This window comes from Piliocolobus tephrosceles, chromosome 1 (assembly GCF_002776525.5).
Source record: "Piliocolobus tephrosceles isolate RC106 chromosome 1, ASM277652v3, whole genome shotgun sequence".
NCBI lineage: Eukaryota > Metazoa > Chordata > Mammalia > Primates > Cercopithecidae > Piliocolobus > Piliocolobus tephrosceles.
Window position 1 is genome coordinate 113,480,613 of NC_045434.1, and position 144,179 is coordinate 113,624,791.

Below are 144,179 nucleotides of genomic sequence, written 5' to 3' on the forward strand. Positions count from 1 at the left end.
TGAACATTGATGTAAAACTCCTCAATAAAATACTGGCAGACTGAATCCAGCAGCACATCAAAAAACTTATTCACCATGATCAAGTTGGCTTCATCCCTGGGATGCAAGGCTGGTTCCACATACAGAAATCAGTAAACGTAATTCATCACATAAACAGAACCAGTGACAAAAAAACCACATGATTATTTCAATAGATGCAGAAAAGGCCTTTGATAAAATTCAATGCCCCATTCATGCTAAAAAACTCTCAATAAACTAGGTATTGATGAAACGTATCTCAAAATAATAAGACCTATTTATGACAAACCCACAATCAATATCATACTGAATGGGCAAAAGCTGGAAGCATTCCCTTTGACAACTGGCACAAGACAAGGATGCCCTCTCTCACCACTCCTATTCAACGTAGTATTGGAAGTTCTGGCCAGGGCAATCAGGCAAGAGAAATAAATGAAGGGTATTCAAATAGGAAGAGAGGAAGTCAAATTGTCTCTGTTTGCAGATGACATGGTTGCATATTTAGAAAACCCCATTGTCTCAGCCCAGAAACTTCTTAAGCTGATAAGCAACTTCAAGCAAAGCCTCAGGACACAAAGTCAATGCGCAAAAATCACTAGCATTTCTATACACCAATAAGAAACAGAGAGTCAAACCATGAGTGAACTCCCATTCACAATTGCTACCAAGAGAATAACAAACCTAGGAATGCAACTTACAAGGGATGTGAAAGATCTCTTCAAAGAGAACTACATGAATGCTCAAGGAAATAAGAGGACACAAATAAACGGAAAAACATTCCATGCTCATGGATAGCAAGAATCAATATCATGAAAATGGCCATATTGCCCAAAGTAATTTATAGATTCAATGCTAATCCCATCAAGTTACCACTGACTTTCTTCACAGAATTAGAAAAAAACTATTTTAAAGTTGATATGGAACCAAAAAAGAGCCCGTATAGCCAAGAAAATCTTAAGCAAAAAGAGAAAAGTTGGAGGCATCACTCTAACTGACTTTTAACTATACTATGAGGCTACAGTAACCAAAACAGCATGGTACTGGTACCAAAACAGATATATAGACCAATGGAACAGAACAGAGGCCACAGAAATAATGCCACACATCTACAACCATCTGATCTTTGACAAACCTGACAAAAGCAATGGGGAAAGGATTCCCTATTTAATAGATGGTGTTGGGAAAATTGGCTAGCCATAGGAAGAAAACTGAAACAGTACCCCTTCCTTACACCTTATATAAAAATTAACTCAAGATGGATTAAAGACTTAAACATAAGACCTAAAACCATAAAAACTCTAGAAGAAAACCTAGGCAATACCATTCAGGACACAGGCATGGACAAAGGCTTCATGACTAAAAAACTGAAAGCACCAAAAACAACAAAAGCCAAAATTGACAAATGGGATCTAATTAAACTAAAGAGTTTCTGCACAGCAAAAGAAACTATCATCAGAGTGAACAAGCAAACTACAGAATGCGAGAAATTTTTTACAATCTATCCATCTGACAAAGGGCCAATATACAGAATCTACAAGGAACTTAAATAAATTTACAAGAAAAAAAACCCCATCAAAAAGTGGGCAAAAGATATGAACAGACACTTCTCAAAAGAAGACATTTATGTGGCCAACAAACATATGAAGAAAATCTCATCATCACTGGTCATTAGAGAAATGCAAATCAAAGCCACAATGAGATACCATCTCACACCAGTCAGAATGGTGAACTTTAAAAGGTCAGGAAACAACAGATGCTGAAGAGGATGTGGGGAAATAGGAACACTTATACGCCGTTGGTGGGAATGTAAATTAGTTCCACCATTGTGGAAGGCAGTGTGGCGATTCCTCAAGGATCCAGAACCAGAAATATCATTTGACCCACCAATCCCATTACTGAGTATATATCCAAAGGATTATAAATCATTCACATGCACATGTACGTTTATTGCACCACTATTCACAATAGCAAAGACTTGGACCCAACCCAAATGCCCATCAATGATAGACTGCATAAAGAAAATGTGGCACATATATACCATGGAATACTATGGAGCCATAAAAAAAGAATGAGTTCATGTCCTTTGCAGGCACATGGATGAAGTTGGAAACCATCATTCTCAGCAAACTAGTCCAAGAACAGAAAACCAAACACCGCATGTTCTCACTCATAGGAGGGCATTGACCAATGAGAACACATGGACAGGGAGGAGAACATCACAAACTGAGGCCTGTTGGGGTTGGGGAGGGAAGGGATAGCACTAGGAGAAATACCTAATGTAGGTGACGGGTTGATGGGTGCAGCAAACCACCATGGCACATTTATAATTATGTAACAAACCTGCACGTTCTGCACATGTATCCCAGAACTTAAAGTACAATGAAAAAAAAAAAAAAGTCCTTCCAGTAATGGTTATGGCTTTACACTGAACCAATCAAATTCTGTTACACAGCCTATGCTGTGATTACTCAAGTTTGAGGGAGCAATGACCAGGATCTTTTTTCCTTTCTGAATATTCTTGAAGGATTTTGAAATAGAATTGCTCCTTGTGGAGAGGCAAATTCGTTGGTCTTATTAGCACTACACAATAAGTAAGTGATTCAGTGCATGGAAAGGAGAAATGTGTTTACCAACTAAAACTAGCCGAATCTAGAATGATTATTAAAAGATTCCAAAGTAGGTGCTGAAAAAGGTCTTCAAGGACTGAAACTGGTCAAGTCTGAAGGTTATTCCAGTGGAAAACGGTAGTACGTGAGAAGGCTAGAAGTTGGGGACAATAGAAGTAGCTAAATTGGGCTGAACCCTAGACTTTTGTTCTGACCAAGGAAATGAATTAAGGAAGTGTGAATTCTGGGTTTCTACTACTGGCGTCTAGGAACCACTGGTCTTTGGGAATTGCCAGTAGAAGTAAGCAGGGATGCCTTCTTTCGTCCAGATGTTTAAATATCCGTGTAAAGATTTCTTCTCTTATGCAGGAAGTTGCTAGTGTTAATTACACCTTTTATCTTCATGGTATTATCTCAATTCATTGCAGACATAGTTGTGTAAAATACAGTAAAAATGCAATACTAAAAAATTGAAATTAAAAAGACAAGTTTTATATTAGATATAACAAAATTACTTTATCAAATTGCTTTAAAGTTTCTATATCCTTCCTCTCAATGTCTGACTCGTTGCAGACAGGTAACAGGTTGCACTTCGAGTGGTTTGTTTCATACTAGCAGTGCTTCTCAAACTTTATGAAATGCTCATCCAGGGTTCTTGTATAAGTGCAATTCTTATTTAGTGGGCTTGGGCAGGCCTGAGATTATTTCTGACAAGCTCCCAAGTGACACTGATTCTGCCGATCTGTGGCCCACACTTCATAAACTCTTTGATTTTCACGGTAACACTGATGTGACAGCAATGCTGCTGGCGTGTGGCCCATACTTCATAACTATTCATAAACTATTTTGATTTTCACACTGATCTTTTGAGAATTCTTATTCCATTTTACTCATGTTTAAGTCAGATTTATTGAGATATCCCAGAATAAATTAACCCATGGTAGTGTGCAGTTCTGCTGGCACACACATGCGGTTGTGTAACCACTATCACCATAACAAGCAAGATGTAAAATAGTTCCATCACCCTCACAAGTCTTCTGATGCTCTTTTGTCATCAATTCCCCTCCCCCAAGTCCCAGGCCCTGGTAACTACTGATTTGTTTTTTGTCCCTATAGTTTTGCCTTTTCCAGAATGTCATTGTTGACAGGTATCAGTAATTCATTCCTTTTTATTGCTAATTACTATCTCACTGTATAAATGCAACACAGGTTGTTTACCAGTTCACCCATTAAAGAACATTTTTTTTTCTGAGCTTGACAGTTATGAATAGAACTGCTATAAACACTCAAGTGAAAGTTTCGGTGTGAAGATAATTTTCTCAGCAAATATGTTGACAGGCAATGTTTCTAAGTATTACTTTTTTAAAAAAGTAAAATAGCCTGGAGCCCCAGGTACTCAGGAGGCTAAGGCAGGAGAATCACTTGAACCCAGGAGGCGGAGGTTGCAGTGAGCCGAGATTGCGCCACTGCACTCCAGCCTGGGAGACAGAGCGAGACTGTCTCAAAAAAAAAAAAAAAGAAAGTAAAATGAAAGCATGTAAGTGTGAGATGACTAATTCAAGCAACCGCTCTTCATGTACAGAGTATTCACAGCGGGGATTAAAAGAGGTTTTCAAGGACAGATAGAAAATTTGTTGAAGTTTGAAGGCAGTTCCAAAGAAAAGCGATGATTCTTAGTAAGACTGGAAGTTGGAAGTAATATAAAAAGATAAATCAGTTTCAAGATGACTTTACTAAGCAGGCAGCCCTTAACTTACAAATTCTAGATTCATATATGTCTTAAACATACAAAATGATATAAGGGGAGGTAAGCTCAGGGTCTGAGTTCCTGGCTGTTGGAACAACTGATTTCTGTGTGGTGATTCAGAAGATGTGAGACAGCCTAATTTACAAGTACAGAGGTGTCTTCTTTCCTGCAAAGAGCAGTACAACAATAGTTTCTCTTAAGCAACTGTGAATGAACAGAATTATTACAAATTAATGAGGTCTCATTTGATGGGCGCCTTAGATAATTAAGACCTTTCACACATAATATACAACCTTGTTGTGAAGGCAGATATTTATATTCTCATTTTACTGATGAGAGACTACCTGGAGAGGCTATGTCACATCTGAGGGATTGGGTACTTTCTCTGTTGAGTCCAATGTTTCTTCCGTTATTCCATGCTAGGCAGTAACAAGTTCTGTCTTGCCTGAGTAATAAGCTCCAAACCTCGGAACCGCACCCATCTTGAGAAGGAGGAGGGCGCTGAGGTTTTTTCTGATAAGTGCAGCTGGCAGACACTCTATACGCTTAATCACGGGCAAATCCTAGCTAAGCTGTCTACCAAACTAGTCCCTCTTTTTCCCATTGCCCACGTGGATGGCTGTTGGTCTTTCCTGCAACAAATCCAGGAGTTTCTCCTTTTTGTTTTTATAATTGCTCCAATAGAAGCTTTCGGATTTAACTCTCCGCTTTTTAAAGCAGAATCGCCATCCCAGGTGCGCAACCACGAAAAAGTTAGACATCCATGAGAGACAATGCCCTCCATGGCCCACTTTCCAGGCAGAGAGAAGCAGCTCTGGGCGGACCGCCAAGGCTCTGGCCCGAGGGGGTCTTTAAGTGGAGTACCCTGTCTTCAAGACCCGGCTCCGAAACCACTGACGCGCTGACGCTGCAGCCCTGGACCTTCTGGGGTCCTCCTCCTCGGCCCCGCACTGCTGACGGCGGGACTGGCAACTGGGCGGAGATCGGCCCCGGGCCCGCACAGCCCCTCCCGAGATCCACCTCGCAGCTCCCTCACTTCCTGCCCTCCGGAGGCGGGCCCGGCCAGTGCCGCGGAGGCCAGCGCGGCGAGCTCCTCCCCAGCAGCAGCGGGACGGCCACACCCTGCGCGTCGCGCGGGCTCGGGTGCGGTCTCCGCTGCTGCGCCCAGCGCGCCGCAGCCGCACACCAGACGGCGCCGCAAACGCTGCTGCGCCGCGCGTCCCGCCCAGCCTGGCCTCGCGCTGGTCCCAGTCGCGTCTCTCAGCCTTCGATCTCCCGTGACTTCCTCGGCCAGGCCGCCCGCGCCTCTGGGACCATGTTACGCTGGCTGAGGGGCTTCGTGCTGCCCACGGCGGCCTGCCAGGAAGCGGAGCCACCGACGCGCTACGAGACTCTCTTCCAGGCGCTGGACCGCAATGGGGACGGAGTGGTGGACATCGGCGAGCTGCAGGAGGGTCTCAGGAACCTGGGCATTCCCCTGGGCCAGGAAGCCGAGGAGGTGGGTGGCTGCCGGGGCGCTGCCTGAGCGCAGGGAGGGCTGCGGGCGCTGGGGACGCTGCGGGGACCGAGGAGGGCGACGGCCCGAGGCGTTGCCAGGAAGAAGGAGGAACTGTGGCGACCAGAGTTCCGGTGGCTTCAGAAGCTCGGGCATGGGGCCGCGACCGGCGACCCCGGTAATAGAAGTGGGTCATAATACGAAAGGCTACTGGTATTTGTCCAGATAAAATGAGTGTTGTGGACACTCTGGCCCATGGGCACTGTTACATTTTTAAGACCCTTTGGTCCTGAATCCATCCCAGGTTCTTTGTTTTTTTGTTTTGTTTTGTTTTAATACCTTGCAAACATGTAATCATTTTTAGCCGTCAGAATTAAGTGTGTCCCAAGTTCTGTAAAAAGGCGCACACATTCGATCTCTTCGAAGCTGCTTTGTTACACCAGTTATGTGTGTTGTCTACTGTTTAAAAACTGTTTGAAAAAGAATCGCATGTTTCCCCCACTTCCTGTTGAGAAGGAATGGCGACATTCCATTGTTTAAGACATTCCTAGGTTAGTGCCCTAGGTACATAAATTGATCTGAAGGGTTAACCTGCGTCTGAGCAATTTCGTTTTCTCTGAGTCATCTTAACTGTGCCCCTGAACTTCTGCCCCTTTAGTAGGGTGGAGATATGTGGAACTTCTCCAATCCTGTTGAAGCGTTCCCTGACACTGGCATTCTCTATCCAAAGAGGGAAAGTGATTAGGTTACTATGAGGGCCTACAACTGTTATATTGTTATATTTAACTTCTCTTTTAATGTCTTTGGTAGTTACAGGCCTCTTCAGTTTACTGTTTCTTCTAGAGTCAGATTTAGTAAGTTAACAATTTTATTTTTGAAACTGCCCGTTCTGTCCGAGGTTCATAATACTCGCTGATGATTTTATAAAACTTCTGACTGTATCTGTAGGTAGGTTCTCTATTTCATTCCTGATATCTATCCTTTTCTCCCCTTCAATCTTGCCAAAGTTTTGTGTATTTTATTCATATTTTGAAAGAACCAACTTTTGGTACTTTTTGCTGATTGTCCCAGAAATGGCCCTGTTGGAGTTCCCCACCATGTCCAGTCATTGGCTGAAAGCAGCCCAGGAAAGGGACGGCCTTGCTGCAGTGCATCAGCAGATGCCAGGGCTAGAGGCTAGAGGCTAGAGGGTGGAAGTCGACTGTGTTCCTCACAGTAGGCGCCTTTGAAGGGAGATCTCAGTGGTACAACTCCATAGTCCCTACAATATACAAAAGCTCTTTGGAGTCCTCAGTGATTTTTAAGATTGCAAAGGGATCCTGAGATCAAAAAGCTTGAGAATCGCTGCTGTACCATCTTTTTTATATAACTGCATCATATTCTGTTATACGTTTGTATCATAGTATATGTTACCAATTCTTTTAAAACCACCATTTAGCTTATTGATAGTTTAAAAACGATGTAAGTGAAATTGCAATGAATGTCCTTTGTATTCATTTTCTCATTCTGGTCCAGTTACTTTCATAGGATAAATTTTGAGGAGTGGACATGGGTGAGTCTGAAGGTAACACACATTTTAAATTGGGATACATATTGCCTTTGGGAAACCTTGGACCCATTTTCACTCTCTTTTGACTGACAGTGCTTGCTTCTCTACATCCTCACTCATTCAGGGTATCAGTCTTTATAAAGTCTCCTATTCTGCAGGTGGAATTCCTTGTCACTTCCTGTCTTAGTCCATTTAGTGTTGCTATAATGGAATACCTGAGACTGGGTAATTTATAAAGAAAAGACATTTATTTACCTCACAGTTCTGCAGGCTGGGAAGTTTAAGAAGTGTGGTGCTGGCATCTGCTGGGCTCCTGGTGAGGGCTTTTCTGCTGTGTCACAACATGGTGGAAAGTCAACTGGAAGTGGCCATGTGTGAAGAAGCAAAATCTGAGGGTTGTTCTGGCTTTGTAACGACCCAGCCTCGAGGGAACTGATCCATTCCTGAGGCAACTAATTCAGTCTCATGAGAGAGAGAACTCACTCACTACTGCAAGAATGGCACCAAGCCATTCATGAGGGATCTGCCTCCGTGACCCTGACACCTCCCGCTAGTTCCCTCCTCCCAACACGGCCACATCAGGGATCAGACTTCAACGTGAGTTTTTGTGGGGACAAACAAAACATAGTACTTGCTTTGCCTTTTTGTTCTATTCACACCCTCCACAGGATTGCATTATGCCTACCCATTTGGTGAGGGCAGTCTTTAATTGGTTTACTGATTCAAATGCTACCCTCCTCCAGAGACATCCTCACAGACACACCCAGAAATCATGTTTTACCAGCTATCTGGGCATCGCTTAGTCCAGACAAGTTGATACATAAAATTAACCATCACACATGGGATAGAATTAGGATTACATTTATGGGGGAAATTTTCAGAGGCATGTCAGGGGTTTGTGTAATGTCAAGGAGTGAGGAGATTGGCCACTTGGGCATAGAAATGAGAACTGTGGGATGACTCTTCAGTGGAAAGTTTCAAGGTAGTAGTTTGTATCGAAACCAAAACTCAGCTTGAAGCGAAATCTCTATAAACTTTCATCTGATTTGATCTCATCTCTGTGTTTCCAAGCATTTGTAATGAATTGAACATTTAGAAGAGAACAAATTTCTGTTTAAGTTTCTTTAGATTTTAGATGGAAAGAATGTAGAAATAAGAGTAGAATGTAGAAATAGGCATAAGGACTATAATAGCTAACCATTACTAAATGTTCCAGAATTATCCAGGGAAGAGAAAAGAATTCAAGGCAAGTCCTGAGACAAAATTAAGAACCAATTGGAAGTGAAAGTGCTACTTTTTTTTTTTTTTTTTTTTCTGATACAACCTTTCTTCTTCTTTTTTTTTTTTTTTTTTGAGACGGAGTCTCGCTCTTCGCCCAGGCTGGAGTGCAGTGGCCGGATCTCAGCTCACTGCAAGCTCCGCCTCCCGGGTTCACGCCATTCTCCTGCCTCAGCCTCCCGAGTAGCTGGGACTACAGGCGCCCGCCACCTCGCCCGGCTAGCTTTTCGTACTTTTTAGTAGAGACAGGGTTTCACCGTGTTAGCCAGGATGGTCTCGATCTCCTGACCTCATGATCCACCCGTCTGGGCCTCCCAAAGTGCTGGGATTACAGGCTTGAGCCACTGCGCCCAGCCCATGCCCACAACCTTTCTTTTCTATATGTTCCAAATCTCTTCATTATGAAATTAGTGAAAAATTAAAGTTAAAAATTAGAGAAAATTCACATTAAGTTCTCCTAGGACTCAGTAGTATAAGGGTATAGACTGAGAGTAGAATGTAGTATGAGAACAAGAAGATACAGTATTTAACATTACTAATTTTCTCATACTTGTCTAGTAATCCTATTTCCTTTTAAAAATCTTCAGTTATTTTCTTCTCTTTATGCACCTCCTCCCTCTCCTCTTCCTCCTTCTACCGCCATCTTCTTTCTTTCTGTGGAGCCCTCTAGAATGGAATTAGTGCTTGTATAAAAGTGACCCAGAAGAGCTTCCTTGCCCCTTCCACCGTGTGAGGACACAGTGAGAAAACAGTGGTCCATGGAACCAGAAAGTGGGTCCTCACTAGACACTGAATCTCCTAGCACCTTGATCGAGGACTTCCAGTGTCTGGAACTGCAAGAAATCAATGCTTATTATTTAAGTAAGCCAATAGTATTTTTGTCATAGCAGCCCAGATAGACTAGGACAATTGCCAAGAGCAAGAAGGGAAGCAGCAAGCTATAAAAGGTTCCATCCTTGGTGTGAATTGACTGTGTAACCCTTGTTAAGTTTGAGCCTTACTGGAGCTTTACTTTCTTATTCTTAAAATGCAGATATCTTGCCTGCGTCCTGAACAGAGCTTTTAACAAGGTCATATGTAGCTGAATATGAAATTTCATGTTAAAAAAACCCTTTAAAATGCGGTGTCCCGTTTACTAGCTGGTGAACTTCTTGAGGATCCTCTGTGCCCATGGGTATGAAGTGTATGCCAAATGATCACCCAGTGTTAGAGGAGTGGGTGGGCTGGTAACCTGATTTCAGGGCCCTTCTAACTCTTACATTCTATGATTTTTTTTTTATTCTGTCTTTAAATTTTTACATTTACAATCACAGAAAAAATAGAATCACATAGAAGAATAGTAGCTTAGCAAATGTTTATTGCATTGAATGGAATCAGGATTCACTCCATTAAGTAATTCCTCTGTTAACAAGGAGAGTTCATTTCATTTTTATTTCATTAATATTGGCTTTTTTTTTTTTTTTCCTGGAGACAGAATCTCGCTCTATCAGCCAGGCTGGAGTACAGTGGTGCGATCGCGGCTCACTGCAGCCTCTGCTTCCTGGATTCAAGCGATTCTTGTGCCTCAGCCTCCCAAGCAGCTAAGATTACAGGCACATGCCACCACACCTGGTTAATTTTTGTGTTTTGTAGTAGAGATGGGGTTTTGCCATATTGGCCAGGCTGGTCTTGAATTCGTGGCCTCTAGTGATCTGCCTGCCTCTGCCTCTGAAAGTGCTGAGATTACAGGCATGAGCCATCATGGCTGGCCCATTTACTTAATATTTTAATTGTCAGACACTTTATGGTTTCTGGCACAATATTAAGGAGACATGATATAGAAATGATAGGGTGAATTTTAGGGCATCACAACAGAAAGATTATGGTATAAGAAAAACAATGAAATTCCAGCTACATTTCTGTCAAATGTTCTAAAATATATAAAATCTGTATCTTTTGTGTTTTCTCCTGATTTATATTCCAAATTTGATGTTACCCTTCTCTGCATAAATAAAGTGTCTGAAAGAATGAAAAAAATGGAAGAATTCTTTAGTAAGGCATAAAATACCCTTTCAATCTTTGTAGCATTCTAAGCCTTTTCAGTCACCTTTCCAAACTCTCAACATGCCATATTTCCTGACTAGACCACAACCATGTACATTGATCCCTTTATTTTCTTCTCTCTGCCTGAGATTTCTCTCATTCCCCCTTCTCTGCCTGGTATATGATTCCCATTGTTTAAGGGCCCAGCTAACCTTTATAATTTTCCTAGCCCACTTTCTTTATCGGTATTCCAGAAAAAACATTTAGAAAGAAGCTTCCACAAGGCAACATTCTGTAATACACTGCTTAACTTATTTTGACCATGCCGAGTTCAAAAATCTTATCTTTTTAAGGATCAAATGGAGCCCACCAAGTTATCTGTATTTGATAGGATTTATGAAAACAAAAGGATTTGTTGAGAAAGTTTGAAGCTTAACCCTGAAATGCGGATTGTAGTGTTTACTACACGTGAACTGGTTTAGTGGATATAATGGTTATTATTACAGGCTATGGAATCAGAACAGGGTTCAAATGTTTTCACCACTTGCTAGACTGTGGCCTTGGGCGTGTTATTTAATGCCTGGAGGCCTCAAATGTTAACTACAAATGGTAAGAACTACCCAGTAACTTAGCATAAATAGTAAATTCATTCATTTAATATTTTTGAACAGTGCCAGACATGTTTAATGAACTGGGGATATAGTGGTAAACAAGACCGATGGCGTTTTTCATTGTATTCCTGACACCCTCCCCATAGTAAATACCGACAGCCTTCTTCATTGTATTCCTGACACCCTCCCCATAGTAAATACGGACAGCCTTCTTCATTGTATTCTCAACACCCTCCCTATAGTAAATAGGTCTGCGTGTGTTGTGTAGGTGCTTGGGGAATAAAAAATAATAAGCAAATAATGAACAGGGTAATTTCAAAAAGCAGAAAGAGCTATTCAGCAAAAACACCTGCCTTTTATTAGATGAAACTCTCAACTCTATGGTTTGCTCTCTCCTGTCAGTTCTGTTAAATGCCGTCAGTCTGTTTTCCTTATCACCCTGGCCATGATTTCTGTCTTTTCTGCTTGGTCTTGTAAACTCTAACCCAAGGTTTATTCTCTGCGTGGCTATCTGCCTTCCGTAGCTCTTTGCCACTACCTGCATTCTCTATGATGCACAGGGAAGGACCATTCCTTGTGGACCATAAAATTCTCTTTTTGAAAGAATTCATTCTTGATTGGGCCACAGCACATCTTGTGAAATAGCATTAGACATTTGCCACTGCTCAACAGCTCTGGGGGAAAATGTTGATTGAGAAGCATACAGTGGTTTTTTTGATTAACCATGGTGAAACCTCCTCCCAGAGGGAAACTTACGAGTATTTCAAGGACATATGATGGTCCATTTATGTCCCCAGTATCTGACATGATGGGTGGCGTAGAGCAAGAGCTAACAGATAATGGCTAAATTAATTTTCTTTTTGAATTTTAATATTCAACTTTTTAGGGTAACCAATCTCCATATTTAGGAAAATAAATTACATAAGAAGTGGAGAGTTTTTATTGTGAAACTGCACCTCCACATTCCCTGTGGTGCAGGATGAGGAACCACAGGTGTTTGTCTGGGGCAGCCAGGGCCCTCTGTGGTTGCAGAGGGTGAGGATTAAGAGGAAGCCCTGCATAGTGTTTATGAGTATCTCCTAACTTCTCTCTGGGACTCAAGATCACTGAACTTTTGCCTATTTTGAGATCATCTTTACAATCCAGCCACTAACAGCTGAAGGATAGGCTTGCCCTGGAGCCATTGTAGTGGTTGGATGAAGATAAAAGATAAAAAACTGTGAGGGGAGGTGTCACAGAAGAAAATGGCCCATGTGGGTAGATTTTCATTCAATTCCTAGTCTTTATTACAGCAATTCTCCAGTGCTGCAACCTTAGAAAAGGATTCCTACAACACAGTGTAGGTACCCATCAGCAGCAGATTGGATAAAGAAAATGTGGTACATACACACCATGGAATACTATGCAGCCATAAAAAAGAACAAAATCATGTCCTTTACAGCAACATGAATGCAGCTGGAAGCCAATAACTTAAATGAATTAATGTAGAAACAGAAAAACAAATACTGTGTTCTTACTTATAGGGGAGGAGCTAAACCTTTGGTAAATGGGGCATAAAGATGGGAACAATAGACACCAGGGACTCCAAAAGGAGGGAGGGAGGGAGGAGGGCAAGGGCTGGAAAAACTTCCTACCGGGTACTTTGTTCACAACCTGGGTGATGGAACCATTAGGACCTCAAACCCCAGTATCACATAGTATACCCTTGTAGCAAGCTGATGGTGTGACCCCTGAATCTACAATAAAATTATTTTATTTAAAAAAATAAATTTTTAAAAAGAAGGATTCCTAGACAGGTGCAGCCAAACAATTTTTTTTAAATGTTGGCAGGCCCCCACTGCCAATCACTTATGCTACAATAGCCCATGTCCCAACATTCCCGACCTACTTCTCTCCAAAAAGAAGTTTTTAGATGGCCCTAAAGTTTTTAGATCTAGTTTTAGATGGCCTTGTGCTGGGTTCTCCCTGGAAGGTTCTGGGGAAAGGGGCGTGAGTTGCCCCAACTGGACTCTTCCTGGAGTGGGAGCCCGCGCTTCTGATCAGACGTGAGTGCGGCAGGAACTCCGCGGTCTCTCAGCGCAGCCCCAAGTGCCGTCCCACGCAGGTCCCGGGCCCTGCGCGCTCGCGCCTTTGCACTGGAGCCGTTAGGATGAGCCCTCTCCTTTCAGCGCTTTAACTGATGAAGGTGCTTTGTGTTTGGCACCCCTGAGGAGGATGCCGTCTTAGACCTCTTCCCACTGGCCGTGTGGTGGGCAGAGATCCCCTTGGTCCGTCGCACTTCCACCCCACGGGGCTCACTCCGGCCTCGGAGCTCCGAGGGAGACATTCTCGATGGACTCCCTCTACGGAGATCTCTTTTGGTACCTGGACTATAATGAGGATGGGGCCTTGGACATTTCTGAGCTTCAGGAAGGCGTGGAGGATATAGGGGCCATTCAGTCTCTAGAGGAAGCGAAGGTGGGTCTCACTGGCGCTGTTAATCAGAGAGACGTTGGGGCTGGGAGCCCTGGAGAGGCACTGGGCAGAGAGGGCAAAATTTACATGTTCTCATGCTTGACCTGGGCCCACTGCAGTGTTCAGGTGGTTGACCAACGTTACTGTTTACTAAGAATAACACAACACAGCTAACACATTTCTCAAGTATTTTTCTCCATTTTCTCCCTGACTGTAGTAAAATCTCCAACTTCAGATTGCTGTCAAGATGTTGGCTACATACAGCCTTGTCTTAAGAATCACCTTGTTCAATGTGCTCACTTGTCAGTCATCCAGACGGGCGTCTAGGCCAAAGATGCGCCCTCCCCAGTTCAGAGAACGGGGATAATCACTCTACATGTATTTGGGAGTGGGGTGGTGATTGGAAATTTTCTGCTGTTACGTTTTGATTTCTGTTCCTGGAAGGGTGGCAGTATAAGTGGCTTGTACTCTTGGGTTTTACTAGTGTTGAGGTTTCCTCATAATATATCTTAATAATAGACCCTAGTTATCAGTACTGAGCTTAGGCTAACCCTTCTCTTTCCCAGCAGGCTAACCTACAGGCTCCTTCTCAGCATGTAATGCCTGGTAGATACTCCTATTGCAGTATTTCCAAGTCATTTTCCATTTGGAATGTATTATTGTATATAATAATTACTTTTTTTTCTTTCTTTCTTTCTTTTTTTTTGAGACGGAGTCTCGCTCTGTCATCCAGGCTGGAGTGCAGTGGCCGGATCTCAGCTCACTGCAAGCTCGGCCTCCCGGGTTTACGCCATTCTCCTGCCTCAGCCTCCCAAGTAGCTGGGACTACAGGCGCCCGCCACCTCGCCCGGCTAGTTTTTTGTATTTTTTAGTAGAGACGGGGTTTCACCGTGTTAGCCAGGATGGTCTTGATATCCTGACCTCGTGATCCGCCCGTCTGGGCCTCCCAAAGTGCTGGGATTACAGGCTTGAGGCACCGCACCCAGCCAATAATTACTTTATAAGTATATTTGCTCTTTGGATATTTGACCCAGTAGACTGGGAGATCCATGGGCAAGCGGCCTATTGAATTTATTTTGAATAATTGGTACTTTGTGCCCAAAAAGCTGTCAGTTGACATGTTAAAATTTAGTAAAACTCTTTCTATTAGCCACATGAACTTTGGGAATATTGAAGCTCCATTCAGTCATGGGTCAGTTCTAGTTTGAGCACATTCTATATTCCAAGCCCCTTACCCTGGTATCCTCATCTGTTGTATCAGAGGCCTGGACTGTGTACTTTCTGAGGACTAATTCAGTCCAAAATGTTATTTCTGCAAAGCTTATCTGGATTTTTAATTTCTAGAAAAAAAAGTCTTTCTCCTTTTAAAGTTAAGTGTTCTTGTTTGGGTGCAGTGGCTCATGCCTGTAATCCCAGCACTTTGGGAGGCCAAGGCAGGTGGATCACTTGGGGACAGGAGTTGAAGACCTGCTTGGCCAATATGGTAAAACCCGATCTCTACTAAAAATATAAAAATTTATAAAAATTAGCCGGGTGTGGTGGTGAGTGTGTGTAGTCCCAGGAGGCTGAGGCAGGAGAATCACTTGAGCCTGGGAGGCAGAGGTTGCAGCAAGCTGAGATTGCGTCACTGCATTCCAGCCTGGGCGACAGAGTGACTCCATCTCAAAAAAAAAAAAAATAGAAAAAAAAAAAGTTAAGTGTTCTTCATATTTGTTTCAAGACACTCTTATATTTAGATTTGCAAGTGTGACTTGTATTCGTTTATTTGATACAAACTAGCCTTTCATAAAAAATTATGGGTTAGGCCATCAAGTTGAATCTTTTGAAACACATTTCTTCCTTATTGAAACAAAAGGTTTGCAGATCTGTCTTGCATTTTTGGCAAAGAGGCTTCGTGTACCTAGTAGTGACTGACGAGGGTTCACATGTCAAAACCCAAGGGAGGGGTATCCCCAGAGAATTCTGCACCAACCACACAGAACATTCTGTTTCAGAGGAGCACCGTTGTGACTTCTCCTCAGGTGGCAGTCACATCACTAGGAAGTTTTGATATGAGGTCTCTTCCCACACGTCTCTACCTCCCCTAGTAGGAAAATTTGTTTATATAGACAAAACTCAACTGATAAAAAAAGAAAGAAATGGTACTTACATTGTCGTATTAAGATACAAAAGCAATAACTTTTTGTTGTGAAAATGGTCTGTTTTTTGAACAATATATTGTTTTGTTTTTTCCTGTGAAAGTTGAGAAACTAAGTATATGAAGAAATAATGGTCAGACCATAAATAAAAATAGAACTTTGACTCAAAATTTACAGCAGTCTGCCCAGAAAACCAGCCCTTTATCTAAAATAAACAGACCAGGAAACCAGCCTGTTATGTCAGACTTATAGGAAGGCAGGTTACTATCTCTAGAGACAATACACAAAGCTATGCAATAACTGCTGTAACAGCCCCAAATGGTCAGAATTTGATTAATAACCGACAGCCCCCCTAATTTTTTTCTTTATTTCCAACTTAGGACGAACCAGAGAAAGCTAAATATGCACCACCTACTAATCAAATAGGATGCCCTGTTTCTACTGAGCCCACGTACAGCTTCCCTGGGCCAGCAGCCCCCAATCAGGAAATGCCTGAAGCCTTCCCTTTTTCTCACTGTAAAGCTTTCCCACTCCTCTTCCTGCCTTTGAGTCTCTGTCAACAGGCAAGTGAGGGTGTGTGACTGCCTTGCTATAGCAAGCTTGGGCCAGGTAGATTTTGCTTTTCTCATTTGATTGGTCTTTTATTTCTATAAGAAACATACAGGAAAATTTACAGGGGAATCCATTCCTAGTCTTTCATGTTATAGTAATCCCCTTTTATCTGCAGGGCAGCATATTTTCCAAGATCCCCACTGAATACCTGAAACTGGGGGGTAATATTGAACCCTGTATATACCATATATATATATACACATATGTAATTTTAGTATTTTTTTTTTACTTTATCTTTAATTAGCTTTAGCTCTTTTTTTTTTTTTTTTTTGAGATGGAGGCTCACTCTGTTGCCCAGGCTGGAGTACAGGGGTGCAATCTTGGCTCACTGCAACAACCTCTGTCTACTGGGTTGAAGCAGTTCTTGTGCCTCAGCCTCCCGAGTAGCTGGGACTGCAGGCATATGCCACCATGCCTGGCTAATTTTTTAAAATTTTAGTAGAAATGGGATTTCACCAAGTTGGCCAGATTAGTCTCGAACTTCTGACCTCAAGTGATCCGCCCACCTTAGCCTCCGAAAGTGCTGGTGCACCACCGTGCCTGGCCATAGACTATATATTTTTGATCTGATAACTGGTATGGCTACTAAGTGACTAACAGGCAAGTAGCATCTATAGTGTGGATATGCTGGACGAAAGGACATTCACCTTCTGGGCTGGATGGCACAGAATGTTGAGAGATTTCATCATGCTACTCAGAATGGTGTGCAATTTAAAACTTATGAGTTGTTTGTTTCTGGAGTTTTCCATGTAATAGTTCAGACCATGATTGACCGCAGGTAACTGAAACTGTAGAAAGTGAAACTGTGGATAAGGGAGGACTATTGATAAGTCAGACTCATTAGGCAATCATAACTCTTGATTTACCACAAGAAATGCTGCAGAAATATGGGTTAAAAAAAAAAAAAAAAAAACTGTTCGAAGTTTTTATGAAAAAAACAAAACAAAACTGACCTTTAGCTTGTTGCTTCCAAAATGGTAGTGAAAACTGTGGTCCCAAAGAGTGAAAGGAACCAATGACTAAGAGAAAATCTTGTTTTCAGGATGACAGATTAAAAAATAAGCAACTTGCTGAAACAGTGAAAATCTCTCCACTTATAACACAAAACTAGTTAAAACTGGTTGGAATGAATATGGTCAAATCAAGTCTGCACAGAACGGACTTGCTGATGTTACAGCCCAAATTTCCACCACGTATTTTGTGCTAACTCCCCCCAGATTTTCACACACAATCCGTGAGGTAGCATGAAGAGATAACTATGCATGCCTAAGATCTTGGGAGACCTCCCCCTTTCCTTCTACCAATCACCCACTAATCCAGAATCTGCCCCCAAACCTTTTCTAATAAAATGACTACCTTAAAGCCAGTACAGGGAGACAGATTTGAGCTGGACTCCTGTCTTCTTGTGGGTCATCTTGCAATAAGAAGCTTTTCTTTTTTCAAAACCTGGTGTTATAATATTGACTTCTAGTTCATTGGGCAGCAAGCCCCTTTTGCTCACTGACTATTCTTGTTCACTGATGTTTCCGTTGGCCAAAATATAAACCTCTTACAGGAAACTTCAGTACATAAGTGGTGCCACAGAATGCTGTGACATTTTCTCTTGGATTGTAGCAGGTTACTGTACTGAATACTGTAGGCAGTTATAACACACTAAGTATTTGTGTATCCAAACATAGAAAAGGTACAGTAAAAATATGGTAATTTTGTTCAACTTTTAGTTGAGATTCAGGGGGTATGTGTACATTTGTTACAAGGGTATATTGAGTGATACTGAGGTTTGGGGTACAATTGAACCCTGTCACCCAGGTAGTGAGCATAGTACCCAATCGATAATTTTTCAACCCTTACCCATTCCCTCCCCATTCTTGTAGTCCCCAGTTTCTGCTATTCCCATCTTTATATCCATGTGCACCCCATGTTTTGCTTGTATGTATATGTAAGAACATGTGGTTTTTCGTTTTCTATTTCTGCGTTAATTCGCTTAGGATAATGGCCTTCAGCTGCAGCCATGTTGCTGTAGAGGACATGGTTTTATTATTTTTTATGGATGTGTAGTATTCCATGGTGAAAATATGGTACTATAATCTTACTAAACCACTGTCATATATGAGGTCTGTCATTGACTGAAATGTATAGAGTGCATGAATATATACACACACATACATATAATGTCATCCATTTTGTGTATTATTAGATTTGATTTGCTAATATTTTTTGTAGGAGTTTTGCATCTTTTTCACTAGTTGACATTGCTTGTAATTTTCCTTTTTTTGTGTGTGATGTCCCTGTTAGGTTTTAGAATCAAGTGTATACCCACCTCATAAAATGGGTTGGAAAATGTTCCCACCCTTTTGATTCTCTGGAAAATTGGTGTTTTTTTTTCCTTAAAGTTTGGTAGACATTATTGTTAAAACCATGTGGGCCTTGATTTTTCTTCATGGGAGTGTTTTCAAATTACGCTTTACATTTCTTTAAAATCTGAGTATAGGGCTACTCAGAATTTCTGCTGTCTTCTGTCAGTTTTTAATAAGTTTTTATAGGCGTTTGTTATCTTACTTTCACATTTTTGATATAAAGCTGTTCATAATATCATTAATGTCTATAGTGTCTAGTAGTTTCCATTTTTACTTTCTGACATTAGTTATTTGCCAGTTTTAGGAGTTTATCTATTTTAAGAGTCTTTTCAAAGAACCGTCTTTTGCCTTTGTTAATCTTCCCAAGAAAGAAAACGTGTTTTCTTTCTCATTACTTTTTGCTCCTTATTTCCTTCAACTTCTTTTTTGCTTCATTTTTAAATAATTTCCTGAGATTGAGATAAGCCTCAATGATTGATCACTGATTTCCAGTCTTTCTTCTTTTCTAATTACGTGTTTTAAACCAGAAATCTTTCTCTAAGTGTAGCTTTAGTTGCAGCTCACAAGTTTCAGATCTGTCTCTCTAAGTCTGGAGGTTAGAGATCTGACCATGACCATTAAACTATCCAGTCACAATGTAGCATTATTTTTTTTTATTTTTATTTTTTTTTGAGATGGAGTTTCACTCTTGTTGCCCAAGCTGGAGTGTAATGGTGTGATCTCAGCTCACTGCAACCTCCACCTCCCAGGTTCAAGCGATTCTTCTGCCTCAGCCTCCCAAGTAGCTGGGATTACAGGTATGCACCACCACGCCCAGCTAATTTTGTATTTTAGTAGAGATGAGGGGTTCTCCATGTTGGTCAGGCTGGTCCTGAACTCCCGACCTCAGGTGATCCGCCCACCTCAGCCCCCAAAGTGCTGGGATCACAGGCGTCAGCCACCGAGCCCGGCCCAACTTGGCATTATTTACTCGGAAGAGCGTGACTATCAGAACAGTAGAATTTGTAATCTTTGAGTGGGTGATTGTGATTGTCACAATAGGTAGATAGGTTATATTTTGGGTGGTGGTAGGAGAGGGCTTACAGTTTGCTATGACAGCTTTTTATACGGATCATCCTTAGTAAAAGATTATTTAATTTTTGAAATCAAAGGGAAAAACACCATTTTAGGCTTTCTTCTTTCTTTCTTTTTTAGAGACAGGGTCTTTCTCTATCACCAGGTTAGAATGCAGTGGTGCAATATAGCTCATTGTAACCTCAAATTCCTGAGCTTAAGTGATCCTCCTATCTCAGCTTCCATGTGGCTAGTATTTATAGGCATGTGCCAACACATCTGGCTAATTTTAAAAATTTTTTATGGAGATGAGGTCTCACTATGTTGTCCAGTCTGGTCTTGAATCCTGACCTCAAGTGATCCTCCCCCATTAGCCTCGCAAAGTGCTGCAATATTTTAAATCCTGTAGTAGGTCAAGTGTTTGTCTTCTATCTTGGGGTTTATAAACTACATGTCGAGAAATTTAGGGTGTGGTTATATTAGCTTTAAAAATGTCATGTTTTATAAAAATCAGTGCATCATTTTTCTGATTGAAAATTTAACACAAGACCCGGAATCTTTTTGCAGCAGTAGAACTACTTTTGTTGTAGATCTTTACCATAATGAATGATGATACATCTGGCCAAAAATAGGCACTATAGTCTTTTAGGAAAATAGCCAATCTGCTTGAAATATGTGTAGAAATAATTTGGTGCATCAGCCCATATTGGCAGCAACTTCTTTCTAATGTTTTTTGTTTTTTTAATAGAAAATTTTTACTACTGGAGATGTCAACAAAGATGGGAAGCTGGATTTTGAAGAATTTATGAAGTACCTTAAAGACCATGAGAAGAAAATGAAGTTGGCATTTAAGAGTTTAGACAAAAATAATGATGGTGTGTCTTTCTTTTATATTTATCACTAGCTATGAAGAAGCATTTCTCGTGCTTCCAAGAGTCTAAAAGCATGCTTATTTAATCTCTGTGGTTTTAGATGATAATTATTATTTGTGTTAATACTTATTTTTGTTAGTAATATGATTTTTATGTAGAGTTTATATTATTTAGTGAAGAAAACTTATAGATAGCTTTTCTTTTTCATTACTTTGAAATGTAATGAACTACATTGCTGAATTATAAACTGTGGGCAGTGCCTGTTGTAAATATTAACTATGGAACATTATGCTGATTTGACTTAAACCTGTAGGTTAAAAATAATAATTGTATTTTCTTGTCCTCTAGGTAAGTGAGATTTGTTTTTATTTGTATACAAGAATGACAATTGTGTAGTCTAAAATTTAAAAAACTTTCAGATTATCTTGCATTTGTTAGCATTTTTGGAAGAATTAATTTAGAGAAGATACTCTCTGATTCTGGAAATTAGGGGAAAATAGCATATAAACATTTAAGTATGTACCTTCTAGTTAAGAGTGTGACTTCTCTATTTCAATTAATAGGTTGGAGTTTCTCTTAATCTGTTTTCTGTTGCTATAACAGAATACCATAGACTGGGTAATTTATGAAGAAATGAAATTTATTTCTTATAGTTCTGGAGGCTGGGAAATTCAAAGTTGAGGAGCTGAATCTGGTGAGGGCCTCTTACTGTGTCATAACATGCTAGCAGGCATCACAGAGCAAATGCGCTACCTCAGATCTCTCTTCCTCTTATAAAGCCACTAGTCCCATCATGGGGACCCTACTCTGAAGACCTTATCTAATTCTAATTAGAAATAGAGTCTTGAAGCCCTCATCACCAGAGGCAAACTTTAACAGGAAGAGAGAATTTATAAAAATTGTAGTGCAGTACCAAACCCCTCCCTACTTGTGAATAGTCAGGTTCATTTCATTTACAGACTTGTTATTAAAGAAACAAGTTAAACAAATAGATTGACAGGAGATGTAGTTCATGTCTGAGATAAGCAAACTTTTTTGTCCAGAAGTCCAGATAATAAATATTTTAGCTTTGTGGGTCATGTGGTCTCAGTTGTAGCTGCTTATCTCTGCTGTTTTACCTCAAAAGCAGCCATGGACAATATGTAAATGAATGGGGATGGCTGATTTCCAATAAAACTTTATTTCCAAAGATAGTTAATACACCTTATTTGGCTTGAGGGTTATAGTTTGCCATCCCTGATTTACACTGAATATTAAAGTTTAATTCAAAGCAAGTTCCTTCAAACAAACAAACTAAAGTCTTTAAATGGTTTTGAAGATTATTCACATCTGTGACTCTCATCCAGGAAGAGCTGAGTTTGGGTTGGAAGTAGTACTGTTGAAACATTTGTTGCCCATCAGCCTTACAACATATGCCCCCAAGTCTAGCCTTAGTCCAGTCTTCTAGCAAAATTCAGCTTTCTTTCTTCTCTGCAAACTTTCATTCCAACATGGACCCTCTGCAGTTCGGATTGTCTTGCGGGTCAGATTGTCTGTGTGCTGTTATAGCAGGCAGTAGCTGAGAGATGGAGCTACCTTAAGATCAATTGCCAGGTAATCAGAGGTCAATCATCCCAGTACATAAGTTGTGTACATATCAATTGTTCATTTTATAAAATTCTGAATGAACCAGAGAAACTAAAGATGAAATTTTGATGGTATATTTGTAGGAAATCCACACAATGTTTCCTTAATTTACCATGTTTGTATATTTTAAAGCAATGTGGCATTATAGGTTCATATTTTTATTTTTCAGACTTCTTTAATGCAAAACATATACAATTGATCCTCATTATTTGGGGATTCTGTATTTGTGAATTTGCCTACTCAATAAAATTTATCCCAAAAGTAACCCCAAAATATATACTCACAGTACTTTCCCAGGCATTCCTGGACACACACAGAGCAGTGAAAAACTTGAGTTGCTCAGCATGTACATTCCTAGCTAGTAGAATAAGGCAACACTCTACCTTCTTGTTTCAGCTCTCATACTATTAATTAGCAAGTATCCCTTTCAAAGTCTATTTTGTGCCAATTTTTGCATTTTTGTATTTTTATTGGTAATTTCCTTTTTAAAGTGTTCCCCAAATGTAGTGCTGGAATGCTGTCTAGTGTTCCTAAATGCAAGAAAGCCATGGCATACCTTATGGAGAAAATATATGCGTTAGATAAGCTTTGCCCCAAATTCAATGTTAGTGAATCAACAACACACATTAAATGAGGTGCCTTCAAACAGAAACAGACATAAAACAAGGTTATGTATTAATCAGTTATGAAAGTATTGTGATCAGAGGCTCACAGGAACCTAACCCTGTTTTTCCTGTAGGAACAATGGTTTGGTATTTGCTAATTCAGTGTTTGCAATGAATATAGAACTTTATGTAACATGATTACTGTGAATAATGAGAATTGAGCATATCTCTTTAAGAGTGCAGTTCTAAAGGAGAATAGTCAGAAGGGTATTTGCATAATTTCTTTGCTAACAGATGCTGCCTCTCACTGTCCTTACGTGGTCCAGATTCTCATGCTGCTCCTTCCCTCTCCCCAGGAGGATTCTCTCAGAATCCTGTCATCTCTCCAGGGTCCTTTCTCCAAGAAAGTCTATCCTTTCACCACTAACAGTAATTTTTGTCTTCCTCTTTTTCTGGAGAAGTCAGCTGCTTATGCTGCTTCAGTACCAGACCCTCTCTTTGTTTTGTTTCATTCTTTTTCGTGTACAGTAGTCTTAGGATTCTCATGAGCCTGTGAATTGCTGGAAGGAAATATAGCAGTGCTTACATTTATTGCTTCTATTTTATTTTCTATATTCTCTTCCTGTCTTCTGATTGTTCTCCTTCTGTATACAAACATGCTCTAATTTCCCTAGTATTAAAAATGTTCTGTCTATTATTGTTCTTTTTTCCTTGCTCCCCTTATTTTTACTGCCAGATTTTTATTTTTGTTTATTTATTTTTGAGATGGAGTCTCACTCTGTCACCAAGGCTGGAGTGCAGTGGTACAATCTCAGCTCACTGCAACCTCTGCCTCCCGGCTTCAAGCAATTTTCCTCTCTTAGCCTCCCAAGTAGGTGGGATTATAGGTGCCTGCCACCATGCCTGGCTAATTTTTGTATTTTTAGTAGAGACGGGGTTTCACCATGTTGGCCACACTGGTCTCAAACTGCTGATCTTAGGTGATCCACCCACCTCAGCCTCCCAAAGTGCTGGGATTACAGGTGTGAGCCACCATGCCTGGCCTTTTACTGCCAGATTTTTAAAAGAATAGTCTGTGCTTTAGCTCTATTTCCTCATGTACTACTTCTCTTTAACTCAGTCATATATGATGTTTTGCATAGTAAATGTCTAGTAATTTATTAAAAATGTAGAAATAGATACTTTTTAAATGACTAGATCCTACTTTAATTGAATTTATCTTAGAGTTAGAATATCTTGATTTGGATCTTAGTTCTGCTACTTCTTAATTACATTACTTGGTAAGGCCACCTGAGAAGTTGGTCTCTTTGGAGGAATATTATTTATCTATAAGGCTATTATAATTACTGAATTTAAAAAAAATGTGTGTTTATTTGTTTAATGTATTTGTTACATTTTTAGTATTGATGTTGGGATAGGCATTTAAGCAAATCTATAACTCACCTACTTGCATGATTTTGCCTTAATCAGTTTAAAGCTTTCTCTTAAATGAGAGATTTGAAATTCATGATTTCTGTGGCTCTTGTCAGTTCCGAGTTTTATTTTTTGCCCTTTTTATTTTTTTAAAGGAAAAATTGAGGCTTCAGAAATTGTCCAGTCTCTCCAGACACTGGGTCTGACTATTTCTGAACAACAAGCAGAGTTGATTCTTCAAAGGTAAGCTCTTCATGTTGGTCAACAATTGACTTTCACTTTAATATCCTGCATTAGAACTCTGTGTTTGTAAGTGTGGCTTTAAAACACCTCCCTAGTCTTCATTACATATATCCAAGATCTTTTTGTCTTTTTTCCTCCCATTTATGGTAACTTTTTTTTTTTTTGAGATGGAGTCTCACTCTGTTGCCCAGCTGGACAATGATGTGATCTCAGCTCACTGCAACCTCCGCCTCCCAGGTTCAAGTAATTTTCCTGCCTCAGCCTCCCAAGTAGTTGGGACTACAGGCACGTGCCACCACACCTGGCTATTTTTTTTTATTTTTAGTAGAGACGGTTTCACCATATTGCCAGGCTCATCTCGAACTCCTAACATCAGGTGATCCACCCGCCGTGGACTCCCAAAGTGCTGGGATTACAGGAGTGAGCCACTGTGCCCAGCCAGCAGCTTTACTGAGTTGTAATTCACATACCATAAATTCACTTTTCTAAAGTATACAATTCAGTGATTTAAAACATTTTTTTATTTTTAAATTGACAATTATATGTGTTTATCATGTACAAAATGATGTTTTGAAGTATATATACGTTGTGGAGTGACTAAGTCTAGCTAATTAACATGATACATCTCATACTTAATGATTTCTGTGGTGAGAATACTTTACATCCATTCTCTTAGTATTTTTCAAGAATATATTATTATTATTAATTATAGTTGTACAGTGGAGCTCTTGAGCTTATTCCTCGTGTCAAGCTGAAATTGTGTGTCCTCTAACACAAACCATACCCCACTCCCAAAGTATTCTGCTCTCTGCTTCTATGAGATTAACTTTTTCTGATTCCACATGAGTGAGATCATGCAGTATTTGTCTTTACCTGGCTTATTTCATTCATGTTGTTACAAATAACAGGATTTCCTTCTTTTTTATGGCTGAACAGTTTTCTCTTGTGTATGTGTAGCACATTTTCTCTGTTCATGCATTGGTGGACACTTAGGTTGATTCCGGATCTTGGCTATTATGAGTAGTGCTGTAATGAACATGGGAATGCACATGGCTCTTTGATATATTGATTTCATTTTATATATGTATATATATGTATACACACACACATACATACAGTGGTGGTATTGTAGGATCATATGGTAGTTCTGTATTTAATTTTTAAAGGAACTCCATACTGCTTTTCATAATGGCTGTATTAATTTACCTCCTCACCAACAGGGTGCACAAGTGCCCTTTGCTCTACATACTTGCCAACACTTGTTATCTTTTGTCTCTTTGGTAATCGTCATTCTAAGTGTAATATGAGGTGATATCTCATTGTGGTTTTTATTTGCATTTTTTTTTTCTTTTTTGAGACGGAGTCTCACTCTGTCACCCAGGCTAGAGTGCAGTGGCGTGATCTCCACTCACTGCAAGCTCCGCCTCCCAGGTTCACGCCATTCTCCTGCCTCAACCTCCCGTGTAGCTGGGACTTACAGGTGCCCGCCACCACACCCGGCTAATTTTTTTTGTATTTTTAGTAGAGACGGCGTTTCACCATGTTAGTCAGGATGGTCTCGATCTCCTGACCTCGTGATCTGCCCGTCTCAGCCTCCCAGAGTGCTGGGATTACAGGTGTGAGCCACCGCACCCGGCTTTATTTGCATTTCTATGGTAATTAGTGATATTCAGCTTTTTTTTTTTCTTGTATTTTTTGGCCATTTGTATGTCTTTGAAAGATGTCTATTGGGGTTTTTTGGTTGTTTATTTGAGGTTTTTTGTTTTTATGTAGGCATTTACTGCCATAAACTTTGCTCTTAAAACTGCTTTTGCTGTATTCCATGGGTTTTGGTAGGCTGTGTTTGCAGTATTTTTCATCTCAGGAAATTTTTGAATTTTGCTTTCAGTTTCTTCATTGATCCACTGATCATTCAGGAGCATGTTGTTCAATTTCCATGTATTTGTGAATTTGCTGAAGCACCTCTGTTACTGATTTCTAATTTTTTATTATTGTAGTCAGAAAAGAAACTTGATATGATTTCCTTCTGCTTAAATTTGTTAAGACTTGTTTAGTGGCCTAACATATGATATCCCCTGGTGCACCTTGGTGCATGTTCCATGTACAGTTGAGAAAAATGTGTATTCTCTTGCCATTAGGTGAAATGTTTTATGTCTGATCTGTCCATTTGTTCTAGAGTATAGTTTAAATCTGATGTTTCTTACTGATTTTCTGTGGAAGTGATTTGTCCATTGCTGAAGGTAGTGTGTTGAAGTCCCCTACTATTGCTGTATTGCAGTCTGTCTTTGTTGTTGTTGTTGTTGTTTTTGAGATGGAGTCTCCTCTGTTGCCAGGCTGGAGTGCAGTGGCAGGGTCTCGGCTCACTGTAGCCTCTGCCTCCCGATTCAAGTGATTCTCCTGCTGCAGCCTCCTGAGTAGCTGGGGCTACAGGCACCTGCCATCACTCCCAGCTAATTTTTGTATTTTTAGTAAAAACAAGGTTTCACCATGTTGGCCAGGATGGTCTTGATCTCTTGACTTCATGATCACCTGCCTTGCCCTCCCAAAGTGCTGGGATTACAGACATGAGTCACCGTGCCTGGCCAATGTTTGGTATTTATCTTTAGGTGCACTGATGTTGGGTTCATATATATTTATAAAAAACAATAGCCACGTAATTTATTAAGGGATATGCAATGTAAAATATATAAATTGTGACATTGAAAATTCAAAATGGGAGAACTGGAGTATAAGTGCCTTCATATAACTTCTTGTTATATCCTCTTATTGAATTGACCCTTGTATCATTATGTAGGAACTTTGTTTCTTCTCCTTTACACTTTCTGACTTAAAGTTTGTTTAATATGATATAAGTATACTCCTGCTCTCTTTTGGTTTCTGTTTCAATGGAATATCTTTTTCCATTCCTTCACCATCAGTCTGTGTGTATATTTACAGATGAAATGAGTCTGTCATGGGCAGCATATAGTTGGATCTAGTTTTTTTTATCCACTCAGACACTATGTTTTTTGATTGGATAATTAATCCATTCATGTTCAAGGTAATTATTGATAAGTAAGGACTTTGTACTGCCATTTTGCTTATTGTTTCATGGTTCTTTTGTAGATCCTTTATTCTTTTCTTCCTCTCTTGCTGTCTTTTTTTTGTGGTGAAGTGATTTTCTCTAGTGGTATGTTTTGATTTCTTGCTTTTTGTTTTTTGTGTATCTCCTATTGGTTTTTGATTTGTGGTTACCAAGAAACATCTTAAGAGTTATAATAGTTTATTTTAACTTGATAACTTCATTTTTATTGCAAAAACCCTCCAAAACAAACAAAAAAAAATTATACTTTTACTTAATCCCTTGGCATTTTGAATTTTTGATTTCACAGTTCACATTTTTTCATATTGTGTATCCCTTAACAAATTATTATAGCTATTATTACTTTTAGTAGTTTTCTCTTTTATCTTTCCTACTACAGATATAAGTGATTTGCATACCATCATTACAGTATTAGAGTATTTTTAATTTACCTGTGTACTTTCTTTTATCAGTCAGTTTTATACTTTCAGATGTTTTCGTGTTACTCATTAGTATATTTTTCTTTCAGCTTGAGGAGCACCTTTTACATTTCTTGTAAAATAGGTGTGGTCATGATTAACTCCCTCAGCTATTGTTTGTCTGGGAAAGTATCTCTCCTTCATTTCTGAAGGACACTTTGCTGGGTACATTAGTCTTGGTTGGTATTTTTCTCCTTGAACACTTTGAATATATCATCCCTTTCTCTCCTGACTTGGTAGGTCTCTGCTGACAAGTCTGTTGCCAACCATATTGGGACTTTCTTATATGTTATTTGCTTCTTATCTCTTGCTGTTTTCAGGATCCTCTCATTGTTTTTAATTTTTGATAGTTTGATTGTAATATGTTTTGAGGTAGTCTTGTTTGGACTGAATCTGATTAGAGACCTTTGACTTTTTCTGTATGTAGAGATTTACATCTTTCTTCAGGTTTGGAAAATTTTCTGTTACTGTTTCTTTAATTAAGCTTTTTACCCCCTTTATCTTCCTTTTCTCCTTTTTTAACTCCTGTGACTCAAAACTTTGCTGTTTTGATGCTGTTCCGTAAATCTTGTAAGCTTTCTTCATTCTTTTCATTCTTTTTTCTCCTCTGTGTATTTTCAAATAACCTTTGAGTTCGTAATTTCTTTCTTTTTCTTGACTACTTCTGCAGTTGATGCTCCCATATTGCATTTTAATTTTGTTCATTGTATTTTTCAGCTCCATAATTTCTGTTTGGTTTTTTTCTTTTATTATTTCAATCTCTTTATTACCTTTCTAATTGTCACTGGTTATTTTCCTAATTTCATTGAATTGTTTCTTTGTGTTTTCTTGAAGTTTGCTGAACTTTCTTAAAACAGTTATTTTGAATTCTTTGTCAGTTCATACATCTCTGTTTCTTTAGGGATGGTCATTGGTACTTTATCTTGTTTCTTTAGTGATGTCATTTGTTCCTGATTGTTGTTGATGATTGTGGTCATGTGTTTATGTTTGTGCATTAGAAGAAGTAGGCGCTTATTTCAGTCTTTGCAGACTGGCTTTGTCTGAGAATGCCCTTCAACAGTTAGCCTGTCTAGAGATTCTTTAATATTTAATTAAATATCTTTAATATTTGGAAGAACTTTCAAACTGTTTCTAAAGTGTCTGCACCATTTTATAATCTCAGCAGCAATAAATGAAGGTTTCAGTTTCTCCACAGCCTTATCAATACTCATTACTGTCTGTCATTTGATTTTTTGATTTTTATTTTTTGTGAAGCAAGGTCTTGCTCTGTCATCCCGTCATCCCATCTGGAATGCAGTGGTACAGTCATGCCTCACTGCAACCTCAACTTCCCTGGCTCAACTGATCCTCTCACTTCCTGAGTACCTGGGACCACAGGCATGTACCACAATGCCTGGCTAATTTTTATATTTTTGGTAGAGATGTGGTTTTGCCATGTTGCCTATTGTATTAGTCCATTCTCATGCTGCTATAAAGAACTGCCTGAGACTGGGTAATTTATAAAGGAAAGAGGTTTAATTGACTCACACTTTTGCTTGACTGGGGAGCGCTCAGGAAACTTACAAGCATTGGTGGAAGGGGAACCAAACACGTCCTTCTTCACATGATGGCGGGAAGAGCAGTGCCTAGCAAAGAGGGAAGAAAACCCTTATCAAATAATCAAATCTCATGAGAACTTACTCACTATCATGAGAACATCAGAATGAGGGTAACCTCCCCCATGATTCAATTACCTCTCACTGGGTCCCTCCCATGACATATGGGGATTATTGGAACTATAATTCAAGATGAGACTTGGGTGAGGGCACAGCCAAACCATATCATTTTGTCCCTGGTCCCTCCCAAATCTCATGATCTCACATTATAAAACACAATCATGCCTCCCTACAGTCCCCCAGTATCTTAACTCATTCCAGCATTAACCTAAAAGTCCACGGGTCTCATTGGAGACAAGGCAGGTCACTTCTGCCTATGAGCCTGTAAAATCAAAAGCAAGGTAGTTATTATACTTCCTAGATATAATGGGGGTACAGGCATTGATTAAATACACTTGTTCCAAATGGGAGGAATTGGCCAAAATGAAGGGGCTACAGGTCCCAAGTAAGTCCGAAATCTAGCGGGGTAGTCAAATCTTAAATCTCCAAAATGATCTCCTTTGACTCCATGTCACACATCCAGCTCACGCTAATGCAAGAAGTGGGCTCCCATGGCCTTGGGCATCTCCACTCCTGTGGCTTTGCAGGGTACAGACCCCCTTCTGGCTCTCTTCACAGGCTGGTGTTGAGTGTCTGTGGCTTTTCCAGGTGAATGGTGCAAGCTGTCAGTGGATCTACTATTCTGGGTTCTGGAGGATGGTGGCCCTCTTTTCACAGCTCCACTAGGCTGTGCTCCAGTGGGGACTCTGTGTGTAGGCTCCAACCCCACATTTCCCTTCTGCACTGCCCTAGCAGAGGTTCTCCTTGAGGGCTCCACCCCTGCAGCAAACATCTGTCTGGATATCCAGGCATTTCCATACATCCTCTGAAATCTAGGCAGAGGATCTCAAACCTTAGTTCTTGGCTTCTGTGTACCTGCAGACTCAACACCTTGTGGAAGCTGCCAAGGCTTGGGGCTTGCAGCTTCTGAAGCCATTGCCTGAGCTGTATGTTGGCTTCTTTTAGCCATGGCTGGGATGCAGGGCACCAAGTCCTGAGATTGCACAAATCAGCAAGGCCCTGGACCTGGCCCATGAAACCATTTTTTCCTCCTGGGCCTCTGGGCCTATGATGGGAGGGCCTTCCCTAAAGACCTCTGAAGTGCCCTGGAGGCATTTTCCCCATTGTCTTAGTGATTAACATTTCACTCTTTGTTACTTATGCAGATTTCTGCAGCTGGCTTGAATTTTTTCCTCAGAAAATAGATTTTTATTTTCTGTCACATCATCAGGGTGCAGATTTGCCAAATTTTTATCCTCTGCTTCCTGTTGAATGCTTTGCCACTTAGAAATTTCTTCTGCCTGATACCCCAAATCATCTCTGTTAGGTTCAAAGTTCCACAGATCTCCAGGGCAGGGACAAAAAGCCACCAGTCTCTTTGCTAAAGCATAACAAGAGTCACTTTTGCTCCAGTTCCCAACAAGTTCCTCATCTCCCTTTGAGATCACCTCAGCTTTGACTTCATTGTGCATATTACTATCAGCATTTTGGTTAAAGCAATTCAACAAGTCTCTGGGAAGTTACAAACTTTCCAACATCTTTCTGCCTTCTGAGCCCTCCAAATCTCTAAGACGTTCCAAACTTTCCCAGTCTTCTTCTGAACCCTCCTAACTGTTCCAACCTCTGCCTGTTACCCAGTTCCAAAGTCACTTCCACATTTTTGGGTACCCTTTTAGCAGCACCCCACTCCTGGTACCAATTTACTGTATTTGTCCTTTCTCATGCTGCTATAAAGAACTGCCTAAGAATGGGTAATTTATAAAGGAAAGACGTTTAATTGACTCACAGTTTCGCATGGCTGGGGAGGCCTCAGGTAACTTACAGTCATAGCAGACAGGGAAGCAAACATGTCCTTCTCATAGTGGCAGGAAGAAGAAGTGCTGAGCAAGGAGGGAAAAGCCCCTATAAAACCATCATATCTCGTGAGAACTCACTCACTATCATGAGAACAGCAGCATGGGGTTAACCACTCCCCATAATTCAGTTACCTCCCACCAGCTCTCTCCCATGACACATAGAAATTATGGGAACTACAATTCAAGATGAGATTTGGGTGGGGACACAGCCAAACCATATCATCTAGGCTGGTATTGAAATCCTGGGCTCAAGCAATCCACCCAACTTGCCCTACCAAAGTGCTGGGATTACAGGCATGAGCCACCATATCTGAACTGTCTTTTGATTTCTTTTGATTTTAACAATCCATTGGTTCTACTTCTCTAGATAACCCTGACTAATATATAATTGGTATGAAGTGATATCTCATTGTGGCTTTGATTTATATTTCTTTCATGGCTAGTGACTTTTTTTGTACTTTTGGGATATTATTATTATTACTAGTGTTTATACTTCTTCAGTAAAAATGTTAGAAACACTTTTTAAAGGCAGTATGTGACCAGAGTTTCCTATAGTTATATAACCTTCATGGACCTTCCCTCAAGTGCTTAGCCATTAGTGTTACTCATGTCACTCCAAATGTCAGCTTGTTTTCTTCCATTTCACTGTCTTTTTGTGTCCCAAACCTGAATTCATGGGAAAAACATCTGAATAGTGCTTAATATGGTTTGGGTATTTGTCCCCTCCAAATCTCATGTTGAAATGTGACCTCCAGTGTTGGAAGTAGGGACTAATTTGGTCACGAGAGTGGATCCTTCATTAATGGCTTGGTGATAAGTGAACTCTATTAGTTCATGAGAGCTGCTTGTTTATAAGAGCCTGGCACCTCATTTATCTTGTCCTTCTCTCACCATCTGACACACTTGCTCACCTTTTGCCTTCAGTCATGAGTAAAAGCTTCCTGAGGTTTCACTAGAAACTGAGCAGATGTTGGTGCCATGCTTGTACAGTCTGTAGAACTGTGAGCCACATAAGCTTCTTTTCTTTATAAATTACTGAGTCTCAGGTGTTCATTTAAAACAACGCAAAACAGATTAACACAGTGCTGATTGAAACAGCTGTGACTGGGTCATCACAGTGTGAGAGGAGTCACTGGGTTGAAATATAGTTTCCTACTTACACCTGTTCAGTAGAAGCTGTAGATATGAAGTAGCTGAAGCAGGCATTCCCTCTGAAACGGGTTTCACATACATCATAATTATCTTCTGCTCTCATTTTTCTTTTAGGCTTTCATCTCCATCTCATTTCCCATTTCCTCTCATTTTCATATCTTTAGGTTTCTTTCTCCACAATTATTCAGAACCTGGGAACCCTTCACTCCAGTTATTCTTTGTCTATGCAACTTGTTTCTCTGCTTCATGGCTCTTATGGTTTGTAATCATTGACTTATTTGTGTATCTCAGTGGTTAGGAGTACAGTTTGGAATTAAAACGCCTGGGTTGAAACTCTTAATTGTACTCTACTTACTAGCCTTGTGACTATAACAAAATCCTTAACCTCTCTTTGTCTGTAAAATGGAGAGTATCGTAAATACATGGGCTTGTTTTGAGGATTAAATGAGTTAACATGGGAAGTACTTAGAACAATGCATGGCAAATGCTCAATGAATATTGGGTATAGCTTGCTTTTGTTTAGTGCTTGTTGTTCCCACTGAGGGCACAGACCATGTGTATCTGGTTAACAGTTCCATGTCTACCACATTACGATAACGGACTCTCAGAAAATACTAAAGAATATGTTAAAGAATGAGTAGAGGCCGGGCGCGGTGGCTCAAGCCTGTAATCCCAGCACTTTGGGAGGCCCAGACGGGCGGATCACGAGGTCAGGAGATCGAGACCATCCTGGCTAACACGGTGAAACCCCGTCTCTACTAAAAAATACAAAAAACTAGCCAGGCGAGGTGGTGGGCGCCTGTAGTCCCAGCTACTTGGGAGGCTGAGGCAGGAGAATGGCGTAAACCCAGGAGGCGGGGCTTGCAGTGAGCTGAGATCCGGCCATTGCACTCCAGCCTGGGTGGCAGAGCGAGACTCTGTCTCAAAAAAAAAAAAAAAGATTTAAAGAATGAGTAGAATTATGCTACTGAAAAGGGTGAGTTGAAGGTAGGTATGGGAAAGGGCACATACATCCTGGAAGCAGCATATATGGAGAATGGGTCACACAATGTTTCTTGGTACTCTCTAGACCATAGTGGGCCACCTCTTAGCTAGTGGTCTATGGATTATTTCAGTAGTCTGTTGGAAATAGCCATGGATGTGATAATAATGACCCATTTGTGGGTTTTAAGAAAAAGGACAACTACAATACTAGACAATAATAGTGTGTAAGTTAAGAGGGGAGGGGATGATTTGTTTTAAACTGTTCTAAAATTGTTACCTTATTTAGGATGGTGGGGTCAAACATTCACTTTAGACTTTGTTGTATGTATATGGTAAAATTTCAAGGTAAACGATTGAAACTATAGTAATTGAGTATATTAACTTCAAAACCAGGGAGGAAAGAAATGGAATAAGAAAATAAATACAAAAACATAAGATTCAAACAATCCAACGAAGAGAGGAGAGGGAAAAACATAGAAAGAAAGAGATAATTAGAAAGCAATAGGTAAGATGTGAGAAATAAATTCAAGCGCAGTAAAACTCCTAAAATGTGCCCTGCAATAATGCTGGGGCATGATTTCCCTTCATTTCCATTCTCAAATGGGACAGGCTAAATAAAGTTCTTACCCTGTTTCCGTGGGGGTTTGAGGTGAGGGATGAGTAAGTTAGGAGATAATCACCTTTTGATCAGTTAGAACTTTCTCAGTTTAGTCTTCAATTAATAAAAATTAGTGTAAATTTTGTCAGAAGGTAGAGATTGTCAGATGAACGAACAAGCAAAATAAAGTCCTACTAACCAAAAAAAGGCTGGGGTAGCTATGTTAATATCAGCTATGGGATAGCTATGTTAATATCAACTATTTTAATATTAATTATTAATAATCTATTCATAATAGATTATATAGTAAAAACATTAGTAAAAGTAGAGTGTCACCACGTTTTTTTTTTGTTTGTTTGTTTGTTTGTTTGTTTTTCCTTTAAATTACATTTATTTTAATGCTGAATTTACAATTTACTCCCGTGCCATAAGTTTTTGTTTCTTCAGTTTCTTCTGGGATATCTTTTTCTTCTGGGCAACCTCCTCTTCTGGTTTAGGAACAATCTGTTCCTTTTCGGTAAGGATCATCTCAATGTGGCAGGGAGAGCTCCATGTATGGGTTAATCCGACCATGAGCTCTGTAGGTCCGTCAGCGCATCTTAGGTGCTTTGTTCACTTGGATATGCTCGATGACCAGAGAATCTACATCTAAACCCTTAAGTTCAGCATTACTCTCTGCGTTTTTAAGCATGTGCAGCAAAAATTCAGCACTCTTTTTGGGCCATCGACCTTGTGTCCAGCCCCACTGCTTGGCCTGGGCACACCTGCCAACTCCACCATTGTAACGTCGGAATGGTACGCACTGTTTCTGTAAAGTGACATCTTTCAGATACTTCGTGGCTTTTCGAATATGCATACCCTTGATGGCCTGGGCAGTTTCACGAGTGTTCTTAAAGTGAACACGAAGATTGGAACCTCTTGATTTGCATGATTTCGTGGGGTTCTCCGGGTCAAGTGAATAGCGAACCATTTTCACAGATTACCTCAGGCCGCTTAGGGGAAGAGGCGTCACCACGTTTTAAAATTCAGTATGAGGATATAAAATTTTTAAGCTGGTTGATAAAATTCTGGGGATAAATTGGCAAATCCATCACAGTGGTGAGAGAGTTTAACACAGTTCTTCCTGTATTTGATAGGTCAAGCAGAGAAAAACTTTAGTGAAGACAAAAAATTTTAAATACATAAGCTTGATTTAATGGGCATGTAATAGGACCTTGCATCAAAAAATTAGAAAAAATGATTTTTCTTAGGTGCATATGGCACATGTATAAAAATTGATTTCATAGTAGGTGGTAAAGCCAGGTTCAACACATTTCAAAGAACTGGTATCACAAGAACTACTTTCTCTGATCACTGTGTGTTAAAGTAGAAGTCAATTACAGACATAAATTATAAAAATGCCAATATTTTAAAATGTGATATACACTTCTCAACTTCTGGGTCAAAGGAAATCATAAGTGGAAATTCAAGGACACGTTGACTTGAAAACATTAAAACTTATGGAATATTTCTAAGATGGCACTTGTAGGAATTTTATAGTCTGAAAACTTTTATTAGAAAATAATTAAGTCTGAAAACTAATGTGCTAAGTTAGGGGAGAGAAACTGGAATAATCTCAAAGAAGGTAGGAGGAAGGAGGTAATAAAGAATATATAGCAAAGATGCAGTAACAGGATCAACAAAGCCGGAAGCGGTTTGTTGGAAAAGGCAAGCCTCTGGAAAGATTGATGAAGAAAAAAGAGAAATGAGATGTAAGTAAATCATGTTCAGTTACAAAGAGACACCTAAGAGCTTTTAAAAAACTAATAAAATATTATGAATTATTAATGCCAATAAATTTGAAAACAGACAAAGTAGATGAATTTCTAGAAAAATGGAACTTACTGGGACTGAATCAAGAAGAAATAGCTGATAGTACCTAAGCAATTGAAGAGATTGGATCAGTAATTTAAAATATTCTCATAAACAAAAAGTTAGCCCTAGATGGTTCTTGCAAATGATTAAAGAGCAGATGTACAAACATTTCCAGGGTGTAGAAGTATACTATCGTATCCTTTCTAGATCATTATAACTATAATACCACACGCAGACAGTATATGAAACAGCAAAAGTATAGACCAAGATACCTATGACTTATATGTAAAATTTAAAGAAAATATTAGCAAACTGAATCAGCTGTATTAAAAAAATACCACAATCAATGCATTTATAAGAGCAACTTAACGAAATTTATTAGAAGACATTAAAGAAGACTCAGTATAGAAAAGATGTATCTTCTCTCCAAATTGGTAATAGAGATTCAATGCCATTGAAAAAAACCCACCTGGTTTTTTTTTGAGGAACTTGTCAAGCTGAGTCTCAAATTTATATCAAAGAGCAAAGACCTAAGAATATCCAGGATATTCCTGAAGAACTGTAAGGAGCCATGGGCCTGCCCTGTCAGATACCAAGGGTTGTTACTAAGCCATAACCAAGTCAGTGCTATTTCTACAGAAACAGACAAGTTAACAAGTGGAACATAATAGAGAGCCCAGAAACAGACCCATCCATATTTTGGATTTGTCACATGAAAGAAGTAGCTTCGCAAAACTTTGGGAAAAGGAGAGTGTATGCAATAGATGATGCTCATGCTCATGCTCATGCAGACAAACAGGAAATTGGGATACCTGCCTCTTACCATAGACAAACATAAACCTAAACATGAAAGTTAAACTATAACAGCTTGAGGTGGTGGGGAAGAAATATCTTTATCTCAGTGTAGGGAAGAATTTATTTTAAAAACAAGATACAAAAAGCCATACACAGAAATGAAAAGACTGAATTCAACTGCATTAAAAAGATTAAATTCAGTGGCATTAAAATCAAGAGCATCTGTACTTGGACAGCATAGAGTGGAAAGACAAAGAGAAGATATTTGCCAACTTATAACTTGAAGGATTAGAATGAACAATATAAAGAATTACATAAATAAGAAAAAGATATACAACCTGTTAGAAAAATGGGCAAAGACATGAACAGCATATTTCACATGGAAGAAACAGCAATAGCAAATGAACATGGTAAGAGATGCTCAACATCTTTAGTAGATTTGAAGGGAAATGCAAGTTAAACCCACGGCAAGACTATCTTATCTAAGAAGTTTGTCAATACACTAAATGTTCTGTGGTTTTAAGCTACAGAGTTTGTAATTCATTTATTTATTCAGTAAATACTCGGTGGCAGGCACTGTTTTAGAAACCTTGGTTATAACTTTGAATGAAATTAAAAAAAAAAATCCTTGCCTTGTGCAGGCTGCTTATGTGTGGGAGGTTGGGTGGGGTTTTCAGGCAACAAACAATTACATTAAAGCAGAAAATAGTGATATAAATTAAGCTATAAATATTGCAACCCAGAGTAATACTATAAACATAAGTGTGACTAGGACTCTCATGCAGATATACCTCTGTGCTGGGACAAGTGAAAGTTTAAGTGTAATTTCCCATGTGCAGGTCAAAATTAAAAAATGATACTAGAAAACACAATAATGAATATCTGAAAATTGCATTTTATTTGACTGCTATCCTTTTGCGTCATTTTCATACTAATTATAGAATAAAATTTGTAGGATGCACCAAAGCTTTCTTTTAAGAGACATCCATTAATTCAGTAAATAAATGAGCACCGTCTTTGTGCCAGCCGCTGTTAAGAGGTGGCCGAAGGAAGGGAATAAAACAGTCAAAATCCTGGCACATTTGGAATTTCTCTTAGGAGAAAACAGATACAAATGGCATTAATTACCAAGAAACTTGTAAAACAAGCCAAATATTAATGATAAATATTTAAGACTACAATATGTTAATTTTAAGATTGAAAATGAGGTGCCAGGATTTCTTAAGACTCAAAGGCACAGACACTGAGAGTTTGATTTTTTACAATCACCGTTAATTTTTTCATTTTCCTAACTTGGAGGAAATTGATAACATGTTTTGAGTATATTTCAAAACTACATTCAAATGTTGCAATAGAACATTAAGAATTATCTTCATGATCCACTAAGTGCATGAAAAAATGGATAGTGAATCTATTCATTACCACCTTTCAATATTTTATCTTTCAGTATTTGTGTTTTGTAGCTCATTGGCAGAGTCTGACAGAGTGCTGAAATTAGTCTTTGGTGAGCTGGCTGTAATTTTGGGACCCATTTTTATCTAGATAATTAAAACTAACTAACAGGACCATAAAATGCTTGCTGCCATTTCCAACAACCTATATTTGTGGGTGGGGTTTTTTAATTTAATAAGAATATTATGTTAGAAAAGAAACTGTCGTTCTGTAAAGTGGCCAGTATTGTTAGTTTTATTTATCAATTTAGTTTTGTTCTTTGATCTTTTTTAAAAAATTTCAGCATTGATGCTGATGGGACAATGACAGTGGACTGGAATGAATGGAGAGACTACTTCTTATTTAATCCTGTTACAGACATTGAGGAAATTATCCGTTTCTGGAAGCATTCTACAGTAAGTATACTTTATGTATTTATACTTACTTGGAGCTATAAACCATAGGTACAGTTATCAACCAAGAACACTCTGTAACACTTATGGGCCAGGATACCTGAGTCCCAGTAGCTTCTTAACCTGTAGAGTTCTATTTATTCTATTAGGCATAGATTTATAGAGTTATTTAAAAAGAAACAAAAAGCAAAAAACAAAAAAAACCCTAAGACTGCATAAATGTCCATTCTGAAAACTTGGAAGAAGTACTACCTTGATGAATAAGCTGTCTAGCTTTTATCGGCATTTAAGTATTCTGCCATAGGGAAGTGTAAAACTAGCCTTTTACATTTTTTTTTTTTTTTTTTTGAGACGGAGTCTCGCTCTGTGGCCCAGGTTGGTGCAGAGGAGCCATCTCAGTTCACTGCAAGCTCCGCCTCCCGGGTTCACGCCATTCTCCTGCCTCAGCTGGGATTACAGGCGCCCGCCACCTCGCCCGGCTGAGTTTTTGTATTTTTTAGTAGAGACGGGGTTTCACCATGTTAGCCAGGATGGTCTCGATCTCCTGACCTCGTGATCCGCCCGTCTCGGCCTCCCAAAGTGCTGGGATTACAGGCGTATTGTCCAAATAATCTCAGCACCTCATGGTTGCTGAGGATCTGTGTCCTTGTTTGGTCGATTGCCTAGATTTATCTCTGGCTTAAGGCACTTACAATATTCATTAAAGGTTATAGAATCTTTTTGCTTCATCTGCTTAGCATTTCATACCAGTTTGTTTTCCACAAAACTTTCAAATTTTGATTGTTTCATTAATATTATGCATACTGATGTAAACCAAGTTCTATTATTATGTAATCTGCTCCTGAAACCATTGGGAACTCTCTGGAGGTTTTTGTTTTTGTTTTTTTTTTTTTTTTTGAGACTTAGTCTCACTCTGCTGCCCAGGCTGGAGTGCAGTGGTGCGATCTCGGCTCACTGCAACCTCCGCCTCTTGGGTTCAGGCCATTCTACTGCCTCAGCCTCCCGAGTAGCTGGGACTACAAGTGCCCACCACCACGCCCGGGTAATTTTTTGTATTTTTAGTACAGATGGGGTTTCAGCATGTTAGCCAGGATGGCCTCTATTGCCTGACCTCATAATCCGCCCGCCTCGGCCTCCCAAAGTGTTGGGATTACAGGCAGCCACCGCGCCCAGCCTTTTTCTTTTTTCTTAATGGGATTGCCTTCTAGGCACTTAAGATTTTACTAAATTAAATATGCATTAAATGAAGTCAGGAGTTCACATTGCCACTAGTAACAATGCCTAAGCTTACATAAAGCATTTTAAAATTGTTGGTGATTAGTGCCTTCTCAGCTATGAGTATAAAATAATATACTAGTAGTTCAGTTGCCTAGATAAATTTTACACTATTTGAAGTTTTATTTACGTAATTCTTACTGTATTTTTTAAGGTAGTTGATAACAGTTGAGACTACAATCGTATCTCCATTTTATTGATGGTAAAATGAAGGAAGAGAGGGTTACTACCATAGGATAGTAGGATAGCTCCTTCCCCTTGCACTCTTACATGTAAAAAAAATTTTATGCCAAAACAATTTAGATAATAGAATTGTAAAAAAATTATTATAGAGTTGTTTCTCTCAAGCTATAGTAATGTAGAATAGGTTGAAGGGGTGATGATTTGAAACAGTACCTCTCCATTAGCTAAATTTTATATGGACTCTATTGCACGTTTTAAATGACAAGTCAGATTTATAAAAATATTTTTATAAACAGTAGAAAATGAGTTTAGGGGTATTCACATACACAGTTTTAATTTTTATTTACATATTTAAAACATCATGGTATAAAGTATAATGTGGATATAAATTTGAGATAAAGGAAGTATTGTTTAAGAACTGATGAACTAATTTCTTAAAAGATGTCATCACCAATTGGTTTTCTAGCCTTATGAAAAGTGGTTGCAGTAAAAAAGATGGACTATACCTGATAAAATGCTGCCCTTTTATTCTAACCTAGACCTAGAGAAGAAAAGATACTGTGAATCTATGATGAAAGAAAGTTGTAACTGTTGGTTTTGTATATTTGTAATTACTGTTTATTTTCATTTCTTGTGAACTGATACTGTGCATTGTTCATTGTGAATAGAAGACATAATCTTTGTGCTCAAATTGGTTTAGTATAAATTCTAGGGAATGAAGTTCATATTAACAGTAAAATAACATATGATTCTCTCTAAAACAGAAATGTCTTCTGGGATTATATATTTTTAACTAAGGGGATCTTTTTTTCATTTTAACAGGGAATTGACATAGGGGATAGCTTAACTATTCCAGATGAATTCACAGAAGATGAAAAAAAATCCGGACAATGGTGGAGGCAGCTTTTGGCAGGAGGCATTGCTGGTGCCGTCTCTCGAACAAGCACTGCCCCTTTGGACCGTCTGAAAATCATGATGCAGGTGAGCTTTATTATCGTGTGTCCAGGTTTGCCCTAAATATTCTAAAACAATGAGAAATGTGGTGCTTTGCAAAAGAACTTTTAAAATTTCTCAGTAATGATCTTTTATACCCTAAAAAATAAATCTATTTTGTTGCTGTTAACTCTGAATTCAGTCCATGTAAGTACGGCGGTGTACCAAACCTTAGATTGTTAGTACATGTATGTAATGAACTTTTAATCTTTGGCATTTTATGACTATTCAAACATTTAATTTAAATAATATCTCTAGCTATTCTTGTAGGATTCTCCTTATTTACAGTTTCCTTCCTTTTTATATACTTTATCAAAAGTAAAGTATTTCTGAAATCTAGAATCTTAGACCAGCAATGTAATTTTAAAAATTATTCTGAAGCTGAGGTTAGCAGAAAAAGATCTGGCTTTATAGACTGATTTTGTTATTTACTAGCAGTGTAGCATTGGGCTGGCCAGAGTGGAAAGAGGGAAAGGAAAATAATTAATATGTATTTGCTTATTGTGGTAAGCCAGTTAATGCTTGCAGCAGCCCAGTGAAGTAGGTATTTTATCATTCTTCCAGGGGGAATCTGAGGCCCAGAGAATTAACTTTTCCTTTACCACAAATGAGAGGGGGAATGGAGTATCTTTGCCTCCAGTGCTCTTGGTTCTCATGCTGCATGAAACCTCTGAGGTCTCATTTTCCTTCATTCTGGGATGGGGATAAGAATATCTAACAAGAATGGTTGAGAATCAAACAATATCAGGTATGTGAAAATGTCTGGTACACTGGAATAACCTATTGGAACATAGTAGTAGTTTACAAAATATTTTAAAAACTTTGTTATACTTATGGTCAGCAGTTTTTATATTTGTCCATAGATTGCTGGACAAAAAGATTTCTGACAATATTTTAAGCTAGCATTCCTTCAGAATGTACCCAAATACCAAAATTTATTTAGGGGCAAAGCTAATGCTTTAAAGGAAAGGGAGAGGGGATTGGTGTGTGTTTTTCTTTAGGAACAGTAGTAACTTGACTTTTAGAGAACTTGAATAAGCATTTATTTTTTCCTTTGTCCCATTTTATTGTGAAGTTTATTTATTTAAAATAAAATGGATTTCTCTGGAATTTAGTTTCTGCAAATGTGAGGAGTTTCCAAAGTCAACCTTCAGGTTCGATACTTCTCTAGAAATACTCACATAACTCACTGAAAGCTTATTATCCCTGATTATGGTTTATTACAGGGAAAAGATACAGATGAAAATCAGTCAAGTAAAGAAGCTCATAGAACAGAGCTTCTGTTGTCCTCTCCCTGTGGAATCTCCATGTCTTACTTTCCTGGCACTGTTGTGTGACACTAGGCACGGAATATTGCAGACCAACCAGGGACGCTCACCTGAGCCTTTGGTGTGCAGAGTTCTTATTGGGCCCCATTTTCATACTGGCCACATTGCTGGCCTTCAGAATTCACCCCCTTCTGTGTGTGCATGTGTGTGTGTGTGTGTGTGTCTGTTTAGTGGTAATCACCCCTTTTATGTGAGCTGAAACAATCAGAAGAATGATTTGTTTAATTATTTTTGGTGTATTGGATTTAATCAGTTTTTTCTGTAGGTGGTCATAAGCTATAGTATTGTTAAATGACTACCACATCTGTAGTATAAGCCAAGTAATTTATCAGTATTCACAGGATGAGTACATGTTGTAATGAATTTATTGCCTAGAGAGGCCTCAAATGCCAAAGAAGGTACAATTTTTATTTTTGGTTTCAGGCTGTATGCATTCTAGTGTTTGTAACCCTGATACACACAATATCCAAATCATTTCAGACCCATTTACAGTTCATGTCTGTACTACTTCTTGAGGACAGGGAGTAAGATACTACTCCCTGTCCTCAAGAATATAAACAGTATTACCTGCAGTATATATAATATAATAATATAATATTATTACCTGCAGTATACTTTTTTATTTCTCTTTAACTGAGCTTGTTCATGTTTCAAAGGGTGTTCCATTGCCTGATACATAATTTAGTTAATATTATCTTATGAAGGTTGTTCATAATTTTAATATTCTTCTTGTCTTCTCTCTCTGCTTTCTCACACCAAAGATACCAATTATTCTTAGTTTTAGAGTCAGAGACAGGCGTCTAAAATCATGGCAATACTCCCTGCCATCATTATGTATAATTTATTTTTTCAATCTTTCTATATTTTACTTTCAAATATATCTTCTTGCAGTTAGAAATAGTATTGAAAAAGATGGTATGGTTGCTTTATAAAAAGTAACAGTAATATGCCACCAGCATTTTATATCATTCTGCTTTTATTTTAGGTTCATGGTTCAAAATCAGACAAAATGAACATATTTGGTGGCTTTCGACAGATGGTAAAAGAGGGAGGGATCCGCTCCCTTTGGAGGGGAAATGGTACAAATGTCATCAAAATTGCTCCTGAGACAGCTGTTAAGTTCTGGGCATATGAACAGGTAATTTTTATCACCTATGGAATTTATTAACAAAGAGGAGTTAGTAAACGGATTCAATAAAGGTTAATGTATAATCCTTTTGGGATTCTTGTTTTAATACACAATAATCTTTCACATATACTCCATAAGAAGTATCACTTATAGATTAGACTAAATAAAATCAGAGATTTCTCATGACCAAGTTACGGGATTCTTAATTCATCATATTATTTATAAAGAAAGTTTTTTTTCTAAGTAGTTCTTAAAGGAAGGGTAGAATTTTAGTTTATTCATTCTGAATTCTGAGTAGAAGTAGCACACTAACATAAGTTTTATGGAAGTGTCACAATCTAACCTGTGGAAGGAAAACTTACAAGTTGAAGTCCTTTGTGTAATTTGCCATTGCGGTAAAATTGAGCTGAGTTTGGAGTGACAGCTCCATGAAGGCAGGGGCATGGCTTCTTCCCCATGTACTCCAGCACCTAGACAGAGCTTGGCATGTGATAAGTGCCAAGTGAGTGTTGAAAGAATGAATGACTGAACAAAGGCATTTACCCCTGAATCACTTCTCTGTTGACTTTTGTTAACTTGGATTTTTTGAGCTATTGCTTCAGCCTAACTCAATGTAAAGGGGAAGTACAGAGGTAAGTTTTAGAGTTTGGGTTCTCTTTATGGTCACTGGCAGAACTGTCTAGTTGAGCAGCCACAGATTACTTTTTCCATTATTTATTCCACTGTTGTTTATGAAGGACTGTAAGGGCCTTGAAATTCAACTCCTCACCCCCATAGTTTTTGTATTATTGCATGTAGATTTTAGATTATTCTGGAGAGTGTTTTGTTCTTGAGCAACAGAATACTCTTGAGAAGATTATGGTATCCTTTTTCTTTGCCTGGGAAATAGAGAAGCAAAAAAAAAAAAAAAAAATTTAAAGAGAATCTAGTCTCTAGGATATTAATGAGAACGTATCCTTGGGAAGGTTATTTTCCTTATGTGAAGATTTGAAGATTCAAATTATGATTATTAAGGGCTAATGTTTGAGATACCCTTAGGTTATTCTGACTTCATACTTGGATTTTATGATAGGAAAGCCAGAGCCTAAAATAAACAAATACTCAGTGCAGTTATTTCAGTATGCAAGAAGTTTAGTATTTTTGAAAGTCCATTGCCGGGCACGGTGGCTCAAGCCTGTAATCCCAGCACTTTGGGAGGCCGAGACGGGCGGATCACGAGGTCAGGAGATTGAGACCATCCTGGCTAACACGGTGAAACCCCATCTCTACTAAAAATGCAAAAAACTAGCCGGGTGAGGTGGCGGGCGCCTGTAGTCCCAGCTACTCTGGAGGCTGAGGCAGGAGAATGTTGTAAACCTGGGAGGCGGAGCTTGCAGTGAGCTGAGATCCGGCCACTGCACTCCAGCCCGGGCGACAGAGCAAGACTCTGTCTCAAAGAAAAAAAGAAAAAAAAAAAGAAAGTCCATGGGTATTACAAACAAATATGCATATTTTACTTTATGTCGTTTGTCAGATTCTTACCTTGGATACCACCAGCAGGCATCTTCTGCTTCTGTCCACCCAAGCTCCTTCCTAAGACCTCTTTATAGTATTGTGATTTCTGCACACTAACTTTCTTAGACATCAAGAGAAAGCTGTCTACACAGTGTGGTGTAGTGTTCTTATGGGCTCTGGGCCTATGGTGCCGCTTTCTCCTGTCCTGCTGAAGGTCCATTCATCCCTCGGGGCTCTCTAAAAGCCACCTTCCTGTAAGAAGCATATCCTAAACATCTCAACCAAAACCAGTTCCTCCCCTGTCTCGCCTCCCTCGAGTGCTGAATTGCACAATATCCCATTTTTCATTGGATGATGGAAAACCCATTGTTTTCTCAGTGGGTTCTAAATTACTTCAGGGTAAATAGGCTGTATATATTCTCAAATTGAGAGAGTATGTAACTAGCTCACTTTTAGATTCAGATAGGTTTTGTTCATTGAATAGCTAGTACTTTAGGAAACTAAGAAAAAAGATCTTTTCAACCTGGTGTGTAGCTCTGTCAAACACATCATCAGTTTGGGGTAAAGCTGTGTTCCCTGTGGGTTGTCATTACCATAGTAGTGTCACTGTATCATTGACAGGGTGGTAGTGTGGGATAGTGTTCTCATGGTTTCAGCTGCCATCTCTGTACTGACTGCGTTCCACTCCATTATCTTTCTCTTTATCTCAACACCGTAGATCTACCTGTGTACTGTGTGTTTCAGCATCTCTGCTTGCATGTCCTAGGAGTGCCTCACACTCAACATATCCACCATGCACGTCATCTTTCAGCTACTCCCTGTCTCCTGACCCTGCTTCAGCAACGCACACACACCCTTCCTCTTTCTATATGTCATATGGAGGGGAATGTCCTTTAGTACCTTACTCAGGAGTTAGTTCCTCCGGGAATGCTTCTGTTTTAATTTCTTTTTGTTACAGCACTTTCACACTGAATTCTGATGTTCTCTGCACTTATCTTCTTGGTGAGACTGAGAGCTTCCTTAGGCAGTAGCTACTTGTATTCCTAGCACCTTGCCCAGTGCCAGGAAACTCTTACTAAGTGAATGAAAAGACAGAACTGCCGGACTGGAATTTGAGCTCAATTTGCCTCAATCTCAAGCCATTAAGATGAAGGGGAGCTGGGCGTGGTGGCTCACGCCTCTAATCCCAGCACTTTGAGAGGTAGTTTGCTTGAGCCCAGGAGTTCAAGACCAGCCTGGGCAACATGGCAAAACCCCATTTCTACAAAAAATATAAAAATTAGTTGGGCTTTGGGGTGTGTGCCTGTACTCTGGAGGCTGAGGTGGGAGGATCACTTGAGCTCGAGAGGCAGAGGCTGAAGTGAGCTGAGATCACACCATTGCAGTCTAGCCTGGGTTCCAGCCCAGGTCTGCCTGACTCTCAATCCCATGATATTAATATCCTGGCCAGTCACTATTTTGGCTGTATTGGGGTCATATTTCCACCCTTGGTCCAGTTAGCTATGTTGGGTCACTTTAGTACTGATAGCCAGGGAGATGCTGGGCTTGATAGGTTAGTATAATTCTATGTATTACTTGCAAAAACTGTTTTTATAAATTGTTGTGTTAATATTTGTTTGTCACCTATTTATTCGTTTTATTTGCACTGGTGAAAATAAACTCATCTTTTAAAAACTGTGGGGAAACTATCCAAACACTGTGAAAACTTGATTAACCTTGTATTTTCTGTACATCTGGGGAAGAATGCTGTTATGCTGTTTAAGCAAAGGAGCAACTTGGTCCAACCTGGGAGACATCTGTGTTCTGTAGAAATCTGACTTGAAAACCACTGTCCAGTAACTGTGTGTAGTAGCATTTAGGCCTTGCTCTTCTGCTACGTATTATTAATGCAGTATATACATTTCGAGACACGTCATCCCATTTGTCAATTTATTGATTTCTAGGAGCCGATTTGTATTCTAGGATTGTCTAGTTGGCTTGGGCTGCCATAAAATACCACAGAGTGTGTGGAATCAACAGAGGAAATTCATTTCTCACAGTTTTGGAGGCTAGAATGCCTAAGATCAAGGGCCAAGCCAGTTTGATTTCTAGTGAGGTACTCTTCCCAGCTTGTAGGCAGCTGGTGTGTGCTCACATGGTCTTTTCTTGGTGCACATGTGAGGGGAGAGAGAGAGAGTGAGCCCTCTGGTGTCTGCCCTTATAAGAACACTGATCGTTTCATAAGGGCCCCATCCTCATGACCTCATAATCCTAATCCAGAAGCCTCATCTCCTGATACCATCACATGGGAGGTTAGGGCTTCAACATATGAGTTTGGTGGGGGCGCAGCTCAGTCCACGGCAGGTAGTAATGTGCATTTTAAAACTTATTTATACAGTACAAGAAGTTACTTACTGAAGAAGGACAAAAGATTGGAACATTTGAGAGATTTATTTCTGGTTCCATGGCTGGAGCAACTGCACAGACTTTTATATATCCAATGGAGGTGAGTACCATTGTGAAGTCTGACTGTGTGATGGTGTTCTTGTTGGTTGTCTATTGCTCTCTAACAAGTTATCCCAAAATCAACAGTTTAAAACAAGTATTTATCATCGCGGAGTTTCTGTGGGTCGGGAATCTGGGAGCAGCTTAGCTGGGTGCCACTGGCTCAGGGTTTTTCACAGCCCATAGTCAAGATGGTAGTCAGTGCTGCAGTCACCTTGAGGCTTGGCTGGGGGCGGATTCCAAGCTTATTCATGTGGTTGCTGCCAGGCCTCACTGGCTATGGGCTGGAAACATCAGTTCCTTACTATATGAGCCTTTCTGTAGACTGCCTGAGTATCCTCAAAACACAGTAGCTGGCTTCCCTATGGTCAGTGATCCAACAGAAAGAGAGTCCCCAAGATGAAAGCTGATATCTTTTGCCTTTTCTGCTGTATTCCATTGATCATACAGACTAACCCTGGTAGAGTGTGGGAGGGGATGATATAATGATGTGAATACCAGGAGACAAATAGTCATTGGGGGTCACATTAGAGGCTGGCTGCCACTGTGTTGGTGAGAAATATAATTCTCACTCCTGTCCAAAGAGTTTCTATGTGATAAATTTAATAATAGAATCTCAGGATTTGATTATATGGTGGTATCTTAATTAGACATCCTTTCATTATTGCGTAGGTTGGCAAAACACAGACCTACGGGCTGTTTTATACAGCCCTTGAGCTAAGAATGCTTTTTTACATTTTTAAAAAGTGTGCAACACAGGATAAAGTGAGAAAGATCTAAAATCAACATGCTAAAATCACAATTAAAAGAACTAGAGAAGCAAGAGCAAACAAATTCAAAAGATAGCAGAAGACAAGAAATAACTAAGATCAGAGCAGAACTGAAGGAGATAGAGACACGAAAAACCCTTCAAAAAATCAATTAATCCAGGAGCTGGTTTTATGAAAAGATTAACAAAATAGATAGACCACTAGCCAAAATAATAAAGAAGAAAAGAGAGGAGAATCAAATGGACACAATAAAAATGATAAAGGGGACATCACCACTGATCCCATGGAAATACAAACTAACGTCAGAGGATACTATAAACACCTCTATGCAAATAAACTAGAAACTCTAGAAGAAATGGATAAATTCCTGGACACATACACCCTCCCAAGACTAAACCAGAAAGAAGCAGAATCCCTGCATAGACCAAAAACATGTTCTGAAATTGAGGCAGTAATTAATAGCCTACCAACCAAAAAGAGCCCAGGACCAGACACATTCACAGCCGAATTCTACCAGAGGTACAAAGAGGAGCTGCTACCATTCCTTCTGAAATTATTCCAAACAATAGAAAAAGAGGGACTCCTCTCTAACTCATTTTATGAGGGCAGCATCATTCTGATACCAAAACCTGGCAGAGACACAATCAAAAAAGAAATTTTCAGGCCAATATCCCCGATGAACATCAGTGTGAAAATCCTCAATAAAATACCAGCAAACTGAATTCAGCAGCACATCAAAAAGCTTATTCACCACTATCAAGTCAGCTTCATCCCTGGGATGCAAGGATGGTTCAACATGCAAATCAATATAACAGAATTCATAATAAACAGAACCAGTGACATTGATTATCTCAATAGATGCAGAAGGGCCTTCAATAAAATTCAACACCCCTTCATGCTAAAAACTCTCAATAAACTAGGTGTTGATGGAATGTATAACAAAATAATGAGAGCTATTTATGACAAACCCACAGCCAATATCATACTGAATGGGCAAAAGCTGGAAGCATTCCCTTTGAAAACCGGCACAAGACAAGGATGCCCTCTCTCACTACTCCTATTCAACATAGTATTGGAAGTTCTGGCCAGGGCAATCAGGCCGGAGAAAGAAATAGGAAGAGAGAAAGTCAAATTGTCTCTCTTTGCAGATGACATAATTGTATATTTAGAAAACCTCCTCATCTCAGCCCCAAATCCCCTTAAGCTGATAAGCAACTTCAAGCAAAGTCTCAGGGTACAGAATCAATGTGCAAAAATAACAAGCATTCCTATACACCAATGATAGACAAACAGCCAAATCATGAGTGAACTACCATTCACAATTGCTACAAAGAGAATAAAATACCTCGGAATACAACTTACAAGGGATGTGAAGCACCTGTTCAAGGAGAACTACAAACCACTGCTCAAGGAAATAAGAGAGGACACAAACAAATGGAAAAACATTCCATGCTCATGGATAGGAAGAATCAATATCATGAAAATGGCCATACTGCCCAAAGTCGTTTATAGAGTCAATGATATCCCCATCAAGCTAACATTGACTTTCTTCACAGAATTAGAAAAAACTACTTTAAATTTTATATGAAACCAAGAAAGAGCCCATATAGCCAAGACAATCATAAGCAGAAAGAACGAAGCTGGAGGCATCACGCTACCTGACTTCAAGCATACTACAAGGCTACAGTAACCAAAACAACATGGTACTGGTACCAAAACAGATATATAGACCAATGGAACAGAACAGAAGCCTCAGAAATAATGTCACACATCTACAACCATCTGATCTTTGACAAAAACAATAGGGAAAGGATTCCTTATTTAATAAATGGTGTTGGGAAAACTGGCTAGCTATATGCAGAAAACTGAAACTGGACCCCTTCCTTACACCTTATACAAAAATTAACTCAAGATGGATTAAAGTCTTAAACATAAGACCTAAAACTATAAAAACCCTAGAAGAAAACCTAGGCAATACCATTCAGGACATAGGCATGGATAAAGACTTTTTGACTAAATCACAAAAAGCAATGGCAACAAAAGCCAAAGTTGACAAATGGGATCTAATTAAACTAAAGATCTTGTGCACAGCAAAAGAAACTATCATCAGTGAACCAGCAACCTACAGAATGGAAGAAAAATTTTGCAATCTATCCATCTGACAGAGGGCTAATATCCAGAATCTATAAGGAACTTAAACAAATTTACAAGAAAAAAACACCCCCATCAGAAAATGGATGAAGGATATGAACAGACACTTCTCATAAGAAGACCTCTATGCAGCCAACAAACATATGAGAAAAGGCTCATCATCCCTGGTTGTTAGATAAATGCAAATCAAAACCACAATGACATACCATCTCACACCAGTTAGTTAAAAAGTCAGGAAACAACAGATGCTGGCAAAGATGGGGAGAAATAGGAATGCTTTTACACTGTTAGTGGGAGTGTAAATTAGTTCAACTATTGTGGAAGACAGTGTGGCGATTCCTTAAGGATCTAGAACCAGAAATACCATTTGACCCAGCAATCCCATTACTGGTTATATATTCAAAGGATCGTAAATTATTCTACTGTAAAGACATGTGCACACGTATGTTTATTGCAGCACTATTCACGATAGCAAAGACTTGGAACCAACCCAAATGCCCATCAGTGATACGCTAGATAAGGAAAATGTGGCATATATACACCATGGAATACTATGCAGCCGTAAAAAAAGGATGAGTTCATGGCCTTTGTAGGGACATGGATGAGGCTGGAAGCCATCATTCTCAGCAAACTAATGCAGGAACAGAAATCCAAACACCACATGTACTCACTTGTAACTGGGAGTTGAACAATGAGAACACATGAACACAGGGAAGGGAACATCACTCACTGGGGCCTGTTGGGATTGGGGGCCTAGGGAAGGGATAGTATTAGGAGAAATACCTAATGTAGATGATGGGTTGATGGGTGCAGCAAACCACCATGGCACATGTATACCTATGTAACAAACCTGCACATTCTGCACGTGTATCCCAGAACTTAAAGTATAATTTTTAGAAAGCAAGTAAAAACAAAAGAAAAAGAATATACAACTGAGACCTAATATTTTAGGCTTGCAATGACAAATATTTTACTATTTAGTCTTTATAGGAAAAGTTTTCCACCTACTGCTTTATAGCAAAAAATAATATTGTAGATGTGGAATTTATTGATATAGCAGAGGGTTTTTTAGTAACTGATAAGACTTAAGCAAGATAAATACAATTTTCACCAATATGTGGTATGCATGCTAATATAGCTTTTTTTCAAGCACCTTAATATGATTGTTTATATTACTCCACACACCTCTCAAAAAAAAAATCTTAATACCTATTTTTCCCCTTATATCCTCCATATCAATTAATAGTATCACCTTCCCAACTCCCCACTGCCCCATCCTGTGTTCCAAGCTAGAAACACTAGGGTTATCCTTTATACTGCCATTTCCCTCACCTTCCAGACGCAGGTGGTCACTGGTCAGTTTTGTTAAGGCATCAACACATTATCTTGCCTCCATTTCCTTGGTCACTTCCTTCACCAGATCCTCCTTGCAGTAAACGGGTCTCTCTGGCTGTGGTCTTAGCCCCTCAATAGAGGTAATACATGAAGGAGAATGTATCAACAAACTGTACAGTCTTTTGAGTGACAATATGTGCTAGGTATTTGATCTGTGTAAAATTACTTCATTTGAATTCCGTGATGATAGAGTTAATATGAACAATAATATTTTGTTATTTTTTTTTATATCCAGGTTATGAAAACCAGGCTGGCTGTAGGCAAAACTGGGCAATACTCTGGAATATATGATTGTGCCAAGAAGATTTTGAAACATGAAGGCTTGGGAGCTTTTTACAAAGGTTATGTTCCCAATTTATTAGGTATCATACCTTATGCAGGCATAGATCTTGCTGTGTATGAGGTGAGTTTATAGAAATCTTTTGAATCTGAAAATGCAGTTAAATAGCTCTTGTTAGAATTGAACTTTATGTGAAGTAGACATATACCATAAAACAGTTTGTGACCAGAAGTAAATTCAAGTGTATGTTATTTGAACTTTCAAGTAACTTGAGTGTGAATGTACATAGGGCCACTTTTGTATTAGATTTTCTTGGGAATTGCTTTTATTAATGAAGAGTAGACTCAAAATTAGGTATAGTTGTTCACCTTAAAATGTGGTTGTAGAGATTGTTTTCAGGGAAGACAAAAATAGCAAATAAATTCCTTTGTTTTGGATTTGCAAAAATCTAACATTAAGCCAAGTGATTAATGTGACTAACATGAGTAAATACAGTTTCATTTCTTGTACTGAAGAATACAAATCTTGGATCAACCCTGTAATCTAAATCATTTAATAATTTATGAATCTCACAAACATTTATTGAGCACACACTATACAAACCTCTGGGTTAGACACTGGATCTAAGGATTCAAAGGACTCAGTGTGTGCCTTGAAGAAACTGAAGGTCTGGTGACGGAGACAAACAACCAACTAAAACCCGGTGTGGTTAGCTGTGCTGCGGTAGACATGAGCCAGGGTGCATGTTAGGATGGGACCTAAGCTACAGCATAGAGGAAGAATGTAATGTGTAATGAAAAGAAGACTGGACTTTTTTTTTTAAAGAGCTTTATTGAGATTTACTTCATATTCCTTACATTTCACTTATTTGAAGTATACAAGCAAATCGTTTTTGGCCTCTTACATATTTTTTTTTTTTTTTTTTTTTTTGAGACGGAGTCTCACTCTGTTGCGCAGGCTGGAGTGCAATGGCGTGATCTCGGCTCACTGCAAGCTCTGCCTCCCGGGTTCACACCATTCCGTGTAATATTCCGTTATGTGTATATACCACATTTTGTTTAGTCCTTCATCTGTTGAAGAACATTTGGATTGTTTCTACTTTTTCAATATTGTGAATAATGCTGCAGTGAACATTGGCATCTGCGTATCTGTTCGAGTCTATGCCTTCAATTCCTTTGGGTATATATCTTGGTTCCAGTTTTTCCACGTCCTTACTAACACTTAATTTCCATTTTAAAAAAGCTTATTTTTATTATAGCCATCCTCTTAGATGTGAGGTGGTATCATGGTTTAGGACTTTACTTTTTGTTCTGAGTTTTTAAAAAAATTATGATTAAAAACACATAAAATAAAGTTTACAATTTTAACCATTTTTAGATATATGGTACAGTAAGTATTAGCTGTTTGTGGTTTGTTGTGCAACCGATCTGTAGAATTTTTTCACCTAGCAAAACTTAAACTCTATAGTCCTTAAACAACAGCTCCCAATTTCCCCTTCACCCCAGTGCTGTGTAACCTACTTTCTCGTTTTATGAGTTTGACTACATTAAATACCTTGTATAAGTGAAATCATGTGGTATTTCTGTTTCTGTGACCGGCTTATTTCACGTAACATAATTTCCTCAAGATTCATCCATGTGATAGCAATAGCATATGACAGGATTTTTTTTGTTTTTGAGGTTGAAAAATATTTCATTGGGTATATATATCACATTTTCTTTATTTATTGTTGATGGACATTTGGGTTGTTTCTACATCTTGGCTATTGTGAATAGTGCTGCAGTGAACATGGTTGTGCAAATATTTCTTCAAGATACTGTTTTCAGTTCTTTTGACATATACTCAGAAGTGGAATTTCTGGGTCAGATGGTAATTCTATTTTTAAGTTTTTGAGGAACCTCCATGTCATTTTCCACAGTGACTAGACCTTTTTGTTTTTTAACATTTCTATCAATGTACACCAAGATTCCAATTTGTCCACGTCCTCCCCAATACCATTAAGTGGGGTTGTGAAGTCTCCTACTATTGGTGTGTTGCTGTTTATTCCTCCCTTCAGTTCTATAAATGTTTGCTTCATATATGTAAGAATTTAATATTCGGTCCATATATAGTTATAATTATTATTTCTTCCTGGTAACGTGACCCATTTATCATGATGTAATGTCCATCTTTGTCTCTTGTGACAGTTTGTCTTGAAGTCTATTTTGTCAAATGTAATTATGGCCACCCTGCTCTCTGTGGGTTCCCGTTTTTATGGAATATCTTTTTCCATCCTTTCACTTTCAGCTTATGTGTGTCCTTAGATCTAAAGTGAGTCTCATAGATAAGGTATAGTTGATTCTCTATGTGTTATTCACTCAGCAATTTGTATCTTTTAATTGGGGGATTTAATCCATTTACATTTAAAGCAGTTAGTGATAGGGAAGGATTTACTGTTGTCATTTGGCTAGCTGCCTTTTGTCTTTGTCCTGTAGCTTTTTTGTCTTTCCTTTCCTCTCTTCCTGGCTTCTTTTGTGTTTTGTTGATTTTTTTTTTTTTTTTGTAGTGATATGTTTTGATTCCCTTCTCATTTCCCTTTGTGTGCGTTCTGTAGATGCTATTTTTGTGGTTACCATTGCAGCTACATAAAACATACTAAAGTTATAGCAACTTATTTTAAACTGTTTACAACCTAACTTCAGTGGTATAGAAAACTGTTTGTTTACATCGTTCACCTCCTCCCCACCAACTTTATGTCTTTTGATATTGTACATCCTTAACATAGGTTTATAGTTACTTTTTATGCTTTTCTCCTTTAAATTCTGTTTAAATTTTGTTTTTGAAATATATTTTTAAGTTATTTATATACCTTCATTACAACACTATAGGATTTTATAATATTCTAAATATTGACCTTTACCATAGAGTTTTATGTTTTCATATGGTTTTGTGTTGTTATTTATCATCCTTTTGTTTCTCCTTTTAGCCTTTCTTTTAGGGCCGGTCTAGTTGTGATAAACTGTATCAGCTTTTGTTTGTCAGGGACAGTCTTAATTTCTCCTTTTTTGAAGGACAGTTTTGCCCATACAATATTTTTGTCTGGCAGTTTTTTTAAGTTTCAAAACATAGAATATAACATTCCATTTCCTTCTAAACTGCAAGATTTCCATTGAGAAATGCACTCAATGGATTTTTTAATCCATTGAGATAATTTTTTAATCCTGTAGGGTTTAAAATTTTTAGTCTTACAGGATTGAAAAATTAAACTAGTTATATAACAGTTAACATGTATTTTATATTTAAAATAGCTTATGTTTAAAAAGTTGATCATCATATATATTTTATGCAGTTTCTCCTAATTATTGCCTTCTAATGAAATACAGAAATCTAGAGTAATAGGGGATAAAGTATGGCCTTTTGATCAGCACGCCTGGTTCTGAGTCCTTCTTTAAAAACTCTGGGCCTGGTGTGGTGGCTCACGCCTATAGTCTCAGCACTTTGGGAGGCCGAGGTGGGCGGATCACCTGAGGTCAGGAGTTTGAGATCAGCCTGGCCAACATGGTGAAACCCCGTCTCTACTAACAGTACCAAAATTAGCTGGGTGTGGTGGTGGACGCCTGTAATCCAAGCTACTCAGGAGGCTGAGGCAGAAGAGTCACTTGAACCTGGGAGGCAGAGGTTGCAGTGAGCTGAGATTGGGCCACTGCACTACAGCCTGGGTGACAAGAGTGAGACTCCATCTCAAAAAAACAAACAAACAGAAACTCCGCTGAGATGAATTTTCCTCATTTCAGAATACATCAGAATAATAGATTTATGTCAGAGTTTTTGTAAGGCCCAAATGAAATATATGTAAAGTGTAAAATGAGATACAATTAGTAGAATTATGTTATTTTATTCATACTCACCATAAGAGGTGTTCTTTAGATCCTGCAGCGTTTGGTATGCAGTTCACATTTGTTTAGAAGAATGTGAGTAACCAGTGCAAAGCTCATGTGTTCTGCATCCCTAGTGGCCTCCCACCTCTCCACAGAGCCACTGCCTCCTACAGTGCCTGCAGCTTCTACAAATGTGTGGCCCCGTCCTGCAGAAATGGGGCTTGTCATGAGGCTGAGAATAGCTGTGAAAATGTTTTCATTGAGTGAAGTTGTAGAGTTCGTTAATTATTTTTCTTCTTTATTTCTCTGGCAGCTCTTGAAGTCCTATTGGCTGGATAATTTTGCAAAAGACTCTGTAAACCCTGGAGTCATGGTGTTGCTGGGATGTGGTGCCTTATCCAGCACCTGTGGTCAGCTGGCCAGCTACCCATTGGCTTTGGTGAGAACTCGCATGCAGGCTCAAGGTGAATTTTTGATTACAGAACCACACCGATAAAAGTGCTGCACCAGTAATATGCTTTTAGAACTCCAAGTTCTACTAAGATGCAGAGTGTATTTTTAAGATGGTATTTCTCAACATTTTTTCATTATTGCCTCCTTAAGGAATCTTTTCAGAAATTCTTTTTCTGAATGCTCCCTCGTCATGAAATTTTTATGTGACTGAAGCATTGCATATGTACTGTATGCATACATATGCCTTATACATAAACAGAGTAAGATTTTTTTGACTGTGTTACATGCACATTTTAAGATTATAAACTTTGGTATCTGATGGATTTGGGTTCATATCCTTGCCTCAGACTTCTTGGGGTTTTTAATGGGAATGAAAATTGTGCAGTGTTGTAAGAATTACCAACAGTATAAATAAAGCATCTTGGATTTGTTAAATTCTTGGTAAACGGTGGCTGGAGTCAGTTTTTAATGTTGTGTGGACCCTACAAGTTTTGATCTGTGATTCCTCCTCACTGTGACACTGTCTCCATGGCCGGCTTTGATTACACTGTACCGTCCTGGTTGTTCTGCCAGCCCATTGATAACTGTTACCATTTGCTCGCTTTTATTGCTGTCCCAACTCTATTAAAGTATGCATTCAAATGCCTTTCTTTTCTCTTTGATGTTTTCCCTGGTCAGTCTTATCCATTGTTTTCTTAAGTAGTACACCTTGGGCATCTACAGCTCCAGTCCCAACCTCCCTTCCAAGTGCCAGCCACAGCAACCCCAGCCAAGCAGTCAGTCATTAATTGGCAAATACTCCCTGAGCCATTGTCCCATTCTAGACACTGCCAGATGCTAGGGGTAGAGCAGTCAACAAGCAGATGTGGCCCCGCCAGTGTAGAGTAGAGAAGACGTATGTCCAGCAAGTAAACAGCCTGGTTAAACCAACTCCCCTTTTGTTAGGGGAGCACAGAGCAAGGAGCTATAACCTAACTTGGGAGCTGCAGAATGCTGTCAGTGAAGCTGAGACTAGAAAGATGAGTGGGCACAGGCCAGTGGAGTGGGAGCAGAAGACATTCCAGCTGAGGGAAAGCATGTGTGAAGACACTGAGGCAGGCAACAACATGGCGTATTGGAGGAGCTGAGAGACAGTCATGGCTGTAGAGAAAAATACAAAGTAGTGAACTACACGTTTCTTGTGTATTTTCTCATTTCACCATCATAACCATCTTGGGGATGGGAATACTAATATTATCCCCATTTTTCAGATGAGCAGCTGGGACAGAGAGAAATTCAGTAACTCCCACAAGATTATACCTGTGGTAAATAGTGGGATTGGAAATCAGACACATGCAGTCTGATTCCAACCCTCCTGTCTGCCAGCTCTGATCCAGACCTTTGCATGGCTGATATGGCTGGTAGATTGTCTGTGGCTGATAGATTGTCATTTCTGACCTCAAAGTCTGATCATTTTACATCTGTTCAGACATCTTTGCAACCTTTCAGTATCATTTCCAAAGTTCTTAATGGGAATTTCAAAGCCTTTAATAATCTGGCCCCACTTTATTCACTATCTGTGTAATAACCACATACGACAATCAGCTGCATCTCCATAGCACATGGTGCTCCTCCCGTTGTCTGGGTTGTGCAGCAACACTGGATTTCGCTTTCTCTTGTTGCTTGTTGAGGTCATGTCCAAGGCCCAGGTCCTTGTGCTTTCTCCAAGCTTCGCAGAGCTTCCATACTCCCCTTACATCCTGAGATTTAACTGTTCTCTCTTCAGCGCTTGTCTGGTAAGAAGGAGACAGCAGCAGTGTGGGGTGGTGGAAAGTATACCAGCTTTGGAGTCAGACCATTGGATCTCAGCCCTAACATTTTCTACTTAGGATTTTTAGAACAAATTTCTCCATCTTTCTAAGCCTCCAATTGCTCACTTATAAAATTCATATAATATTTATCTTGCAGGATTGGTATGGAAGCTAATTAACCCAGTATTTAGAACATAGTAATTAATAAATAATTATTATTACCATCATTTTTATAGTTAGGACACGCACTGTTAGGTGCTATACAAAGAGGGTCATAAAAGGGATATTGTCTTGGGCTCCTTGGAATAAATGTTATCCTTTTACCATATTCTAGAATATCATTCTGAATCATAATTGTTTGTTGTAATAATAATGAAATATGCTTGAATATTAAATTACTCTCTTCTTTTATTTTTTTTTAGCCATGTTAGAAGGCTCCCCACAGCTGAACATGGTTGGCCTCTTTCGACGAATCATTTCCAAAGAAGGAGTACCAGGACTTTACAGGGGCATCACCCCAAACTTCATGAAGGTGCTCCCTGCTGTAGGCATCAGTTATGTGGTTTATGAAAATATGAAGCAAACTTTAGGAGTAACCCAGAAATGATGTTGCATTTTTTGCTTTAGCGTGATCATTGAAACTTTCAACAATCCCTGGAGTGACTTTTTCTCCTCAAATTGAAACAAGTCTATGGCAAAAGAAGCTGCATTTTTTTCACAAAAGGGAAGATGATAACAATGGTCGCTTCAAACTTTTGGGCTTAATTATATATACACAGAAATGTTAAAAATCATAGTTTTAATGTGTTTTGAAAAGGCCACACAATTATACTTTGTCTTTTCTTAATAATCCTGCAAATCTCTGCCCTGAATCCGAAATCTGAAAATGTACTTGCTTGAACAAAATTTGTTTTGTGTGGTAGAGTTATAAATCATTAATCTTTATTTTGGGTGGTTCATGTTTATGCCAGTTCCTTTATACTTAAATGTCTTGTTTTATATATTTTGAATGTCTTTATAGATTTCTTTAAATTTTCTTATAGAAGAACCATTAATAGAAAATCATTACATTTAAAATATACCTTACAGCAAAAGCATCCAAAGAAGTGTAGGGTTTATGTCCTTATTTTTCTCTCAGGTAAATAGGAGTGAACACAGTGGTAGAATTTCTAAAGAGAAGTGATGGAATTATATTTATTTCAGTGGGCACTTTTCCATTTTACATGTACCATTGTTTGGTTCCTGGAGTTATACACTGATTTTCAGTGTATTACTGTTAAATTATCAATACAAGACAACTTATTTGAAAGTTTCTGTTTATTCTGCCATTGCTTTGAAAAGCAGCAAGAAATGAAATCCTTTGACTTGTATCAGCTTCTGAAGAGCATCTTTGTTTTCCTTTGTCCTTTGTTTCCTACATTTTGAATCAGATTGCATTTTAGTCAGGAAGACTTCTTGGGACCATTCTTAGTAACCTGAAATTTCTTTTTTAAATGCATGAAGTGGGTTGATCATGAGCAAATGATGTGCTTATTTCTCCCTCACTGTTGAATATCTTTGAACTTGCTGTTCTCAATTTGGGCAACACAAAGGTGAGAGATACATATTAACAGTAGTATGTATTACTCTTATACATTAGATACCTATATTTAAATGAAAGGCCCAATTTGTAAACATATGCATTCATATTTTCTCTTGCCCCAAGTTTTAGGAACATGTTATGATATAGGAGACTTAATTTATAATAACGAGAGCATTTTTTTTTATTTTACTAAAACCATTTTTGTAGTCAACTATCTTTTCTTATTTGTGTGATTAGAACATAGAAAAATATTTACTAGTTGAAGTTATTATCAGTTTTTAATTTAGTTCTTAAACTCATTTGACTTCTAACAATTTCTGTTATGAATTGCCAGCATTTTAATGAAAATCTAATGATGTAATAGGCATTTTCTTTATTTGAACCTACCTCTTTTATTTTCTGAACCAAAGAGAAAGATGGACTGGTGTTTGTGAAATATTTTTAAAAATGTAATTTCATTTATATTAGTTATGTTTGATAAATATCTTAGTATTTTTATAATATGATAAGCCTGGGATTCTACTTAAAGGGTTATTTGTACTTTTGAGTAATATATAAAGTGACAATATTAAGGTACATGATCAGCTCTTTCTAATTTTACTCATAAAAATTATGGAAGTGAATAATTTTGCTAACTTTTGAAATTTCAAACTTCTGGAAAATATGAAAATATTCATTGTTCATTATGAATTTAAATTGTTCCCTACTTAACATTTGTAAGGTATGAATGTGATTTGTCTGTACATCTTGTATCTTTTCCAAAAAATAATTCTGTATCTTTTGGATAAAAGCCGAGAGTTGAAGATAGTATATTTCTGGCAGTACTGAATATTTACGTACAGTTTCTATCAAAAATATATATTTGTTTCTAAAATTACTTGTTTTCCAGTTTTTATTTTTTTAGAGAAAATTCTTAAGTCTCAGTTTCCTAATTTAAAAAAAAAAAATTGTAAATAAAGCAAAAAGTGTGTCCTACAGCTTAGCCAGCTTAGATGTTTGGCACCAGTTTGAATCATGTTTTTTACATCTGGCTCCATGTAGTCTTTCCAAACATTTTGGCCCTTCCTGAGTAGCCTTTGTAGATATTATCTGTATGATGCATTTTGACACAAGATGATATTTTTTGTGATATCAAAATTCCACATTTACCAACTAGAGTTACAGTCCTGGGGTTCACAGCACCAAGGGGGACCCAGAGCTACAGGATTGGCCTGGCTCATCTTGCCGTGGAGTATTAGTTTGTCTTGAAATTGTGGGGAAAAAATTCTAAGTTGAATTCACTGGTAAGTAATTTTTTGAAATTTTATAATGCAGATTACAAATGCAAAATCTGACTTAAAAATTAAAACATAAGACTGCAGAGAAATTCTGCATTTCAACTCCAATACTACCCAGGCTTCAGAAATAACTTATCAGTTATTTCTGTAAGCTTCTCGCTTACCTGACTACCTGACAGGTAAGATGGCGGTAGCAGACACTGGCAGTTCCCTGCCCACATACCTGTCCCTATCCACAGCTGCACAGGGCAGCTCTGTGTGCAATTGCCAGCATCTGCTCCTCTGTTTTCAGGGAACTTTTGTTAGAAAAATGCTGCCATATTTGTTTCTTGCCTATTAGTCTTGTCTCCCAGTCAAGAGAATAAATTTATACAAGCAGAGATTGTACTTGACTGTGTTTTGACTTTGAGCTTGACATTAGGTTGCATTTGTAAAAGTGTGGCATGGCTTCCTCATCCCCCAATAGGAACTTTGCCAGCCCTTTTGTTCTTGTGGAATGTTCTTTTTTGAGAAGAGCACCAAAGGAGTAACAATATTACGGAGGGAGCAACCCTCCTCTGCTGTATCCTCTCACTGGGAGACACGTGGAGCAGTCTGAAGTCATTTAGGCCACTCTCTGGGAGAGCACGTCCTATGATGTTCTCCCAGCCCAGCCCCTTCCACTGTGCTCAAGTTCAAGCTGACAAGCTCTCTGATCACAGTGTAAATGAAGATGATTGTCAGTGGGCCCCAGAGCCCTATACCCAGACACTCAGCCACAGCCACTAACCCCAGGCCACTTCAGCATTTATTTACCAGCGTTCACTCACTCATTTGTTCTTGCAGTGAGCATTTATTAGGCACTTGTTATGGCTTGGCTTTATCCCTATCCAAATCTCATTTTGCATTGTAACTCCCACAATTCCCACATATCGGGGGAGGAACTGGTGGGAAGTGAATGAATTATGGGGGTGGGTCTTTCCTGCACTGTTCTCATGATAGTGATTGAGTCTCATGAGATCTGATGGTTTTAAAAACAGGAGTTTCCCTGCACAAACTCTCTCTCTCTTTTCCTGCTGCCATCCATGTAAGATGTGACTTGCTCCTCATTGCCTTCCACCATGATTATGAGGCTTCCCCAGCTGCATGGAACTGTAAGTCCAATTACACCTTTTTTTGTAAATTGCTCAGTCTTGGGTATGTATGTATCAGCAATGTGAAAATGGACTAATACACTAAATTGGTAACTGTAGAATGGGGCGTTGCTGAAAAGATACCTGAAACTGTGGAAGTAACTTTGGAACTGGGTAACAGGCAGAGATTGGAACAGATTGGAGGGCTCAGAAGAAGGCAAGAAAATGTGGGAAAGTTTTGAACTTCCTAGACACTTGTTGAATGGCTTTGTCTAAAATACTGATAGCAATATGAACAATAAAATCCAGGCTGAGGTGATTTAGGATGGAGATGAGGAACTTCTTGGGAACTGGAACAAAGGTGACTCTTGTTATGTTTTAGCAAACAGACTGGGGACATTTTGCCCCTGCCCTAGAGATTTGTGGAACTTTAAACTTGAGAGAGAGAATTTAGGTATCTGGCAAAGAAATTTCTAAGCAGCAAAGCCTGCAAGAGGTGACTTGGGTACTGTTAAAGGCATTCAGTTTTATAAAAGTTTGAAAAATTTATAGTCTGACTATGAGACAGAAAAGAAAAACACATTTTCTGGGGAGAAATTCAAAGTGGCTGTAGAAATTTGCATAGGTAGCAAGGAGCAGTTAATGTTAATCCCCAAGACCATGGAGAAAATGTCTCCAGGCCATGTCAGAGACTTTCATGGTAGCCCCTCCCATCACAGCCCCGGAGGCCCAGGAGCAAAAAGTGGTTTTGTGGGCCGGGTCCAGGGTCCCTGTACTGTGTGCAGCCTAGGGACTTGGTGCCCTATGTCCTTGCTGTGGCTGAAAAGAGTCAATGTACAGCTTGGGCTGTGGCTTCAGAGGGTGGAATCCCAAGTCTTGGCAGCTTCCATGTGGTGTCGAGCCTGTGGGTGCAAAGATGTCAAGCACTGAGGTTTGAGAACCTTCACTTAGATTTCAGAAGATGTATGGAAACACCTGGATGCCCAGGCAAGAGTTTGCTGGAGGGGCTGGACCCTCATGGAGAACCTCTGCTAGGGTGGTGTAGAAGGGAAATGTGGGATTGGAGCCCCCGCACAGAGTCCCTACTAGGGCACTGCCCAGTGGAGCTGTGAGAAGAGGGCCACCGTCCTCCAGACCCCAGAATGGTAGATCCACAGACAACTTGCACTGTGTACCTGCAAAAGCTGCAGACACTCAACACCAGCCCATGAAAGAAACCGGGAGAAAGGCTGTACCCTGCAAAGCCACAGGGGCAAAGCTGCTCAAGATCAAGGGAACCCACCTCTTACGTCAGTGTAACCTGGATATGAGACCTGGAGTCAAAGGAGATCATTTTGGAGCTTTAAAGTTTGACTGCCCTGCTGGATTTCAGACTTGCATGGGTTCTGTACCTCCTTGTTTTTGGCCAATTTCTCCCATTTGGAATGACTTTATTTACCCAATACCTGTACCCCCATTGTATCTAGGAAGTAACTGCTTGATTTTGATTTTACAGGCTCATAGGTAGAAGGGACTTGCTTTGTCTCATAAGAGACTTTGGACTGTGGACTTTTGGGTTAATGATGAAATGAGTTAAGACTTTGGGGTACTGTTGGAGGCATGATTGGTTTTGAAATGTGAGGACTTGAGATTTGGAGTGCCAGGGTGGAATGACATGGTTTGGCTGTGTCCCCACCAAAATCTCAACTTGAATTTTATCTCCCAGAATTCCCACATATTGTGGGAGGTACTCAGGGGGAGGTAATTGAATCATGGGAGCTGGTCTTTCCTATGCTATTCTCGTGATAGTGAATAAGTCTCACGAGATCTGATGGGTTTATCAAGAGTTTCCACTTTTGATTCTTCCTCATTTTTTCTTGCCACTGCCATATAAGAAGTACCTTTCACCTCCCACCATGATTTTGAGGCCTCCTCTGCTATGTGGAACTAAGTCCAATGAAACCTCTTTTTCTTCCCAGTCTCAGGTATGTCTATCAGCGCAAAAATGGACTAATACGGCACCCAATGTGGACTGAGGTCACAACATGGAACAAAAGACTCACTACTTCTTGTCTAGTGGGGAGAGACAGATGATAAACTATTAATAAGTAAAATATGTAGTGTGTCAGATGGTGCTAAGTGCAGAAGGGAGAGCTGGGGCTGTGGCCAGGGCTGCAGTTTTACAGAGATGGATAGAGAAGGCCTTATTGAGGAGGTGCTGTTTGAAGATGGTGCAGGAATGTGCCATACTGAGTGTGGGAAGAGCATGCAGGCAGCAGAGGGAAGCAGGTATAGTGGCCACAGGAGGGAGGAAACTGCAGGAGGCCCGTGTGGCTGCAGGGGAGGAAGCCCAGGGAGGCAGCAATCCAGGAAGCAGAGGGGACTCTGAGGGAGCCACATCATCATGCATTTCTCCATTTCTTGCTTTCTAGTGCTGCAATAGCAGCAGTTTCTTGAGGGTGCTCCCTAAATAAGATTCAAATGTCTCTCCTCAGGGGGTAGAGGACACTTGGGGTAGTATCATTGGAAATGATGGAAAATGCCTCAGTTTCTGGGAAGATTCATGTCCATCACAGGCAGAATAGCTTACTGCTACCTGGACACATGGGCCCATTCCCTGGGTAGCATGTCTGTTGGCTTCTGTGTGCCTCTCCTCCTCCAGGGAGAATTGTAATTTTTAAAAAGAGAATTAACTTAGAAACCTTAAAATCTTTCTGGATATTTTCCAAGAGTTACAGAAGATTTTAATCTTAGCAAACTAACAAGGCTACCACTATCCTCACTTCCTTCTCCGATCACCTCGTACCTGCCCAGGGTTGGTTGGTTTATTTGTTTTTAATTTACACAAGTTTGACAATGTTGGAAACAATCCTTTTATTGGATTTTTTGTTTTGTGTTCATTGATACTGTCCTGTTTTAAATTAACTTCCACAAAGTCAAGATAACCATAACAAACAAGTGATTTGTATTTTGTTACCCCGGAAAGACAGGCTGGTTTGTCCAGGGATTTTAAAGCTTTCTAGAGTACCCTTCGAACCTAAGCTTATCACAGACTCCCCATTTTCCCTAGTCAGCGTGAGTTTACACTCATCTCATTACACTGGTTCCACTGCACAATCTCAGCCATGGGCTCAGGAGGAAGTGGCCTGAATCCCAGCACCTGTAATCAGTGCCTTCTATAGCTATGCATCACCCAGCCAGTCTTTGCCATAGTGCTGGGGGTCCCCACATTAATCTTAGTGCAGAGAATGGGATGGTAAAAATGCGGTATTTCCTTATTTTATTTAAATCAACTGAAGTCCAGCTCCTTAACCACTCAGTGTTGTGCCAATGATCTAGGATGTTGGCCCCTTTGGACACTGGCCATGGTCTACACCACTCACGGCTGAGGCGCCCTTTGTTCTAGCCTGCATGGTCCCTTGGTTCCAGCAGTTGTGCCATGCTTGGGATGGGAGCAGTTGGGAAGACATGGAGCATCTGTGTCTGGGGTCTGGCCTTTTCATTCTGAAAGGGTGACGAGTAGAATGTGGATCTCCCTTAGCCTTGGGACCCACTAACCTTTGTCTTCTTCCAAACCTCTGACCCACCTCTTTTTCTCTCTGCTCTTAAAATTATCCCTCTCCTCTTCCCTCTGAGGCCCCTGTCATCCTCTCTGCAGGTAGCTTCAGTGTTTGCAAAAGACAGAAGAGCCTTTGATCAAAAGTGACTTCTGATTTCTACTTTAAAAAGTCACCAAGGGGAGGAAATGCTAAAGGCCTGACTCCTGCCCTGAAATGAGACAAAAGGGAAAATATAGGGAAATAAATACAAATTAGTATTTTACTCTGTTGTCTTGCTACAGGCTGTCAAATTGCCTCCTGTCTCCTGGTACTCTGTCTCAGGAGTAAGCTTTGTGCCTTACAGCAGTACGCTCTGCACATAAAAGAAGATGATTGTTTTGTTTGTTTTAACAGTTTGTTTTAACATAAACAGATTATTATACCTATTGAATCTCCAAGTTCCCACACTATATTGATATGTGGCAATGCAGTTTCACAAGCAGACAGTTCAGTAAATGGTGTCCAGGTTGAAGGGTCAACTATGTAATTAAAATTCAACACTTTTCAATGGCCTGGGGAGGAGATGAGAAGTATGGGAGAGGGTACAATTAGTTGGAATGCTGAAAAGAATGATAAGGTGAGACTCCCTCTCTGCAGGGAGTCTAGAGCTGTTTCTAAATCTCTTTTGTTTTTGGATGTGTTAGTGAATATGAGTGCAAGCTCTCAGAAGACAAGGCTGATAAAGTTGCAAGTGTAGAATTAGAGGTGAAACTGATGAGTCGGGTGCTTGAGTTTCTAAGTAGAAGAATCTGGTGGAATTCTTCTACCAGAAGATGAGGAACATGGTTTAAAGCCCATCCTTTAGTGATCTTTGTTTTTGTCCTGATTTTATTCCCTTCCTGCTTTACTCTTTGTAAAGATGTTCCCCCTTAAGATGTATGGGGAAATGTTCTATAAGGTAATAAAGCTATATTAAGGTGAACAAAAAGTAAATGAATGAAGACTTTTGCTGGAGTTTGAAAAGTTAGCTATCTTATAGGTATGTTTTCTTTGACTAGTAGAAATGTATGACTATTGTTTTAGGGACAATAGTCCCTAAATCTCCACAGAGATTGTGGGAGACTTTCTTTACTTTGCCAAGCCTTAATAATTCACTTAATCTTTTTGTAAGGCAGTGAGAGACATTCATTGGTCAAATGTGTTGTTCAACAATATTCTTTCTATTTTATTCACATAGCATTAACTAATAATCTTTCTATTTTATTCATGGTACCATTAACATCATCAACACTTTATTGAGTGTAATTGGATTTATTATAATTGATCACAATAAACTGCACATGTTTAAATTATATAATTTCATAAGTTTTGACATATGTATATACCCATGAACACAAGATGGTGAACATACCAGTTTCTGAGTACATTAGGAAACCACCAATTGCTTTTTTTTTTTTTTTTTTTTTTTTGGCCGGGGGGGGTACGGAATCTCACCCTATCTCCCAGGATGGAGTGCGGTAGGTGGTGCGATCTTGGCTCATTGCAACCTCGGCCTCCCAGGTTCAAGTGATTCTTCTGTCTCAGCCTCCTGAGTAGCTGGGACTACAGGAGCTTGCCACTATGCCCCGCTAATTTTTGTATTTTTAGTAGAGACATGATTTCACCATATTGGCCAGGCTGGTCTTGAACTCCTGATTCCGTGATTCGCCTGCCTCAGCCTCCCAAAGTGCTGGGATTACAGGTGTGAGCCACTGTGCCCTGCCTGATTGCTTTCTTTCTATCACTGTAGATTCATTTGTATTTTGTAGAATTTTATATAAATGTCTAGCTTTTCACTCTGCAAATTTAATCAGAGTTATCTGTGTTGTTGCATGTCTCAATAATTCATTCTTTGTTTTGCAGAGTAGAATTCTCTTGTAGGAATATTCCACAGTATGAGGCAAGGCCCTACAGAGAAACTCTATATAGAAAGGGTCTCCATGGGGCCAGGCACGGTGGCTCACACCTGTAATCCCAGCACTTTGGGAGGCCAAGGTGGGCGGATCACAAGGTTAGGAGATGGAGACCATCCTGGCCAACATGGTGAAACCCCATTTCTACTAAAAATACAAAAATTAGCTGGACATGGTGGCGCATGCCTATAATCCCAGCTACTGGGAGGCTGAAGCATGAGAGTCGCTTGAACCCAGGAGGTGGAGTTTGCAGTGAGCTGAGATCATGCCACTGCACTCCAGCTTGGGCAACACAGCGAGACTCCATTTCAAAAATAAAAAGTAAAATAATAAAAGAAAGGGTCTCCATGGAACACTTGATCCCTCATTGGCAGAAGAGGTCAAGGAAAAACACCAATGTGAAACAAGGGCAAAAGGTGAAAGAAATTTAAAAGGCAGTTAATAACTTCAGGAAAAATTAAAAAGCTCTGATATAAAAGAAATGCGGCAGGGCATGGTAGCTCACGCCTATATAATCCCAGCACTTTGAGAAGCTGAAGTGGGCAGATCGCTTGAGGCTAGGAGTTTGAGACCAGCGTGGGCAACATGGTGAAACCCCATCTGTACAAAAAATGCAAAAATTAGCTGGGCATGGTGGCCTGTGCTTGTAGTCCCAGCTATTGAGTGGAGGGCAGCTAAGGTGGGAGGATTGCTTAAGGCTGGGAGGTCAGGCTGCAGCGAGCTGTGATTGTGCCGCTGCACTCCAGCCTGGGCAACAGACTGAGAAGACCCTGTCAAAAATAAAAAAAAAAAGAAAAGAAAGAAAGAAAAAAGAAATATAATTATAGTGAACACTAGCTCGGCAGTGAAAAATACTGCAAAGTCACATCATCAATGTGCTTTCAAAATCAAACGTAGGCCTAAATATAGCTATAGAAGAATGTAAACGAGGAAGCAACAAATGTAATCACAAGCTGAGCAGTAGGAGAGAGGATGTGGGGTGAAAAGGGAAGGGTGAGGAAGGTGGGGGTGTGCAAGCCTCTCGCTTACCTGGGTACCCGACAGGTGAGATGGCTGTAGCAGACACTGGCAGTTCCCTGCCAACACACCTGTCTCTGACCACGACTGCACAAGACAGCTCTGTGTGCCATTGCCAGCATCTGCTTTGGGGTTCCTCTTGATGCTGGAGTCTGTTGCTGCCCATGTGACAGGAGCAGCTCTAAACTAGTGGTTGTGAGCTCTGTTTTGCACTGGCTCCCATTTCTACGCTGGGTCTGGCACAGGTGCCTATGGTGGCAGCTGGTTTGATGATGTGCCCTTTACTGGTGGCCTTCCCCTCATCTTACTTTCGCATCCTTCCTCGAATCGTCCATTTCAGGGTCTGCCTCTGAAAGAACCCAAACTAAGGCAGTCAGTCCACCACAGACAGACATGGAAATAGCAGCAGAGCATTTTATTTAGAGATTATGGAGGAAAACACCAAAAGAAGCAACTAACAGAACTACAGGAAGGGGCGGAAGAAGAGACCATGCTTTTAAATATATGCACGGCATGTACTACTTTAATATATTTAAAAACAATCACTTAAAACATAAAGCAAACTGGAACAGTGTAACAGTGAAATCAAAAGCAAAGAACACGAATATATCTGAGCGACCTGGCCTGAGGTCTACCCCCCCATCTCCCTTAATGTTGTTACCTGAGTATGTCAATCATTGTCAAAAGACAAGCATAAACTGAAATCGATAATTGTATGGATCTCAACAGATGGAAAATATCCTCTGTACAGCAATTTTAAAAGTCTAACGTTAATCACTGTGTTAGGGATTAAGTATACTTCCCACTCTGTGTTTTTGCCATTGTATAGGAAAAATCATGCAGAATACATTAATAATCACTGTAGAAATGAGATGAGATTTATTAACTAAAACGCTTAACACTTCACCTGGCACTATATGAAGAAGCACTTTGTATGGGGCACTATGTGTAGTTTATATATATAAAGAAACATTTTGTATATTGGGTTTGAATGTTACTTGTTGTTGTTGAATATTCTCCTGCTAGTCCACCCTGTCCCCATGGAAGTCCACCCTGTCCCCATGATGCCTACGGAATCAGAAAGGCTCTATGCTCAAGCAGTCCTGGGAAACCACTATTGCAAGTAAATCTCAGTGCCCTCTATTTCCCACTAGATGGCAGACTTCCCCCAGCTCTGTGGACGGCAGGTACCCAGGAGAGGAGTGCAGAACTTCAGATCTTTGCTTTCTCCCTTTCCCTTGACCTGGAAAATCACTGGTCTGCCTCTCAGGCCAGATTTAGATTTCCTGCACAAGCCATCATTACCTTGTTTAGAGAAGTGAAATTAGGGTCGACCTGTCCTGTCATTCCAGGACAGAAGATGACAAAGAAGGTCCTTTATGCATAGCACTGAGGAGAAGGGCTTGTTCTTATTTTTTAAGACATTTTCCAAAAATAGAAAAATTCTGTTTTACAAGTCAAATAAGAAATGATTGAAAAACAAGTATCACTGTTCATATACAGAGTCGTAGGTAAATGTTCAGATACCAAAATTGTGACCATAGGACATATTTTTGTATATTTGTTTTCATAGTGTGATGAATATTTTTGTTTGCTTAAAGTAATTTCAGAAGTGTAATCATAATTCAAGCTTGAAATACAAGAATGGTAAAATAAGAGCAAAAATAAACAAGTAATAAAACAAACCACAAAATTTCTGACTCCGTTCCCTTTTAGGGATTTCTTTTTTTACAAGTTATTTTTATTGATTTGTGTGACACCCTGGCTGACACGTTTTAAAATAAATAAACTTTGGGTTTCAGATGAATACAGTTTGCATGGCTATCTCTCTGGAACAATACACATCAGAGGAAGAAATTAATAGGAAAATCAGGCAACCCAATCTGTGTTTTTGGATTAATCAGGAATTTCCTTCAATTCTGGTAAACAGGTGGATATAGAAATTTTGAGCTGAGAAAAGTAGGAATCAGGACGTGGAAGGGAAAAGCTGGGTTCTGCTGCGGTGATGTGGGCGACCCTCCATGATGCGCCAGATGTCTGTTCTCCCAGCTCTCTCCTGGCGGCAGGAACTGAGAAGACGCGCCCCTCGCTGCCGGCCCATGGGTGCCTTTCCTCTCTGCTGTGCTTTCACCCCACACCCTGTGAGTTGCTTTTAGATATCATTCTTTACTTACCAATTGTCTCTTTCTCCCCTGCTTGTTAACTTACTATGAAAAAACTGTGACATGATTACCCCCCATAAATGCCTCTGGAGGAAAAGTGCTAGAAAATTTAGAAAGAAAATTAAGGTGATAAAACTGGCCTCGTTAATCTGTTAAACTCCTTCAACACTGCCAAAAACAGAGATGAGCTTTTCAGCTCAGTTTCCCCAAAATTCACAGAAAAAATTACTGTACATGAAAACACAGAAGGCCAGGCACAGCGGCTCATGCCTATAACCTTAGCACTTTAGAAGGCCATGGCGAGAGAGCTGCTTGAACCTAGGAGTTGGAGACCAGCCTGGGGAACATAGTGAGAACTCAGGTCTACAAAAAATGAACAAAAATTAACCAGTTGTGGTGGTGCATGCCTGTAATTCCAGCTACTTGGGAGGCAGAGGCAGGAGGATCACTTGAGCCCAGGAGGTGGAGGTTACAGTGAGCCAAGAGTGCATCACTGCACTGCAGCCTGGGCAACAGAGTGAGACCCCATCCACTCCCCCCAAAAAGAAAAGAAAAACACAGAGGTTGTAAAATGGAGCTGAGATAGTGATATTCTGCCCAATATTTTAGGCAGTGCTGGGATTTTCTCACTAAATGATCAATATTTAAAACTAATATTTTATTAAAATTAGAAATAAAAAATTATAAAAGTAAAGATTATAAGGCTCATTCAAAGAGACGAGGGTGTACTTATATAATCTCTGAGTTTTAATTGCAAGATGTTTCGTGACTTATGATGGGGTCATGTGACATCCCGATAAACCCATTGTAAGTCGAAAACTCCATAAGCCAAAAATGCATTTAATACCCCAATAAACCAATCATAAAGCTGAAAAATCACAAATCAAACTATCACTAAGTTGGAGACTGTCTGTATTGTTTACTTTAATATTTTGGAATGTTGTTTTGAGTGTGTGATACCAAAATCTACTTGACATTTAAACACTGATTAATGCTAATGATTTTCACCCAGTCTTTTTTAAGCCCTAGCACAGCTGCTTGAAAACTTGGCTGCACATTAGAACCACCTGGGGCGGGAGCTGGGGTTAGCTTTTAAAACTCTCAGGTCATATCCCAGACCAATTAAAGCAGAATCTCTGGGGTGGGACACAGGTACCAGTAGTTTTAAAAGTCCCCCAGGTGATTTCAACTGCTGCCAAGGTTGAGAACCACTGCAATCTGACTTAATTCTGACCACTGCCTACACATGGTGTTATAAATGGTTGGGATTAAAGTACTATAAATAAAAGGACAGTGTTTCCCAGTGCCCTCCCAGGTGGAGGAGGCCAGGAGGGAGTGATCACAGGATTTGCTGACCAATTAGATAGAGGTTTAAGAGAAGCTGTTAGGCCGAGGCAGATAGATCACTTGAGGTCAGGAGTTCGAGGCCAGCCTGACCAACATGGTAACACCCCCATCTCTACTAAAAATACAAAAATCAGCCAGGCATGGTGGTGGGTGTCTAAATCCCAGCTACTCTGGAGGCTGAGGCAGGAGAATCGCTTGAACCTGGGAGGCAGGTGTTGCAGTGAGACGAGATAGTGCCACTGCACTCCAGCCTGGGCAACAGAGCATGATGCTGTCTTAAAAAACAAAACAAAACAAAACAAAAAAAGCTGTTGAGTCAAGGATGACTATAAGTGTTTGACCCAAGAAAGAATGATGAAGTTGCTTTTGAGATGGGAAGGTAGCATGAATAACAAGGTGGGCCGAGTGGGAAATGGAGAATTGGGTTTGAACACATGGAAGTTAAGATGCTCATAAAATATCCAAGTTGAAAGTTCAAGTAGGAAGTTCTGGAATTTAGGGAGGGGTTCAGGCTAGTAGACACACACATTTGACAGTCATCAGCATTTAGATTGTGTTGAAAGCCTTGCGATCACATGACTCTCTAAGGAGTGAGGATACATAAGGAGGGGATGAAGGCTGGCCCCTCTAGGAAATGGCCAGAGAGATGAGAAGGAAGCTGTGGAGGTGCTAAGAAGCAGAAGCCAGCAAAGTGGGAGGAAAACGTGGAGAATAGGATGGGCTGGGGTCACATCAGGTAAGATGAGGACCTGGAACAGAATGAGAGGAGGCAAAGAAGCGGGTGGCAGGAAGGAGAGTCCTGCTCTACCACACTGTTTTTCTCCAGCAGCACTGATACTATCCGAGGTGTGAGCACAAAGCCGGGCGCCTGATTGGCCCAGAGTAGAACTGGGTAAGTGCTGAGAGCAGAGGGGAGGGAGACTGGTTAGGACCATTGACTCTGAGTTAAGGGAAAGGAGGAGGTGGAGGCATAGAGAAGTGTGGGGGTCGAGGGACAGGGGGTCCCAAGGAATTCGAACAAAGGGCTGGGAATGATTGTCAAATAAATTGGAAGGGAAGCCTCCCGCCAGACAGATTTTGAATCATAAAGCTGACAGGAAACAGTTTGGGGTGATGACAATTTCTAGTGACCCAGCTACTTTAAAGTCTTTAAGGGATGAGGGGTGAGCAGCAGGTAAGAATGTGGCAACAAGGGGTGGGTAAGCGATCAGACACAGGACACGGGACCGTCGACGGAGCAGGGTTTTCACAGGAAGGTCTGTGGTGGTGGGTGGGGGAACTGTGAGGGAGAGGAGGGGGGAGTGAGGGTAACACATAGCCTGCCTGCCACTCTGCGGAGGGCGAGGGGTGACCTCCTTGGAGGCCTTGGTTCAGTAGGAAGGGAGGCTGGGAGGAGGCACCTCGCGAGGGCTGGGCAGAGCTTTATGATGCAGAGATTTGAGGGCTGAGGAAGGAGGGCCTAGTGAAGACAAGTGCCACGCCTGTAGCCCCAGCAGCTCTTGGTAGGCTGAGGCAGGAAGGCCGCTTGAGCCCAGGAGTTAGAATCCACCGTTAGTAACACAATGAGACCCCGTCTCTAAAACACAATAAAAGCCAGGTGTGAGACCGTGCCGGTGCCCTACCAGTCCCCTCCCTTTCCTGAGGCTCCTGTTCCAGGCGGTTCTCCTAGGGGCAAGTCCAGCCTCTGGCTGCACTGGGCGAGCGCAAGGCAGATATGGAGGCCCCATACCGGCCGGATGCCAAGGTCAGCTGGTCACTAAGTCCCAATGGAGTCATCACCCGTGTTGCTAAGAAAGTATGGGGCCCGCGGCACAAACCCCAAGCGGGAGCGAGGAGAATCTGGAAAGCCGAGCCGAGTGGGAGAGGTAGCTGGAAGGGCCGGCTGCGCGGGACTGGGAGTATCCAGGAGGTGGGGCATCGACCTGCATTTTTGTGCGGTGATTTTTTCAATTCAGTCCCGGTGAAGTCCGGGGTGGATGGGCGTGGCACATCTAAAAGGGCAGGAATAGGATGGGTGGAAGGCACGGTTTCCAAAGAGGGCTATGCAATAATTACTACAACAGTGACAAGATTGTAAAGAAAAGAAGGAAACTAAACATTGCAAAATATAGAGGCTGTGCCTTTTAAATCAAGAATAGCCAATTAGCCTATTGTGTTATGTAATATCTCATTCATTAGTCATTGAATTACCTCTGGCTGCATGTACTGTTTCCCTGACGTTAATTTTTATTCCATTATGAAGGAATAAATCAAATCCAGTGAAAGGAAATCTGACCTCTTTGCTGTCTCCGGGAGGAAGGCCTTGAACCAAGTCTTTTTTGTGGTTTAATATTTTCAGTTTCAACTTAATAAAGAGGAGCCTGAGGGATAAGAAAAGAGGTCAGATTTTGTCTTTTCCACTTGAAGTACATAAACAGAATAGAAAGAAGTAATGACGTGTAGTTAATGGTAAAGAACATGAAATCAACCCAGAAAATATGAAATGTTGATGGGGATACACAAGCACCAAGTGTTCATGGTACGACTGAGAACAGAGTAATTAATGCACAAAGTTCTTGTGGATGCCTGCTAACCATCTAGCAGAGCCTTTTCTAGGTAGGAGGCTTGTACAAGGTAAACAACATGCTGTTTTGTTCTTAGAGCTCACAGTCTGCTGGAAAGGCTGACATGAGAAAATAACTCAATACAAGTGCTAAGTGCTGTAGCAAAAGCTTGTTCAATGATTTATGAGAACAGTGGGCAGGGCATTTGACAAGTTGTGAGAGGGGAGATGAAATGTTTGCTGTCTTTGGAGGATGAGGATAATATTTCTACACAAAGAAGGTAAGTGAAGCATGTTCTGGAGAAAGGAGACAGCATATGTAAAGGCATAGAGGCAGGCGGCATAGGTACATTTGGGGAAATTGCTAAGATGTTCTGTGAGGTTGGAGTGCTCCCTGGGGAGAGTGGTGAGAGCTTTGGTTAGAAAGATAGGTTAGCCAGGTGCGGTGGCTCACGCCTGTAATCCCAGCACTTTCGGAGGCCCAGGCGGGCGGATCACGAGGTCAGGAGATCGAGACCATCCTGGCTAACACTGTGAAACCCCATCTCTACTGAAAAATACAAAAATTTAGCCGGGCGTGGTGGCGGGCGCCTGTGGTCCCAGCTACTTGGGAGGCTGAGGCAGGAGAATGGCGTAAACCCGGGAGGCGGAGCTTGCAGTGCCACTGCACTCCAGCTTGGGAGACAGAGCGAGACTCCATCCCAAAACAAACAAACAAAAAAGAAAGATAGGTTAGTACCAGTTATATGCCATGCTGAGGCACTGGGTTTGATAAGAGAACCACTGGAGGATTTAATCAAAGGGGAATGCATGCTTAGTTGCATCTTTCCGAAAGGTGGATGGGTTGGAGAGGAGTGGATGGGAGGCAGGTATGGACTGAAGGCAGAGGCTAAGCCCTTACTTCTCATGTCTGTATCCCCATGTGTTGTGCACATTATTTGGCATATGGTTGATACTTGATAAATATTTGTTGGTTGAATAACTGAAAGAAGGAAAATGAGATTCCTGATTTGGGGTGGTGGGTGTGAAGTTTTAGGAGGTGCCGCATCTGGGAGAGTCATGTCTCTCTCCTGCCCCTGCCAGATTTGTCAACCCAGGCCTCATGGGCCCACTGGCTCATAAAAGTGAAGTGTCAATTAGGGAGAATGAGAAGGAAAGAAATACCAAAGAGCTGCTATCACAGTAGTTAGGTGATGAGTATTTCCAAAAGAAAGGAGTGATCAACACCGTCCCATGTAGTACAGATGTCCAAAAAGAACAAGGTCCTTGAGTTGTGCCAAGTCTGAGGCTTCAGTGAGAACAGTTTGGTGGAGTTGCAGCTACAGATTCCAGATGGCAGTGAACAGAGGAGTGAATGGGAGGGAAAGAAGAGGGGTTCAGGCGGGTAGACATTCTTTCCAAAAGCTGGGCTTGAAGGGAAGAAGGGGAGGAGGAAACCTGAGAGCGAGGCATGATCAAAGGGATGCTTTTTTTCAAGGGTGGTAGGCTTATGAATTTGAGAAAAAACAGGGAGGGAAGAGGTTACAGTCACTAGGGAGAGATGGAATAAGAGAGATGGGCTCAAATATAGATAATTACAATTCAGATACTTTTAGTTTGAAGTTTGAAATCTGATTTTTGAAAGAATGAGTAAGTGACAGCTAGGGAAGCAGTAAGGGGTAGAGGGGAGAATGCTGGATTGAGGGTAGGAAACCTGGGTTCTGGTCCCTGCACCTTTCCTGACCAGCTGGGAGTGTCCCCAAACTATCAGTCTGCTCTGTGACTTCGTTGTTTCACCTCTCAGACAAGCAAAGTTCTCTGGAATGATTTCCTTCAGCAACAGAATTCTGTGATTCAAAGTATTGTAAGCTTGGCAATATCTACATTGAAGATAAGACTCTTCCCAAAGTACTGTTTGCTTCCATCATAAATTAGCTACTTCATTTTTGGAATTTTTGCTTTATTTATATTATCTTTAAGAAGAATTGAGATAGTAGGTGAGAAAGAACTTTGGAGACTGAAGAAGTAGAACAGTATGAAAGTCACATTTCTGGTTATTAATAATCATGCTAATATTCTTGACCTACAGACCTCACATGTTTTTCCTACTTTGTATATATTACCCCAGAGTAAGAAATCTTAGCAAAAGGAGAACCAAAATTAAATTAGCTCCTTATCTAAAGCTTTTAGATGCCCTGCTATAAACCTCTCAAGGATAATAAACTAATCACTTCCCTGTGGATGGTGAATTTATGGTTTGCATAATTATTTCCTCATGATTTAATTGAAAATATTAAAGATTAAGCACACAGATACCAGGGATTCTAATACCGGATTACGTATTTCCATCTGTTGTGTCTGCAGCACTTGTGGCCTGGAAGATTTAAATAGAAATGCTTGCGAAAGATGATGAGTCAGATGTGGGGCTGGGCCATTCTAGGGCATATTTAAGCACGTGATCACTGGCCGGTGGATGCCATTTTCTGGGGTTCTGTGGAGAGCAGAAGGCTAGCATTTGCCTTTCCCTACCTCTGGCTTCTTCCTAATCCTGCCCATCAGATCATCCTGCAGGATCTGGCAACGCCACCAACAGTTCACACCCTCAGGCCTGGCAGCACAGGACTTGGCTGGCTTGTTATATATCAGCCTTATGAACCCACCCACTGCACAGCTCTCTCCTGTATTTCAGAGGCACAACCAGTTGCACCAGCTGGAAGCCTGACAGCCATCTTCAATCCTCCTTTTCTTTCTTCTCCCATGTCCCATGTATCATCAATGACTGTGGATTTTGCTTCCTCCACAGCCTTTCTTCTGTATCCCCTTGCTCTTGTGTTCAGGAGCTGCCTCCTCCTCTTTCTGTTTCTCAGCCTATTCCCTTCATATCCACACACCACTGCCAGGGTGAAGTTCTGGAACTTGGCTTTCAAAGTTCCTCCTGTTTTGGCCTCGGATGCTTCTAGAGTCTGGTCTGTCATCCCTTTTACTTTCACATCTATTAATAGATTCCCACAAATGTGGTGGCTCCGTTTTTGCCTGAACTGCCCTTGGTATGTGGCTTTTCCTGCTGCTGGAACTTCATGGCTAATGTCAGCTTCCCTTTGAAGACTTCTAGTCCAGTTTCTCCAACCAGCTGAAGAAGGAATTGCTAGTTTCTTTGTTCTACTCCTCTTGTTGCACAGATTAGAGGTTCTACATTGTATTTAGAGGTTTAGTTTAATCTATCATCACAATTAGACTCTGAGCTTTTTAAAGGCAGGGGGACTAGGTCCTACTCATCTTTGTATCTTTAATGTCTAGTATACAATACGCACTCAATACATACATACTAAATGGAGCTGAATTTTGTTTTATTCTTTCCTTCATTGGCTATCTAACTTTTTCATTTATATTTTCACAAATATGTTTATTAGAATAGTTTTTTACACATATTCTAATAATACTAACACTAATATTACTACTAATAATAATTACTTTTATGTATTGTGTGCTTCCAAAATGCAGGCACCATTCTAAGAATTTGACATACATTATTTCTTTTATTCCTCACAACAGTCAGGTGAATGAGGCATGATTGCCCTTATTCTATCTACCTAAAGAAACTTAACCTCGGAGATGATACAATTGGACTAAAGTCCCATAGCAAACACATTGGAACGGGCCTGCAGACCTGGGCCCACCAGGAGCATGTACCCTTAGTTGTCTTGCACGGGACTCTTACTAATTGTACTTACCATTTCTTGAATGTACTTTAGCAACAAAATGTTTATCAATTGTTTTAAAGAAGTTTTAAAAATTGGACAAAACCACAATGAGATACCATCTCACACCACTCAGAATGGCGATTATTAAGAAGTCAGGAAACAACAGATGCTGGCAAGGCTGTGGAGAAACAGGAACGCTTTTACACAGTTGGTGGGAATGTAAATTAGTTCAACCATTGTGGAAGACAGTGTGGCGATTCCTCAAGGATCAAGAACGAAAAAAACCATTTGACCCAGCAATCCCATTACTGGGTATATACCCAAAGGAATATAAATAATTCTACTCTAAAGACACATGAATACGTATGTTTGTTGCAGCACTATTTAGAGTAGCAAAGACTTGGAACCAACCCAAATGCCCATCAATGATAGACTAGATAAAGAAAATGTGGCACACATACACCATGGAATACCATGCAGCCATAAAAACAAATGGGTTCATGTGCTTTGCACAGACATGGATGAAGCTGGAAGCCATCATTCTCAGCAAACTGAGAACAGAAACAGAAACAGAAACAGAAAAGGAACAGAAAACCAAACACCACATGTTCTCACTCATAACTGGGGGTTGAACAATGAGAACACATGGGCACAGGGAGGGGAATATCACATACCAGGGCCTGTTGGGGGATGGGGCACAAGGGGAGGTAGAGCATTAGGACAAATACCCAATGCATGTGGGGCTTAAAACCTAGATGATGGGTTGATAGGTGCAGCAAACCACCATGGCTCATGTATACCTATATAACAAACCTGAATGTTCTGCACATGTATCCCAGAACTTAAAGTAAAATAAAAAAAAAATTGCACACGGTGTTAATACTTTCTCTTATTTAAAAGAAAAACACCACAGAAAGAGTTCTTTGACCACTGCAAGGGATGGATAAAAGACTGTTTTTACTACTCTTACAACACATCCTACTCAACACGGCACATCCTGCTTCACTTCTCACTCCAGATGTGCATGAAGTTTCCCCACACACCAAGCAGTTCTACACTGGACACCAAGGGAGTGTTCTGTCATTCAGTTTAATTCTGACACTGTCTACCTGTAGTCAGAGTCAGATCCTGAAAAGACTAAAAGGCAGACATGAAATCCACAGGCAGACAGCCCGGGCGGCGCCCTGGGCCTGGTTAAAGATCGACCCCTGACCTAACCGGTTATGTTATCTATAGATTCCAGACGTTGTATGGACAAGCGTTGTGAAAGTCCCTGTCCTGTTCTGTTCTGTTCTGTTCTGTTCTGATTACCGGTGCTTGCAGCCCCCAGTCACGTACCCCCTGCTTGCTCAATCGAAACCACCCCCCTCCCACCCATGGTTAAGCAAGCAGTTTGTCTAAAAAACAAAAACCACTAGACGTTTGTGGTTTAAAAAAGGGTGGGAGCCAATCAGAAACTGCCGAATGTTCAAACTTCAAAATGTCAACCAATCCCAATCTTGTAACTGCAAAAATGCCCTAATCTTCTGTAACCTGTTTGTGCCTTACTCTAAAAAGTAGGCTTGAGCCGTGCTCGGGACCTCTCTCTTGCCCTCCTGACTATGCCTGTACGGAGAGAGGTCTGGGTTCGAACCTGCAATAAAGTGATCCAGGCCACTTGGCTTTGACTTCGGTTTCTAGTGGTCGTCTTTGAGGGGGGTCTCGGAACTCAGGGCACAACAATCCCACAGGTGAAGGGCTCAGTCCTATGAGACCACCTGCCACTTGAAAATGCCAACTGCAATTCCTAGCCTCTAGAACACCTGATTGACTGACTATAAACTGGGGGTTTCCACAACCCCCTCTTCAGGTTTGTTCACTTCCTAGTGTGGCTCATGGAACTCAGGGAAACACTTACGTTTAACCAGATGTTATATTAATAAAGCATATGATAACCATACATATGAGCAGCCAGTTGGGAGAGAAGCACGGGGCATGGTATGTGGGAAGGGTATGGTGCTTCCATGCCCTTTTAGGGAGTGCCAGCTTCCAGGCACCTCCGTGAGGTCAGTGTCATGCGCATCCATGTTAGGAGACCACCAAACAGGCTTTGTGTGAGCAATAAAGCTTTTTAATCACCTGGGTGCAGGCGGGCTGAGTCCAAAAAGAGAGTCAGTGAAGGGAGATAAGGATGGGGCCGTTTTATAGGATTTGGGTAGGTAAAGGAAAATTACAGTCAAAGTGGGCTTGTTCTCTGGCAGGCAGTGGTGGGGGTCACAAGGTGCTCAGTGGTGGAGTTTTTTGAAACAGGATGAGCCAGGAAAAGGAATTTCACAAGATAATGTCATCACTTAAGGCAAGGACTGGCCATTTTCACTTCTTTTGTGGTGGAATGTCATCAGTTATGGCAAGGACTGGCCATTTTCACTTCTTTTGTGGTGGAATGTCATCACTTAAGGCAGGGGCAGGGCATTTTCACTTCTTTTGTGATTCTTCAGTTACTTCAGGCTATCTGGGCGTGTATGTGCAAGTCACAGGGGATATGATGGCTTGGCTTAGGCTCAGAGGCCCGACAGTCAGCAACCTAGAAGATCTCCAAACCCTGACCTTTTGGGTCTTTGTGGAAGTTTTGTCACATAGGTATGACTGATTAATTCACTGGCCATTGATGATGAACTCAACCTTCAGTTCTGCTGCCCTCCACAGAGGGGAATGTTCTAATCCTCTAACCACAAGGTATACTTGTCACTGAATTGTGTACTAATACAATTGTGTACTAATACTAACAGGGAAAGAGCAAGCTATTTCAGCAAAGAGGCCCCCAAATATAGCTGATTAAACAAAGTAGAAGTTTATGTTCTCTAATGGAATAGTCCCAACGTGAGCAGTCAAAGTGGAGCGTTGACTCCATTCACATGGCCATAGACCATGATTTAGCCATGTCTGCAGGGTTGAAGCTAGGTGGAAGGTAGTTCCAAATTCCATCCTAAGAAAAGAGGAATGCATAGAGGAGCTCATGTTGGTGTTGTTCTAAGAAGCAGATCCCAAAGAGGCACACAGCACTTTTCCTGATATGCTGTTGGGGGGACATGGACATTTCATATCTTAATAGATGCTGTCAAATAGCTTTCCATACTGGGCAACTGTACCTGTTTACACTGTTTCCAGCAGAATATGAGAATCTTCTATGTTCTCCTTATTACTTGATAGTAATGGATTTAATTTTTTTCTACCAGTTGAAAAGATGAAAAATGATGTCTCATTTTTCTGTTGAGCCTTTTTCTTATTGATTTGTAAATTTCTTTCTATTAGAGTGTGATCTTTTATCTGGGATATATACATGCCAAACAACTTCTCTCGGTCTCTAACTTCTCTCTTAACTGTTATGATTGGGTTTCTTAACCTTGGCACTACTGACTTTGGGGCTGAATAATTCTTTGACTGGGTGGGGTGGGGGGACTGCCCTGTGCGTTGTAGGATTTTTGGAAGCATCCTTGGCCTCTATCCATTAGATGCCAGTCAGACCCTGCCTCCCCTTCTGAGTTTGGCAACCCAAATGTCTCCAGGTATTGTGAAATATCCTCTGAGGTGCAAAATTGCCCCAGCTGAGAACAACTGACTTACACAAAGTGTAATTTTTAGAGCAATCAAATTGATAAGGCATTTCCTTATGATTTTGCTTTTTGTGTCTTTTTAGGAAAGCCTTTCCCACCCACAATTAAGGTATCTTAGTTTTTCTAGATTTTAATTGTTTATTTTTCTTTAAAACATTAGGTCATTAATGCTCCAGAATTTTTTTTTATATAAAGTAGGAGGTAGGGATCTGTAGCAGACCCAGTTTATGCACCACCCCAGATACACCTGGGTCTGCCGACTGCCCTGGATCCTGGCTACCTGCCTTGTTTCCTGGCCAGAGCAACCCTGGCAATTGTTCATTCATGATCATAAAGTTATGGCCCCCAATGCCACAGACCGAAAAATCCCCTCTTCAGCATTGACTGACAAGCAGAGTTTGCCACACAGGCCACATGGGACCTGTGAAGCCTCTAACTTCCTCAGCGGCTCTCCAAGGGGTCAGGGAACATAACCAGGAAGTACCAGGGAGTTAAAGCCTCAGCAGTTGGGCTTATGCTAATGATAGTGAGGAGGGGAAGGGAAAAGACAGCATTTAGATTGCTTCCTTTTCCCATGGTGTTCTAAGATGCTGTGGTTTCCTATGGCCTTCTGGAAGATGTGCTGTGAGAACAGCAATGAGCTGTGTTGGTGGCAAAGCTGTGGCCAGCTCAGTAATTTGCTCTTCCTCCTTGCCACAATGAAGTGTTAGCCCATAGGCTCTTCCTTGGGCCTGTTCTAAAGTCAGACTCTCACTTTAACATTTATCTCACATGGATAACTAGTTTTCCCCCTTTTTTTAATTGAATTGACCATGGCTTTTTTCACCCTGGGGATGATTTTGGCTGCAAGTAAAAAAAAAAAAAAAAAAAAGAAAAAGAAAAAGAAAAAAGAAAAGAAAAGAAAAAGAAAATTGCAAATGAAAGTAACCGCAAATGAAAGTAACACCCCATTTCCCACAAGGCCAAGGGTACCCATGCAAAGTGAGTCTGAGCAATATCCTTAGGTGTCACAATGGAGATATGCTAATAGTGATTCTGGGTTATGGAAATATCTTTAATGAGATATGTTAAATTGTCAAAATTAAGAGAGGAGGGAACAACTGCCAAATAAAAATTAAAAAAGAAATTGCATCAAGGAAATAATTGCTGAATAACCCTACACTGTCCTATTCTTTTAAGAATATAAACAAAAACACTGTTTTTGGTCTTTGAGAGTTCAGAGCGGGTGTTGGACTCCTCTCAGAAGTCTGGAGCAGTTACTGAGCAACTCAACAACACGAGAGTGTGGAAAGGGGGACGGAAGAGCCAGGTAGAACCCCGTGTTCGAGAATATTTTTACAATATCTCTAGTAATTAGAGATTTGTCTTGTTAATAACCTATTATTAGGGTTAAAGCTGTTAGCAATTTATTTCTTTAGTGTAAATTGCAGGTTTTGAAAGGTAATCTCTTTCCAAGTCCTGGAGAAGATAATCAACATTGGGATACCAGGAATTTGAGTTGAGGAATTGAGGAAGTAATAATAAATGACTATTACTTACTGAGCACTGAACTGGTCAATTTCCTTGAATTATCTGATCAGGATCTCTTAAGGTGGGTCCTATTATTATTCCATGGTATTTAGAGGAAGGACATGACTGCTTAAAGTTGTACCCCTATTAGTTGGCAGAGTTGGAGTTAGAACCCAGGATGTTCTGATTCTAGATTTGATGCTTTAGTTTTGTGGAGCACATCTGGAAAATTAGGGGTGGTGGTGTGGGGCGGGGAAGGAAGACCCAGAATCTGGTGGGAGTGGGATGGAATAATAAGGATAAATTAATGTTATAAATTATTATTAGTATACAGATAGCTATAGTATATTGGGTACCTACTCTTTGCAACCTATAGGGGAAGAAAAGTAATTTTCCCTCTACCTTTCTAAATTATCAGCTGGGCCCCTGTAACAAAGGACAGATTGGTAAGAGAAAAACAGCAGTTATTAACATGTATATCACATATGTAACACCTAGGAGTACCCAGAGATGAGTAACTCAAAGGTTTGGTTAGAACTTGAATTTTTACAAAATCTTAGCAAAGGGACAACAAATTTTTAGTGATAGACAAAGGAAAAGGATCTTGAGTCTCTAGGGGAAGCAAATTGTGGGATGGCAAATATATGGTAAACTAATAGCATTTGAAGGCTTGTTACTAAAGTTTGTTGTATAGATTCCTCTGGTGCCATCTCTAGGCTGATAAAAGTTTAAATCTGCCCTCCCTGGGAGAGAGGGGAGGAGGGATACCTTTGTAAATTTATGTCCTGCTTTGTGGCAAATAGGAGGAGGGCAGAGAGTTTTTCTTGTGTCTGTTTCTTCTCAGTTGCCTTTAGCTCAAAATAATTATTATGCCAAAGTGACATATTTTTGGAGAGGCATATTTTGATCTCCTACAAGCCCATCTTATATATATCATATTATTAACCCTCTCAACAACTCTAGGAGGGCTGTGTGATTCCACTTTACAGATGGAAAAGGCAAGACTGAGAGAAGTTATGTGAAATTCTCTTAGCCACATATCTCCAAAGTCCAGAAAGCAGCCTGATTGCCAGGCAAAGTAAGATCACCTGACTTCCTTCTTACCAGGGCCACAAATTGCTGGTGCTGTTTAGAGAGGGACATGCTCTTAGAACCAGAAATTGATTCAGCATTGTAATTCTGTCAAAAACTGCCTTGGGAAGCAATTGAGACTCCAGAACTAGAATTATATTAGCTTATTATCCTACTTTGAATTTGTTACATTAATATATCGAATTAACCCAGAGCCCCATGTAGAGTTTAATTTGTGTGTCTTCCCTGGGGAATTTTGAGCCTGTTGCAGAAATTCAATTTCCATAGGTAGCCCTGAACCCTGGAGGAAACCTTAAGGTAGGGAGGAGCTGCAGGAGGTGCCTCAGATGGAGTCCTGTGGTCCCTGGGCTTCCTGAGAGTGGCCTAGCCTGGCTGTGCATCAGTTCTGTGTCATTTTCTCCAGACCTTTGATTCCTCTCAGAACAGCATGGAAATCCCCAAGTTGCTTAGTGCTACTCTCAAAGTCACCAGAAGACACCTCAGCCCAAAGTCATTCATGAGTATGAGCCTCTGGGAGGCTGGATGACACTCTAAGGCTCTTTTAAAAAAATGCAATAACTTGTTTGCCATTTGTATGTCTTCTTTTGAGAAAAGACTATTCAAATCTTTTGCCCATTTTTTGATTGGAGTATTGGATTTTTTCCTATAGAGTTGTTTGAGTCCCTTATATATTCTGGAAACACATCATATACCACATAAATATATATACCTACTATATACCCACAAAAATTTTAAAATTTTATATATATATATATTTTTTAAAAAGTAGTCACCTCCTGAGCTATAATAATTTGTGCTGTGGAAGCTTTTCAGGGGGACTGAGCTGAGGGCCCTGAGTCTCAGGATGGGCTCAGGAGTTTTTTGCTGGGGGCTGCAGTGAAGGGGCTCCTAGCACTCTTGCTACTCATGCCAGAGCCTAATCTTCCTTTGTGCTCTGATTACCACCTCCATTTCTTTTTCATGGACTCCCAAGAAAGTCCTGGTTCTCTTGCCATATTACTCAAGTCCTAGGAAGAGGATTGGGTTCACTATTTTCCCTTGGTGTATAAATACAAATTAAATGCCAAGAGTGATGTTGGGCCATACTCACAGATTTGGTAGCTTAATTAACTGTGTTTTCTGGAAATGGACTTAGGCATGCTAATAAGACCTTAAGTAAAATAAACCAGACTGACTGATGAAAAAGGGCTTTACTGACAACTTCATTAAATATATATAAGGAAGTGAGTTAAGCATTTCAGCAGAAAGGAAATCCAGGAGACAGTGGGCAGGAAATAATAGGAGCACCAGCAGGGCTTAGAGATACATGAACAAGAAAAGCAGAGTTCTGAGGATGAGAATAATTGGCTTTGGCTTGGATATATGCCATTATAGAGAATTAATGAGGCTTTGTTTATACACTCATTGCAAAATATTTATGGAGCTATTTCTCTATCCATGTACTGTACTAAACAATGGAAATTGGGGTGAAGAACAAGATCTACTGCCTACCCTTTTGGTACTTCCAAGTCTAGTGGGCTAACATTATTGATATTTTGTAGACAACTGTAGCTAGTTGACAGTTTGGGCAAATTAAATTTCTAATATTTTTATTTTATAAAATCACTATTTTTGACATATGCAGTCAAAGGTGTCTAAAACTCAAGCATACAGTTTAATAAAAATCATAAATACCTGAATAGCTATGTCTCAGCTTAGAAACAGAATATTACTAAACTTCAGAAATCTCCTGGGACCCCAATTCCAGTTTAATTCATTTCCCAGCCCCCACCCAAATTTAACTCCCCTGAAATTTCAGTTAGCTATTCTCTTCCTATGACTGTTTTCCTTTTGTATGTTTCTCTGCACAATATTTTGGAAATCTTAAAGTACATAAGTGAATCTAAAGATCATTTTATTAACTTTGTTATAATATTAACTCTTTCTGTCCAAGAATATGACAGTGCTCTCCTTTGTTTAGGTCTTTCACAAAGTCTTGAAATAAAGGTTTATATATTTTTTTCTGTAAAAGGTTTTTACATCTTTTGTTAGCTTTTCCTCCTAGATAAATGTATCTTTTCTTAAAAATATATATTAAATATATCTTTTAAATTTTGGTTTCTGACTGCTGAGAGTATAGAGCAATATAATTGACATTTTTATATGGATTTGGTAAATAGCAATGCTAAAATTTGTTATTTATTCTAATTTTTTGTACCAGTTTTAGATTTGTATGTAAACAATCATGTAACATGCAAATATTGATGTGTCTCCCTTTCAAATCTTCATTTTATCTCATTTTATTTCATGTTTTTCTTATCTTATTGTATAGGCTAGGATCTCTAGTACAATGTTAAATAGAAGGAGTAGTAAATGGGCATTCATGTTTCGTGTCTAAAGGTGCCTGATAGTACAATGCTGAAGGTACTTGTTTTAAGAATGAAGTTTGCTATTAGTTGTTTTCAGATGTCCTGTAGTAAGTTAGAGACTTTTCTATTTTTAGTATGCTGAGTTTTATTCTCTTTAATCATGAATGAATATTGAATTTTATTAAATGCTTTTCTTATGTCAAATGAGATAAAAAATTAGATTGATTTATATTAATTAGTGCTTAATTTTAAATCAAACTTTCATTCCTAAGAATGAAAAACAATGTGATCATGTTGTGTTATCATTTTACATACTTTGAGATTCAGGGTGCTAATGTTTTCCTTAAGCTGTTTACAATTGTGTTCCTGAGTAAAGCCTGATTTTTGTGCTGTATTCATTTGGTTTGGGTGTGCAATTGTAACAGTAGTCCATAATTTGAGTTGAATTTTTTTTAAATGTTCTCTGGAAGAGTTTATGTAAGATTAGAATAATTATTTACTTAAATGTTTGCTAGAATTTGCCTATAAAGCTCTCTGGGTCTAGTTTTCTTTGTGGGGAGGTTTTACCATGTTGATTAAGTTTGTTTAATGGTTATTGAAATATTCAGATTTTCTATTTCTTTGGTTATTGCTGGCAAGGACTTTGCCCCCTGGGGTTTGATATGTTTCCAATGACTTTCAAATTTACAAAAACAATTGTTCATAATATCCTCTAGTATCTTTATGTTTCCTGTCTCAGCCCTGAAGTCAACTGTTCTTCCAGGGAGCCCAATTTCCTTTGGTGAGGAATAGTATTTACAGACCATAATCAAGGTGCAAGCAGTGTTTATTGGTACTAAAATATTATTGCCTTTAAGTAATTTCAGGGACATAGCTAAGAAAAATGTGTTTTTTGAAAACACAGCAAAAATTCTGAGTTGAAACTGATGGTTTTAATTCCAACTTAACACCCAGTATTTTTACTTCTTTGACTTTGTAAATTGTATTTTTAAAATCTCACAGTGAAAATTCTGTTACCTAATAATATTAATGTAAGTCTTTATTTGATTTATCCCATAGAAGATATTAGTTTCAAAATAATAATAGCAAATATTATATTAACCATAAGACTATTAGATGAGGTTAAATATTTCTTTGCATCCTTATTTATTCTTAGAAAATATTCTACTAAATAACTACAATCAAACCAGTGTATTCTAAAGTCACTTGAAATACTTTTCTCTATGTTATGTAACCAACTGACATACAATTAAGTTCATTTCTGTTTCTATTCTATTTCTAAGTATTGCTCTTTAACTTAATTATATATTTTAGAATATATAAAACAACTATATGATTCAAAAATAAAACCATATAATACAGCATGTTGAGATAAATCTTGCTTCCAATGCTGTCCCCTTCTCCTTCCAATAATTAACTACTTTAAAAAAGTTTTTGATTTATCCTTCTTTTTGCAGTCATGAGCAAATATATATAACTTGCATTAAAAAAACAGCCCCAAATCCTAGACAGATACAATATCTTTTCCCCTGAGCCATTATTCCAGTGAAGGATGTCTTGGTTACCACACTGCTAATTCAACCTTTACTCCCAGACTCTAATCAATTTGAAGGTATTTATCCCTGAATTCAGCAGTCCATACCTTTGTCTGGATTTTTGCCCCCAAACTGAGTTTTAATTGGCCCGTATTGTGCCCAGATTTCTTCAATGTTATCTTTTACTATTAAAGAATGAGAAGTAGTTGCCTTCTATACTGTATAAGTCCCAGAATTCTCTTTTCCTCCTTCCTGCAAACCAGCCGAATCTGCTGTGAGCTCACACCATCCCTATGGCTCCTTGTTGAATGTAGACAATTGTAACCAAAACATGTAAATAACATTTTGTTTTCTGAACTCCTCCCCTAGGGTTATAAATTCACTAGACTTATGATCTGCCTTCCAGATTGCTATAATGACAGCTTTATCAAATGCTTCCCACAAAGCATAAAATGACTGGCTACTCTGGCCTCTAATTACAGTTTATCTGCTCCTGACCAATGGACCACTAAGGCAATGTCACATATTGAAGGTTTTTTTTGTTATAGCAGAATCCCACTTCTGATACCAATTTTTGTTCCTGTGAAGGTAAGTCTACGTTGTGCTGCAAACCAAATGACTTCAAAATCCCTGTGGCTTAACACAATACAAGGCCACTTTAGGTCTGCAGAGGCTCTGCTAATTCTTACTCCTTGACAAGTGCTTCTATGAGCATAGCAGTAAGGAAAAGGATGGCTGTGCTGGTCATTTGCCTTTTTGCTCATGGATCTATTTTTTGTTTCTCCCTTGCCTTGTTTTGTAATGTAGGAAGTTGGCACCTTGTTTCACAGGTTTCCATGTCAGCTAGCTTTTGGTGGGTTTGCTAATGGGAGGTACTGGTTGGAAATTATTGACAATTTCTGAGATTTGACACGGCTGGGATGACTGTCATGCTGTGGATGTTCTCTCATTCCCACGTGTAGTTTTTGCTCTACGACTTGATGCCTATGAAGACTTCTCTCAGTTTCACCAGTTGTTCTCAGGTGTGCTTCCTGGGTTGCCACTTGGATGGGTTCTTCTTTTGGTGGCAAGCATTTGCCAGCATTTTTAGGTTGTTATGTTTGGTTTTCAGGATGGGTTCTGGGAAGCTTCAATAACTTCAGATTGCTGCCATTATTTCTCTTTTGGCACCCCCCTCCCTTTTTTTTCTTAAAGAGATAGGGTCTCACTAAGTTGCCCAGGCTGGAGTGCAGTGGCTATTTATAGGCAGAGTCATAGCTCACTGCAGCCTCAAACTCCCGGCCTCAAGTAATCTTCCTGCTTCAACCTCCAAAGTAGTTGGAACTGCCCATGTCCACCTGGTTGCTGCCATCATTCTTTTCCAGAGAATCCCCTGGGGCTACTTAAAATTTTCTGCTTGAATTTCTGGGCCCCAGAGTTGATACAAATTTAGTCTATGAACCCCCTGAGAGCCCTGTGTGATTATGAGATCTCAGTAAAAATACTGTTTTTCCCTTTCATGCATCGTTAAGGTGGAAGCAGATTGTCTCTTTCTGCATACATGGAGGCATTTATATTTCATTTCTTTTATTCTCAGAGTATAGCCCTTTGCAAATTCAGTTCTATAAGGGGGTCTCCCATTTGATTCTCTGCTTTGCATAGTACCTGTGATTTTACCTTTCCTGCCTGTGTACTGTGCAGTTTTTCTAAATGTGTCTCCAGGTCTCCAGGTTTCAGCACAAACCCTCACTGTAGGGTTTGATACTTGCTTATCACTCAGGGTTCCTGCTTTCATCTCATTTTTGGATTCTGTAGATTCTTTTATAACCCCTCAGTGATGCATTTAAAATATTTTTTAAACCACATTTTTTTTCTGAATTCTAGTTGATTCAGTTGAGAGAGTTGTTCAGGGTATCTAATTGGTCCATAATGTCAAAAGGAAGACTATTTCTAGTCTACTTTTTGTTCTTTCTGTAGCAAAGGAGCAAAACTCACTGGGACAATAGTTCTCATTTTAAAGTGCTGCAACAACACCAAAAAGACAAGAGCAATAGAAAATGTGCTTAGTTGTGGATGACTGGATTAGTACAGATTACTAACTAATAACAAGGTAATTTGATACACTTACCTATTTATCAGTTATCTAAAATTTCTCAGGTCCCCCGGTCTACTGAAAGGTAAGAAGGTATGTTTACTGAATTTAAATAAAACTGACTTGAAGCCCCACGTCAAATTAAAAAGAGAAATATACACTCCCTTCAGTAGAGCAGAAGGTTCTTGGGTGGAGGAGGCTGGCATTTACATTTCCAGATTTAGCAAATAAAAATGAAATTGTATTTAGCATAAAAATTTCTTAGGTAATATTTGGGATATACTTTTTTTATTAAAAAATTATCTAAAATTAAAACTTGACTAATGATCCTTTATCTTGCAATCCTATTTGCATTTCCCCTAGTCATCTCTTGCTCACATTTTCTGCTTCCACCAAGTTCTTCCTTGAGCTATTTCATCTTTCATGGATATTTTTCTTGCTTTGCTTTTGGTCAACCTAAAGGGAAGTTTCTTTTTCTTATTTCTATGAAATAAGATGATAATGGTTTGGAGGTTGATGTCAGGTTTGTGTGACACTGCAGCAGAGTCCAGAGAGTAATATGAAATAGAATATTAGCTGTCCCTATTCGTCAAGATGGACCACCATGTCCACAACTTTGAATTTCTCCATAGCGATCTCTTCTCTGGTATCAGCCTCCTGCCACTGTACTTGCCTTGTCTCTCTATCTTATCTTCTCCCTTAGTTTCTGCACTGTTCTCAGACTCCTTCTACCTCTTCCACAAAAACTTATTTATTATGTAGAACAATTTAGTTCTCTCTACTTCATCCCTGGCCTGTGGTGAACCCATCTTAAGGGGGATCTTTTTACAATCAAAAGCCAATGTGTTACAAACAAATGAACCTTCTGTTTTAAAAGGATTCTGCCACCTGGTTTTTAAAACGATATTTCTTCTCCCTCCACTCCTCCCCATGTGGTCTTTAATGATTGTAGATGAGAGCATGAAGAAAGAGCAAGGCACAAAAATCTTTATTGGAAGTTCTGAGACTAAGCTGTAATGGAAGGAACCAGGAATACAAGTATTTTGAAATTTAGCTATCTTTTTAAAAATTTATTTTTAAATGGACAAATACAAATTGTATATGCTAATGGTGTTTAACAACAGTCCAAGAAATTTGGCTTTCTTGGTAGAAAAATTATTCAAAGGCATTTATAGGATTGGTGAAGCCAGCAAATGTATTCATAGTTTTTTTCTAACTGGTGTTGAAATGTTGCTTATGAATACAATATATACCATCAAATTATACAACTGCTGTTCACATGGTGAAGATTTATAGTTAAAATGGCATGTTTTCACAGTATTATATGGCTGAAACATTCTTTCTTAGCAATTCTTTTATTTATTGCATCAATAAATCAAAAACGTATAGCACCATAAATATTTCAGTACTTATGATTACCATTAAGTTATATTTGTGTTTTTAAGACCATCAGACTCACATAGTAAGCATAGTAACGTCTCTCATAAATAGAACTGAGTAACAGAAGCAAATTGGAGCCTTTAAATGAAAGTGACTGTTACTGAATGCCTGTAAGATTATAGTAAGTGCCTCTCAGGGAGCAAATAAAGCTGCTCCTAATACATATGGCCTTTATCTTGGCCACCTTATTATTTATTTAGTTAGTTACTTTTGTCATTATAATTTTAATAAAATGTTGTCCTTAGGTTTCAGATGCATAGCACCAGTACTTCCCTTTGGATAGTAATTTTTAAAAATAATTTCAAGTTTTATTTTAGATTTCAGAGGGTACACACATAGGTTTGTTACATGGCTATATTGTATGACGCTGAGGTTTGGAATACAAATGATCTCATCACCCAGGTAGTGAGCATAGTACCAATGGGTAGTTTTTCAGCCCTTGCTCCCCTCCCCCTCCCACTTTAAGTAGTTCCCAGTGTCTATTGTTCTTATCTTTATATCCATATGTACCCGATGTTTAACTCCCACTTATAAGTGAGAACATGTGGTACTGGTTTTCTGTTCCTGTATTAATTCAGTTAGGATGATGATCTTAGCCACTTTAATATAACCACCACTCTTTCTACAGTTCTATGTATTGGCTTAGAGTCCCAAGGGTAACACTTCCACAACCAGTGGATTTCATGCTCACCTCAATGCTCCTAGGGTCAATTGTTCACTTCTATGTGGATCTATATTCTTAGCTGACATGGGTAAATGCCTTACGAAATAAGGGAGAATTTTTCAAGGTTGTTGGCACTGAAAATTAGAGATTTTATTACAAGCTGACAATGATCCTTCATGAGGGCCTTATGGTAGATTGCATTAATGGATTGCATTATCCAGTTCTTTGCTGCTCCCTGCTTCTATACTCTTGCCATGGCTTCATTGTGGCTGAAATATATTTCCCTACTCCATGACTTTGGGCTCAGCTTTGTGATCTATTCTTGCTAACGTCATGTGTGTAGAAGTGACAGTGTACTGATTCCAAACCTAGGCCGTAAGAGGCCTTGTACATTTCCACAGGCCCTTTTGTGCCTCTGCCGTCACCATGAGAAGGACATGCCTGGGTTAGCCTATTGGTCCAAGGAGGATGAGAGACATGTGGAGCACAGCTGCCCAGCCATGCCTAGTCTAGATCAGCCCACTTGTAGATGTGTTAACAATAACAAATGAGGGTTGCTTTAAGCCACTGAATTTTGTGTTTTTTTAAATATAATTGTTGTGGTAATAACTGACTGAGACCGGCAGATGTTATGAAGTCTCTAAATGAATGATTTTCAACTTCAACTTCAATTTTACCACAATTCTGATTGCTGTTCCTACCTGCAGGATACATTGTCCTGAAAAGGAATCTGAGATCAGATCTAGGTATAGCACAAAAGTGATGTGATTGATTACTAATGCCTGCCACAGGACTGGGAAGGGAAGGTAGAAGGATGCACACTCTATGTCTTCCAACCTCACTTAGACTCATCCTACATGTAACTGGGTATTAATGACTGGTAGGGTCAGTGGACCACCAGGAGCTTTCCAAAGTTGCTTATACCTTGTTGTTGAACTCCAGTTAGCTCTTTTATTTTGTATTTTATTTGTTTTTAAAAAATACATGTTTCTCTAAGTATTGTATCTATGCATGGCATGGCAGAAACCCCTCCACATCCACCCTAATGTCCTTTTAATATGCCTTCCTGTAGAGCAGAGGGTAGAAAGCTGAAAACCACATTTCTATCACTCCTTTATGGCTAAGGGTTCTGGTTGTAATGTAGGTTTTTCCCATCAGGTGCAGTTGAGTGATGTAGAACTCTGCCCAGCATCTCTTGGGCAGAAAGGGACTGTGATGGAGTACCAGGGGTCTTTGGTCAGCGTCTACTCCTTTGGCAAGTTTCTTCCATTGGAAGGGGAAAGTTTTTGGAGATTGTTGCAGAGGCAGCATGCTTCTGGAGTTGGGAGTTGTTTCTGGTGACTCAGGTCTTCAATCCACCCATATTCCGGATTTTGTAAGACACCCTAATACTTGGAAATGGCTATCTTTCAATTTAAATTAGCTAGAGTGTGTCCTGTTGTATACAGTGAACTTTAACCTGATACAAGAAGTCTTATCGGGATATTAAAATATAGTAGAAAGAGCACTGGAATTGTAATGAAAAGATTTCAGTCCAAATGACAACTCTCACACTGATTTGTAGGACCTTGGGTAAGCCACTTACCTCTCCATCTGTAAAATGAGATGAATATTATCTACCACATAGGATTGCTTTAAAAATTAAATGAGAAATTAATAAACATTCTTTTTTTTTTTTGAGACAGAGTCTTGCTCTTTCGCCCAGGCTGGAGTGCAGTGGTACAATCTCCATAAACATTCTTTACAAACTGTCAAATGATCAGAAAATGTTATGTATTTTCCCCCTCTTTTGCCATAGAGCAGGCGTGAATTATTTTTCTTCCTTGGCTTCCTCCTGCCCCTCATCCTCAGTTCTGAATGAGTCCACTCTATAACAGATCCGCTTGGCTACTCTAGTGGCAACAGGTGTGCTCCCCAGCATGAACTTACACAATGACTGTCTTTGTCACCATCCCCCCTATTCCTTCAAGCATCATCGGTGACAGCATCCCTTTGAAAATATTTGATTCTCATTTCTGGAAGAAATCAGGAATAGCATCAAGTACTGTGAGTCCCATAGGTGCATGTCTGAAAGGGAGCCACACAATTAAGTGTGGTGTTGGAGCGGGCAGCTCCCTGTGGGGCCAAAGATTGCATTTCTAGACTAAGAAAACTCTTTGTAATGTGATCCTCGGAGTGAATGACCTTATGTAGGTTGAGGCAAAAAAAAAATCCAATCCTTATTGCCCAGTTATGTTTACCATTTAATTAATGGGAAAACTTCCTCCCCCTTTTAAAAAATCAATAATAAAATGAAATATTGAAGATAGAACAATCAGATTGCAGGCATGAGGAAATCATCAATAGCCACAGAGTAATGGCATGTTGAGTTGAAAGTGACCTCAGAGGTAGTTGAATCTATCCCACTCAATAGAGAAATCTCATATCACTCTTGAGAGGGCTGATCTCTCACTAAACATTCCAGAAAAGGAGTTGAGAGAAATCACTACTTCATTAGAAAATTCTAATTCAACTCAACGTTTTCCAAAGTGTGCTCCAGTTTGGAAAGTGACCGTTTGCAGAAAAAGTTTCTGAGGTCAAATGCATTAGGGAAATATTTTGCAAAATTGTATCCTCTTGAAGAGCCACAGTGTAAATAAGCATAATAAGAGCTCTGAAAAAGCACACGTTGGGGGCAGAATTTTTCTATTTTGTTTAACTCAGAGTTTTCCAAGCATTTGGTTAAGGAATATTTTTTCCCCTCCACAGAAGTGCTCTGAGGATATATTTGGGGAAATGCTGCAATAATTATGAAACTCTTAACAACGAGTGAAATGTTGTTTTTGTTTCTTTCCTCACATTTATACCAATTAGTATTAATTATAACCTGGTGTCACAGAGAAGAATGACTAATCTCTATTTTTCATAAAACTTGAAGTCTGGACTGGGTGTAGGGGAGAGATAGAGGGTGTGGGTAGAAAGAAAGGGAGTCATGAGGGATAGAAGAAAAAAAGTCAGCCTCTCAGTTTGTCTTTCTCTCAGGCTTGTGACACCTGCTATTTTGTCCCGATTCCTTCTTCACACTACCCATAGAGTGACCTTTCTAATCTGAGCAAGCTGTCCCCCTCAAAATATTAGTGCTCCCTGTGATGGAATGGATATATCCTAGCTTCCTTGGTACAGTATATAAGGTGCTGTAGGATCTTGTCCTTTCTTCTTGCATTTTCTTTGTGGGGGTGTGGGAGTGTTAAAATTTTTCACCCCATCTCACTTGCACTTGCCTACAGCAATAAGGAATTACTTATTTGCAGTTCTTGGACCCAAAGTACCTTTCACAACTTCCAGGCTTTTCAGAGGCTGGTTCCCGTGCTGGAAGAATATCTTCTCTTCCTCCGCCCCCACCTTGTTCAATGGTCTTCATGCAGCCATCCTGGATGCTCAAAATCATCACTCTATCTGTGAAGTTTTACCCAAATTCTCGCCACCTGGATCCCCAGTAGAGTTAACCACTACTCTGTATTACCCTTGAATGTTATACATGATTTTATACATGATTTTATTTTTTGGTCTTATTACTCCATGTTTGTATGTTTGTCTCTTACTGGACTGTGAATTTCTGAAGTTAGGGACTGTATTAATTTCCTAGGACTGTCCTATCAAAAGTACCACAAACTGGGTGGCTTGAAAGCAATAGAAATTATTGTCCTGCAGCTCTGGAGTCTATCAGTCTGCAACCACGCTCCCTCTGGAATGTGTAGGGGAATCCTTCCTTGCTCCTTCCTAGCTTCTGGTAGTGGCTGTCAATTCTTGGTGTCCCTTGGTTTGTGCCTGCATCTCTCCAGTATCTCCTCTATCATCCCATGGTGTTCTTCCTGTGTGTCTCTCTTATCTTCTCATCAGAACATCAGTCAGATTAGATTAGGGGTTCACCCTACTCCGGCGTGATCTCGTCTTAACCAATTGCATCTGCAACCTCCCTAGTTCTGAGTAAAGCCACATTCTGAGGTACTGGGAGTTAGGACTTTAACATCTCTTTTTGGAGGATACAATTCAGCCAATTACTGAAATTAGATCTCGTTTACTTTTACTACAATGTAGATATTTAATAAATGCGTATTTAATTGAGATCCATGTCTAAAGTTAGACATTTTGGTTGTAGGATTACCTATACTTTTCTTCCTCATTGTTTAAAATATTGCTTTGAACATCTTTGTGCATCTGTTTTTCTTTGTCTCTGCTGAATGAGGCCTAGGATATAAATTCTTGAAACTCAAATTCTTAAATATGGGTTGGGCATTGAATTAGGTCCACCAAAGAAATGACTGCAAAGTTGCAGCCAGGTGGGAAGATGATTCATAATCTATCATTCATTCATCAGTTTTCCTACTGTCTACTAGATAACTGGTGAGTTACCAGGGATGCAGCAGTAAATAATGGTGCCATGGCCTATGCCTTCATGAAGTTTATAACTCAGAGCCCCAAGCACTGTGTAGATAAACCTTCATGGAGCTCCAGTCTAGTGGGAGAGATTTACACACTCAATGGTAGTTATAATACAGCATTGAATGTAAGAAAAGAAATATGGGCCGGGCGCGGTGGCTCAAGCCTGTAATCCCAGCACTTTGGGAGGCCGAGACGGGCGGATCACGAGGTCAGGAGATCGAGACCATCCTGGCTAACACGGTGAAACCCCGTCTCTACTAAAAAATACAAAAAACTAGCCAGGCGAAGTGACGGGCGCCTGTAGTCCCAGCTACTCTGGAGGCTGACGCAGGAGAATGGCGTAAACCCGGGAGGCGGAGTTTGCAGTGAGCTGAGATCCGGCCACTGCACTCCAGCCTGGGCGATAGAGCGAGACTGCGTCTCAAAAAAAAAAAAAAAAAAAAAAAAAATATGCTGAGATTGCTTTGATGAGGAGCACCTAAACCAGCCAGAGTGGGGAGTTGGGGAGTAAGGGAGGCTTTCTGGAGATGGAGATAGCTCAGCTGAGTGTGGAGTGATGAATAAGAGTTGGGTGTGTTTTTGTGTCTGAGGCTTCATGACCTGGGGAATGGTCATCACTGCATCGCCAAAGCAATCTATGCAAGTTGTAAACGAGAATCAACGTATAATCCCATGTGGCGAGAGAATAAATTGGCAAGCAGGTAGAAGTGAAGATGATTGGGAAGCTAGAGAGTTTCTAGATTATGAAGAATTTCCTAAGCCATGATGCCAATTGTTTTTTCACTGATTATAAATATAATACATAGGTAGGTGATATCCAAATATTAGCAAAATATAATATCAAAATAAGTTCCACCAAATCCAACTCCAGAATAACTATTGTCAACACTTAAGGTCCCATTCCTCCAATTACTTTCTGTACATAATATAATTTTATCACAACGGGGTTATGTTACATATACATTGTTCTTCAGCTTTCTTTTTGAATTAAGTAATAATTCTTGAGTATCTTTCTGCATTACAACACATGGCTCTACTTTTTGAAAAACTGCCTGGTGTTCCATGATGTGGGTGTCCTGAAGTGTATTTAACCACTTCCATACTGATGAATATTGGTCTGGCTTCCAAGTTTTGCCATTACAAATAATATTGTAAAGAAGATTTTAAAATGTGTGTTTTGGGGGGTAGTTGTGGGAGTACAAATAAATTTATATAAGTAAAATATGAACTTTTTAAAAGGAAAAATCAAATTGCTCTTCAAAAAGATGATCAATTTGTCTTCCTATCAATAGTGTGTGATTACTAATTTCTCCAGAATACTATCAATATTTTAAGAATATTTACCAATATAAAGGCAAAACTCACATTCAGTTATAATGTTGCTTAATATAGTGAAAATGATTGTTTTTTCAAATATTTATTCACCATAATTATTTATAAATTTCCTATTTATGTACTGTGTACCTTTTTCAATTTAAATTTTTTCCTATTATTTACAAGAGCTCCTATATATTATGGATATTAATCATTTGCTTGTTAAACTTGTTGAAAATCTTTATTTCCAATTTGTACTTTTACCTTTTAACTTTGCTTATAGTGTCTTTTGCCATATAGAATTCTAGTTAAATAGTGAAATCTCTCTCTCTCTATATATATATATTTTAACGACTTTTGGGTTTTATGTTTTGTTGAAAGAGCCCTTCCACATCTCACAGTATAAAATATTATATATTTTCTTGTAGTCATTTATTTTTATGTTTAAGTTGTTTTTTATCAATCTGGAATAAATTCTTGTATATGATGTGAGATGGGGATTTTGTGATATTTATTTACTTACTTTCCCATTGGATTATTTTTTCCTGTCCCACTGTCTTGGAGATGTTTACTTTTTCATATACTAAATCCCCATGTATCTGTAGCTCTGTGTGTAGGCTCTAAATTTTGTTCTATTGAGCTTTTGTCTATTCCTCCTCCTTCCATCCTACTGGGGTTTTGATGGAACTACATTAAGTTTACAGATGAATTTGAGGACAGTTAATATTGTTATGTATCAGATCTCTCTACCCAGGAGTGTGGCTTAAATCTTCATTTCTTTGGGTCTTTATTTTTTTTTTTTTAAGCTAAGTTTTGTGTTTTTATTTTCTCATGCACATTAGGCACATTTGTTTTAAAAATTTATTTCTTGATATTGTGTAATTTATTTTGCTAGTGTGAATAGTACCTCCCTTTCATTATTATTTTTTATATCTGGCTACTACTTGTATGTAAGAAAATTATCACTTTCTATATATTATGCTTTTAACTGGCCAAATTGTCACTCTTCTTATTAGTTATAATAGTTCATCAGTTGATTCTATTTTCTTGATAGACAATTGTGATACTTTGAAAGTCATAGTAACTTTTTCCTGCTAATCTTTACAATTATTCTTTTTTCATCTTGTGAGGGTTAGGTTTTCCATAGCAACACTGAAGCAAGGAAGTGACACGGTCAGATTTACAATTTAGATACACCATTCTAGCTAACTGCAGAATAGATTTAAGGGGACATAATGCAGGCAGGACACAAATTAGGAGATTATTATAGTAGTGTAGGTAAACAGATAATGAAGTCTTAAATTGACTGTATGGAAGTAGGGATAGTGAACAAGAAAAATTTTAAAGAAATATTGGGCAGTAAAGCCAGCAGGACTTTGATGACTGTTTAAATCATGTTGGTAAGAGGAAAGCCTCTTCTTGAAGGGCTTTTTATTTATATGGTTTAACAGAAAGAAGATTTTTTTAGGGCCAAGGCCCTGACTCATTGATTGATCTGTCATCTTGTACTCCCATGTGGTTCTTGGAAAATATAAGACAGAGGTAGGCTAGGAACAAGAACTTTATTTTGCTAGAGCTTCAGAATCAAATGTGCATTTAGAATGTCCTTATTCTTATGAATTAGTTGTTGAAGTAGAGTGTGAATGAAGGCTGTTACCATCCAGAATCTTAATAAATTTTAAATCTCATGTATGATCACATGGAGGTTAGCGTTATTCACGAGGATGACAAAATTCCAAAGTTCTCAATATGAAAAGGTGGGTTGGTGATCCTGGCAATGGTAAAAGGCAGCAAGTAGTGGGAGGGATAGAATGCAGTACAGCTGGCATGTATATCCTGGAAGAAAAAGTTTGGGGAAGATAGTAGAAAGGGAAATGTAGGGACGTTGCAGCTGAGAGACAGAAAAATGTTCTGTGGAATATGAGGTATGGGAATTAAATGACAAGGTAATGAGAAAAGCGTAAGTGTGTAGGTGGATGTGGAGAAGACTCAATGGAGTATAGGTGCTCTTAGAGTATGAGAACTGATCACTGGTGGAGGATGCCTAAGAATGAGATGGGAGTCATGGGTTATCTATCCTATCCTAGGCATATCTATACAATAGATACTATACTATATCTATACTGGACTAGACTAGACTAGACTAGTGGTTTTGCATGAGCAGCTAAGATTGAAAGGGTAATACAGGCTTCATGTTAGCAAAGAGCAGTCTTTGTCGATGAGATGTCTTTTGGTATCCCAGATTGTTAAAGGGAAGGATTAGCTAGTCATTGCAACACTATTTCAAATGGAATCATGGGCCCCTGAGGTAGCCGAGAGGCATAGAGTGAATTGGAGGAAGTAACCATTTGCCAGTATTCTTTCCATTTATTTGGGGAAGGGCTTGGTGGAATCCAGGATTCTTATTTGTGTGGAGAAAGGCATGGAAGAGGAGTCAGAGTATCTGCAGGTATTTTCAGGTCAAAAATTATTCTTAAAATTAGCTTAAAGAGGGATAAGTTTTGTGGGCATACATACTAAGCCATACTACAGGAAACCTCCCTACAAGTTGACATCAATATTGACTTATGCGACTGCTGGGATTAATAGATGAGGAGGAAGGAGCAGGAGGAAGAGGAAGACGAAAAGGAGGAAGAGGAAGAAAAAAGAGGAGAAAAAGGAGCAGGAGAAGGAGGAGGAGGAGGAGGAAGATGGGGGAAATTCCAGTATTAGTCTACCTGTTTCTTCTTTCTCACTCTATGCCTGCCTCTAGCTGCCCACTTTAATGTGTAGCTAGCTGTCCTGGATAAAGGAGTAGAAAAGGGTTGTCTTTACTTTCTACATATTGAATTTTCACATTAAGCACAAAGAAAATGCATATCAATATAAAACATTTTAAAGTAATCCTTGGGTAGGCATTTTAGTAACACCCATGTGATCAAGACCTGATATTCATTATTCTAAGAGTTGTGTGATAATTTAGGACTATGCCTGTCTCTAGCATGTTTGGTTAGTTTCATTTTCCAAATTAAGAGGTCACTAGAGTAGTTCTTGATCCATGTGACAAAGAGAAGATCCTGATCAGTTGACAAAAATCTTAGACATGTGGGATTAGAAAAAATTACTTGAAAATAATATGAAGGCAACATAAACCTCAAAGTAGAAGTTATGTGAGCAATTGTTGGGATAACTGAAGGCATATCACCACTACCTCTTTTTTTTTTTAACTTGTTATATTAAATATCTTATGTTATTGACCTCATGATATAAGAGGAAATTTAAATAGTTGCTTTTTTGGGAAGTGGGGAAATTGGCTATAGTTTATGTCCTACATTTTTGTTGATTTTAGACAATAGTTATATGAAGTCAACTTCTAGACATGGGGTATCCACGTAGAGAAATGGAGCAAATAAAATTTTCCTTGACACCGTCAGATTTTTTTTGTTATGTGAGATAGGATATTTCATTCAAGACCTTCTTACTTTGGTTGATAGAGAGTCCTGGGTCATCTTTAGGATATACAGTGTGGATAAACCACACAATACATTTTCTCATGATCTCCTCTATTCTGTATAAAGTAAAATTATATTAAAATGAACATTAATAGCAGTTGTAGAGGAAAAAACAAAAACAAAAAACAAGGACATATGATTGAAAACATATATATATATTTTCTTTTTTCTTTCTTTCTTTCTTTCTTTCTTTCTTTTTTTTTTTAAGACAGAGTTTTGCTCTGTCGCCCAGGCTGGAGTGCAGTGGCATGATCTTGGCTCACACTGCAATCTCCACTTCCTGGGTTCAAGTTATCCTCCTGCCTCAGCTTCCTAAGGAGCTGGGATTACAGGTGTGTGCCACCAAGCTTGGCCTGAAAACATATTTTTGAACAAGGAGAGGTAGTTTCCCTGGTAGAAGTAACGTGGACTTTGAAGTCATATGAATATGGCTTCAAATCCTAGCTCTGCTACCTTCTTGGGTGAGCTTAGATAATATCTCTGAGTCTCAGTTCTCTCACTTGAAGAATGGGGACAATAAACATGTATTTCACAGAATTATAAGGATTAAATTTAGAAATATTGATAAATACTGTCAACTCCTATAAAACTTATAGTCACTCTTTAAATATCAGCTCAATTTCTATCTCCTTTGAGAAGTCTTCCCTGACTACTCATGGGCAGCTTCAGGCACTACCGCCACTAAGCCCCCACCATATTTTGTGTATACCTCCAAGAAAGTAAGCCTTAACTGTATTGTAATTGTGTATTTGCCTATTAGCCTTCCCAAGGGTCTTGGGAAGAGGCCAGTGATTATAAGTTATTCAGGGTTGTATCCCTAGCATCTAACACAGAGCCTCACATTTGGAATATGCTTAACATAATATATTTTTAGTAAATGAATGCATGAATGAACACTTATTAGGATTTCTGGTACTTGGTATGAGTTCAGTGAAGATTAATTTTAACTTCCTTCCACTGTTTCTTTTTCTGTCGGTAGGTATATGATGCAAGGATGGGAAGGGAAGGAGGAGTTAGATGGAGACCTGGTTTGGGATTAATTTATACATAAATGTAAAAATATTTTGGTTTTCCCATCCTCTCAGCCTGCTTCCTTGGATCACTGCGTATCTACCTGATGAAAGGAGGGGTGCCTTGCCACTCACTGTTCTGAAGATAGCTTTGATTTCACTCCAGTCTTGTATTCTCTTCCTAAGGAATATTCTCTCATTTCCTTAAAGTCAAATGTTTGTAACAGGAGTTGAATACAATGAAATATAGTTCATTGATCAGGTAATACATTTTGTCCTAAGTTCTTGAATTTTTGGAATCTCTTGAATCCCATATTCAAAAGGATATAGAGCAACCTATACTATCAGGGAAGGAGCATATGGTACTATTTGGCAAGGGAATTGGGACTCATGCTGGCTTACATCCTAGACTTCCAAGTGCAACATCCATTTAATGACTTCTTGTCATCAGGCCCAGACCCTACACTGATGTAAAACAGTTCCTTGGAATCCCATGTGTTGACCCAACCTTTGGGCCTTGCTATTTGTTAAAGAAAAAAAAAAAAAAAAAGTGGTGCAAGTTGTTTCTCATGAGGTCAGTGCACTGGGTTTCTAATATTGAAAACAGCTGTCTTTTCTGTGAACATCTTCCTGCCACTGCATCACCTCTGGAGGATTTCCCATATATCCCAGTAGGCTGATATCTGTAATTGTCCATTAATTCTCATTTGAGTTGGTCTACTAAGAGTGAATGAATGTGTTTCATTTCTATACATCTCTTATTGTGAAAGGTACCAGAACTTCCTCTGTAATATTTGACCATTAAATATTGTTTGGGTATGGTCCAATGAAGAATGTATACATCTTTTGCAATAACCATCTTTCTGCTCAAAGATTATACATAGAGCATAGGGTTTAGCTGTGCTTCAAGGCAGTAGAAGGGTTTGTAAGGATGCTGGGCTAGGAGATAGGAGACCAGAGCGGTAGCTTTTCCTTTTCATTTAATAACCGGCTGACTCTGAGCTACATTTTTCAACCCACTTCTGGATAATACTTTTGTAACTGCCAATATTGAACAGATGACATTCAAAGAGAAAAGTGTCTCTTCCTCTAAGAAATGTTACTTTGCCACTCAGATATACAACCTATTTCCTAACTCTTGCAACATTTGGAGAATAGGCGAGACTCACTGAGATATTAGCATATTATTACTTGCCAAATCTGCCATTGTTTTAGGAAGAAAAATAACCTTATTTCTTTCTAAATTCTTTTGATAAAGTATTTCTGAATTAGCCGACCACAGTGGCTCATGCCTGTAATCCCAGTATTTTGGGAGACTGAGGCAGGAGGATTGCTTGAGTCCAGGAGTTTGAAACCAACTTGGGCAACATAGTGAGACCCTGTCTCTACCAAAAATCAAAAATAATTTTTTAAAATATAAGAAAAAATATTTCAGAATAAAACATTCTGAAATATCAGTGACTAAGAATTATCACGACTAGAAATGTATAAAGACAATAAATACTGGTTTTAAATATCAGATGTCTCTAAGTTTTAAACAAATAATATCTTTTACGTTGTGTTCTTTGTCCTTCTGCTTGTATATTTTTAGATCATTTTAATAACAGTGCACATAGTGTTTGGTATTCTGCCTTTGTTTTGGCAATAGGAGATAAAAGAACAAGTACTATAATCAAAAATAATTCTTTTGTTGAATATAATTGTAACTAAAAACATCATTCATAAAATCACACAAGTTGGAGGAAAAACAAAGAAAACAGTGTCTTATTTGTGGAACCTGTTTTTTCTAATCTCATCAGCAGAATATTCTACCCTTCTAGCACTTTCTGAATTGCCAGCTTATTTGAAAGAAGCTTACATGCGTTTGCAGAACCCTTGGGATTTCTCCTAGGTGCTTGGGAACCCAGCAGCTTCAGCTATCTCATCCCATATGCCATTTTCTTCTGCTGCTCTGGAGCTAACTTCACAGGCGCTGTGTGCTGCAAAGGCTGCAGCTGACCAGCAAGTCCTGGGCAGGTATTTCCCTCTGCTGTGGAGCTCTCTCCCACTGATGGTGGTCTACTCCTGACCATGCTTTGTTGGGCCAAAGCCCCTCATGCGCCATTGTCTTCGATAAGGCATCTGTTCATCTTGTCTAAGATGAAGTAGACAGAATTGCTTCACTGACTGGTGTAATATGCTCTTGGATGAGTCCTAAAGCAATTTTAGGACTCTATTTTCCCTTTGTGTTTGTGAAAGCAGCTTTTTCACCTTTTGCCTGTGGTGTGTTCTGCTATCTCCCAGAAATATTACATCGAAGCTGATAATATGTTTGTACCCTAAGGGCCTGTTATCAGTCCATACCCAGAGACGAACTCCATAAACACATTGTTGACTCTCAGCTGTGTGTACTTGTACTTTGGCAGCAGGAAGTTTAATTCTGATGAATGTATTGAGTTTCAATCTTGGATAGAATAGTTGGCAAAGGCAGAGCATGACTCCTAACCTTTGGAGCTAGGTTAGGGTGTAAAATAAAGAGCTTGAAGGAGATGTGTCAGCAGATGCCTGCTCGTGAACTCAGATTTAGGAGTTTGCCAAGGACGTGAATGAATGTTCAGAAATATTCCCCACAGAGCTTCCAGGAGGGCTGGGGGACAGGGTTCCTGTAGGATTTTCCGTCCTCGGGTTGTCCCTTTTGTCTTCCTTTCTGCAATAGTGCCATGGTTCTCACCTGAATACTTCAATTCAGACTTCTGAACTTGAAGAAGGTTTTGGATCCTCTGCCATTGATGGAACAGGGCTGACAACAATGGCAGAGATATTTTTGCCCCTGCTGCAATTCTGCCTGTCCTACGCATTTTTGAACTAAGGATCTAATAGGGTTGGTGTTTGTCAAGGTGTAACAGGAAGCCTGTATCTCCCAAATGGAGAGCAATTTTATGTTCATGATCCTCCATGGTCTTGCCAAATAAAATTAGGTCATGTAGACAAACTAGCACTTTCATACAATTTATGCCATTAATCATTTTACCATTGATTTCTAAAATAATACAGTGGCCCCAAGATCCCTGGGGCTATACTTTTAAATTGGACCCATACAAGACAGAAGAATGCCATCTTTTCTTTATCTTGGTTGGTCCTATATGCATTTGATAATACCCATGTCTTTAAACAGTCACTGAAAACAACTGGCCTCCTAGCATTTAGTCTGGAATATCCTGGACTTCTGGCTTTTTTTTCCACAGATCTATTTTGGTGCATCTATTCAGAATGCCGTAGTTCATGTTACATCTAAATTTTGCCTTGTTTTTCTGCCATAACCGATAGAAGAAGCATATGAACTATAGGATTTAGAGATGATTAGGTGACTATGCCTTTAGGTTGGTCTGGGACAGTCCTGGCTTTATGCCTATTATTCAGGTGTAAATATTAATTAGTAGGACTCCATTTCATGCCTAAGTTATCCTGGTTTGAACAATAAAGCACATGGTCAACCCTAGAGGTGATACACTTAATCATCAGCTCTAATCAGCTGTCAAAGTTAAGCAGAGTACTCTTTCTATGGTGTTATTTTCAGGGTGAAGTTTCCTATCTCTCTATTTTATGCCTTTTCCCTGACCCAGATTGTATTACACTTAGGAAGAACATAATGTTACTCCTTGCTTTGATCTTCTTCCTCAGTTTCTTTTCCCACACTTCAAAATAGAAAGTTTTCAAGATTTAAAGGTGTTCCAGTTGTGACAGCTTTAGGAGAGGAAGCAGTTTCTGTCTTTTGGCAGGATCTGCACTCAGGACAAGGATAAGAAAAAAAAATCCAGAAATCCCTAGCCTCTCATCTGCAGTATTGGGCAAGTACTTTAGATGGGCTGAGGATGTACACTCCATTGGCGGGCCACCTCTTACACATCCGTCCCCAATCCCAGCATGCAATTGCTGCCATAACCACCTCTTCCTTATCCCTACCCCTCCTTCAGGAGATTCCGCCTTCCCATACCCCAAGTAGATGGAAGCATTTGGACTTGGGCATGGAATCCCAGTCCACACAATGCTTACAAGGGGAGGGGCTCAGGGGACTATCATAAGATGATTTCAGAATTATGGTGGCTTGTCACAACTAAGCCCTCCAGAATACCAGGCTAAATTTGCCTTTTGGTTTCTTTTGAAACTTTTATCAGTAAAAATTTCAAAGCAGTTTGTAATGTCCGTTTAATTTCATTTTCACTGGCAACCATTTCTGAGAGCATCCATACTTTTTTCTGTACAATAACAGTGCAGGCCAAACATCAGATAATTCTTGTTCTAGATATAGTATGTAGTCTGCGGGGTAAGTGTGTATTGGACAAAGATTCATCATCGTTCTGGACAGGCTGCCTGCTGTTTCTCCCCCTCCGCCTGCACCATCCCCCATGCAAGTATAACTAATGTAGATCGGCAGGTTTCCTCAGACTTGGCCATGCTTACATTGACACTTATGACTTCCAGACCTCTTTAGCCAAATTAGCAGGAAGGCCAGCTTTTCCCAGCCTCCTTCTTCCACTGGTGTTTCTGAGAATTACAGAGTTCTCATTTATTTATTCCTAACAGTTGTCCTGATCTTTATATCTGTAGGCAGTGTTGGAACTCAGACACCTTCTTGAGGCCACTACTGGTCACGGAGCCAGTTCCCCAGAGAGGTTATCACCAGCTGGGAATAGCTGGCTCTGAAGCTGCAGAACAATAATGTTGGGATTGCCTATGAATTCCGAGATTCAAATGTCGTTCTCACAGGGTGAGAATGGCTCTTTCTCAAAAGCAAGGTTGTTTGTGCTCCAGTGAGTCTGGTGACAGTGGCGAAGTGGCCCTTGTCCTGACCACTGGGACAAGCTGGTATCACTGCCAGCTTTGCGGAGGCCCTGGCATCCCCTCAGGGATCTGGACAGCTGGACCCCACCTCCTGCTGGCCCTATTACTTGCTCCATCATCCACCATTGCTGGGGCAGTACTTCTCTGACTGACTTTCTGAGCTTAGCAGAAATAGGCCCTGGCCCCCGAGGGCCAAAGCTCTTCTGATACAAATCTGTCTCCAGGACAGCTGAGCTGGGGAGAGTTCTGAGAGAGGCCCCCATCCTGACCTAGAACCAGGCTCCCTTTGATCTTTAACCCTGAGGCCAACACCCACCTACTACTCCTGATTCCTCCTCCCCACAGGGGGAATTCCTTTCAGAATTCTCACTACCCTTTTGGTCAACCCTCTCACCCCAATCCTTCAGACAATTTACCAAAACTTTGAATCTCACAAGTATTTGGGATTTGCTAAAAGTCCTTTCTCTCTTTCTTAATTTAGGGCACATAAACACTGTGGCTAGAGACTCTGCAATTCTCAAGACGAAACGCAAATAGGTATATGGTGAGTGGCCTGCAAATCCACCAGCCTCCTGAGTCAGGGCCAGCACTTGTCCAGGAAAGCATTTTGTATTCTATGGTAATAATTCATTTAAAAATAAAAATTGGATCATACTAAATCATCTCTTTTATAACTTTCATGTTTTTCCTTGACATCGTGAACATGTTTTTATAACAATAAATATTTTATGGCATCATTTCATAGCTGCATGGTATATGTTGCTGATTCTCTATTATGAGATATTTATTTCCAGTTTTGCCACTATCATGAATAATGATGAGATGAATATCTTATTATAAGCAGCTTTGTGTACAGTGATGATTTCTGTAGAGTAATTTCCTACAAGTGGAATTTACTGGTTAAAAGGGCTCTCTGGTTTACACCAAGACCAGCAGCCTCTGCGGCTTTGCAAAGGGTTGTCAATAGTTACCTAAAATAATTCAGAAGATGTTCTCCTGTGGCTGTTCTCTTAAATGGTCTATAAGAGAACACAATCAAGGCTTAGGATTCTTTGAACACTCTACTTTTAAGTCCCTGAATGTCACATTAGATAGGACAGTTCAGTTTTCTAAACCATGATTTTGTTTTCTCTTAAAATATCTTTTGTTAAATGTATTTTTCATATTTCCTTTTCAGCAAAACATAATGACAGCTCTAATACTAATAATTGCCAGGAAAGGTTTTCCCCAATCCTCTGAGTATTTGTAGGCTAAAGGAAGAGATTTTATATCCTTTCCAAAGAACAGTAAATATGGTGGGGTGAGGGTGGGGACAGAGTTGTATCTCAAAGGCCCTCCTATTTCAGAGGAGATGCTATAGAGAGGTTAGAAATTATTTACCGGGGGACAGGGTCATTTTCCCACCATTATCGCACCCTGAAGAAGAATTCTGTGTCTTACCCATGAAAGATGTTTGTCATTTTGATTTTTAGGTTATTACCTGGGACCATTTTTTTTAACCTTCTTAAAGCATCCTATGGTATTTTGGCTCTAGACTTGTGACATTTTGTCTTCTTCCCTGAAGGCACAGGGAGAGTTAGGGAGCCATCTGTGCTTGCCCTCAATACTGTGTTTAAGAGATAAATAAGCAATTACTTCTCCAAGCTCTTTTGTCTGTCAGGAAGCCTCTGTCTTGATCCTGTCTCAGTAAACAGAAAAGGATATGTAGCAATTCCACAGCCATAGTAGCCTGTGGCTGGCTTCAGACTACGTTCATGGAAATACAACATATGGACTGATTAAAGTACAATCCTGTTGTACTCTGTATATCTTCATTCTGCAAACATTTCCTGTGTATTATGCAGTGGACACTGGGCCACATGTTAAGATTCAGGGCTAAAAAGACAGTCCCTACACTCTAGAAGCTCAGGCAGAACAGAGAGAGACATGGCAACAAACAATTGTCACAGGATGATGTAATGATTTTAATAGGTATTTGTTCAAGGACAGGAGGTGTGTAGGGGGATGGAACATCTGAGGCAAATAGCCAATGAGCTCTTGGAGGGTAAGTAGGTGTTTGCCCAGCATGTGAGTGAAGGAGGGGATTCCAGACAGGGAAACAGCATGTGCAAAGTCAGGAAACTATACTAGTTTATGGAGGGTGAAACATCAAGTATTCTAGTTTTGCTATTATAACATGAAAGGTAGATGGGCAGGAAATGAGGTTAGAGGTGATGGCAGGAAGAGGAGATGAGGAATCTTACATGTCATGTGTGGGAGAGACTGTTAATTGTCCCCATGATTTGTTTTCTCCCCTCTTCAATTGGTGATAGACATGTTAGCTGGGCACAAAGCTACCTGGATTAAACACTACATATCCCAAGCTCCCTTGAATGTAGGCATGACCAGCTGACTAAATTCTGTAAAGGGAAGTGTCACATAGCAGCTCCAGGGAGTCTGCCCTTAAAGACAGACTGCAAGACAGCATCGCTCTCTCTCTTTCTCTTTCTCTTTCATCTTTGTCTTTGTCCCCATTTCCATCTAAATTCTGGAAAGCAAATAGTGTTGGCTATACAAAACAGGATAGAAAGATCCTGGGTTCCTGAAGCCATGAAAAACTTTATAGCCATAAATCATTACCCAGATTTCTACCCAAGAGAGAAAAATTTCTGTTTTGTTTAAACATCTGTTATTTTGAGTTTTCTGTCTCTTACGGATATACCTAATTTTAATGCATTGAGCAAAGAAGTTTAGATTTCATGCTGTTGTTGATGGACAGACGGTGGAGAATTTGATCATGGGCGGCACCATGATCAGAGTTGCATGTTAGAACCAACTCCTGAAGACACTGGGAAAGACTGATTAGAGTGGGACCAATTACCAGCAGGTAGAGCCACATTGTTCAGGGGAGAGACGATGCAAGGAGTGGCTTTGCACTGGGTCAGCTTAGCTAACTGAAAACAGATATCCCAGAATTCCTTTCCCTGGATGGCTATGGTTAGCATTGGGAAAGGGGAAGTGAGGCAGCAGCCACATTGTCACAGGAAGTCAGCCTAGGGTCAGGAGCTACTGCCGCTCACATGCATAGTCCAGGATCTGCTGGCTCACCTTCTTGGCATGAGGCAGCAGCTGAGCTTGCAGCTACTGTGACCGCTGCCAGCTCTCCTCTTTCAGTGTGTCCAACTCCTGGGCCAGCCGTGGGTTTAGATTCCTGACAAAGGGTGCCAGCATCTTTGGCAGGTCACCCACATCATTGAAATTGAAAGCTTGGAGGTGATGAGAGACTGACACTCATTCCAGTTTGTCCTCTTGGGTTCCAGCTTGTCCTTGCTTCCCCCCACTTCCTGTGCATCTTTCCTTCCTGACTGCCTACCCTGATGACTTCAGGCCAGCACCAAATGAAGAAGCAACAGCTGTACATAAACCTGTTAACCAGCTCCTACAATTGTATAAGGTCAAATCCATATGCCAAACCTCTTATTCTGAGTGGTTCTGCTTTTTTGATCAAACCCTGATTGATATTGAATATGAAGATCTTGAGAGCAAGGTTTGACTTTCTTATTTACCACTCTATCCAGAGTCTAGAACAGTACCTGGAAGATAGTATATGCTCAATAAATATTTTTGAACAATAGGAGATTTTTAGGAGGTAGAAGTAATAGGACTTGGTGATTGGATGTAGACTTAAAAGAAAGATGAAATTGGTAGGACTCTCAAAATCTTTGCTTGGCAAGTGGTAAAGTTGGTGTCGTATGCTGAGATAGGGAATTCAGGAGGAAGATTAATCCAAAAAGTCTCATCAGGAATATATTGAGTTAAATGAACCACAATAGCTCTTATGTAGCAATGCTTGTGTTCTTAGAGACTTCTTGAAGCTGTAGGATAAAAATTGAACCAGACAGACTTTGCAGTCCCTTTTGAATTTAGAATTCCTATCAGAGAAGATGATGAGTTCAGTTTTGAATATATTAGATTTGAGAAGAACTGTGGGATATTCTTTTGGAGATAGTTAGTGAACTGAAATTCAATTCATACATCGGGAAAGAGGTCTGGGCTATATTTATTTGGGGGAGTTGTCTGTTAAAAGCAGTATTTGAAGCTATGGGCATGGTTTTTAAAAATTTAAATGTCATTAAGGGACCACACTGGAGCCTTAGGGACCAGCAACATTTAGGGGTCTGGTGGAAGAAGAGAAGCCTACAGAGGACACTGAAAGGTAATGATCAGTAAGATTGGTGATGATAGGTGAGCAAGGAGAGTGTGGCTCCAGGAACTGAGGGAAGACATGGTTTCAAGAAAGAAAGAGTGACTAGTGACTATGTTGAGCACTAAATGCTGTAAAGCATTCCAGTAAATGAAGACTTAGAAGTATCCCTAGAAGGAGTTTTGGTGACAAGTTGAGGTGAGAAGACAGAGTGAAGTGAGTTGAGGAGTGGGTGGCAGATAGCAAAATGGGTATTGGAGAGTGATAAAGCACTCTTTCTTAAAGCTTGGCCAGGGGGTAAAAAAGACTGATTTGAGATAGGAGTAAAAAGAAGAGTGAGAACTTGACAGAGAATGGTGAGAATGGAACAGTGGGATTTAATATTTCAGAGGGGAAGATGTTCTGAATGATGACAAAGTATGAGTGTGGTCTTGGGTGTAGGTGTCTGTGGTGGGGTGGAGATGAAGGTCACTGGAGTTGAGATCAAGGAAGTGGAGGCCAGGATGTGGAAACACAGTCTGTGTGGGTGCTGGTCCCCAAGCAGGTGATGAAAAGATGGAGGAGAAACATGGCAAGCGAAAGTTCATGATGAATATGAGAGAATTGACAAGAGATTGTCAAATGACAAGGTTGAAGGAGCAGAGAGGTTATCATTCTCAGAGGGTGTGGGTCTCAAAGGAACAAGAGGCTACTTATTCATTCAACGTTTGATATTAAGTGCCTACGGTAATGACCTGGATGACTGAGGAATCACCACTGACTCGGTGATACGTTGGGCAGGGAGATAAACCATTTTCATAGCCTCGGGAAGAATCCTGGTTTCCTCACTGGATTTTAACCCTGACTGTCCATTAGAATGCCCTGGGAGCTTTTCGAAAGTATCATGCCTGGGTCCTACAGCAGCCCAATTCTATCAGAATCTGTGGGTAGTATAGCAGTGTTAATATTTTTAAAAGGTCCGCAGGGATTTCTAATGTGCAGTCAGGATGGTGAACTACTGGTGAACAAGGAACCCTTGGGCATAAGGACATTTTTACACAGAAGCTGACATGGGCCTCCAGTTGCTGGGGGTGAGGGGGTGGGTGCTGACTGGCACCTACCTTTGGCACCCAGCGATTTAGGGGGCAGGATGTACAGTGGGCCCCAGGATCTGAACAGTTCTGATTGTCTGCAGCTGAAGCCCTTGGCTGGCAGGCAGGAAATGAAGCAGGACACAGAAGCAGAGCATCTTATCATTGCCTGCAGCTGGGCGCCTGTGCAGGTGGGAGGGGGACAGGAAGGGAGGTGGGCCCCAGCGTTAGTTCCCACTCGGAGGCTACTTCTAGAGTTCTGTCATCAGTCCTCCGCACCACGCTTGAAAGGTACCATGAGAAATTGGAGCCTGTCTTGAGAGGGCAAACAGGATGAAGATTGAGTTCAGGAAACCATGTCAAATTAAGGATGAAAAAAGGAGGTGGGGGCTGTGAGAAAAAATGATGCTTGTGTGGCTCTGACGACTGTCATCAAATAGTTAAAAAGCTGTCATGGAGAATAGTGATAAGATTTAGCTCTAGAACACAGACCAGAGATTAGGAATTTGGTGGAATTCATCTCAGTTTACAGAGACATTTCTAACAATTAGCTTTCACTACACACGTGAAAGGGTGTTCATATGAAGTAGAATGCTATTCTAGAGTTTAATGGGAGGTTGAATGAAGAGATTTTTAAGTGGCTATAAAATTATAACCTCACTCTGGGTAAAAGTATGATGATCTTTAAGATTGCCTAGTATTGGATTCTGGAATATTCTTTAAGGTGAATATTAAAGGTAATTAAAACAAACTAACAAAAAACCAATTTGGTGTGTATTGGCCATAGTCTTGGGCAAAATGTAGTCTTAGATTTTAAAAAATCTAGTGTTACACTGGGGTAACAACATTAAACTATTCAAGCTAGCATTCTTTTGGAGTTTAAAATCAAGGACCTGCTTCTTTCAACATGTATATTTATAATTTAACACATTAATAATGTTTTTAGACCTTGACACTTTCAGAACAACCTATTAGTTAATCCCCACAGTGTTTCTATTTAAGTAGGCTAGTATTTTTACAAGATGAGCAATCTATGAGACTTGAGGAAGGTCATCACTTAAATCAGCATTGCAGCCAAGAATAACCAATTATCATAAATTGACAGGTATATATACGTTTCTCACAGTGAGCCCAAACTGAATACATAATATGGAGCATATAGATAAATATAGTCCCCATTCAAATAGATTTGCACATAAACCAAGGCCTATGACAAAAAAGAAAGAAGATGGGTTATCTTCCTTAGGGAAAGGCAGTAGGTATAACCTTGCTTTCCTTTGCTAGATTCCTTAAGACCTTGTGAAGAAGCTACATTATAATCACACAGAATGTTTCTATTGTAAGCCTATTTAAAAGTTTGGAGAGGTTAGAAACAGATTTTAAGGAATTACTGGTCAAAATCTGGAATAAAAACAATAACCCAGAGGTGGTTTTAGAGGAAGGCTAATTACTAGGTGATTTTAGGGAATTAATGTGAAAATTATCACAGCTCCCCAGAGCTGCCAAACATGGGAGATGGTAACTGAGAGAGTAGGAACTTGCTTGGCAAGGATACAAACCCTCCCTGTCTTTTTTAGGGGGCAGGAAAAAGGCAGTTAATGATACCTGCAGATGTTTAGGTATACATAGTATAACCAGGTGATGATGATGAAGATTGTTCTGAACTTTCAAAGAGAGTAAACAGGAAATATGAGTCAAACAGAACTACTAATCCCTTCCGGAAGGACCTGGGTACATATAAGAGCACCTGGTTGTGTGATCAGGAGAGTTAAGAAGGTAAAGGACCCCTTCTTTATTAAAACAATAAAATGCTCTGAAGCTCCTGAGAACAGTGTAGGAAGTGATGTCTCCAGGAAGTTGTGGGTTGCACAGGCCCTGAGATTTCAAACATCTGAAGCATGAAAGAAAGCAGAAAGTTTCTTCTTAGAAGAAAAAAGAGAAACAGCATTGGAATCAGTGGTCAATGTCCAACGATTGATGTTTATAGTGAAACCACTTGTTTTCTACTGGAGTTTTAAGCCTTATTCTAAATTGTGTGCTATGCTGTTTACAAATGGACTTAAGCATTCTCATTTATTAAATACCTATAATTTCATAGAAAAATCATGTGTTCTGAATTATGAGTCAAAAATTATGGCACCCTATATCCTCACCTGGGGAGACCCTGGACAGGTGGGCCAGATGACCGTGGCCCATAGAATCAAACTTTGGTGAGTAAGAATTCATCAAATTGTAAAAATTAGTGAGTCCATAAGCTGCAAGTATAAACTTTAGCCCGTCCTCAGACATAGGCATCCTCATGTTTACCTCCCTCTTAGGCCTTTGGGAATAGATCACCCTCCTATTCAAATAGATTGCTCATTATAAGTAAGTGGTGAAAATTTAAAGGCCAAAATGTTGAGCTGTGAAGTGAGGTAAAGGGGAAAGTGTCCCTGTTGGTATCTAAGATGCTATAATTGGAGACAAGTGGCTAGGTTGAGATGAGTGGCAAATGATGAGTCTGGAATAATGACCCTTTAATTTTGGTCTTCATCAGAATCATTCAGAAAGATTGTTAAAAAATACACATTTTCAGACACTACCAAAGTGGATATATGCAAAGAAGTACATAAAAAGGTGCTCTAACATCATGCATCATTAGGGAACTGCAAATTAAAACAATGGTATATCACTACACATATATTAGAGTGACTAATATCTTTTAAAAAACAAGCCCAATAACACTAAATGCTGGCAAGCATACAGAGCAACAGAAACTCGAAACTCTTATTCATTGCTAGTGGGAATGCAAAATGGTACAGCCACTTTGGAAGACAGGCAGTTTCTTACAAAGCTAAACATAATCTTATCATACTATTCAGCAATTATACTCCTGGGTATTTACTCAATTGAGTTGAAAGCTTTATGTTCACAAACCTGCATGCAGATGTTTAGAGCAGCTTTACTTATAGTTGTAAAAACCTAGAAATAATCAAGATGTCCTTTAATAGATGGATGGATGACCAAACTGTGGTAGATCCATACAATGGAATATCATTTAGCAATAAAAATAAATTAGCTATGAAACTACAAAAGGACGTGGAGGAATCTTAAATGCATATAGGTAAGTGAAAGATGCCAGTCTAAAAAGACTACTTTCTCATTCCAACTGTATGACATTCTGGAAAGGACAAATCTATATAGACAATAAAAAGATCAGTGGTTTGTCAGGGACTTGGGGTGGGAGAAAGCATGAACACATGAAATATAGGGATGTTTTAAGGCAGTAAAACTATTTTGTATGATTTTGTATGATACTGTGACAATGTATACATGATATTATGCATTTGTCAAAACCCATATGACTTTACAACACAAAAAATAAGCCTTAATGTATGCAAATTTAAAAAAATAATTTAGGAGATCAAAGATCCCAGGAAAAAATGTAGACTATGACAAGAGAATCTAATTGTATTATAAATGTATAAAATGCCCTCACCTCCAGCACTTTGAGAGGCCTAGGCAGGTGGATCACCTGAGGTCAGGACTTCAAGACCAGCCTGGCCAATGTGACGAAACCTCTGTCTACTAAAAATACAAAAATTAGCTGGGTGTGGTGGCAGCCACCTGCAATCCCAGCTACTCAGGAGGTTGAGGCAGGAGAATTGCTTGAAACCAGGTGGTAAAGGTTGCAGTGAGCCAAGATTGTGCCACTGCACTCCAGTCAGGGAGACAGAGTGAGACTCCATCTCAAAAAACAAATAATATTAATAATATTTTTATTATAATTATATATAATAATATTTTTATTATAATTATATATAATAATATTTTATTATAATTATATATACAATAATAATATTTTATTCCCTGAAGGGGGGAAAAGGCACTGACCTAGGTAACTTTGGAAATGAATGGAGTGTGTAAGGCTAAAGGCACATTAAGTAGTGTATTTTATTTTAAAAAGTTGTTTGTCATGGAAGTAAGTATTAACAATTCTGAGACTGCTATACATGTCTGCTGGAATTGAACAATTACTTTTTGTAAAAGAATTTGCAGATGGTGGGAGCCAGCTTTCTTACTGTTTGAGTGGAAGATGATAGATAAGTGAGAGAATGATCCATGTGATAATGGACTAGATTTGGTGACATCAGTAACAACTCATGTTTAACTTAATGTAGATACACGTGTTTCCATGCAGCCATATTCCTGTATATTTACACATACAGCTTCTCATAGAAACATGTATTTCTTTGCTCTGTGACCTGACAGGGTGTACACCAAAAGAAATGACATCCAGTAGTGAGGAGCACTGAAATCTTGGTTTCTTATACTATTCTTCAATAAAAGGCACCACGGCTATTTGGAAAAATGGTTGATTCTAGGACTGGGGCAGTGACTATACAAAATGACTCTAGAGCATTCTGTAGTGCCAGAAGGTAAGTAAATAGTCCACACACACACACACACAAACACACACACACAGATGGGGTACGTCAAAAGTATACATGAGCTAACTGAAAGAGCTCCTACTGGCCAAAGATAGCATATTTTGAGAAACAGCATAAATAAAGTCACTTTAGAGTATCACCCAAAGTATAAAATAAATAGCTATGAGTCCATACTGATATAAAGAAATTATTGAATAAATTAATAAATGATGGAGAGGAGATAAGTCTCCTATGCGGGAAAACTCCAAATAAATTATGTAGACTCCATCCTAAAGGAGGGGAAGCATAACTCCCCATTCCTTAGGTGTGGGCTGCATATAGTGACTTCCTTCCAATGAATATGTTATGGAAAGGGGAAATGAAAGAGTAACGTTATGACGTAGAAATCTGTCTAGTACTACAGAAGCCAAATGCTCAAGGTCAACCACACCCATAAGTCATGTGATAACATGTACCCTTTATAAACTATGATGACAGTGGTTCTTTACCTCTGTGATCCTCCTTCCCCAAACTCACAACCCAAGACCAAAATATCAGACAAATTCCAATGTAGGACAATCCTACAAAACACTGAATTTCACAGTACTCCTTAAAACTGTCAAGATCACCCAAAACAAGCAAAATCTGAGAAATGGTCATAGCCAAGAGGAGCATAAGGAGACATAATAACTAAACATACAATATGGGATCCCGAATTGGATTCTAGAACAGAAAAAAGACATTAGGTAAAATCTAAGGAAACTGAAATAAACTATTGCCTTTTGTTAATAATAATATATTAATATCTGTTCCTTAATTGCAACAAATGTACCATACTAATATAAGTGTTAATGGGGGAAACTCTGTGTGTGTGTGTGTGTGGATAACCTTCTGTATTATTGCCTTAATTTTTCTGTAGGTCTAAAACTATTCTAAAAAATGAAGTCTATTAATAAAAACACCAACTTTAAGAATACACATTTCCAGATCCACCACCCAGGTGATTCTGATATACATCAAGGTATGAAAACTACTTACCTAAAAAATGCTTCAAAACCAGGAGAAGGCTTAAATTTCAGACCTTTTACTGGACCAATAATTTTTAAAAATCTATAAAGCAACCACAGCAAATATAACATATTGGTAAATTTGTCTTGAATTCTATATTTATTTTATTTATTTATTTTTTTTGACATCTGTATCCTCAGCTGGATGGGTCGGGTGCAAGAAGCTGTCTGACAGTGGAAGGCCAAGTAGAAACTGGAAAGCAAAGCCCTGCGGAGAGGAGGTGAGGGAAATGTGTGGGTTTCGAATCTCCTGCAGTTGTCTATTTCTTCCTACAATTTAGGGGTTATACACAGCCAGTGGGATTATTTGTTACTGTATGAGATTTGTGTTAAAAGCTGTCATGAACAGTATGTAATAATAAAAATACTCCTAACTTCCAGGAGTCAGTAATTTTCATTTTTCTTCACTAGCTATTGATTATTGAATGACAAGATAATAAAAAGAAAAGCGATTAGAAGAAATAATTGGCTAAGCATCCTCTCTTCTCTTGGGTAAAAGTAGCCTATACTTTTTTCCTCTGAAGTTTAGTAGTGGAAGATGATCATCTTAAACTCATTCTTTAAAAACAACAACAACAACAACAAAACAAGCAAATAGGTAAACTGTGTTAAAACTGTAGGATAGATAATCATGGGTCCTTAAGGATGGAAACATCTGACTTACAAATGCCTTATCCATACAAAGGCCAACCTATGCTTATCACCAAATCTAAAAGAGGGATGTTCCCAAGACAGGGAGTTCTATCCTCTTGCAAACCATGTGGCCTGTGGCCAATAAGCCTCCCCAGCAGTGATTCTCAAAGTGAGGTTCCAGGCCTGGCTGCCTTAGCATCACCTGGAAACTTGTTAGAAATGCAAATACTGGGGTCCCATCTCTGCCTTAACCACATCTGGAACTCTGGAGTGGAATCCAAAATGTGTGTGGTAACATCCCCTCCAGGTAATTCTGATGCACTGGAGAGCCACCAATCTAACAGATGGGAGTGAAATCCTCTCTGTATCATGAATTCCCTTCTTTGAAGTACTCCAGACACTGTCACCAAAGTAACCAAGAGAGTTCTAGAGGATCAGGAAAGAAGATTATTTTCTCTTTGCCTGGAAACAATTTTTTCACTCAAAAAATGCTGTATAAATAGATAGAGAATAGATAGGGATCTTAGTAAGGTCCACATAAGTTTCTTTTATCCACAACATGACTGAAGTACCCATACCGATCTGATCACCATTTAGAAGGTTTGGGATCTTAGAGCTGTATCATGTCTGTTTCCCATATCAGCAACGCTATCCCTTCTACAAATTTATTTGCAGCAAGAGAAGTTTTGTTATAGGTAACAAAAATTCAAAGTTAAAAGGAAATCACATTTCCTCAATTTTCAGATGAGTAGTTGTTAATAAGCCAATATTTCTGAAATAAAATTGCACCTTACAATTTGGTGTACATTCAGTGTGCTGGATTTCTCACCAAACCCTCTAAAATGACTTTTAGATGAAAAATGTGTCTTGCAATTGACATCTTAGAACAGAGGAAATTTAGTAGTCAGAATGTTATTGAGCAATGGGCTTGCTGTCTGATGCACATAGAAGCCAATGATATGGCACCAGTTTTTGAGGAAAGAAGGGATTTGTTGTGAGGTCCACCTATAAGAAGATAGGAGGATAACTCAAATCTGTCTCTCTAATCTGGAATTTGGGGCAAGTTTTGTCAGTTAAGGAGGGTAGATTGGTACGCAGAAGCACTGGCAGGGCAGGTTTTGATTATTGGAAGGACTTTAAGTAAGACTATTTATGATAAGGCAAGGGGAAGGGTCTTATCAGTGAACATTCCTAGAAAACGAACTGCTCACTTTTCAAAGTGTTTAGGTGCTTGAGCTCCAGCCATGTCTCAATCTTCAGTTCTGTGGTAGGGACTTTGGTTCTAGGTATTATTTGAGGTCGAAGTTTTCTTCTTCTGTGCGTGCTCTGGCTGCATAACTTGCCACTTCTTAACTCTGTACTTGCAAACTAACTAGACATTCTGTTAATAACAGAGTTTGACCAGATAAGACTAGCCCAACAGTTGCACGAACATGCTCTAGGAGGTAAAGGCAAAAGCCTCTGAATCATTTCCCCCTATGAATCCGGTGAGGACAGTGAGGAAGCAATTTTACTTTCTCATCAAATTCTAAAGACAATACATTTAATACCTACTCTTCTTTAGTTGAAAGACTTCTACTTTCAGGAAAAACAAAGTAATAAGGACTGTAGCTAACTCTGTCTGGAGCAATTAGAAAACCAGACAAATATGGGCAACAAAGAAAGTGATCACTGAGACATGGAGACAACACAGCTGAGACCTGGGACTGTCCTGGTGGATGCCTAAGTGTCTCCAGGCTGTGACACAGGTGCCCAGTAGGGCACAAAACTGCCTTCTGGAGTGGACAGGAAGGTTCCATGCCATAGTGGTGGTAACATGGTGATTTGGAGTTACAATGTGTTTTTGTTCATTTGGAATATATTTAAAATAATTAGGCAACTTGATTTTTAAATGTATGATATAGAATATCAAGGTATTGGTCAGGATTAGATGTATTTAAGTATTGCTATTTTCAGGAAAGTGGTGTTATATCAGTGACTTAATCATTCTAGGTTTTTGCCCAGCTGCAGATGGCTTGAGAGAACTGGCTGGTTACAGCTGATGGTGAGTTACAGTCAGTAGGAGTGTGTGTGGGCATGCACACTCAGTAAGCAGGCAGCAGCTGTTTGGCTAGAGAACGAAATTGGCCAATTGGAGACTATGGAATTATTTCGTTATGCAGACCTTACTCAGAACCTCCTGGCTTCTGCAAGACTGGTCTGTGATGTGAGTGAAGAGGTATGACAAGATTCTACCTTATGGAAATGAAGCTCTTTGACTTGGTCTCTCCAGTTGGACTAAGCCACACATGGTTTTGAATATGCTCTTGAACTCACCATGAAAGATGCTGCAGAAATGTGGAATGAAGCTGCTGCTCAATTGCATCTGCAGCATATCAGGGAGTGGTCCCTGTAAAGGGCAGAAGAAAGCATGTGTTAAATTGGGAATCAGTACACTCAGATACCAACAATGACCATCACTAGCCTGCAACTAACCAAAAGCTGGGTGCTCTTGGGCAAATTAATGACCCTGAGACCTAGACCCCAGTCCAGACCTAGTACCTCAGAATTCCTTGTTTTGGTTCTTGAGTATCAGTAATTATTTAAAAGCATCTAGGTGATTTTAATGTGCACCCAGAAATAGTATCCACTAACTAATAACAGATCTAAAAGCTCCCTTCCCGACCTTAAAATACAAACTGAAGTTTAAATTTTGGCAGATGACAGATAATTGGCTGCCCCAGCTCCTTCCTCTTCCGATGAGTTATTTTTCCTAATTTCTTTTCTAATCATTATCATTTACTCACACATTTGCAGACGTTTGTAACCTTAAACCCAATATCTGGACAGATACATCCATCTGAGGCCAGCTCTTTCTACCTCCCAGGACTAGCTGGAACAATAGATCAGTGTCTTATCACTCTTTTCTTATTATTTTAATGAACTTCCTGCTATTTAAATATTGGGCTGGCAGTGTACCCTCTCTAGGCTCAGTTGCTCATTTCTAACAGCTGGTTATTATCCTAATTAGAGTGAGTGTTGGCTTTCTTTTCAGCCTCATAATTTAGGGTGCAGGGCCTGCCAAGTTGAGGTCAGTTTTGTTTATGGGATCTGAAACATGCCAGAGTAACTTTGATGGCTAAAACCTTGTATAGTTTCCTAAGCCTACTTCTACATTCTTTTTTTTTTCTCGATATTTAGGGAATCGGCTATAACCAGGTGTATTAAAAGCTTAAAAATTCAGCCGGGTGTGGTGGCTCATGACTATAATCCCAGCACTTTGGGAGGCTGAGGTGGGTGGACTACCTGAGGTTAGGAGTTTGAGACCAGCCTGGCCAATATTGTGAACTCCCATGTCTACTAAAAATACAAAAAATTAGCCAGTCATGGTGGCAGGCACCTGTAATCCCAGCTGCTCAGGAGGCTGAGGCAGGAGAATCGCTTGAAACTGGGAGGCAGAGGTTGCAGTGAGCCAAGATCTCACCACTGCACTCCTCCTGGGCAACAAGAGTGAAACTCCATCTCAAAAAAACAAAAACAAAAACAAAAACAAAACAAAAAGAAAAGAAAAGCTTAAAAGTTCCTCAGAATAAATTACTGAAAGCATGAAAACATGATAAATGTCTCACAGCAATGTTATTATTATTATTTCATAACATCCAGGGTACAGAATCATAGGCTCTTGGGAGGGGATTTATATGGTTATCTACATTTTGCCACCAAAAATTCCTTCTATAATATCACCAATGAACATATACCTGTCTTCCTAACACTTCTAGTGACTATAATTTGTTATACTATGTTCACTCATTAATGATTTGTTTCTCCTGAACATTTATTTAAATTTTGATATTTCAAATATTTATGCTAAATTCAAGGACTACACCGGTTTAGGAAAAGAAACCAGAATTTATTTTCCCACAATTATTGGGGGAAGCAGACAAGATAACAACTATAACAATACAATGAGACAAGTGCTTTTATAGATTTTTCTGGGAACTTCCAAGCTGGGAAATAATTAACTTGCTTGGGACTCATGGTGGGGCTAAGGGGGAGAAAGTTCAGGAAAGTTTCACAGAAAAAAATGTAAAGAGAACCAAGTGGTGCCCAAGATGGCTGAATAGGAACAGCTCCAGCCTCCAGCTCCCAGCATGAGCAACACAGAAGATGGGTGATTTCTGCATTTTCAACTGAGGTACCAGGTTCATCTCACTGGGGCATGTCGGACAGTTGATGCTGGTCCACGGGTGCAGCCCAACCAGCGAGAGCTGAAGCAGGGCGAGGCATCACCTCACCTGGGAAGTGCAAGGGGGAAGGGAATTCCTTTTGATAGCCAAGGGAAATTGAGACATACAACACCTGGAAAATCGGGTAACTCCCACCCTAATACTGCACTTTACCAAATGTCTTAGCAAGCGGCACACCAGGAGATTACATCCCACACCTGGCCCGGAGGGTCCCACACCCACAGAGCCTACCTCATTGCCAGCACAGCAGTCAGAGATCTAACAGCAAGGCGGCAGCGAGGCTGGGGGAAGGGCACCCACCATAGCTGAGGCTTAAGTAGACAAACAAGCCTGCCAGGAAGCTCGAATTGGGTGGAGCCCACCGCAGCTCAAGGAGGCCTGCCTGCCTTTGTAGACTCCACCTCTGGGGACAGGGCATAGCTAAACAAAAAGCAGGTGAAACCTCTGCAGATGTAAAAGTCCCTGTCTGACACCTTTGAAGAGAGCAGTGGTTCTCCCAGCATGGAGGTTGAGATCTGAGAATGGACAGACTGCCTGCTCAGGTGGGTCCCTGACCCCTGAGTAGCCTAACTGGGAGACATCTCCCACTAGGTGCAGACCGACACCTCACACCTCACATGGCTGGGTACACCCTGAGACGAGGCTTCCAGAGCAAGAATCAGACAGCAACACTCGCTGTTCAGCAAGATTCTATCTTCTGCAGCCTCCGCTGCTGATACCCAGGCAAACAGAGTCTGGAGTGGACCTCAGGCAAACTCCAACAGACCTGCAGCTGATGGTCCTGACTGTTAGAAGGAAAACTAACAAACAGAAAGGACACCCACACCAAAACCCCATCAGTACGTCACCATCATCAAAGACCAAAGGCAGATAAAACCACAAAGACAGAGAAAAAGCAGTGCAGAGAAGCTGGAAATTCAAAAAATCAGAGTACATCTCCCCCTCCAAAGGAACACAGCTCATCGCCAGCAATGGAACAAAGCTGGATGGAGAATGACTTTGACGAGTTGAGAGAAGAAGGCTTCAGTCGATCAAACTTCTCAGAGCTAAAGGAGGAACTATGTAACCAGTGCAAAGAAACTAAAAACCTTGAAAAAAGAATGGATGAATGGATGACTAGAATAATCAATGCAGAGAAGATCTTAAAAGAACTGATCAAGATGAAAACCATGACATGAGAACTACATGACAAATGCACAAGCTTCAGTAACCGACTTGATTAACTGGAAGAAAGATTATCAGTGATTGAAGATCAAATGAATGAAATGAAGCGAGAAGAGAAGTGTACAGAAAAAAGAGTAAAAATAAATGAACAAAGCCTCCAAGAAATATGACATTATGTGAAAAGACCAAATCTATATCTTATTGGTGTGCCTGAAAGTGACGGGGAAAATGGAACCAAGTTGGAAAACACTCTGCAGGATATCATCCAGGAGAACTTCCCCAACCTATTAAGGCAGGCCAACATTCAAATTCAGGAAATACAGAGAATGCCACAAAGATACTCCTTGAGAAGGACAACTCCAAGACACATAATTGTCAGATTCACCAAAGTTGAAATTAAGGAAAAAATGTTAAGGGCAGCCAGAGAGAAAGGCCGGGTTACCCACAAAGGGAAGCCCATCAGACTAACAGCAGATCACTCGGCAGAAACTCTCCAAGCAGGAAGATAGTGGGGGCCAATATTCAACATTCTTAAAGAAAAGAATTTTCAACCCAGAATTTCATATCCAGCCAAACTAAGTTTCATGAATGAAGGAGAAATAAAATCCTTTACAGACAAGCAAATGCTTAGAGATTTTGTCACCACCAGGCCTGCCCTACAAGAGATCCTGAAGGAAGCACTAAACGTGGAGAGGAACAACTGGTACCAGTCATTGCAAAAATATGCCAAAATGTAAAGACCATCGAGGCTAGGAAGAAACTGCATCAATTAATGAGCAAAGTAACCAGCCAATATCATAATGACAGGATCAAGTTCACACATAACAATATTAACCTTAAATGTAAATGGACTAAATGGTCCAATTAAAAGACACAGACTGGCAAATTGGATAAAGAGTCAAGACCCATCAGTTTGCTGTTTTCAGGAGACCCATCTCACATGCAGAGACACACATAGGCTCAAAATAAAGGGATGGAGGAAGATCTACTAAGCAAATGGAAAACAAAAAAAGCAGGGGTTGCAATCCTAGTCTCTGATAAAACACACTTTAAACCATCAAAGATCAAAAGAGACAAAGAAGGCCATTACATAATGGTAAAGGGATCAATTCATCAGGAAGAGCTAACGATCCTAAATATATATGCATGTAATACAGGAGCACCCAGATTCATAAAGCAAGTCCTTAGAGACTTACAAAGAGACTTAGACTCCCATACAATAATAACGGGAGACTTTAACACCCCACTGTCAACATTAGACAGATCAACGAGAGACAGAAAGTTAACAAGGATATCCAGGAATTGAACTCAACTCTGCACCAATATCTAATAGACATCTACGGAACTCTCCACCCCAAATCAACAGAATATACATTCTTCTCAGCACCACATCGCACTTATTCCAAAATTCACCACATAGTTGGAAGTAAAGCACTCCTCAGCAAATGTAAAAGGAAAGAAATTATAACAAACTGTATCTCAGACCACAGTGCAATCAAACTAGAACTCAGGATTAAGAAACTCAATCAAAACCACTCAACTGCATGGAAACTGAACAACCTGCTCCTGAATGACTACTGGGTACATAATGAAATGAAGGCAGAAATAAAGATGTTCTTTGAAACCAATGAGAACAAAGATACAACATGCCAGAATCTCTGGGACACATTTAAAGCAATGTAAAGAGGGAAATTTATAGCACTAAATGCCACAAGAGAAAGCAGGGAAGATCTAAAATTGACACTCTAATATCACAATTAAAAGAACTAGAGAAGCAAGAGCAAACACATTCAAAAGCTAGCAGAAGGCAAGAAATAACTAAGATCAGAGCAGAACCAAAAGAGATAGAGACACAAAAAACCCTCAAAAAAAAAAAAAACAATGAATCCAGGAGCTGGTTTTTTGAAAAGATCAACAAAATTGATAGACTGCTAGCAAGGCTAATAAAGAAGAAAAGAGAGAAGAATCAAATAGATGCAATAAAAAATGATAAAGGGGATATCACCACCAACCCCACAGAAATACAAACTACCATTAGAGAATAGTATAAACACTTCTATGCAAATAAACTAGAAAACCTAGAAGAAATGGATAATTTCCTGGACACTTACACTCTCCCAAGACTAAACCAGGAAGAAGTTGAATCCCTGAATAGACCAATAGCAGGCTCTGAAATTGAGGCCATAATTAATAGTCTACCAACCAAAAAAAAGTCCAGGACCAGATGGATTCACAGCTGAATTCAACCAGAGGTACAAGGAAGAACTGGTACCATTCCTTCTGAAACTATTCCAATCAATAGAAAAAGAGGGAATCCTCCCTAACTCATTTTATGAGGCCAACATCATCCTGATACCAAAGCCTGGCAGAGACACAACGAAAAAAGAGAATTTTAGACCAATATCCCTGATGAACATCAATGCAAAAATCCTCAATAAAATACTGGCAAACCAAATCCAGCAGCACATCAAAATGCTTATCCACCATGATCAAGTGGGCTTCATCCCTGGGATGCAAGGCTGGTTCAACATATGCAAATCAATAAACATAATCCAGCATATAAACAGAACCAAAGACAAGAACCACATGATTATCTCAATAGATGCAGTAAAGGCTTTTGACAAAATTCAACAGCCCTTCATGCTAAAAACGCTCAATAAATTCGGTATTGATGGAACATATCTCAAAATAATAAGAGCTATTTATGACAAACCCATGGTCAATATCATACTGAATGGGCAAAAACTGGAAAAATTTCCTTTGAAAACTGGCACAAGACAGGGATGCCCTTTCTCACCACTCCTATTCAACATAGTGTTGGAAGTTCTGGCTAGGGCAATCAGGCAAGAGAAAGAAATAAAGGATATTCAGTTAGGAAAAGAAGGAGTCAAATTGTCCCTGTTTGCAGATGACATGACTGTATATTTAGAAAACCCCATCGTCTCAGCCCCAAATCTCCTTAAGCTGATAAGCAACTTCAGCAAAGTCTCAGGATACAAAATCAATGTGCAAAAATCACAAGCATTCTTATATACCAGTAACAGACAGACAGAGAGCCAAATCATGAATGAAGTCCCATTCACAATAGCTTCAAAGAGAATAAAATACCTAGGAATCCAACTTACAAGGGATGTAAAGGACCTCTTCAAGGAGAACAGCAAACCACGGCTCAGTGAAATAAAAGAGGACACAGCAAATGGAAGAACATACCATGCTCATGGATAGGAAGAATCAATATCATAAAAATGGCCATACTGCCCAAAGTAATTTATAGATTCAATGACATTCCCATCAAGCTACCAATGACTTACTTCACAGAATTGGAAAAAACTACTTTAAAGTTCATATGACACCAAAAAAAAGCCCACATTGCCAAGACAATCCTAAGTGAAAAGAATAAAGCTAGAGGCATCATGCTACCTGACTTCAAACTATACTACAAGGCTACAGTAACCAAAACAGCATGGTGCTGGTACCAAAACAGAAATATAGACCAATGGCACAGAACAGAGCCCTCAGAAATAATACCACACATCTACAGCCTTCTGATCTTTGACAAATCTGACAAAAACAAGAAATGGGGGAAGGATTCCCTATTTAATAAATGTTGTTGGGAAAATTGGCTAGCCATAAGTAGAGAGCTGAAACTGGATCCTTTCCTTACTCCTTATATGAGATGGACTAGAGACTGAAATGTTAGACCTAAAACCATAAAAACTCTAGAAGAAAACCTAGGGAATACCATTCAGGACATAGCATGGACAAGGACTTCATGTCTAAAAAACCAAAAGCAATGGCAACAAAAGCCAAAATTGACAAATGGGATCTAATGAAACTAAAGAGCTTCTGCACAGCAAAAGAAACTACCATCAGAGTGAACAGGCAACCTACAGAATGGGAGAAAATTTTTGCAATCTACTCATCTGACAAAGGGCTAATATCCAGAACCTACAAAGAACTCAAACAAATTTACAAGAAAAAAACAAACAACCCCATCAAAAAGTGGGCAAATGATATGAACAGACATTTCTCAAAAGAAGACATGCATACAGCCAACAGATACATGAAAAAATGCTTGTCATCACTGACCATCAGAGAAATGCAAATCAAAACCACAATGAGATACCATCTCATATCAGTTAGAATGGCAATCATTAAAAAGTCAGGAAACAACAGATGCTGTAGAGGATGCGGAGAAATAGGAACACTTTTACACTGCTGGTGGGATTGTAAACTGGTTCAACCATTGTGGAAAACAGTATGGTGATTCCTCAAGGATCTAGAACTAGAAATACCATATGACCCAACCATCCCATTACTGGGGGTATACCCAAAGGATTATAAATCATGCTGCTATAAAGACACATGCACACATAAGTTTATTGTGGCACTATTCACAATACCAAAGACTTGGAATCAACCCAAATGTCCATCAGTGACAGACTGGATTAAGAAAATGTGGCACATATACACCATGGAATACTATGCAGCCATAAAAAAGGATGAGTTTGTGTCCTTTGTAGGGACATGGATGCAGCTGGAAACCATCATTCTCAGCAAACTCTCACAGGAATAGAAAACCAAACACTGCATGTTCTCACTCATAGGTGGAAATTGATCAATGAGATCATTTGGACTCTGGAAGGGGAACATCACACACTGGGGCCTATTTTGGGGAGGTGGGGGAAGGGATGGCATTGGGAGTTATACCTGATGGAAATGATAAGTTGATGGGTGCTGATGAGTTGATGGGTACAGCACACCAACATGGCACAAGTATACATATGTAACAAACCTGCACATTGTGCACATGTACCCTAGAACTTATAGTATAATAAAAATTAAAAAAAAAAGAAAATCTATCCTAAAGAAAGTAATCCTAAAACAAAAAAGAAAAAAAAAATGAAAATGTGGCACATATACACCATGGAATACTATGCAGCCATAGAAAAGGATGAGTTTCTGTCCTTTGTAGGGACATAGATGCAGCTGGAAATCATCATTCTCAGCAAACTATGGCAAGAACAGAAAACCAAACACTGCATGTTCTCACTCATAGATGGGAATCGAACAATGAAATCACTTGGACACAGGAAGGGGAACATCACACACGGGGGCCTATTGTGGGTATGCGACAGGGGAGAGAGATAGCATTAAGAGATATAGCTAATGTAAATGACGAGTTAATGGGTACAGCACACCAACATGGCACATGTATACATATGTAACAAACTTGCACATTGTGCACATGTACCCTAGTACTTAAAGTATAATAATAAAAAAATTAAAAAAAAAAAAGGCTAAAGCATGCATACATTTTTAGGTAGAAAATATAGAGTGGAAGGAGGGTAACCCCACTTTTATCCTTGGAATCCATCTAATTACTTCTCTTTCTGTCTCCCTAAGACAAAGAATCGTACACATCTTTGTTACTCAAAGTTATGATTTGTGGACCAGCAGCCTTGGCATCTTCTGGGAGCTTGAAAGAAATGTATAATCTCAGATCCCACTCCAGATCTGCTGAGGCAGTAGGTGCATTTGAATAAGATCCCCTGGTAATTCATATGTACATTAAAGTTTGGGACACACCAAGCTATGGCTTATGCCTCTATTTCCTTGCTTCCCATTCATCTTTTAAAATTTTTTCTTATTTTATATTTAACTAGTACATATATACAGTTTAATAGTCACTTCTGCAAGGTTCATAACAAAAAAATGGCAGTCCCCTTTTTAACTCCTCCCCATCCCTACTAACAATTTCTAGACTCGATCAACTTTTACATCTTTAACAATTTCTTCCAGTATTTACCTCCAATTCTCAAATAAAAATAATTATATTACTCCTTATATGTTTATATATTTTAAAACTAACCTGTACTTTTTACAGCAGGTGAGAATTTAACTTTCTTATACTACCACTTTGACTTATCCACCCCCTGCTTCCAACATAATTATAATTTTGATTAAACAAATATTTAGTGTTTTAGTGTTATAACTATACACCTTAGTCATTAAACCAAGTAGAGTACCCTTTTATGTTTTTCCTGTAGTTAGTTATTGCCTTCCTTTTTTATTTGTTTAGATTTTTATGTACCTGTCTTTTTGTTTGTTTGTTTTGTTTTGTTTTTGTATTTTTTTGAGATGGAATCTCACTCTATCACCTAGGCTGGAGTGTATGCAGTGGTATGATCTTGGTTCACTGCAACCTCTGCCTACCAGGTTCTAGTGATTCTCCTGCCTCAGCTTCCCAAGTAGCTGGGACTATAGGCATGCACCACCGTGCCCAGCTAATTATTTTGTAATTTTTGATAGAGACAGTATTTTGCCACATTGGCGAGGCTGGTCTCGAACTCCTGACCTCAAGTGATCCACCTGTCTTGGCCTCCCAAAGTGCTGGGATTACAGGCATGAGCCACTGCACCCAGCTGTACTTGTCTTATATCTAATTCTTTCTTATCTTTCCAAAAGAACTGTAAAATTCCTGTCAACGTAGTCACACTATTCTATCAGTTTCATTTGTTTTCCTTAAAGTCTTCTCTTAAATTTCTTCATCCCCCTGTTCTAATCTGGGTTGGCTGCTATATAGACAACTAATATAGCTGTTATCCTAGGACCTTCTTTTGTCATCTGGGAAAGTTCTTTTGTCTCTCTTCTGTCTTGAATTCTGAGTTTCTAGGATCTCATGATGTCTTCCTTTTTGGTTTAATCTTTCATTTTGTGGAGGATATCCTCCAGTGACTTCTAGAAAAAGTGTGTGCCAGGTATCTGTCTACCAGTATTCAGTACCTTTCTTGGTCTTTCCTGTATAATAGAGGCTGTAAGCCTGGAAACTACATTTCCCAGAATTCCTTGCTATCAATGTTCTTGTTTAGAGTAGGTCAGCGAAATATGTTCGTATGATACTTAAAAGTAGGAAGTGAGGTAGGTTTAATTCTTCTATCAGAAGTAGTGACAGACTAGCATGGGCTTTTGCAGTGGCTGTCTCATATTTCAATATGCGTTACCAGCAGCTGTAGCTTTACCAACAGGTTTACGTGGTTTCCTGATTATTGTGTAGCATCCTCCTACCCCTCTAGCCATTTCAGCAGTATGAGATCAGTATATTAGCAGTATATTAGATTATTTCCTGCTTGGCCTACCTATAATAGATTTTTTTTCTATTTGAACGCTTACCAAGAATGGCTTCAACAAAAAGATCTTCAAAAATATGAATTTGACTTAGTTATTGGACACCACCAATAACTAAGATTTGAAGCAGTGATGATCTCTGAGATATCAGTAGTTCATGGCAAAAAGAGTTACATAAATTATTACCTATACTTGCATGGAATTAAGTGCCTAATATTAAAGATACAGTTTTGGGAGACAAAGATGCTGTTGCAGTATTTGCATACTGTTTTAGTGAAGACTACAGAGACTGTGTGGTGGGCCGGATATTTCTGAGTACACTGGAGAGATTACAGAAATGACCTCAGGGTTTGAAAATGTTTGCTTAGACATTATCAGAAAACCAGGGAGCTTCTGTTGTGACTGCCTCAAAATAATATCTTATCTTTTAGAGTTATAGGACTCTCCATACCAAAATGTACCAAAACCAGGACTCCAAATACCAGTATAACCAAAAGCCAGACCTCAAATTTGATCTTGCATGCTGGAGAACTGCAATTGACTGCCTCACCAGGTCTACCCCGATGTCTACTACTACTAGACATCGGGGATGCACATGTAGGGAGGAAAAGCTGGGTGAGGATTCAATGAGAAGATGACTGTCTGCAAGACAAAGACAGAGGTCTCAGGGTAGAGAGGAAAGGCTGGGTGAGGATTCAGTGAGAAGATGGCTATCTGCAAGCCAGACAGAGGTCTCAGGAGAAACCAACCCTATCTTGATCTTGAACTTCCAGCCTCTAGAACTGTGGGAAAATAAATTTCTGCTGTTCTAGCCAACCAGTCTGTGATATTTTACTATGGCAGTTTTAGCAAACTAATGCACACTCTTACTACATCTCATCAAAGATATCAAAGGATACTACCTTTATCAAAACATGGGGAAAAACATTAGTCAGAGGCGCTCCATCTTTCTTGGAAAGCCCTCTTGTGTCCATCCTGGAAGGCTGAGGATGATGACTGAAGATGCTGCTATAGAAATAGGCTCCTTGATTTCAGTGAGGATGAAGGATTTCAGAGTGATAGAAACTAAGTGGCAGCAGACACTGACAAGACAAGGTGGGTGGGATTGATTAGTGATAATTAGAACAGTTTAACCCACACGTAGTTTTGATGATGGCTAATTGATTATAGTGTCCTTAAGACTGAAATAGATGGGCAATTTTACATTTATGTAATACAGTTTTACTTTATGTATAAAATAGAAAAAGTTTTAGGTCATGAGTACAGGCTTAATTTTAATCACAATGGAGAGTTAACACTGTTCACACCATTTCCAGACCTGAGCCACTTCTCAAATCTGGAATCCTAGAATGGAATGGAAAGCCCATCTCCTGGAGGAAGAATCTTCTGACATTGCTACTAGTATATGTTGTAAATATTCTACAGAGGAATTCCAAGAGTTTTCTGGAATTACTGTATACTGCCTTTGAGATGACATTACTCCATAGGGCCCCAACATGTCACTGTGTTCCTCTAGTCAGGGTGGAAGTCCATGCAGGTCAGGCAATCCTATTACTATTGTTGAATACTCCATTTTCTTTCCTTGCAGTGCCTTCAAGATGGCAGGATCCTATGACGCCATTTTGAACTCAGGAGTGGATGTGTGATTTGCTTTGGCTGATAACATGTGGGCATGTGTCATATGTCACTCTTGGACAAAAGCTTTAAGACACTGTATGTTTGCCAATGTTTCTTTTTCTTCTCCCACAAGATTAGCAGTACTCCAGATAGCAGCCTAGACCCTGGAGCAAAGAAATGTAGGATAGAGCCATATCCAGCCCATGATGGACATGTAACATGCACAAGAAATTATCTTCTGTTTTTGTAAGTCACTGATATTTAGAGTTATTTGTTTTTCTGCGTAACATAGATTGTCTTAACTAATACAGGTGTCAAATGCCCCAAGCCTCTATCATGGTGGGTCCAATGGGTTCACAGATCTAACTAGTGGTTTTTCCCCAGGACCTGAATGGAAAGTTAGAATAGGCATACTAAGCAACTAGCAAAATATTTGCTGACTTGTAAAGATTTATTATAGTAGAAGGATAAATTCATAAACCAAAAGCAATACTGAATCCTTAAGAGAATAGTCCTACTCTCCTCGCTCTGGGTCATAGCACTTGGTGGTGACTATATTGAACTGTATCTGGCATCTGGTTCTTACCTCACAGCCACAGCCATAAAACTAAGATCGCCCACATGTTCCCCTTAAATAAGACATCTTGATGGATCACAGGTCTATCACCCTATCCTATCTCTGCTATCAACCTTAGCAGAGATTAAGGTTGCCGTTAAAGACATGCAAGATGCATGGCTGGTGATTCCTATTACTTCTTCATTTATTGTCTGTGCAAGAAGACAGATGGATCTTGGATAATGGCAGTAGGGTATCATAAATGTAATCAGATGGTGACTCTAATTGCCTCTATTGTTCCTAAAGTCTTATCTTTGCTAGAATCAATTAGTGTAGCCCTTGACATCTGCTATTGATCTGGAAAATACTTTGTTTCTCTAAACCGAATGAATAGCAGAGACTAGTAAAGCAGTTTGCTTTTACCTGGCAGGGACAGTAATGCATCACTCTGTCTTTTTTGCTAATTGTCTCCCCAGATCCAGTGCTGCATTCTCTACCTTCTAATCTTGAGTCTGGACCTCTCTTGGTTCTCTAAAGAAGAATGGCTCTGCCTCTACTTCTGCTCTGGTATTCGAGACTTCTGGGAATTTTGTTTGTTCATCTATTTTTTTTTCCCACTCTGGCTATGTGTTAATGTGATTAGACTCACTTTGTCAACAACTCTATCAGACACATCTGTCCGATGCCACCTTGTTTTACTTCATCACATCCATAAATTTATTCTTTTTGGGGTCATGTGGTAGAGAATTTCATTCACCAGAAATTCTCCAAAAAGATTTGAAAATTTGTTAGAGTGAGAAAATTATACTTCCTAGGAAGCTCCACACATTTTCTTCTTGAGGAGAGAAGTGGAGAGACATTATATTTTCCAGAATTCTGAAGCTATTTGATGAAGCTCACAGGGAAGCACAGAAGTTTCTATTTGTAAGTGTTGCTACTTGTAAGTGTACAGCAGGGAGATATAATAATGTGTAGGGAGTGGAGGAACATGAGGGGTAAGTATCTGGGAGAGTTGGAACACACACACACACACACACACACACACAGAGAAAGAGAGAGACAGAGAGAGAGTACTGCTGCTACAGGTGGAGAAGATATAGAAGAAGATGGAAAGAGGATATTGCAGATATTTGCTGTGACCTAAGAATGCACTTCTTACTATATTGTCGGAATTCTTTTTCATTAAGGAAGACACCATGTTAAGGCTATAATTTGGGGCCCAGATGTTTATTTGGGTTATATTTGTATATCTTTATTCTATATCAATGGGATCTGATGGAGAGGAAGTCAAACATGTGCCCATTCTGTTCTCTTGAGCTATTTTACTTTGAGGACCACTCTCCTTTATTATAGTATTTAACATGCTTATCTTAATTTAAAAATTTGAACATCATTCTTTATAATGAATCTGGAAGCATAAGTGGATGTGTCTTCTCTATCATCTATTGAGATTATACCATATTAATCTCATTATATAGCATATCAATATATTGATCAATAATCAATATACTATATCGTATATATCAATTATACATTAATTAATTAAATATTAGTTGCCCTTGAAGTTTGTTAACTACTTATGGAAGTTTTTTTACTTTGTGACACAATTTCTACAGATACAAAATTAAGGAAAAATGCTATTTCTACCCTCACAAAGTCTATACTTATAGGTGGTTATTCTTGGTTTTATGCCTATCCTTTTTAAAAATATGTATAGTTTTGAGTCTGAGCTAATCAGACACTTCTGATTCACTTCTGTGAAATCTTTTATTCCTTTAAATACTACTCCACTTTTCTTCCAAAAAGGATGGGATTGTGACTATTTACCTAGAATTTCATACTTGTAAAATATCTGAACCTGCATGTGCCAAATTCCTTTTCAAGATTTCCAGTCATATCTATATTTTCTCTAAAATAATTAAGTGTCCTGTTGTCTAAAGCCTATGGTACATGTCCAACAGTTTGCAGCTATCCTTTCTTTCGCTATTACAGGCTCCGAAATGACATCATCACTTCCTGTCACATTCAATCACCAACCACATTTCCCTTATTTCTTGGAATTATGTATGGAGTATCAGTTCCCTTTGTGGCTTCCTGTGCCTCCCAAGAGACGATATTACCAGCAGGACAAGTAAAGAATGAGTCTGATACTTGGTTTTCAGTAGAACAGGGCTTTTAGAAACTGTTGATGTCATTAGTTCATTAGCACAGTTGAATTCTGCCATGGATTTTTTTTTCTCTTCTTTTTAACTCATATTTTAGGTTTAGGGGTACATGTACAGGTTTATTTTATAGGTGAATTGTGTGTCGGGGGGTTTGGTGTATGGATTATTTTGTCACCCAGGTAATAAGCATAGTACCTGATTGGCAGTTTTTTGTTCTTCTCCCTCAAGTAGGCTCCATGTTGTGTCTGTTGTTTCCTTCTTTGTGTCCGTGGGTTCTTAATGCTTAGCTCCCACTTTTAAGTGAGAACATGTAATATTTGGTTTTCTGTTCATGCATTAGTTTGCTTTGGGTAATGGCCTCCAGCTCCATCTATGTTGCTGCAAAGGACAGGATCTTGTTCTTTTTTATGGCTGCCTAGCATTCCAAAGTGTGTATGTATCATATTTTCTTTATCCAGTCTACTATTAATGAAAGTATAGGTTGAATCTGTGTCTTTGCTATTGTGAATAGTGCTGCGATGAACATACATGTGCATGTGTCTTTATGGTAGAATGATTTCTATTCCTCTGGGTAGATAGTAATGGACTTACTGGGTCAAATGGTAATTCTATTTTATATTTTTTAAGAATTTACCACACTGCTTTCCACAAGCAGGTATGAACTAATTTACATACCTACCAGCAGTGTATAAGCATTCTCTTTCCTCTGCAACCTTGCCAGCATCTGTCACTTTTTGACTTTTTAATAATAGCCATTTTGACTGGTGTAAGACGGTGTCTCCTTGTGGTTTTGATTTGCATTTCTCTAGTGATTAGTGCTGTTGAGCATTGTTTCATATGATTGTTGGCTGTGTCTATGTCTTCTTTAGAAAAATGTCTGTTCATGTCCTTTATCCACTTTTTAATGAGGTTGTTTGTTTTTTGCTTGCTGATTTGTTTAAGTTCCTTATGGATTCTAGATATTAGACCTTTATTTGATGCATAGTTTGCAAATATTTTCTCCCATTCTGTAGGTTGTCTGTTTACTCTGTTGGTATATTCTTTTGCTGTGCAGAAGCTGTTTAGTTTAATTAGGTTTCACTTGTCAATTTTTGTTTTTGTTGTAATTGCTTTTGGCATCTTTGTCATGAAATCTTTGCCAGGGCTATGTCCAGAATGGTATTTCCTAGGTTATCTTCCATGGTTTTTATAGTTTAAGGTTTTATATTTAAATCTTTAATCCATCTTGAAATGATTTTTATATATGGTATAAGGAAGGAGTTCATCTTCTGCATATTCCATTAATTTTTAATCTCTGTTAGGAAAGCAATGACTTTCATGTAGCTTGGTCTTCTATAAAGCTTCCCATGGACATTTCATTTGTATCCTTTTTCTTTTTATCCCCACCTAAATATTTCCTAATCTGTGTGTATTATCAGAATCATGGATTCCCAGATGAGGTTTTACCAGTTTACCCTAGAGTGTTGCCATTTCTCTGCGTCTTTGCTTTTTATTAATAAGGTACATCCTTTCAACACTGGGTTATGCATTTCATCTCTCTAAGCTCAAGAGCCTCTCTAGTCTCTAAAATCTATTAATATCTTTCACATATCTCATTTTTCCCATGAAGACTCCTTTATTAAATATATATTTATCTCTTTTCTAACCTCTACAACACCCTCACTTCAAATGTGCTATATGTTTTCTAACCCTGCTGTAACAAAGTGCCAAAAGTTTAGTGGCTTAAAATAACAGAAATTTATTATTTTACAGCTGTAGAACTCAGAATCCTGAAGTGGGTCGGGAGGGCTATGCCTCTTATGGAGGCTCCTGGAAAGAATCCATTCCTTTGCTCTTTCTAGTTTCCAGAGGCTCCCCACATCCTTTGGCTTGTGGTCACATGTCATTCCAACCTCTGCTTCTATTGTCACATCTTTTCTAACTCTGATTCTCCTGCCTCCCTCTTTTAAGTACTCTGTGAGTACAGTAATCCCACTCAAATAATTTAGAGTAATCTTCCCATCTCAAGACCTGTAACTTAATCATATCTATAAAGTCCCTTGGGCCATGGAAAGTAACAGGTTCTTGGGATTAAGATGTGGACATCTTTGGGGAACCATTATTCTGCTTACCAGAAATATTCTATACACATTTAACTATAATACATTTTAATCCATAACTGTATTTAATTTAACTCCATTCTTTATATAATTTATAATTATTTTGGGTATAGAAGTGCCATTTTTCCTCATCAAGTATCAATTCCCTGGGGGCATATGTCTGTCAGAGAGCTGGGTGCATATTTACCTATTGGTTTTAGAATTTCATTCTCTTCATTAACAAGTATTGTATATTTCTTTGACATGAACATAAACACCAATACATCTTTATGTTTAATTGACTACAACAAAAATTTATTCACTCCCCTTGTTTCTCAGGTGTCTTAGTTCTCATCTTGTGATAAAAATACATAAAATCTTATAAGCCTAAGATAAAATGCAGTTTTTATCTTTTAATTATGTTTTAGGAAGAGTTAATAATACTTGGGCCTTTTTGGCAACGGTAATGGGATATTTGAATTCTGTAGCCTTTCTACATTTTGTTTTTAAATGTCTCTTGTTTGATTAACTAATTTTAGACTTTTTATTGTAAAAATCTTTCAATATATAAAAAATTAGGCCGGGCGCAGTGGCTCAAGCCTGTAATCCCAGCACTTTGGTAGGCCGAGACGGGCGGATCACGAGGTCAGGAGATCGAGACCAACTTGGCTACCCGGTGAATCCCCATCTCTACTAAAAAAAACAAAAAAAAAAAAAAAAAAAACAACTAGCCGAGCGAGGTGGCGGGTGCCTGTAGTCCCAGCTACTCAGGAGGCTGAGGCAGGAGAATGGCGTAAACCCGGGAGGCAGAGCTTGCAGTGAGCTGAGATCCAGCCACTGCACTCCAGCCTGGACGACAGAGCAAGACTCTGTCTCAAAAAAAAAAAAAAAAATTAGAAAAAAAGTTTAGTGAATATCCACTTATTCACAACCTAGATTTAGCAATGTATGCATATCTACATGATCTTTTTGCCCATGTATTTTAAAGTAAATTACAGTTAAATAATTTTTATTCAATGCCATAAAGAAGTGAGAATTTATGTAAATTTCCTATGTTTCTTGAGACTTGTCAAGTGATGGCTGGAGTAGGAGGACACCTCAATATATTATAAGTTTTCTCCTTTTATAAAAGACTCTCTGGTCTTCTTTTCACCTACCATAACATCTGTAAATAATTTTTTTCTTTTTTAAACACATGACTGACTTTGACTAAATTTTATTTTAATAACTATGCCTTTAATATTCCTCTTAATTTTTTAACTAGTTTCCTGGAAAAAAAAAGTCACCTAATTCCATTGTATTTGGGGTCAAATCTCCTTTCAACTCACTACAACAATGCTTCGTGCTAGAAGACTAAAGGGATAATTGCTTTGGTCTTGATGTTTTCTATGCTGTCACTTTTGTACCACATTTATACCAGTTTTTGGTTGCTTTATTTCTTTCCCAGAAAAGAAAACTTGGATATAATTTAACATCTACTTATGCAATTACTTTGCTCTTGTTTCTGCTAAGGGAACCGTGGGTGTTCTTCAAAACTATCTCCAAGAACTTTTGGCATTATTAGAACTACCCAGTGCCAACCGTATGAATGATGAAAGTATCGTTTTCTAAGTAATGAAAGCCTCCTCTACTTTCACTCTATTTTTTGCTCTACTTTCTCCTTTCGTAATAGCAACAAATCATCTCACACACTTATATATCTTTCACTTGAAAATTTAAATTTAGCAAAAATCTCTTAAGAGTTACTTTGGCTGTTAGTATGTCAAATTGTTGCTGTTACCGAAGATTTGGGTTTTCTGAATGAGCAAAGCATATTGCTTATGAAAATATTTGGGAGATAGAACTGGGCTAAAATTCTCTCTCTCTCTTTCTGTTTTCTGTCTGAAGAGCCTTGAACAATTTCAGAGGAACAATTCCTCCAAGAAAGGAATGTTTTATATTTGGGATGGTAGACAAAATGCTTTGTGAAAAGAGTTCAAACTACAGGGTTCTCAGAAGAATCTTATTGTTCTGACTCCAGTTCCCTGACACCAGCTGGATGTCCTGCAATTCAATTCCATTCTGACAACTACCCAGAATTAGTGTGACTCCATAGTTTAAGGGTTCAGTCCCACAAAACTGCCCTTACTTCAGATGCTAGCCACAAGCCCCGGGAGCCAACCCTATTTCTGACAACCAGTGATATATTTGAAGGGTCCTACAATCCTCTCAGGTTTGATAATTTGCTAGAACAACACACTCAACTAACTAGAAATATTATACTTACAATTTTATTATGAAGCATACAGATCAGGAATGACAACTAAAAGAGATGCACAGGGCAAGGTCTTGAATGGGGCCAATGCTGAGTTTCTATGTCCTCCCCTCATGAAATCCTGGTGTATCAACCCCCAGCTCATCAATGTGTTCACCAACCAGGAAACCCCTCCAAGCTTGGGTCCAGAGTTTTCACTGGAGATTCATTACCTAGATGTCCTTGATTAAATCATTGGCCATGTGATTAAACTTAATTTCTAGCACACCTACTTTTCCTGGAGGTCCAGTGGGCCCGAAGTCCCAATCCTCTAATCACATGATTTGTCTCTGTGGTGACCAGCACCCATCCTGAAGCTATCTATGTGCCTATCAAGAGTCCTCTCATCATCATAACAGACACTCCTGCTACTTGGTGTTATTGGTTTGCTAGGGCTGCCATAACAAACTACCACAGACTGGATGACTTCACTAATAGAAATTTATTTTCTCACAATTCTGGAAGCTAGATGTCAGAGAACAAGAGGGTATGGGAAAGGTTGGTTTCTTCTGAGGCCTCTCTCCTTGGCTTCAGATGTCTCTTTTCCCCTTGTGGTTTTATTTGGTCTTCCCTCTGTGTATGTCTGTATCCTAATTTCCACCTTCTATAAAGACACCAGTCCTGTTGGATTTGGGACCCACTCTAATGACCTTATTTATTTCATTAACCTCTGGAAAGACCCTGTCTACAAATACAGTCACATTCTTAGGTACTGGTTAGGACTCCAACACATGAATTTGCAGGGCTGGGGCGGGAACATAACACTGGGGAAATGCTAAGGGTTTGCAAAGCTCTGTGCCAGAAACCAGGGACAAAGGCAGGATATCAGCTTCATTATTCCACAGTATTCTTCACACATTCCATTTGCACATCTCCTTCTGAAAAACACCTTTACATTTTGGCCAATAATGATGTGCTGGAGATGAATGCAAACCAAGTGGTTGTGCTTCGCTGCCTAGGGAGAGGTGAGGCAGACCACCTCTCTGGAGGTGACACATTGCCTGCTCCTGTAACTCATATTCTGAAGTCCCTGAGAAGCATCACATCTAATTCCATGAACAGGACCATACTGAGAGGTGGCTGAAGCCAGGACTCCTTTGTTTCAGGATCCTCTTTCTGCTTCTCTATTTCTCAGCATTTACGCATCCTTTCTCCCAACCCAGGCTTTCTCCTCTCCCCACTATTTAAACAAAGGTTCAGGAATAATCTTGTTCATATTCAAACTTGAGCATGCATTTAAATCAGCATGTTACCTCTCCCTAAGATATTTGTATTAAAATCTTATTTTCTTACTTCCTTGTACTCTTGAAATTACTCCCAGATGAACCTCTTGTGTGTAAGGTTTGTGCTCCCTAGAAGGGAAGTAATAGATAATACTAGGATTTATTTTCTCCCATCAGAAGTTACTTTGAATCTGAACCTATCAACTGTAGGATAAAAAAACTCCTTAAATTCATTTTACCTTTTTAGTACATCCATACCTTGTCAAAGGACAAATGCCATTCTTTTGATAGAAAATTCGTCCATGTTGTTTGTTACAAACTCTGAAAACCTTAGTTGGGCCTTGCCTTCTCTTCAACTATTGACACTTTTGATTCCTGAGGGCAGACAGCTTGTTGGGAAATAGCAGAGAGGAGGAGGCAGGAAATGGAGTTAGGGGTGGGGCTGTTTTCTTATTAGTTTCCCAGGGTGAGATGGGCAGATGAGCTTGACTTAAAGAGCATCACGGGATCATTTCCTTTTAGAACTGGGAGGGGAGAAGGGCACACGCACTACCCAGTGCATGGGGTGTAAGTAGTAAAATAAATGTAGAAACACAACATTCTAATATGGCTAATAAACATATACTTACATGTTTATAAGAGCCTAGAGGGAAAGGGGTAAACTAGACCTAAATGCAAAGTTAGTTTATTCATTCTGGTTTAATCACTTGGAGGAATAATTTTATCCTGATGCTAATTCAGAAACATGGCAGCCTAAGGCAGCAACCCAGGGTCTTTTTCATATAACATCTTGGGAATGCAGAGAAAGAAGCCAGATTATTTTTCTTTTGCATGAGTTCATTTTTTTCCACCTAATTCAACAAATATTTATAAAGAAAATTCTACATGCCAAGCATCTGGCAAAAATAAACTGTCTTGTTTAAAGTAGATGGTCTAGAAGTTATTGAAGAAATTCTCTCTCATCATAAAAAGTGAGGGTTTTATTAGTTTTAAGGATCTCAGTAATTATCTAGAGGAGATAAGTCAGGTACTTTGTCCTTACCTATAAAATCAAATGTTTCATCTAGAGGAATTCATACACTTCTGTCCTCATCTATAAAATCAAATGTTTTATCTAGATGATCTTCAACTTTTTTCCAATTCTAAAATTACAGGATTCTGTGGTCTCTGCCATGATTTCTATACCCCAGAGAATGAAGTTCAAATACAGTTGATGCTTGTGGGGTGGAATTCTTTCCCAACTGAAAAACTCATTAAAAAGTGAACCTGATTTTTCAGTATTGCACTGAGTTGTAAGTTGCTGGTCTTAGGCAGCATCTTAAATCAGGCGGTAGCTGGTCATAGTTACTATTTCTTAATATAGATGTCAAGACTTTTGGTCATTTCTGCAAGGTCATGGAGGGGGCTGGTGTTAGGATGGCTTTCTTCCCCAAACAACTCTTATGTCTGCCATGAGACCAGAAATGCCATAATTAGAAATGTATTCCTGTTGCTGAAGGTATGCCCTCTATAAGCCCATACCAAGATATGAATAGCAGACTAGAAGTTTCTGGGTTTTCCATTGAATCAGTGAGAATGCTTTTGGCTGTAAATAACAGAATACCCAACTAAAAGTGACTTAACCAATAAAGCATTTATTTTCTCCCATAGTGCCAGAATTGGTTAATTGGGCTCCAGGTCAATTCCTTTCATATTTCTTGGTTTTCCCTTCATGGGCACAAAAGGGAAATCTGCTACAAGCATTGTGTCCTCCCATGATAGTGTCCAAAGAAAGAAAGGACAGTTTGTCTCCACACAGCTCTTTTTTTTAACTTTTATTTTAAGTTCAGGGGTACAAGTGCAGGTTTGTTACATAGGTAATTGTGTGTCATGGGGGTTCATTGTACAGATTATTTCATCACCTAAGTATTAAACCTAGTACCCATTACTTGTTTTTCTTGATCTTCTCCCTCCTCTCACCCTCTACCCCCCTAAAGACCTCCATGTGTATTGTTCCCCTCTGTGTGTTCATGTGTTCACCTAATTTAGCTCTCACTTATAAGTGAGAACATGTGGTATTTCCTTTTCTGTTCCTGCATTAGTTTGCTAAGGATGATGGCCTCCACCTCCATCCATGTTGCTGCAAAAGACATGATCTCATTCTTTTTTATGGCTGTGTAGAATTCCATGGTGTATATGTACCACATTTTCTTTATCCAGTCTACCACTGATGGCCATGTCTTTGCTATTGTGAATAGTGCTGCAACGAACATTCACGTGCATATGTCTTT

General features: G+C 39.4%; 1 protein-coding gene and 1 pseudogene across 3 annotated transcripts; one reads left to right on the plus strand and one right to left on the minus strand.

Moving 5' to 3' along the window:
• The first annotated feature begins 4,343 nt into the window (after positions 1 to 4,343).
• LOC111530127 (calcium-binding mitochondrial carrier protein SCaMC-1) lies at positions 4,344 to 61,837 on the plus strand. 2 transcript variants are annotated; one of them, XM_023197186.3, is made up of 10 exons: positions 4,344 to 5,869; positions 20,689 to 20,815; positions 24,612 to 24,699; positions 38,908 to 39,019; positions 41,297 to 41,455; positions 43,781 to 43,933; positions 47,796 to 47,903; positions 52,454 to 52,621; positions 56,669 to 56,819; positions 59,021 to 61,155. In XM_023197186.3, the coding sequence occupies exons 1-10, from the start codon at positions 5,135 to 5,137 to the stop codon at positions 59,203 to 59,205; spliced, it is 1,986 nt and encodes a 661-aa protein (XP_023052954.2). In that variant the 5' UTR covers positions 4,344 to 5,134; the 3' UTR covers positions 59,206 to 61,155. The 2 variants fall into 2 exon arrangements, with proteins under 2 accessions (XP_023052954.2, XP_023052955.2); XM_023197187.3 differs by lacking the exon at positions 43,781 to 43,933 and having other exon boundaries at positions 59,021 to 61,837.
• LOC111530129 lies at positions 34,935 to 35,528 on the minus strand (annotated as a pseudogene). The gene has a single exon (XR_002727720.3). The product of XR_002727720.3 is annotated as a 60S ribosomal protein L17 pseudogene (transcript).
• Positions 61,838 to 144,179: the final 82,342 nt, after the last annotated feature.

What these genes read in the sequence shown, in the direction of transcription:
- LOC111530127 (XM_023197186.3), top strand. Translation starts at nt 5,135, where the DNA reads ATGAGAGACAATGCCCTCCATGGCCCACTTTCCAGGCAGAGAGAAGCA. An exon ending in GTCTGAAAATCATGATGCAG is followed by an intron (nt 41,456 to 43,780) that starts GTGAGCTTTATT and finishes CTTTTATTTTAG; the next exon opens with GTTCATGGTTCAAAATCAGA. An exon ending in CTTTTATATATCCAATGGAG is followed by an intron (nt 47,904 to 52,453) that starts GTGAGTACCATT and finishes TTTTATATCCAG; the next exon opens with GTTATGAAAACCAGGCTGGC.